The sequence below is a fragment of the Arvicola amphibius genome, chromosome 14, assembly GCF_903992535.2.
Source record: "Arvicola amphibius chromosome 14, mArvAmp1.2, whole genome shotgun sequence".
Lineage (NCBI taxonomy): Eukaryota > Metazoa > Chordata > Mammalia > Rodentia > Cricetidae > Arvicola > Arvicola amphibius.
The window spans coordinates 5,474,317-5,596,212 of NC_052060.1; the positions used below are offsets into that span (position 1 = coordinate 5,474,317).

A 121,896-nucleotide genomic window follows, 5' to 3' on the forward strand; every position below is an offset into this window, starting at 1 on the left:
GTTGCCCCCTCTTCCAGCTTGATCCCCGTGGGCTCTCTGGCTGTTCTGGACATTCAAGTAGAAAAGATTGAAGACCAGAAGCTATACATGTCCTGCATCGCCCAGAGCAGAGACAAGCAGACAGTCTATGCCAAGTCCTCTGGTAATGACATCCTCATCCTCAGGCTGGGAAGGGGAGGGAAGAGGAGAGCTAATGATCTAGTCCCAAGCTGGGGTCTATCCCTGCGAGGAGTGGAACTGGGTACCTGCTAGAGACATGGATGAAGAGAAAGAGAACAAAATGGAATTGTTTTCCTAAGTGAAGGTTACAGACCTGCACCGCGATGGGCAAGCTGAGGCAAATGGCCTACGCCCTCAGCACACTCCTCCTGCTCTCCTGGTCCTGACTCTCAGCACTCAGCTCACTTTTTTCTTGCAGGTGTTTTCCTTCAGCTGCAGCTGGAGGAAAAGCCATCCCAGTAGCAATGACTACGCCTTCAGCAAAGTCAATGGTGAGGACTGGCCTGCCTGGAACTTCCACATAACAGGGTCCCCGAGAATCAGATGGCAGATGCAGAAGAAGGCACTTTTAGCATCCCGTAATCAGCCCAAAACCTTCTATAGTTGGAATCAAAATTGTCAGCGGGTCAGAGATGGCTCAGCAGTTAAGAACTCTGGCTGCTCTTTGACTGCCAGCACCAACATGGTGACTCACAACCATCTGTATCTCCTGTCTCAGGGGATCTGATGTCCTCGTCTGGCCTCCTTAGAGTACCAGGCATACGTATGGTACTTTACATGCAGACCAAGCACTCATACACATAAAATAATTAATTTTTTAAAGTTTTTTTGTCAAATTGATTTTTCAATCTTCCAGTGCACCTCCTCCCCCCACCAGCACCAACAGAGGACCCGGAACTCCTGCCAAGTGCCAGGCACTAAATGAGGAGTCTGGTCTGCTGCATTGCAAGACAGGGTCACTGACCTGGAGATGCAGCCCAGAGCACCATATCAGGATTATCTCACCTTCCCCTGGCTCCCTTCAGAAGATACAAATGTACTTCTGCTCCTCCTTCTGTAACTATGAGGTCACCTGGATAGGGGCGGTCTTCAGGATATGTGATCTAGAGCAGCTTCGCTACCTAGACATCAAATTGCTAATGATGTGATGTCTCAGTGTTAGAGCAATTGACTGTTTGAGTTGTCCTTTGTATCATGTTAATAAAATCTTTTGTTACCTTCTCCCCACCCCCATTTACATTGGGTATAAAAGCTATGGAAAAATAAACGAAGGCAATTTTCAGTTATCACTGGAATGCCCTCCCTTCTATGGTTTCTGTCTTATTATTTTTTTGTGTATCTCCATATCCATTTTTTATATTTCCAAGTTCCCACATTCCTACCCTGGCAAGAGGTATTTTTGTCGAGGCTGGTCCTTGACACAGACCTGGGTTCCAGGACCAGCACTGCAAAAAAATAAAAAGTTAAGTGGGTCCAGCTGGAAGGAGGGAAGGTGAGATCTTCCAAGCAGAGGGAACTCTAAGAACAGAGAGAGGCGCGGTGGTGTGAAAGAGCGCAGGGGGTTTTAAGTGCCCCAAAGGACTGAACGGCAAGAGACAGAGGAAAGAGACTGCAGGGGAGCCTGTACAGGCACTAAATTCAGACTCCTCACCCGGGAGCATGAACTTTGCCTTGTATGCAACAGGAGCCTTAAAGGGTCTGTGGGGGGTGGGGAGGTATAACGTTCTGTTTTTTGTAAAGATGACACTCGGGGCAGGAAAGAGTCAAGAAGACCAAAGGCAGAGAATTGGATAGGAGACCCAGGCAAGGCTCTGAGCTGGCGACAGTAGGGGCTGCACGGGTCAGATCCACAGATAGGAGACCTTTGGGGAACAAAAGAAGTAGGACGTATACCAGTTGTATAGAGTGTTATCATCCAGGCAAATGCAAACCCGGCCCCGCCCCTTGGCAGAGGCAGAGTGACCACAAACACACACACACACACACACACACACACACACACAGCGGGCAGTACCCTGACTCTGTACGCAGGTGCAAAGCTCCCCTTTAAGAGACAAGCTCCGCCCACTCTCTTCCTCTTTCTGCAGTTTTTTCTGAAGCAGGTCTCTATCTCCCTCTCTCTCCCACCTCTTCCACCACTCTCCCACTTCCCAATAAACTTTCTTCCCATGCAAGCTCTCTCTGATGGGGTGTTCGTCCCCCGCCCTGGGAACCACAGTCCCATCTTGCGCTGCATATCATTTCATAGACTGCATCTGTGAAGGGGAGCTGGCGGGCTGGGGGTTCCCAGGTGGCATTCCTGGGAAGGAGAAGAGAGCTATGAACAGAGGTGGTGTGGCACTCGGTGTATTCTGCACTGGGTGTGAAGTGCTCAGGGAAACACCGGCAAGAGCCAGGCTACTGAGCTGGGAGAGCCGCCTGGAAGTGGCTAATGTGAACTGAAAAGACGGAATCAAGAGGAATAACAGTGAAGCGGGGAGGGAAGAACAGAGGAAGGTCAAAAGTGGCCCTGGGCCCACACTACAGCTTAAAGTCTGGAGGAAGACCAACGACCTAATAAAGAGGCTGGGAAGAGGAGCAGGTGAAGAAGAGCGGTACTAGAAATAATAGAGACTTCGGGGCGTGGCCTTAAGGAAGGAAGTGGGGGAGAGGCGAATAGTACATGGACAAATAACTGGACAATGAGGGAATGAATGCATATTTTTATTTCTGAGAATTTTGTTGTTATTACTATTCTGTAAGGAAAGAAATTTAACTGTATTTATAAGTTGGTTCAGAACTGGTCTTTGAAATGGATCATGAACACAGTTGGAGACAGGAGTCACAGAACAGCATCAGATTGACTCTGAGACCAAAAGTCGGGAAACGGGGACACAGAGAAGCAAAGGGATTGAGGGGATGTACACCAGAACACCTCAGCTTCATCTGTGGTATTAGAGGATGGCCTTGGGTGGGAAGACTGGTGGAGGAGGATTCAGAAAGCCTCTGCGACATCAGGAAACCAAGTTGATCAAGTACATGTATGACCCCATCACATTGACCCTCCCCTGCTAGTGGGAGACCATATCTGGGGTGGCATGAGCCAGACTGAGGGGAAGGTGGGGGAGCCAGTCAGCCCAGCGCAGGGATAGTGACAGAGAAGCTCTACAGAGCCGTGGTGGGGAAAGAAAGATGGCAATGGACGTGCTCACACAGCTAAAGGAAAACGCTTATGATGGAGAACAGAGGAACAGAGAAGTCTGTGTTTCCTCGGAACCTGGGGGAGAAAGGGGTTTCTACATGGCAGGCCACAAGATAAAAGGGCTCCTCTCTTGGGGCAGTCATTATTGTGTCACAGTCAGTGGGCAGAAATGATGTGAAGGGGCATGGTTGATCGGCAGTTATGATTCACCAGACTAGCTTTAATATATATATATATATTTCAGCTTTAATAAAGGAAAGAAAAGGGAACTTACAAATCCAAGATTCCAGCGAGGAGTGCAGGAAAACAAAGAGCAGGCGGGCCCTATGCCCACAAGATTTTATAAGTAAATATTAGCCTAAGGGGGACACGCCTTACAAACAAGGTGATTGGCTAGGCTTCCCCTTCAATGATGTTTGGGGAAATGTCAAAATTAAGAAAGTTTCAAAAGGCCACATCACGAAGAACTTTCTCATGAGATATGGTGAGGTGAAACGCTCTAAGTCTCTGTAGTTCCACTCATAACTTCAACACAAGTGTTTCTCGCTCTAGGAAGTGGTGTCCGGGAGTCACTCTTGGCTAACAGAACTTCTTCCATACTCAACACATGACTGCCAAAGTTATAGTGGGTGTTGGCTTTCAGTGGCCAGATAAAAGTGAGAGAATCTACACTGGTGGGATGAGGTGGTCTGGCATCAAAGTTATTCAAGGAAGATCTCTGAGATCCAGGTAGCCTGCTCTACAGCCAGGACTGCACCGAGAAACCCTGTCTCAAAGTACAAAAGGAAGAAAAAGAAGAGGAAGGGAATGCAGAACGAGGAGGAAGAAGAACAAATGGGCCAATTCTCTCGTGAGAAGCCTGCATCCATAGTTTATGAGTGTGCGCTGCCCTTCTTAGCACTTTTCTCTCTTCCTGGCTATCCATCTAGCCACTTAAATCTTAAAACCTTGTGGGAAAAAAAAAACTCCAATTCCATTTTGTCTTGTTTAAAGAGATGAAAAGAATTGGAAAGATGCTTTGATGGTCTCTGCTGCTCTTCCACAGAGCACAAGTTCAGTTCTCAACACCCACATGACAGCTCACAACTACGCATGACTTCAGTTCCCTGAATCTGATGCCCTCTTCTGGTCTTCATGGGCACCAGGCATGAAAGTGGTTCACAGACGTGCACTCACGCAAAACACCCACACACATAAAAAAAAATGGTAATAATAAACAGTACTAAAAATTTAAAAGATAAAGGAATAGAGGGAAGAGAGAGGATGGTGTAATTGTATTTAAATATAAAAAACAAAGGATTTGATGGGTGCGCTGACAGTAGTCCCACCTCTGCTGAGAGGAGGCAGTAGGAAGGTCTGTGCTCAAGACCTTACACTAGCAAGTGAAGGATTTGGTTTCAGACCTGAACTGGGGTTCCAGATCTGTGACTTGGACTGGCAACTCAGGAGACCAGACAGAGTGAAACCCTTTCCAGGTGCACCACAGAGTTGTTCATAGTCTGAGCAGCCATGGTGAGGGGGATGGATCTCTTCAGTGACTAGACAACCCGCCTCTAGGCAGCCAGTCTCCAGTGACTGTCAAATGATTTGAAGAGCCTTGACCCAAGGCCTCCCAAAACATGAAGACAGAGATACTTTGTGATGGCCAACACAGTCCCCCCGCCCCCCCGCACACACTTCTATCAAAACCTGTTCTCCTTTGTGCTTTCACAGTTACCTTTGATAGTCTGTTAGACCCGGAATCTAAATATATTGAAAAACAGGTTTTTCATTTCATGATCAAAGTGAGTCTATTATTTAACCAAACATTCCCAGAAGAAAGAGGGGGAATATATTTCATCTCTCCTTCGGAGGGATGCTTAACAGTTAAAAAGAAATAAGGGGTAGAGAGAGACAGTTATGTTTGAGTTGTGTATTAAATAGGTTGGTTGCATCCTGGATATGAAAGGCCTGGATAAATCCAGACCCTTCTAGCAGGAAGAGAAGAGCTAAAAATCTAGGATTAGCCAGTTCAGTGACTCTGTTTCAGGAACTAGTTAAAGATAAAATTAGATTGTAGTCTTGAGAATAATCTTGAGAAACAGGGAGTTTCCCCCTGGTGATCATCACTGGTATTTTCTGAATTTTCCAATGATGCCCTCCCTACACCCTTTAGATTACTGGGTTGTGGTTTTCTTCCCTTAAATACCCCTTCTCCCAGCTACTCGGGGTAGAACTCCTCCCCTGCGTGGGTTATGAGTTTCGGCCCCAGTGCACTGGTACCTGTCAATAAACCTCATGTGATTGCAGCAAGGACGGTCTCTCGTGAGTTACTGGGGGGGGGGGGGTCGTGTTATCTCGAGACTTGAGTGAGAGTCTCCCTACACCTGGGGATCTTTCAGATACTTTTGTACTGTGGAAATCCACAGAGTTGGGAGCCTCTCAGGTACAGCTCCATGGCCAGGCATGACCTGACAAGACCAGCTTAGTACACAGGGGTCAGCAGGACCAGGACCCTTCTGTAGTGTCTAGTGCCTTGACACTGGAGGCCTGTCAGAGGGGAAATTTACAACCGTCTAGTGGAACAACGGGGAAATGCTGCCTCTTCATTTGTAAACCCATTCCCTCCTGTACATCCAGGACACAGCTACCACAGAGGGAGAACGTTGTGGTGGTTTGAATAAAGATGACCTTCATAGGCTCATATATTTAAGCTCTTAGTCATTAGGGAGTGGTACTATTTGAGAAGGATTAGGAGGTGTGGCCTTATTGGGATGGGCGTGGTCTTCTTAGAGGAAGTGTGTCATTGGGAGTGGGATTTGAGTTTTCAAAAGCCCAAACAAGGCCCAGTTCTCTCTATTGGTCTATGGATCAGATGTAGCTCTCAGCTACAATGATGATAATGAACTAAATCTCTAAAGCTGTTAGAAAGCCTGTAATTAAGTACTTTCTTTTATAAGAGTTGCCTTTGTCACGGTGTCTCTTCACAGAAATAGAACAGTGACTAAGACAACCATCCAGGCAAAAGGGACAGTTTAGTCTCCTTGAAGCAAAGGATATATTTTCCAGATGCCTGAATCAGGAACAAAAAGAAACCAAAAAGTTAGTAGCCATTTGTCTTAGAGTGTCTCTTGCTGTGAAGAGACGCCATGACCATGGCAACTCTTATAAAGAAAAACATTTAATTGGGTGGCTTATAATGGTTCAGAAGTTCAGACCATTATAATCATGGTGGGGCATGGCAGCAGGCACACAGACATTGTGCTGGAGGAGTAGCTGAGAGTTGAGAGTTCTACAGCTTGTGTAGGCAACAGGAAGTGAACTGTCTCGCTGGGCATGGATTTAGCATATATGAGACCTCAAAGCCTGACTCCATAGGGACACACTTCCTGCAACAAGACCACACCAATCCAAAAAAAGCCCACTTCCTAATAATGCCACTCCCTTTGGGGGACATTTTCTTCCAAACCACCACACCATTACACACAAGATCTAACCATCCAAGAAAGCAGGAAACATCAGCACCTCATATCAGCTTCTAAAGAAAGAGCCTTGCTGAAGAGATGGCTCAGTGTTTAAGAACATTGACTGCTCTTCCAGAAGACCCAGGTTCAATTCCCAGGACCCACATGGCAGCTCACAACTATCTGTAGCTCCAGTTTAAGGGGCCCAACACCTATGGCAAAACCCCAATGCACATAAAATAAAAACAAATAATTTTTTAAAAAAGAAAGAAAGAGCCTTCTTGGAACTAAGACTGCTGAATTAGCCCAATAATTAAAGGTCCTGGGTGATAAGTCAGACTGTAAGACACAGTTTATCACCAGTGAGCACTAGCAGCCAATTCATGCTGCCTGAGGACACCACACAAGCCCTCAAGACATGGAGCCATTCTCAAAATCAGGGTGTTGTTGTTGTTGTTGTTGTTGTTTATAGAGAGCCTTACAGCAGTTCCCTGCTGACCTAGAAACAAAGACCTGCCCCACTCTGCATCTCTCATCTGGCTTGGACCCAGAAAAGCACTCTGCACTGGCTCACTCTGGTTCTGAGTGTTCTACAGTGGTACCAGCAAGAGCAAGAAAATCAGGACACCTGAGAAATCTCTATGGCTTGTAATATGCCCTGTCTCCTCTAAAATTCATGATGAAATTTGGTTGCCATTAGATGGCTGCTGGGAAGTGTGGCCTTTAAGAGGTGATAGGCCATTAGAAGAGTTTTCTTATTACATTACGTATTACAGTGTGTGTGCGTGTGAGTGTGTGTGTGTGTGTGTGTGTGTGTACGTATGTACAATCTGCAGGAGTCTTTTCTCTTTCTTTCCACCATGTAGGTCCTAGGTAAAGAAAATTCCCAAAACTAGGACTATACTACAGGCCTAAAGCACCAGGAAAACTGCCACCCATGGAATTTCAGAAAGTAGCCAACTGCCCTGGACCCGGAACATTGCAAAAACAGGCAATCTGACTTCTCTCTCTCATTCTGTATGGGTTTTTGTTGTTGTTGTTGTTTGGTTGGCTGGCTGGCTGGCTGGCTAGTTGGTTGGTTGGTTGGTTGGTTGGTTAGTTGTTTGGTTGGTTGGTTGGTTCATTGGTTGGTTGGTTTGGGGGAACTGGGTGAGGGGCACAATTCTCAGAGAAAAAAAAAAAGCCATTTTTCCAGAAAAGCAGTTTCTGGTTCTGGCCATACCCCACTCTCTCCCTGTTCTCAATTTCAAAAACTGCAGGGTTTAGGTCAACCTGAGTTCTCATTCTATTTCTTCCCATATACTCAATTTCTTTCCTTTGTAGTAGCTGCACACCTTTAATCCCAGCACTTGGGTGGCAGGTCCAAGGCCAACCTGGTTTACAGAGTGATTTCCAGGACAGCTAGGGTTACACAGAGAAAGCCTGTCTCAAAGATAAAAAATCTTTTTTTGTTTTTTTTTTTCTTCCTTCATTCATTTTCCTCCTCCTTCTCTAAAGACTCTTTCTGTAGCTCTGGCTGTTCTGGATCAGGCAGGCCTTGAACTCACAGAGATCTAATTGCCTCTACCTCCTGAGTGCTGGGATTAAAAGCATGCAATACCATACCCAACTCTTAAACTCTGTGCACAAAAAAAAATCTTAAAAGTTGCATCTGGCTGTGAATGAAAATTCCTGAACAGGAGCCAGGTGGTGGCGCACACCTTTAAACCCAGCACTCGGGAGGCAGAGGCAGGCGGATCTCTGAGTTCGAGGCCAGTCTGGTGTACAGAGCAAGTTCCAGAACAGACTCCAAAGCTACAAAGAAACCCTGTCTCGGGGGGTGGGGGGGGGGGAGAAAAGAAAAACAAAAACAAAAGGAGAGGAAAGGAGGGGCAGAAGGGAGGGAGGAAGGGAAGGGAAGGGAAGGGAAGGAAGAGAAGGGAAGGAAGGAAGGAAGGAAGGAAGGAAGGAAGGAAGGAAGGAAGGAAGGAAAGGAAAGGAAAGGAAAGGAAAGGAAAGGAAAGGAAAGGAAAGGAAAGGAAAGGAAAGGAAAGGAAAGGAAAGGAAAGGAAAGGAAAGGAAAGGAAAGGAAAGAAAAGGAAAGTTCCTGAAAGGAATCTGTCTGCAGAGATTGATTGGCTGACTAGAATTTCAGTGCCATGTAGAGAATGGAACGTGGCTGGTCCAGAGGCAACATTCCAACTTATCTTGGGCTAAATTCTGGCCCTCTAGAAAAGTCATTTGTTGCCCTCCCTCACCATGTTGAAACTAACATCTTGTGACAATAGATCTAAAAAAAAAACATAGGATCTATTAACTTCTATCAATCCAAAAGCTAAGAACACCATCAGACTGCAGCTTGAGCCTATAGGAAAGTTTCACCATCTCCAAGTACCTGTCTGATGTGCCGTTCTGTGGAGGGCCAGTTTTGAACTACATAGAAATTCTGTGCAAGGGTGACTTGAGGTAGCATTCTCGCTGACATGCTTGGCAGGCCAAGTTAGGAGGGGGCAAACCTCTTCTATCAGTAGAGTGCCTTGCCAATAGTCAGTCCTTGAAAACACAGATGTGCACTGTAGTTCAAAGGCTCTGATTAGGTTGTGGTTTGTCTTCTGATAAAGTGTTTTTACATATTCTATAACAGCAAAAGTTATCCCCATAACAATAGGCTTCTTGTTTAGATTAACAAGGGTACAAAGCTCTTGAAATAATTTGTAACAAAGTTATTAGTTTATGTAACTATTTCCAAGTATTATGAGAACCTAGATTGGATTGTGATTTGAGTATTATAAAAGAGCCCTGGCTTTGCAGTAAAGTATGCAGTGTGTCTCCTACTCTGCATCCCCTGTGTTCTGATTTCTGTGGCACTACCCAGGGTCATCCATAACCGAGGAGGTCAGGGAAGGGTCCCCAGCCACCCACCAATATATTATGAACTTGCCTTGATTTATGAATCTCTGTCCCACTAAACAATAAAAGTTCTGTGATATTGTTTCCACATTGGAACATGGAATTTGGTGGGAGAGGGCTGCAAACTAAATCTGTGTTCCTAGACATGGTCACTCAACATGGCTCCAGAATAAACCATCTCTTCTTCCCTTTAAGATGAGAGGTGTGAGTTTTACAACAACTCAAATCCTTACACCAGAGATCCAACGCAGGTCATCAGCCCTAGCAGCAGGCACTTTTATCCACTGGACTATCTTGCTAACCCATTTGTTCAGAGGGCTCAATGCCTTTCTTTCGTGAGTTTATTCTTGTGAAAGTGGGTTGTTATAGCTCCCACTTGGGAAGGCCATTCCCAAGCCCTTCACGGAGGCCAGCTCCAAGCTCTGGGATTTTCCAGTCTCCAAAAACTTGAGCCAAAACAAATTATTCTCTGAATCAGCAAGTCTCCAGAACTTTGCTATGGCAGTGGAAATGGACTGAGACATTTTCAAGAACAGCGGGAGTGCCAAGTGCCTTCGCCTGCTGTGCCAGCTCACTGAATGGTTTCTGGTGGGGGTGCTTCAAGCGGGGCACCAAGGAGGATTACTGAAGGGAAGGGATTTATTAGGATTTATTAGGAAGGTGGTCAACACCGTGGATAGACAGAAGTGACAGCATGGCAGGGTCTCTAAAGAGAGGACTCAGAGCCCCCCTGGCAGGAGAGTGTTTCCATACCTTCTGAGGATGGGTACGCACAACAAGAGCCTCCAGCCAGGCTCTCTGATTCCAGGCAGTTGACAGGGAAGTCAATGACCAATACCCTCTTTCATGTTAACTCACTTCAGGTTGAGGGATCATGGCACTCAGAAGTCTGTTAGCTAGGGGTTCACAGTGATTCAGTGTATTAGTCAAGGTTCTCAAGAGTCACAGAACTTATGAAACATATAGATACATGTGCATGCGTGTGTATATGTGTGTATGTTTGTATGTATGCATAGGTTTTCTCCCCCCCCCCCCCCCACATAATAGGTTTCTCCACTAACACAGCAAGTCAGATCAAACCAAACTGAAAAAGTATAACAACAGGTTTATTTGAGTAAAGTAACTCCCAGGCAGGTTCTCCACTCCCAGACAAAAGCAGTAAACTTTATAGGATGTGGATGTAGACAAGCTATGATGATGTGTCCACCACAAGATTTTGCTGTTGCCATAAGAATCCTGAAGATTGGGGCTGGAGAGATGGCTCAGTGGTTAAGAGCACTTCCAGAGGACTCAGGTTCAGTTCCCAGCACCCACATGGCAGCTCACAACTGTCTGAAGATCCAGTTCCAGGGGATCTGACACCTTCACACCAATGCACATAAAATAAAAAAGTTTTTAAAAAAAGAATCCTGAAGATTAAACTTAAGATAATTGTTACACCTAGTCCATTGTACTCCATGAGGAAGAAGAGACAATACTTTCTGGTTCCAATGATTTTAATAATTCACCACATAAGCGGATCACTGATTGACTGATTGATTGATTGATTGATTGATTGATTGATCAGAGCTGCAGGACTAGGACTCGGAAGCCTTTTTCCTCCTAACAGCCCTGAGCAGGGGCAGAAGCAGGGCTTATAAGCACAAAAATCACACACATTTGTTGCCAAGTTTTTTACAGTTACAATTTTCACCAGTTAGGATTTATGTATGCAGAGATTGCTTGTTTGTTTCCTGACCACCCAGACCCAAATAATCACACAGAAATTGTTTTAATTACAACACTGCTTGGCCAATAATTTAAGCATATTCCTGGCTAACTCTTATATCTTAAATTAACCCATTTCTATTAATCTGTGTATCACCACAAGGCTGTGGCTTACTGGGTAAAGTTCCAGTGTCTGTTTCCTTCAGCAGTTACATGGTGTCTCCCTGACTCTGCCTACTCTCTCTCTCTACATCTCTGTTTGGATTTTCCTCCTGACTTTATTCATTAAACCATTGACCAAAAGCAGTTTCTTTATTAACCAATGGCAATAAAACAGTCACAGCATACAGAAGGGAATTCTACATCAGATTTAGAGATTAGGGACTTTCTTGAATGTTCCATCATTGTCAACGGGTATACAATGCAAGCTTTTTAGTCCAACCAATCAGATTCATTTGTTCCTTCTGATGTTGGGAACAGCCAAAATGTTTCTAGAGAACTAAAGATGCATAACTACTATATCTATGGTTTAGGGAGGAGGTTGGTCAGCCATTGGAGGTTCTCAGCTCCCCTAGGGCTTGGGAACCTGAACTTTATTCCACCCTACAGGTAAAATGGAATCTAAAGTCAAAATGGCAGTATTCAGGCCAAGGTACTTTTGCCTTCTCTCTTCAATAATAACTCACCAGACAGACCAGAGCCTAAGATTGCTACTCTTTGTTGAATGTGGGTGCCCTCCCACAGAGGCTAGAGGCATCAGACCCTGGAAATGAGTTATAGGCCATTGTGAGTTGCCTAATATGGGTGCTAGGAATCAAACTTCGGAAGAACAGTGCATACTGTTAACCACAAGTCACCTCTCCAGTCCCTCATCCCTCTTGCTTGAGCCCACTCTGCTGAGGCCTTTGCCCACTACTTTACCAAGACTACTCTTGGCATAGCCATCAACACTTCTGCTTGCTAATAATCCCCAGCTTCATCTCACCTCAGCATACTATAGCACAGCACACTTCTCCCCCATCAGGATCCAATGTGGGGGCACCCAAGACACAGTTCTTGGGTCCTTGTGGTTGAAATTTCACCAAGTCTCATGACTTTAGAGTCCATCTTCATTTCTCCTGGTGCCTCTGAGGTAATCTGTGCCTCATTTCTGGGCACAAGATTCATATATCCAAAAGTCAACTCCATATCCCCACTTAAATGTCTAACATTAAAGGGTCCGAACTTAATAGATATGAAACCGAGCATCTGATATTTCCCCTCTTAATAAAATGGTAACTCCGTTCTTTCAGATGCTCAGGCCAAAAAAGCCTCTGGATGGGAATGAGTCCATCTGGAAATCCTCTTCAGAATACATCAGAAACAGACTACAGCAGCTCTGGTCCATGCACCAGTCACCTCATGTGACATTATTTCGGTGGTGTCCTTTCTCTTTCTACAACCCTTGCCTCCTTATTCCATCCTCAACAGACACCAGGTCCCTTTAACACAGGAGACACACCTCCTCACTGCTTAACCAATGCATTTGTCACCAATGTCTGTCCTCCCCCAAGAAAGTATAAATTACATCTGGCCAAGTGAATTGGTATTCTTGTTGCTCTTTTCTCAGGGTCTTGAACAGAGCAGATACTCAATAGCTATGGATGAATGAAGCCCCAAAATCAAGTTTCCACAGATCCTACTCTATTTCATACTTATTTTACAAGTCAAAACTCAGGGCAGGAGAAATGGCTCAACAGTTTAGAGCACTCACTGTTCTTGCAGAAGACCCTGGTTTTGTTTCCAGTACCCATATGGCAGCTCACAACTACGCATAACTCTGGTTCCAGATGGTTCAGTGCCCTCTTCTGGCCTCCTCTGGCATTGCACCCACTTTTACATAAACATACATGAAGACAAAACATCTATTCACATAAAAAATAAAGCCTTTTTAATGCCCTCATCACTCTATATAAAGTTTGGTTTTCTGTTTGGGGGGCAGGAGTCAGCCTAACTAATGCCCATGTATAATCCTCACAACTCTGAGAGCCAGGGACATTCCTAACCTACAAAATGAGAGAAGTCACGAAGTTGACACCCCAAAGCCAACACCCTCAGCCCGTCTGATTGTTGCCTAGATTGTGGACTGTGACAGCTCAACCCTCCCTGATAAACAGTAGTTTAGTTATGCTAGGCCTTAGCCAAAGTTGGTTGTCCCAACATTGCAAATGAGACTTTGGGTAATTACCCAAGTAGCTAGTTGTCTCTGCCATTTCTTGTACATTTTGGAAGTTGCTTGATTGCACTTCCTGTTTACTCAAGTAATATCATTTCCCTTCTCAGATCTTTGATGGGGTTGGGGACTAGATAGTCATAGTTACTTTCCTCTCATGACTTAGCCAAGCCATTTCTAATATCAGACTTAGATCCCTTAGGATAGAATAATTATTGAAATATTTAGCATATGTTTCTTGCTTGATGTTGTTCATGCTGGTTATAATTCCAATTTTTATACTTGATATTTGTTCTTATTGTATATCATTTTGTATTAGGCTTAGAACTCTTTTATTTAGACAAAAGGGGAGGTTTGGGAACTCCTTAAGTCAATAGCCTTTAAGATACTGACCCACTTTGGGTGTGGTCTCATATACCATATATGCAGACAAAAGTCATGCACAGGCCCCTAGGTAGCTGGATTCAGTTCTGGTTCCTAGTGCACACAGAGGACTGCAGATCACTGCCAATTCTGTGAGTTTACCCCCAATAAAGAAACCTTTATTATACTCCATTCTGGGCTAGTGTGGAAATATTTCCTATTGCAACAAGGTCAGAGGTTATCAGGGGAACAAAAGAAACATGTGATCCTCAAGTATCGCCAGTTGACAAGACTGTCACTGTCCTCCTGGTTCACTCCATGGCCTGCACTTCAGTTCGTCTTGGGGAAGCGCTTGCTGCAGCCACGGTCTTTGTCTCTCTCTCTCAGCTCCCTGCTCTATGTACTCAGTACTGCAACTGCTACAATCTAGATTTTCAGTGAACAGATGAACAATCTGTTTCAAGCATAATTCTGTTTAATAGCATTCATTTACACCTTAAAGTCCTGAGTGAAGACCTGGAGGGAATGATTCATCAGTTAAGGGCACTTGCTCTTCTTCTAGAGAGATACCCAGCACCTAGGTGGTGACTCACAATTGCCTGTAACTCCAACTGCAGAAGATTTGATGCCCTCTTCTGGCTTCTGAGGACACCAGGCATACACATCATGCACAAACATACATGAAGGCTAAATACCCATACATATCAAATATTTTACATCCTAACAAGGGGGCAGACATTAAAAAATAACCACATAATGGTTTACAATGGTAGTCCTGCTTTGGGGTCCTGGATCAGGCAGATTAGCTTGGACTAGCCCGGGCTCTACAGGAAATTCCAGGTCACTCACTCTGACCTACAAGAAAGAATAAATATGTAAATAGAAAAAAAAACTAACTCTTAGGAATTTTTCTAATACAGGCTCTCTGCCAATGCAAAAATCCCAATCAAGCCAAATCACAACAAGCCAAATTAAAAATATCCAGGTTTAATGGGATTCCTGCACTCTCAGGTGGCCCTGAGGGTGACCACCAGGGGGAGAGGAAAGAGACCTCGCAGGAACTTTCTGGGGAAGCAGTTTAAATAGACTGAGGAGTGGTCAAGATTTTGGCAAGCTGTCTTGACACTCTTCCGGGGAGGAGTCAAGACTTGGCAGGCACAGGGACAGGGCCTACAAAGATGGAGGTCAGAGACCGGGACTTGGGACTTACATTCCAGACTGTTTGTATAAGGGGTGACAGGAAGCTGAGGTGATATTTTGATTAACATCTAGGCTCTCTTAGGAAAAGGGGGCGTTGACTCAAGTCTGGCTACTTCCCTGAAGCGAGTAAAGGAAATGGGGAGAAGGGAGGGCCAAAATAACCTGAGTTCAATTGAGAGCTTGGTTAGCTGTTGTTTGATGAGTCCATTGGCCCTCTCCACCTTTCCCGAGGATTGTGGATGTGGAATTGCCAGGAGATGCTGAGAGCTTCTGACACAAGCTCCATGACCCTGGACATGAAGGCTGGCCCATTGTCTGGATAGATGGTTCATGGGACACCAAACCGAGGAATGATGTGGTCCAGGAGAACCACATCTTCTGTTTCCCTGGAGACCAGAAACGCTTCTGTCCATCCTGTAAAAGTGTCCACAAGTGTTAAGAGATAACGGAGTTTTTTATGAGTAGGCATATGAGTGAAATCAACCTGCCAATCTTTGCCCAGTTGGTGTCCACGAAGCTGGTGTAGAGACTGACATATGTGGAAGGCCCCTTGTGGGTTGGCCTGGGAACACATCTGGCAAGAGGAGTGAACCTGTAAAATATAATCTTGGAGATAGATGGGGTTAAAAGGGGGCTCCAAGAAGCAAAATAAAGCTTTGGGGAAGCAGCTAAGGATATCTCAACCCAGTAAAGGTGCTGAGCAAGCAGGTATCACTAAGAAAGTACAAGAGAAAAATTGTCCTGCAAGAATGCAGTGCAGTGGCAAAGTTTTAATTGGGAAGGAATGGGTCCCGTCTACTCCTATAACTGAAATTAGTGAGGGGAGCGTAAGGCCCGAGTGAGATGTTAGAACAGAATAGGTAGCTCCCGTGTCCAAAAGAAAAGCAATGAACTTACCTGCTACCTGCAGCTTTACCCTAGGCTTGGATAGGGTTACAGGATATACCAAGTCTGGGCAGCGTCAATCCTCTGCAAGGCTGAGAAGTTCGAAGGCTGGCACAGTTTCACTTGCTGATATTGGTGGGGCCAGACCTTCATGGAGTGGCATGGAGGACAAGCCCACACAGGGGCACTGTGATTTTCAGTGTCAGGTTGCTGGCAGATAAGGCCAGAGGAGGTGTAGTGCAATTTTGTGCCACGTGACCATTTAGGTCACACTTGAAACAGCTTGCCTGTAAAGTTAACTTAGGCTGGGCTCCATCAGGGTAGAGCCTTGTGGTTGGCTTCCCTTGTCCCCCTTCCTGTGACCTTAGGGCAGCTGCTAAAGCCTGGGCCTGTAGGTTAGCTGCCTGTTGTAGCCTTGTCTGTTGGGAAGACTCAGCCGTTTCTTCTCGGGCATTAAAAACTTTAAAGGCCATTTTCACCAATTCCCGTATGGGGGTTTGAATACCCTCCTCAACTTTTCTTAACTTTAAGCAGAAGGATTAGTAGAAAAGGAACCTAGCTGCTTTTCTATCTCAGAGAGATCTGGAAGAGAAAAGGGAACATGAACTTTCATGACTCCCACCACCTCCCAGAGAGGACAGAGAAGGGCGAAGCTATGGTGGAATCTGGTATGAGAGGAGACTAGGGAGGATTGGGAGGGGCTAGCCCAGTGTGCAGAGAGGGTCAAGGGTGGGGGAGATGAGGTAGGAGGGGAGGACGGTGGGTACAGTGGATGTTGACCTTGAACTTCCGGGTTGGGAAGGGAGAGGGTAGCCAGGGAAGGAAAGAAATGTAAAGAATGTTGCTCCACAGGAGGGGGTTGGGTAGTGTGTATTTGAGAGGAAGTTGGGAAGGGGCCAGTGCCTCTGGCTGCATGGTCCAGCTGGAATTGTCAGGGTCCCAATTCCCAGATGACAGGGAATTTGGAGGCACTGTGGCCTTAGTGACCAAGACTGATACTACGAGACACTGGCTACTAAGGGAAGGGCAAGAGCACAGAGCCCAAAAACCATGAACATATATTGGACAGCCCCAATTTATAAACATTTTGTAAGAGGCATCCCAGGGGCGACAGCAGCTCTGGCTTATGAACTACAAGTGCCCATTTTAAACTCTATGCCCAACCGCGTGGCCTAAGTCTATTACAGCACGTCCACTAAAATAGCTCTTAGGCCTAACGGGGTCGTGGGAATTGAATGCTAGGCGTCCCTGGAGCAAACAAAGCCCACCCCAGCCAGGCCCGGTCTTGCCGGACTAGCTGCTGAGCTGAGATCAATCTCTTGGCGTGGGCCCACAGCTTAAACAAGAGTCCGATAATCGACAAAAGTAAGTATGAATGGGTCCCCAAAACCTTATAGCATAGACAAGAAAAAGGGACTCACGAAGATGCAGCTGCTGTAGCCCAGGAGCCGGTTTTAGTGTGGTGCAGAGAGCTCAGACTGTGGACTAGGGGGCTTTTGATGCGAGCCTATGACCACACGGATAGGCCACCCTATCTTGGTGGAACCCTCAAGATATTAGGAATTTTCCTAACGCAAGCTCTCTGCCGATGCAAAAATCCCAATCAAGCCAAATCACAACAAGCCAAATTAAAAATATACAGGTTTAATGGGATTCCTGCGCTCTCGGGTGGCACCAAGGGTGACCACGGCAGGGAGAGGAAAGAGACCAAGTGGGAACTTTCTGGGGAAGCAGTTTAAATAGACTGGAAAAGTGGTCAAGATTTTGGCAAGCTGTCTTGACACTCCTCTGGGGAGGAGTCAAATCTTGGTGGGCACAGGGACGGGGCCTACAAAGATGGAGGCCAGAGGCTGGGACTTGGGACTTACACTAATTAATGTCATAAAAGATGGAGTGCTGTGAAATAGGACAGGAGGCATCCCTAATTAAGAAGAAAAGTTGTGGGGCTAGAGAGATGGCTCAGTGGTTAAGAGCATTACCTGCTCTTCCAAAGGTCCTGAGTTCAATTCCCAGCAACCACATGGTGGCGCTCAGCCATCTGTAATGAGGTCTGGTGCCCTCTTCTGCCTTGAAGGCATACACGCAGAAAGAATACTGAGAATGCTGTATACATAATAAATAAATATTTTAAAATAAAAAGAAGAAGAAAGTTTCCAGTAAGGGAAAGTAAAGAGGGAACTAGCCCAGCTAAGGAAGAAGTGAGCTTCTGTCTTTGAGGGAATGAGGTGGTAGGGTGTGCCTGTAGAACTGATAATCTCATCTTCCCAGTGGCCACCTGTGCTTCCTAGAATCTGCCAAAGATGGAGGACATAAGTCTGCTGGTCCTCACTGTTGGAACCAGCTGTCCTCCGTCTCTTTATATCCAGAAATCCTGAGCCTAGCAGGATTTCTGCTGGGGATGTGCTGGATATAATTCAGAGAACTGTCACTGAAAGCCACAATGCTAAGGAGTTACTGGCTGGCTTCAGAACCCATAGTTAGGGGCCACAACAGGATCCCAACAATGGGGGTTTTACAGAGGACAAGCTGTGTGTGAAGATGGCTAAGGGCTTTGCCTAGGAGGGCTGGGACAACAGCTAGCCACTGGCCACTGATGGCAGTGTACCTCTTCTCTGCCATCCTCCCAACCTTGGCAGCACAGACTCGGGTCTAGCAGGCCAGGTCTGCGGCTGGAAAGCTGGCTCTGACTAGAGGAAGGAGTTAAGAAAGTCCGGTTGAAGAAAAGAAAAGAAAGACAGACCTGTGTTTATCCAGGAAAAGAAGACAGACGTAAGTAGGCAGCAGAGGCCCCTGCCAGCTCCTCCCGGAAAGACTTGGGCGGGAGCAAGCTAGAAAGTCGATCCCCTAAGGCTCTGCACAGTGGGGCCGGAAGCCAGAAGCTGGTATCCAGCCACTGCCCACAGGTAAGGTCTACACTCGGGGCACACGATCGAGCGGAATAAGGGCTCGGAGTCCCTGGCAAACTACTTGTACTTTCATGGCTTCTGGTGACTCGATGCAGGGGTGCACCGAGCCCGCTGCAAAGAAGTCTTCCTGGGTACGCACTGGGGGTGGCGGAGAATCAATGGTGCCTTTGTGCTCAGAGGTTCCTAAGGAAAAAGAGTGGACAGTGGGAGGGACCACTCAACTGCCCAGCTCCGCCTTACAGCCTCGGGATGCAGCAGAACTGAGAAGCTGGGAGTAAACAGGAAGGGAGAGGGGTTCCGTGATTCACCGAAAGATGTGACTCTCCCTGAACTAGCCCTGGCCCTGCGTCTCTACGGATCAGCAACCAGATGTGCTTCCAGCTGCTAGGAACAGAAGTGAGTCTCTTTCAGGAGCAACTTGAGAAGGTGAAGGGTGGTTTGGGGGAGGAGACAAAAGTCAGAAGGGGCTAGAGCTCAAGGGTAGGTCAATCCAGAGAAGCAGGGAAGCTGCCTGAGCAGGGAAGGAGCCTTGAGGAGCCATGACCAGATCGTGGGAGTAGGACTAGGGAGTCAGCCTATCAGAGCCGCGGTGACCTTATGGAGGTAGAGTACACATGAGCAGGATGGCTATCTGGGTCCGTGACTGTGACTACAAATCTTTGGGCGATATGGGTGTTAATGCCCCATAACCCTAAAGTGGGTAGAGTATACAAGGCCTCCATCTGAAAATCATTTTAAAAATTTGTGAAGATGTATTTATTTTTTGTGTATGAGTGTTTTGTCTGCATGTACGTATGCGCACTACGTGTGTGCTTAATGTCTGCAGAGGTCAGAAGAGGATATTGGATCCCTTGATACTGCAGCTATGGATGACTGCGAACAACCATGTGGGTGCTGGGAACCGAAGCCAGATCCTCTCTGCAAGAGCAGCAAGTGCTCCTAACCACTGAACCATCTCCAGAACTTCCATCTAAAAATTTTACTGATTTCTCCAGTTTCTAGACTTCACCCTTGCTTTTACCTGCTAAATACCCGCCTTGTGGTCCATGAGTTTGGGGGACAAAGCCACGGTGGCAGACCTCCAAGTGTTGGCTCTCAGCAGCATCACCGACCTTCGCATCCCCCTTCTCTTCTCTCAGCGCGTCGTCTGTCCAGGGCTCGCGATCGGGAGGCTAGACTTGGCCCTTCTCTGCCTTGGTGCTTCATTATCCCCACCCACTGCATGTGGCTCTTGGAGAAAGCCGGCTATAGGGTGAGGACCGCAGAGACCGGGTCAAGGCAGGCGCACTCCAGCCTGGTCCCCAAGCGCCAGGCCGCAGCCTCGCCCTCGCGCTGCAACCCCAACGTCCTCACCCCCGACCGCATCCCGCAGTTCTTCATTCCGCCTCGGCTCCGGGACCCCGGCGGCGGCGAGGCCAGGGTGGACCGCAACCCGAGCGGCCGGAACCTCCCGGTCGCCTGCTCGCTGCCGCACCTGGCGGGCCGCGAGGGCTGGGCCTTCCTGCCCGAGAGCCCGCACACGCGCCGCCGCGAGTCCCTGTTCCACGTGCCGCGCGGCCTGGCTGCAGGCCTGGCCCCGGCGCAGTCGCGGCTGCACGGCTCGGCCCCGGACCTTCGCCTCTGCCGGGCCCCGGAAAGCGACACGGCCTCGTCGCCCGACTCGTCTCCCTGCGGCTCCCCGTGCGCGCCTAGGCCGCACTCCTTGTCCCCCGACGAGTCGAGCTCGGCGGACACCAGTCCGTTCGCGCCGCGCCGCGCGCCGCCGCTCTTCCACCTGGACTTCCTCTGCTGCCAGCTGCGGCCGACCAAGGACAGCGTCCTGCGCCTGGGGCCCCGCGGCGGGCAGCTGCGCCTGTCCACCGAGTACCAGGCGGGGCCCGGGCGGCTGCGGCTGCGCCTGGTGAGCGCCGAGGGGCTGCCTCGACCGCGGGCCCGGCCCGGGAGCGGCGGCGGCGGCTGCTGCGTGGTGTTGCGGCTGCAGCCACGCGTTAGGCCGCGAGCTCAGAGGAGCCGCGTGGTCCAGGGCAGCTCCAACCCCATCTTCAATGAAGACTTCTTCTTCGAAGGGCTGGGCCCGCCAGATCTGGCGTCCCGCAGTCTGAGGGCCAAGGTGCTGGATAGGGGTGCAGGGTTGCGCAGGGATGTGCTGCTAGGGGAGTGTGAGACACCCCTCATAGCCCTGCTGCCCCCCCTGGCTGGGGGTCTAGGCCCAGGGTCCTCCCTGGTATCAGGGCATCTCAGCCTATAGACGGACATCACAGCTTCCTCTGGAGGTCTCCGCTGTGTCTGCAGCCCTTATTCTTGCTGCCATCTGCCCAAGCGTGTATTTATTTTTATAATAAAGCATCAGTTTGTCTCTAGCTGCATGCTCCCCAGTGGGCACCAAAAACTCTAGGCTTTGCAGCAAATCTTTTCCTTCCATTTGGCCCAGTCCATTCGTCTGAGCAGGAACAGACTTTAAACAGCGGTTCAAGAGATTCACAATACACAGCGGTCAGAAACCCTGGAAGTGCTTGCTAAACCCGCAGGACCTAGGATCTATCCCCGAGACATGCTACTTCAAGAGGGCTAGACGGAGTAGGCCCTATGGTCCTGTCTTAGTTTTATTTCCATTGCTGGATTTACTATTCCAGGTGACAGAACATCACTGTGGAGAAATCAAGGCCAGGACTTGAAGCAGCTAGCCACATCTACAGTCAGGAACAGAAAGAGAGCGAGCTGGAGAGGTTCAGTGGTTAAGAGAACTGCCCGTGAGACTGGTTCCAACGCCCTCTTCTGGCCTCTCAAGGCCAGACATGCACACACACACACACACACAAACACACGCACATATACATTTAAAAAATAAATAAAGCAGAGAATGATGGCTCATGCCTTTAATCGCAGCACTTGGAAGGCAGAGGCAGTTGGATCTCTGTAAGTTTGAAGCCAGCCTCATCTACAAAGCAAATTTCAAGCCAGCTAGGGCTACACAGTTGAACGCACAAAAAGAGTACACACACACACATTCATATACATATTTATATGAATATATATATGTGTGTATTTATATATAGGCTTTGGGGGATGCCAACCAGCTCCCAGATAAAGACATGGAGACCCACAAATGCTTGGCCCTAGCCCAGGCTTGTTTCCAGCTTGTTTTTTTTTTTAACTTAAATTATCCCATTTCTATTAATCTGTGTGCTATCCCGAGGCTCACTGAGCTCATATACACTATCTGTCCAGTTTTTCTGTTTCCTCCGTATCTGGCTGGCTTCCCCACCCCCATCCCTCCTCTGCCTAGCTATTGGCTGTTCAGCGTTTTTGTTTTTGTTTGTTTGTTTGTTTCACTGTAGCTTTGGAGCCTGTCTTGAAACTAGCTCTTGCAGACCAGGCTGGCCTCGAACTCACAGAGATCCACCTGCCTCTGCCTCCCGAGAGCTGGGATTAAAGGTTTGTGCCACCATCACCCAGCTGGCTGTTCAGCTTTTTATTAGCCCCATCGGATACCTCAAGCAGGAAAGACAAAACAGAAACACATCTTTACATAGTTAAATGCAGCATAAACAAATGTAACACATCTTTACATATTAAACAAATATCCTATTTCACAACATGGGTAGGTTGTCCACATTAATTAACTGTAATCAAGATAATCCCCCACTGACCTACCCGCAGGCCAGCATGAAGGAGATGCTAAACTGTCAAGTTGACAATTGAAACTAACCATGACAGGTTCCTAGAGTCCAACAAAATCGTGCACCCTCAGAGAGTCCCTGAGTCAGCGAGTCACCCCAGCGAGAGCTCTAGGAACAGAACCAGAGCACAAAGTTCCCCTCGCCTGATAAAGGTTCCTTGGGGCTGCACGGAGGAAGCTGGTCCTTCCTACCCAATATGTGTCCTAAATAACAAATGAAATCTGTGACCCCTAAGAGTGAGTCAGGGGAGCACAGACTACCACACAGTGCCCCTTAAACCTCCTTGCCTCCCTCTGGCCCGTCCCATCCACACAAGTACACCTGTGGTGCAGGAGCTGGAAGGAGGGAAGGAGCCGAGAGCCACAGAGTAAACCAGCTGGGCATAGTGGCAAACCCCTTTAATCCCAGCGCAGAGACAGGACAGTCGGGGCTACAGAGGAACCCTGTGTGGAAAGGAGGGACCTATAGAGTAGCACCTGGGTACCCAGCAGTACTTGGGGTTGTGGGGACTGGGATCTATCTATCAGGGAGTGTGATCAGGGACGCCAGAAAGGGCTACTCCAGCCAGGAGAAGAGGAGGGTGAAAGACAGTGGAATAAAAGTGGGTCAGGCCGCGTTTACCTCCTACCTGAAGCCCTTTGACGTCAGCAGTGACCTTCTCTCTCCCTCTCCACGGGAACTGGTTCCTCCTGGCTCAAGCCAGACTTGGAAGAGAGAATGGGGGTGGGGTGGGGAGGAAGGTAGATAACAGACCCTAGAACAATCCAGCTTCTTCCTCCTCCCCCACCCCCGCCCCGGGGGCCTTTTCTCATTTTCCAAGGTGCCACTTGGGCCCCCCAACTCCCCCACCCCGCACAGAGGCTAAACCTGCTGTTCCCAACAAAAGTCTCAGCAGCAGCTGCGCGCGCAAACACACACACACACACACACACACACACACACACACACACACGGGGGCGGGGGAGGGAGAGAGAGAGAGAGAGAGAGAGAGAGAGAGAGAGAGCAATCCCTTGCTCGTGGTGTCCACCAGGTGGTGGCATTGACCAAACAATTCTCCCTGCTGAGAGCAGCCTGAACCCCCTAGGAGGAATTGTTCAACAGCTTCAAACACTAGTTCGTCCTGGCAACTGCCGTAAAGTTACGGTTGTGATTTAATGTGACCTTGAGCCTTAGTCAGATAATAAAGAATAAAACTAGCTGGCATGACTCAAGGTACTTGTCGCCAAGCCTGAGTTTAATCCTAGAGACCCACGCGGTAGAAGGAGCGAGTCAACTCACACGCATGTAAGTAGATATAATTTTTAAACTGTGTCTTGAAAGGCTGAAAGGTGGCTTTTCCACCAGATGATAGTTCTTCAACCGTTTCTCATCCTGGCCCTTTGGACTCACACCTATGAACTCTAGGAAGTGCACACCCCCACACTTCGTTCTGTCTCTACTGGGCTGGACCGCATCTCTACATCGGCCTGAAGTTCTCTCCTAACAACCCTTAGTGAGCAGCCAGAGTTGAAAGTCTCTGGAAAGTCAGCTCGATCTCATCCCATCCATTCCTCCGACAATGCTAGGGAGAGCCTCGGGGGTGCCAGGCACCGGAGACAGCCGTGAACAAAACAAACACAGGAATCAAGTGAGCTATAAAACGGACAAGAGTAACGAGTGAGTTGGTGGTGGGACACGGAGAAAAGTCAAGTAAGAGAAAGAGAGGCACGATTCCAGGCGTGGAAGAGACAGCGAGGGACTGAAACGCTCCTTTTTTTAGCTGCAGTACTTTGTACCAGGCCCTGTACTTTACCCATTGGTCTTATCTCATCACCACTGGGTAAGGGAGGCATTATTATTCCCGGGTCACAAAGGCAGAAAAGAGATCAACGAGGTTAAATAAACTTGCCTTTGGCTGTAAGGAAGATACCTGACAGCAACTAAACAAACATCCCCTGCCACAACCCAGCTCAAGGGTTTGGAGAGTCTATGAGGTACAAAGTCCCCCAGAAGAAGTTCTAGCACATTTTTTCATGGCTCATGATAGGAACATCCAGTCCCAACCACAGATGTATACCTTGGGGGCAAATGAACCCTAAGAACCTACCCAGTGTTCAAGCAGCTCAGGCCCCGGAGCCCCTCATCAACACAGACCAGTCAGTACCTATGGTACCCACCCACCCACCTTTTGGCTGAAGGCTGTGAACAGAATTCAGGGTTTGTGGCTGTTAACCAGTAGACCACATTGTTAAAGTCTTCCTTGTCCCCAAAATCAGAGATCCCAATTTTGTTCTTTGTAATTGTTTTCAGGCAAGCTCTAATGTAACCCAGGCTCACCTAACGCTCCCTAGCAACCTAGGATAACAATGAACTCCTGATCTTCCTGCCTCATCTCCCAAGTATTGGGAATACAGGTGAGCACTACCCTGACAGGTTACGAGGTGCTGGGGTTAAATCTAGGGTTCCATCTCCAGCCTCGGTTCCTGATTTTCAACCCTCCCTGACTCCAAGCCCAACTCAGTGATAACTGGGAAATGAGAGCTCAAAGGAGGGTCACCATATAGAGCTCCAGGCTCAAACTAGGGTCAACCCTTCCCACTCCTCCTCCACTGGCATTTTGTGAAGGTGAGGGGCTGGAAGCTGAGAGGCAGAAACCACAGATGTTCCAAAGACTTTCCATTGTCTTTTTTTGTTTATTTGTTTTGGTTTTGTTTATTGGGTTTTTTTATTTGTTTTATGGTCAAGACACCATCCTCTCTCCAAGTTGTTCTGGGGGTAGAGGTCTCACCAGGCATGAAGCCCCTAAGACTCAAAGAAAGGTGGTTCCTAAAGCTCTGCATTAGGCTCCAGAGGGAGATGGCCCTCTCTGGGCCAAGCCAGGCTGAGAATGGCATCAGGCTACCCAAACCCCACAGGTTTCCTCTCTACCTACTGCCTCGGGTCCTCCCTGGAAGGACAGGCCTGTGCTGAGCTTTAAGTGGTTTCTGCGGTTTAAGGGGTGGGGAGGAAGGGAAAGAAGAGTTGGTGGCTGCTCCCCATTTCCAGGCCACCACCACCCCCCAGGTTGTTTGCCCCCTGCTTGAGATTCCTGGGCCTGATAAGGGCACTGGGCACGTGGGGGTAGGAGGATTCTCTGATCTCTATCAGCCTCCTTGCATAAGAATGTATTTGAGGAGGAAATAACCACTGCCCTGCTTAGAAAACATGGATTCCTACAGAAAAGGTGTGGGGGGGGGGGAGCACGGACACATCTCAAAGAGGCTAATCCCCAGAACCTACTTTGCTCTCTTCACCAGCTGAGTAAGGCCAGGCCGAAGGTCACACCGGATAACAGTGCATTCACTCACCCTATGGCTGCCCTGGGAGGAACAAATGGTTGGGGCTGTTGGGGCAGTTCCCACTGTGGTCTCCATCTCCTAGTGGTTGTGAGCAGAATGGAGAATTATCTGGTTATGGTGTCAGTCTGGGTAGGAGAAGGAGCCTAAGCGTTACACACACACACACACACACACACACACACACTGGAGGTAGTGGCCAAAAACTGGGCGTGGTGGCTCATGCCTGTAATCCCAGCACTCAGAAGGCTGAGGAAACCGTGTCTTCATGAATGAATGTTCAAGGTCATCTCGAACTACCGAAGGAGACCCTGTCTCAACAACAACAAAGCAATGAATGCCAAGAAAGCATACGGCTCTCCAGACCTAGAGCCAGGGCGCATATTCCCAACCCACAGTCGCTTCCTGAGCCCCCACACAGGAGCATGAAGTGGTACAGTGGTAGAAGCAGCCATTCTGGCCGTGTCTGCCAATGCCATACAGCGTGCCATCTGCAAGCATTCCTAGGGCCCTCCACCCTGTGCCTCTGACTTGAGGAGGGGTCTTTTGGAAGGCCTTGAGACCCGGAATCCCCAAGGGAAAAGGGTGTGGCCAGTGATGCAGGCCTGCAACCCCAGCACACCCCGATGCCGAGACAGGGTTGTGAGCTGGAGGCTAGCCTAGAAGAGCCTACTGAAAAAAAAAAAAGTGAATGCGCTGATGAACCCAGGCAGTATCCTAGCCAGCCGAGGGTCCTATAGCTGCTGTCACTACACAGGTGCAAAGCTCCCTTTAAGTTCCCACTCTCTCTTCCTCTTTCTCCTCTAATTCCTCTTTCTTCCTGTATTTCTCTTTCCCTCTTCCCTCTCCTTTACCCTTCTCTCAATAAATTCCTCACTTTAACTGCATGGCGTATTTGTCTCCTGCCTGCCATGAGGCCTTTGGCTCTCTCCCACCATGTGGCCCCATTGCCCATCGGCCCACCAAGGTCTCTCTTGCACCATTCTCCAGCAGCTGGAGAGATAGCTCAGCAGTTAAGAGCACACGCTGCTCTTCTAGAAGGACCCAGGTTCGATCCCCAGCACCCACATCACAACCAACTACGACACTGGTTCCAGGGCATCTGATTGTGTCCCCTAGAGTGTACCAGACACAATAACTGGTACGCAGACAATCATGCAGGCAAAATACTCATACATACACAAAAAAATTAAAATTAACTAAAAATAATGGGAGGGGTAAGGAGCGGGGAAACTGAAGAGTAGACAGGGCAGGGCAACCCTGTGAGAGCATAGAAAAGGGTAGGAGGGGAGAATTCTGGGGTAGGGGGTGGGCAAGCAAGGTTCCCCATACCCTGAGCACCCAGCCTTTCCTGCTGCCTCTTTCTGGCTCTGGTCCTAGGTGGGGTCCCACCAGATCTTTGCCTCTCACCTAAGTTCTCCAGACTGACTTCATGTTCTGAGCAGAGAAGTATACGTGGGCCCATGTTTATCAAAGGCCGTGGAGTCTGGGGAGAAGATCTAGTCAGTGAAGTATCGCCACAAGAGCATGAAACCTAAGTTCAATCCCCCAGAACCCACATAACAGAACAGGGGTACAGTGATAGGTAGGCACTCAACAATGGGGTGGTGAAGACAGCTCTGAAGGGCTCATCAGCCAGCCAGTCTAGCCAAAATGGTGAGCTCCAGGCTCCATGAGAGACCCTGTCTCAAAAAGGAAAAGAAAAAAAGGTATTGAGTAACTGAGGAAGACACGAGATGCCCAGATGTCAGCATCGTGCCTCCACAGGCACACACACTCACACGTGTACACAAACCCACATATGTGCACACCCACGTGAACATGCACACATTCACGGAAATAGGCAGAGCCTCAAAGGCCCTCAAAAGTCATTTCATTCCCCCCAACCTTTATCCATCTCCCTAGGAGTCAGAAAAGCTATTTATCCTAATCTTTTGCTCCTGAGGCTTAGGACATCCAGCTCCGCAGAGACCTAGGTGCCGGTGGTAGCAGAAGCTCCCGGACAGGCAGGAGTGGAGAACAGGCTTCTGGGAGAGAGGGGCGGCTGCCTGCCCTTTCCACGCCAGGTGCCACGTGCACCAGGTGGAGGGAGCGGGCCAGTCACGAGGCCCTGGCGTGGCTGACTCCTGCTCCGCTGTTTACCAGCTGGAGAGAGCGGGAGGAGGGGCTGGGAGCCTCCTGATTGCAGCCTGGCCCCTCGCCAGTGGCTGTTGGGTAAGCAGAAAAGCCAGGCCCAGCTAATCAAACCCTGGGTGGAGGCCACGCCGAACTGTGGCATCCAATATCCACAGAAGCCTCGACTCAGGCCCTCCTCAGACTCCACTACAGGAGTAATGTGAGCAGTCCTAGTAGGGAAAAGGGGGTGGGGGTGGGGGGTCCCTCCTCCCAGTTTGTCAGCCGGCTGCTATTCCTATCTTCAGCTCTCCCTCCACTCTCTTCCCCGGACTCTCCACTTCGCTCCTCCTCCCACACACACTCCCCCACCCTCCACCCCTCCAGGAGCACGACAAGCACCTAGAAGCCAGGGAAATCCAGAGGAGGGCAGCATGGGGTTAGATAGAGACAAAGTAGGCATGTGCTCCAGGAATCCAACTCGCAGAAAAGTACACCTGCCCCTAGCGTGGAGATTAGTCTATCCCCCGCTGCCCCCCCACACACATACACACATCTCACACACACACACACACACACACATCCACCCCATCCCCACCACACACACACACATCACACACATCCACCCCACCCCCACCACACACACATCCACCCCACCACACACACATACACACATTCTATACACACATCCACCCCCCCACACACACACACACATCCACCCCACCCCCACCATACACACATACACACACACATACACCCCCATCACACACACACATACACACACACATCCACCCCCACCACACACACATACACACACACACACACACTTGCGCGCGCGTGCACGCGCGACCTGTTCTCTTCACTCTTCCCCTTCTTGCTGTTCTGTTATCTGTTCTGGTCTGGTCAAAAGTCACGAAGACCTGGGTTCAAATCTCAGCTCAATCATGAATTGCCCTGGCAAGTCTTCTCTATTCTGAGCAACAATGGATTCATCATTCCGAATAATCACACTTTCCTGCAGAGGCTGTCATATGCATTTGCGAAAACCACAATCCCGATTTACCTATGAGGCCTGGCAAAAGCCTCGGCACACAGTAGGGAATCAATAAATGCTAACTCCCTTTCACCTAGCCATTTCTCCTCAAGACACCAGACCCTGGTCCACAGCTCTCTCCCTGAGTCCCCTCCTAGTGCCAGGACACTCTGCCAGCCACTCCTTTCCCCTGCCTGCTGACGGGCCAGGTGCTCCCTCCCTCTTCCCTCCTCCCTCCCCTGGGCCCTGCTCCCTGCCCTCCTGGGCAGCCAGGGCAGCAAGGACGGCACCAAGGGAGCTACCCCATGGACAGGGCCCCACAGAGACACCACCGAACATCTCGGGGTAAGAGACCCCAAAGTCCTGAGGGCGGGTGGAAGGGACCACCAGGAGGCTCAGAGGAGAGGAAGGATGGGAAGAAACTGGGAAAGAATTGGGGAAGAAAGTCAGATTGGCAGAGGAGAGCAGAAAGGGGGAATAGGACAAATCTTCATATCAAAGGAGGGGAAACAGGAAGAAGGGTTCAGGTTCCAGCAGAAGGAGACTTGGGAAGACAGAGAAGGGAAGAAGGAAGAGCCAGGCTGGAGTGGGGTCAGGAGGGAGGAGCTGTGTCAGGGAGGCTAGATTCAGAGAAAAGATGGGAATGTGGCTGGCTCCCAGGTATGAGCAGGCCCCTCCCGGCCACAGGACTCCGAGGGCAGCCGGCTCCACTCTCCTGTTCATTCACCAGTGAAATACCCTGTCTGCTGTAAGGGGGGTGGGGGGCAGGGCAGGTGCGGAGGGGGGTGAGGAATGACTTCCAGCTGCTCCAGCCCGGCAGTCCCACATTTTCCTCCCACCTGTTCAGGAGTTTTATCTCTACAGAGTGTGAGGCGCCGGTGGAGCACAGGAGGGAGGAACCCCACCATGCTTGTCAGCTCTCAGTCTAGGGAGAGTGAGTGACAGCTTCCAGCTTCCAGGGCCACCTAGAGGAAGGTTCCTGGGGCCAACACAGGGAGTGCCCCGTGCCCCGTCCCCCTCCCCCATACAGGACTGCTCAGAAATGCAAAGCCGGAGGCTTGACAGGGGTGCCAAGTCAGGGAGGAAGCTGAGTAGGGCCAGACAGGATGAGCTGGGAGGTGGGCACGACACAAAGACCTTCCCCTCCCCCACCCCAGAGAGCCAGGCCACTGGGCCCCATTGACCACCGTGGCAATGAAATAGTAGGAAGCCTGGCTGCAGGGGGAATCTCCTGGCAGAGAGTCAGTCTTGGTCCACAAAAGGCAAAAAGTAACAGAACTGAGTCAAAGGTTAGGGACATTACACGCAGGGCTAATGGGCTTTCTGGGACAAAAGACTGGCGTGGGCACTGTGTGGATATAGGAAATGGGATGGAGGTCTGGCAATTTTTTTAAAAAGCCTCTTTTGCCAAGGACTTCCTCTCTAGGTGTTTCCCAAATAATGACTGCATGCATGAATGACCCTGTGACTCTGCAGTAGCCAAGGCTACCCCTTCGTCAGCATTTCTACAAACCTCTATAAACCTCCCTGGGTCTCCTGCTGCCTGATTTCCACCCAGACCTGGCCACAAAGCAGATCAGCCAGGAAAGGGGCTCTTTCCTCTGCTGGCTTATAGACCAGTGAAGCCCAGAGGTAGCCGGAGAGAGCCTGTCCACAGCTCTCTCCTCGTCTCCCTCTTCAACCACCCAGTCCCACACCTCTGCAACTCCTTCATGTTTTCTAGCACAGACAAGAAACCAAAAGATTGCATTCCCACAGGAATTCAACTCTGTGTGCAGAGTACTCGTGCACTTCAAATGTTCCAGATGCTAGAGGTTTCTGGGTGTCCCCCAAATAGCAAGCTGATCAAGACAGATAGTGGCTCTGCTTCAAGACGGCCTTACAATCAAGAGGGGACCGTGGCACACTTAGGGCAGCTGGGTCTTACGTCAAGAGCCAGGAAACAACGCACGTTGCTGACTGAATAAACCCCAAGGCAGGAGAGGGCATGGCGGCTGCTCCAGAGGAAGAGAGACATCTGAGACCGACCTAGATGAAGGGGTGGGAGGAAGGCAGTGTGGCACGGGGAAGTCCTGGAGGCTGAGAGGCGCTGGGCACTTTCAGGACCTGGAAAAGAGCCAGCATGACCAAAGGGCAAAGACATGGGCACTGCTAAGGGGGCCCAGCTTCTCCTCAGAGGCCAGGCAGTACTAGGGAAAAACATGGGGTAGGGTGGGAGCCAGAAACTGGGGAAGCCCATGGCTCACCACCTTGTCGTCAACTGCTGACTGACCCTTCCTTCTCTTCTCTTTACAGAACTTCTGGCTGCAAAGAAGACTCATACTTGTGAGTAGGGGTTTGAGCCAAGAAGGTGGTACTGGGCATGGTGAAACAGTTCAGGAGGCATGAGAGAGAAAGGCCCAGGTCTGGACAGAAGTGAAAGAGGCAGGCGAGAATACAAGACCCAAGAGATGAGGGCCAAAGGAAAAGACCTACGGGCCAAGATAGCAAGGAACAAAAAAAGAAGCCCGAAGAGTGTCAAGTAACAAGCAATGTAAAGAAAAGGGGAACCGTGAAAGAGGAGGGCAGTGCGCTGGACAGAGGCGCCGGTCGCTGGGCCAGGGCAGGGAGGAGGTTTAAGGTCGCCCCAGCCTCGGAACTCGGCAGCCACAATGGGAGGCCTAGGAGCGTGCCCAAGGCTTTGTGGTGGCAGAGCCAGGTTTGGTGTGTTCATCTCTGTGGTTAACACATTCTGAGGTGTGAGCAAGCCTGGATCGAGACTCTGCAGAACTAGAGAGCAGGCTGCCTGGCCTCTGTAAGAGAGAATGGTCGGGGCACTGTTTCTTGGGGGTCCTGAAATCCCAAGACTGAAGTCTATGATCAGGAGCCTATCCAGAAGGACACCTTAATGGACACTTGCAAGTAAGCATCTTCTCTAGGGCCATTTCAGCACACCCCCAGTCCAGCCACAGAGAGACAGGCTATTCCACCACCAAGGGCAGCCACTCCTCCAAATCCTGCCCAGCAACTCCTGGGAGCACTCTAGAAAAGACTTACACAAGTGTGGTCATTACACAAGTGTGGCATCCTCATCAGAGGAGGTAACCTCCACACCTCCAGAACATGCTCTTTGTCCAACAGTTCCTCCCACTGCCAAAGCCATCTGCAGCCTTGTGTTCCAGCATCCCTCCTCCCTGACCTAGGATGCTCCATCCTCCTGGGGGGTCGGGGCTGCTTGGCTCAGCATAATCCTGATCAGCTTCCTGAGCCACTAGCCACAGGGCCCCACGGAAACGCTGAGCAGCGCCCTGGGAGGAAAGCGAGTGAGAATGACTAAGGCTAGCTGGGGGAGGGGATCGGGGACCACACGGGGGTGGGGGGCTTTTGGAGCAGTGGGAACTAGGAAAGGCCAAACCAAGCCTCCAGCCCTGCCTTCTGTCCTTTGAGTTCCCACTATGAATGTCCTCATGAGGATCCAGGCTGTCCACCCTCACCAAGCCAAAGTGCAGCTCCTAAGCCAGCAGAGAGAGGCTTGTATTAATTGAAGAGCTGGAGGTCCCAGCAAGATTGGAGCTCTCTCAAGGGAGTTGGTCCAGATGTTGAGATCCACTCCCTGACCCCAGGTCAAGAAAATAAGAAAGATTCCCTAAATGAAATAACCTCAAGAAAAGGGTCTAGGATGAGAAATTTAGGGGGCACACACAGACTAAGAGGGAGTCTAGTGACGAAGGGTCCAGAAGAAGAACCTTCAAGGCTGAGGTACCCCACAGAGCAGACTGGAAAATGAAGGGACCCATCAGTAACAAACCTCACACCAACAAAACCTACAGAGAAACTCAAGTGCCAGGAGCCTGGCCAGCCCAAAACATACTCAAAAGCAAACTTGAACCAGAAACACCCCCATGTTCCTCAAGTAGATCTGAGGTCACTCTGCCTGACCACTCTACCATTCTCGACCTGCGTGACCTTGAGCGGGTTACTTAACCTCTCTGTGTCCCTCCTTACTTGTCTTTGAAATGGTAGCCATCACACAAAGTATGTTTGGGGATTACATAATCCACCCAGAACTGAGTCAATTCCTCCCCTCTGAGTTAAGCATATTGTTAAGAGGACGGAGATGGTGGCACTCACTGTCTGTGTTCCAGTCTAGCAGTCTTGCTCCTAAAGGTCCTTTCTGAAGGGCCAACCCATCGTACAGTCTTGGGTATTTGCCTAATGGTACTGCCACTGTCATATCCTCAGCCCGTCATGTGGAGGAGGCGGGTGGGTGTGCTGAGGGTCAGTAGTCTCCTGATTATACCACACTGGATATGGCTGTTGACAGTCCACAGGGTCACAGTGCCACGTGACACTACCCAAGACAGATATTCTGTGACTTACCTCTGGGACATCCCTACCCCTGGTGTCACCTGGTGAAGAGGGCCTGAGGTACTCAGGAAGAGGGGATTTCGAGCCCGGCCTCTGCCCATGAGCTCCGCGAAGCTCCCCAGCTAGAACTGCCCTGGCGAGTGGAAACAGCTTTTACCACCACTGTGGCTGTGGTTTTGGAATTTTCCAACGCCCCCTGTGATTGGCTGCCCCGCCCCTCACACCCTGTCCCAGACCCAGATTGGCCACGTGGGGTGCCTGTCATCATACACAGTGCACCTCTGGGGGCTGGGGGGCTGTCACTTGGCCACCTGTGTGGTGCAGAGCTTAAACCCCCCCTGCCCAGAAACACTGCAGAGAGCTTTGTTCAGATCTGCGGGCTGAGGCACCTCTGAGCGGGCTTCACCCCACCTCCACTGCCAGCTGTGTCTGTTCTGGTCTACTCTACTGAGGAGGACAGGGAGCCAAGACCTGCAAGCCTAGGCTCAGTCATGAGAAGTAAGTGAATGGGGCCACCTGGCCACGGGGAAGCCTGGGTCCTACTGAATAGGAGGGTTGTCTTGGAAACTGTACCTCCTTGGCAGGGTGTGTCCCACTCAAGGTCAAGATGTGCTGAGAGGTGGTTGGAGTCCCCAGGGAGTTTCTCTGCCTAGGCAGCTTCCTTGGCAGTGGCGGTAAATGAATTGTTGAGGAGTCTGGGAAGACTGAGCATGCCCAGAGCGTCTGGGGCCACTTGATTCACAAGAGAAACCAAGACCAAGGGAGGGAGTACATCACCCAAGAGCTCCGTGTCGGGGCCTGGGAGCTGGTGGAGGTTGGTAGTCATTGGGACTCAGCTTAATTCCTAGCTCTTCCTGATGAAGAGTTTCTTTTTGTGCCCTGAAGCGGGAGTTACAGTAAACTGAGGTCAGCAGGCAGTGGGGAGTCAGAAATCACCATCAGGCCTCAGAAACTCCAATCTGCCTGACTGCCCCCCCCCCACACACACTGGGACATGAAGGTTAAGTACAATTCAGCCAAGGAATGCTCTGTGTGTATTTGCGTGTGTTTGTATGCACTTGCATGTGCCTCCGGCTACAGTAGAGATGGAAGCAGAAAGCCCCTGGTCTCCCTTCCCTGTTTGGAGCCATGGGCTGACAGCTGCTGGGCAGATGTCTGGGGCCCATTTGTCTTCCAGCTGAGCAGTTTGGGCAATGAGACCACCCTCCACGTTCATGTAAGGGAAGCCAGAAGACCTCTCAGAGTCCAAGGTAAATGAGGAAAAGGGAAGCCAGTGGCCTTGAGGCCATAACCTGAGGACTGAGGCAGCCCCAGCTTCAGCCTGGGGTCTTTCCACAAGCCACAGAAAGGAGGCCATTCTGGGTCCTGGAAAGACCCAAGGACTGAAAGTCTAGTGAGCAGGTTCCAGCACCAGGTCACCTGAGGCAAGCCACTGGTCTCTGGTCTCCAGCCACAAAACCAACTTCACAATGAAGCCAAACGTAGAGAGTCTTCCAGTTCTAAGAGCCCAGGACCAAAGAGACCCCTTGTCCCCAAAAGAGGCACCCCCAAGGGTAAAAGAGAATCTACCCCCCCCCCATAATATACAAGGAAAGCAGGTCGAGTTGATATCACTACTTGCATGCGCAGGGTGGAACGATAGTTGGGGACTGGAGCCTTGGTGGGACAGGCAGACTCGGAGAGGAGTCAGAAGTCCTAACAATAGGAGTAGGAGCTGCAGGTTTCATTCTGGCTTCTTCCCCTCAACTGCAAAAGCTGGCAGAGCGGATCTCAAAGAGACAGTCCCAAAATGCCAGATCAGCCCTGGGATGTCATGTTTCTGCATACTTCATACCCAAGCAGGGGACAGAAGTCCCCAACAGTGGCTGAGAGAGACACTTGGACAACTCTGCATTACACACACACACACACACACACACACACACACACACACGGATACACGGACACACTCGCACAATCACACAAATATACCTAAGCTTTCTGACCCTATGGAGTGCCAATTACCACCAGCTTGGGAAAATCAGAGAAGACAGGCCTTGGGACCATGACCCACCAAAGAGTAAGGCCAGAGAAATGAGGAGCAGAAGGAAGCCAGGAAATGAGTGATGGATTAAAGATGCCCGGGGTGGGGGGGGGGCTGATATCCAGGTGGAGGAATATCAGGATTGCCATAGAGTAAGATGCTCAGAGACCACTGGGCACAGGCTATAAGGTACAGACACGAAGGAGGTGGTAAAGAAACTGGAGGGTGTCTCATAACCAAACAGATCCACTGCCACAACCACCAGCCAGGGGTAAGTAGCCCAGCCACCTTACTGTTAGGAGCTGGTCACTGTGGAGTGAGTAATCAGGAGGTCTAAGAGTGGGAGGTCACATGTCTGTCATCTTCCTTGAATCATGATAATGTAGAACAGTGGGTCATAAAGAACTCCAAGTCCCCAATGCGCGCGCTTGTGTGTGTGTGTGTGTGTGTGAATAACAGGTCCCATAGTGTGCATGTGGTGGGCATAGGACAACTTTTGGTAGTTGATTCCTTCCCCTAGAGTTCTGGGGATCAAACTCATGTTGTCAGACTTTTGTGGCTAGCGCTTTTACCCACTGAGCCATCTCATGGCTCTGCTTGGTTTTATGTGTTTGTTTGCTTGTTTGTGACCAAGTCTCATAGCTCAGGTTGACCTTGAACTCACCATACAGCTGAGGATGACCGTGAACTTCTGACCTGCCTACCTCTGTTTTCCAACTGCTAGGATTATAGGAGTATACTGTGAGCCTTGCTCCTTCCTCATACTGCTTCTGCACCCTTCTCGTTTCCTTTCTTCTCATTCCTAGTCCAAATACCACCTGCCTCAGGCTCAAGACTGGAAAGAACTCCCATCTGCCCCAGCACAATGAAAATGTGTATCAACTGCTGTCCCTACCTGGGGCTCACTCACTCCTCCCCTGCTCTGTGCTGCTGACTCAAAGTAACAGGGCCAGGGACTTTCCCCCAGCTGAGTGCTCTCTAAGGAAGACAGCCTGGGGTCTCACTCCTGTCCCCATAAATATTTCCTGAGGTCTAATTTCCACTCCTGCTAGTGTGACAACAAGGCCTCTTCCCTGAGACTTCAAGGCTCAAAAAACGGAGATCGGAGATCTCTATTGGGGGCAGAGCAGTAATAAAGAGGAGTGTGGGTGCCCCAGCCAAGTGCTTCTGGGTCTGCTCGCCTCCCAGAGGCAGCAGAGGTGCCCAGGGGAAGAGCCACTGCCCAGGAGACAGGGAAGATGCTGAGTATGGTTCCCAGTTCTCAGAGCTTCCTCCTGGTGATTCATCCCCTCCCCCATTCGCGGCTTGTTTTCTTTGAGTTCTTTTATTTCCCCTCCTTTCTCCTGTCCCAGACTGTGGGGGTGGCGGGGGCAGCAAGAAGGGGTTTCGAGTAGCTGGCTAGCTTTCATGGCTTTGCAAAAACCCGTCTCTCCCTCGCCCACCTGAGTCTTAGCGTCACTAGTTTTTCAGTTCTGGGATCAGGTATGTCAGTAAAAAATTCTCATGAGGGCTTGCCCGGGCTGGGGGTATGCCCACCAGGTAGATCAGTGGTTCCTGGCCCTGTGGTGGCAACCACCGCCTTGGTTTCCAGCAGAAACTAGAGGAACTGAGAGCTAAGAAAGGAGGGAGACTGATGACAGGCTGTGGTCCACAGGCTGGAGCTGTGGTCTCAGTGGAGAGAGGGAAGGGGCCTAAGCTAAGAGAAGCATTCCTCTTTCTCACCCAGCCATTCATTCATTTCTGCAAAGAAAGGTCCAGCAAGGGATAACCTGGTTCATACCCTAAATGAGCCGTGGACTTCCAGAGGGGCGCTGGGCCATGAGCTCTTTCGGGGTGCACAAGCTTTCTGACTTTGGCTCTAGAGAAGCAGATAAAGGGTACAGGAACCAGCCAAGACCACTGATGAAAGTTGGGCCCAGGGAATGGTCTCATCCATCCATCCATCTATCCATCCATCATCCTCTACCTATCCTCTATCCATCTATCTACCTCTCTGTCTTTGTATCTATCTATCTATCATCTATCTATCTATCTATCATCTATCTATCTATCATCTATCTATCTACCTCTCTATTTTTGTACTAGGATGAGTCCTTGCTTCTCACCTAACCCATCATCACCCTCACGTCACACTTGTTCACCTTGCAGCCAGTGACCTTGGTCCATCCCACTCCCCTGGTATACTTAGGCATCTCATCCTCCAAGCGGATACAGCTTAATGATTGAGGGCTCTGTCTCCAGTTACCAAGACCCAAATGTAAACTCCTTGATTGGCTTTTGCCTGTATAGGCTTGGTCTAGTCACTCGCTAGGCCTTGGGTTTTTTTTTTTTTTGAGCTGTTGATGGGGACAATATTAGCGGACCCTGCTTTACAGAATTGTTGTGACCACTAAAAGTATATGTAAAGAATCCCAAGGACGGTGTGGTGGTTCAGCCACTAGAGAATCTTGCCGTGCGATCTTGGCAGTTGGAGTTCAGTCTCTAGAAGCCACGCGAAGGTGAAAGGAGAGAACCAACTCCACAGAGCTGTCCTCTGACCGCCAGGTGTAAGTCGCGGCATGTGTGCCCACATGTATAGATAGCGTGCACGCATGCACTGTAATAATCCATGAAGACGTGAAAGCTGAGTGTGATGGTTCGCATCTATAACCCCGCCTAGACGTGGGGGGGTGGGGGAGCAGTGAACCGGCTCAGTGGATAAAGGGTCTTGCTGCCAACCTGAGTTCAGTCCCCAGGCCACACATGGTAGAAAGAAAGCACCAACCCCTATAAGCTGTCCTCTGACCTCCACACATTCATTGTGGCCCATGTGCATGCACAACCAATAAATAAATGTAATAATAATTTTAAAAAGGGGACTGGAGAGATGGCTCCAAGGTTAAGAGCACAGGCTGCTCTTCCAGAGGTCCTGAGTTCAATCCCCAGAACCCACATGGTGGCTCACAACCATCTGTAATTTGATCTGGTTCCCTCTTCTGGTATGCAAACCAAACACTGTATAAATGATAAATAAATAATTTTTTAAAATAATAATAATAATTAAAAAAACAAGTCTGGGGAAATAGACCAGTTCATAAAGTGCTTGTTTTACATGCATGAGACCTTGGGTACTGTCCCCAGCACCACACACACACACACAAGCCTGGCATACACTAAGAATTCCGATAGTGCTTACGTCTTTCATTATTATTCCTCCTTACTCAGTATCAATTGGAAAACAGGAAGAGAAGAACAGAAGAGAGAACCGTAGCATGTCTCTGCCTGAACCATTCCTTCCCTGCAACTGGGGCTTCTGGAGTGAGAACCCCCTGGGTTGCAGCCCCTCTCTGTTCCTACCACTTCCTCTCTGTGGCTAGGCACCTGGTCAGGACCCAGGGCCCAGCTCTGGATAAAGTCAAAAAGCACTATCAGTGAATCTTGCAGCTGTGAGCCCGGTGAGATTAGAGGAGGTGGGAGGCAGAGGTCCTTGCCTCTACCTTGTTTCTCCTTGTAAGAGGTTCTAAGATGCTCCCTGAGGGTGCTCCCTGGGGGGTGCTCCCAGGGCTGAAGCAATCTAAAGGAGAGTCACTTTTGCTTTCCAGGGCTGCATCATAATTATGGTTTTCACGTTACCTTAGTAGGGCAGATACAGGGGGGAAAACTTGGTGAACTGGCCTGTGTAAAGAATGGGCTTGGGAAGATCAAACCGACCTTGACGCCTTGGGAAGAACAGCCTGGCTGTTTAGCCTCCAGGGGAACTAAAATCTTGCTGTTCCAAGTATAGTATGAAGGCAAAGAAGCAACCACCCAGCAGCTCGTTAAGTACAGACTCTCCTGAGCCCCGCCTCAGGCTGCTTGAACAAAGACGCGCTTTTGTTTCGTGTACCGGGCTATAGCACTCAGAATGTCACGAATTCGAGGCTAGTCCACTACAGAACTCCGTCTTCAGCTCAGTCCTACATTTCAACAAGACCTCCAGGTTGCTCAGTCGTCACTAGCCTGCACCAGCCATTTCCGCTTTTATGAGAACGGAGATCTGAGGGTTTTGTTGTCATTTTTGAAACAGGGTCCCAAACTATACCCCAGGCTGGCCTGAAACGCTTGGTAACCCTCCTGCCCCAGCTCTCCGAGAGCTGAGGTTTCCCAACTTGAAGGTTTTCATTTGATAACCTTCAGGAGGAGGGTGCAATGAGAAGCAGCCGGTAAGACACAGAAAGCCTAAGAAAACAGCTAAGCGGTGTTTGGTTGCGGTGGGAGCCATGGTGCAGGAGCCGGCCTGCAGGTTCCTGACCTTTGGTTGGCTCCAGTTCCTGGCACCACTGAGCCTTGAGATGGTAAGTTCCTGGCAGACTAGACTCCCAGGCAACAGTTTGAGTAATCTTGTGATTACTCAGCTCCCCCTCCCCAAACTGGGTTCCCATGGTTTGCTATTCAGGGACTGGCTCACCCTGTGAGTCTTAAAGGGTTGGTTGTGGAAGGTGTTTCTCAGCTCCTCCCACCAGCTCCCTACCAGCCCTTCCCCTCCTTCCTTCCCCAGATCACACACACACACACACACACACACACACACACACCACTCACGCACGCACACACAATGCTGGTACTTTTTTTGATATTTAAGTGTTTAGGGTGGATGGTACTGAAAGGAGGGGAGGTGTAGGGGAAGGAGTACTTGAGAAAGACCAGAAGCCTGGTCATGTGGAGGGTCCGGCACAGGGCTAGGACACAACAGGGGTTTCCCTCTCTTTCTGTTGTCTCTCCACTGCTGTAACTGACTATTTTCCCCCAGTCTTGAACCTCGCAGTCCTTCTAGCTCTTTTGGCTAGAGGGTCTCACTCAGAGAGCTCTGACTCTATGCGCTTGTCTCACTGTGGACCACTACCTTGAGGAAGACAGAGGGGGGATGGGCTAGTAGCTGGGGTCCAGGACTCCCACAGCCCCCAAATCTCCCTTGACCATCCAAATCTCTGAAGACAGGCAGGGTCTTAGTCACACTGTGGTAAGTAAGGTTCCTGGGCTCGGACCGACAGTGGGTCATGTATGGGACAGGGAGGTGTGACTGGGGTCATCCATGCGGTCAGTGCACACACGCAGGCGGATGTGGCTCTTGGAGAAGGGAAGAGGTAGGGAGGACTGTGGTCGCCTGCTGGGCCAGGGCCTGAGTTCCCACTGTGGCTTGGCCTAATCTCCCTACCACTTGCTTTTCTAGGTGACCTATGTTGGTTTCCCCCCCACTCTCTGGTCTTAGGGCCACTAAAGAAAGACATACCACAGTACATAGAGGAGAAGGTGTTGGGCGGGAGAAAACGCCCGTGGGCCAGAGTGCTTCGGCCAGCCCGCCCCGCCCATGGACTTGCTTTATATCAGACAGCAATAACCAGCAAGCGTTCTGCCCCTCCACGGTGCCCCCTAGAACTGTACGACCTACATGACAGGCAATGTTACTTTCGCCCTCACTTGCTGCCAAGGGAACCGAGTCTGAGAGTGCTATTAGTGACTGGAAGTGTGTGTGCCCCCACACTTTCCACCCCTCTTCCAGGCACCAGGTTCCCTCCTGCTCTCCCCCCCCACCCCCCAATCATTAAAACCAGCTTGTAACTTACAGGAAACAATCTGAAAAGTGTGCTTGCCGTCTGGTGGCCGCAGCTTACTGTGCAGTTGGCTGGCGGGTGGCAAGTGTGTCTGGGGGTGGGACAAAGAACTGAGTCAGACACTCATGTGGCCCTTTAAGCTGCTTAATCTGACCCAGCTCTTGGCTGGTTTGAGAAAATCATGGTTTAAGGATGATGGAATATTTTGGGAAGTGGTGGGCACATGACGATCTACCTCCTTCTCTCGCATCAGCAGGCCTATGTGTGGTTTTGTTTTTTGAAACATGTCTTGCATAGTCCAGGCTACCCTGGAACTCACCATGTAGCCAAGGATAATCTAGAACTCCTGATCCTCTGGGCCTCCATCTCTTAAATGCTGGAATTACAGGGATGTGCAACTCCACCTGATTAGCAGGCTCACACGTGATCAGGCACCAGGCCCAGGCAGTGAGTTCACATAGGGGTGAATTTGTTCCCTGTAAGGTCCTCCCTCTGTCCATAGAGTGGGAGACATGTCACAGATGAGAAGGGGTTTTACTCTAGACCATTTTTCTGGCCTGCTCCAGCTCTAGCCTCTCCATTTGGGGAAAGCCAGAGATCACCAACCCACCCACCCACTGAATTCTTAGCTGCTGGAAATAGCTGGAATGACTGGGGCTCCAAGCTTCACCCAGCTGCTGTCCCTTCTCTCCCCATACCCCCAAAAATTGCAGATTGAATGTGGGCTTCATGTATGCTGCTATACCACAGAGTTAAGTCCCCAGCCTTTCTAGCTCTTTTGTTTGGTTTGATTTGGTTTTTTGTTTGGTTTTGTCTGTTTTTGTTTGTTTGTTTGTTTGTTTTTCCAGACAGGGTTTCTCTGTCTAACAGCCCTGGACGTCCTAGTCCTGGAACTCCCTTTGTAGACCAGGCTGGCCTTGAACTCACAAAGATCCCCTTGCCTCTGCCTTCCAAATGCTGGTATTAAAGGTGTATGCCACCACACTGAAAGACAGCCTCTTGATGTCCCTTAAAATGCTGCAGAAAACTGTAGGCACTGGCAGTGACAGGACAAAGGAAATCAGCCTGGGAGGAGCAGCCACGCAGAGGGTGACCAACAGAGCTTAGAATGAGTACAGTGGGAGGGAAAACTTGGTTTTTTGGTTTGGTTTGAGTTTTGGGTTTTGTTTGTTTTTGGTTTTTCAAAACAGGGTTTCTCTCTTTTTCTCTTTTCTTGATATTTCAAAACAGTATTTCTCTGTGTAGTCTTGGCTGTCATGGAACTAGCTCTGTAGACCAGGCTGGCCTCAAACTCAAAAGATCTGGCTGCCCAATGTGCACCACCATCACCTGGGAAAAAACTTGGGTTTTAGTGTCCAGTAAGCAACATCTGCCTAACAAATGTGTGCATGTGCACTGGTACAGATAGTTTACCATGGATCTACAGGTCACATACACTTTCTTTTCTTCTTTCTTTCTTTCTTTCTTTCTTTCTTTCTTTCTTTCTTTCTTTCTTTTTTTCTTGAGATAAGATCTCACTATGTAGCCAAGGCTAGCCTGGATCTTGTATGTAAACCAGGCTGGCCTTGAACTCACAAAAATCCCCCTGCCTCTGCCTCCCTAGTGCTGGAATCTAAGGCGTGTGCCATCACAACCAACAGCCACATATGCTTTTCATCTGTGTACACACACGCACACACAAGTGTGCCTTCAAACATGTCAATACATAATGAACAGTTCAGGAGGGTGGGATTGTAGACATGCCACTAAAGCAAAAACTAGCTGTTCATCTGTGAAGGGAACGGGTAGATGAGGTGGTTTTAACAGTCATGGTCTGTGCTCACACAGATGGACACAGACGCATTCCTTCATCCTCTTACATGCTTACACACCAAATACTACGTCATGTTGGTTCTGGGGCCAACAGCCTGGAAACCTTATTTGGGCTCTTGGACAATCATTAAAGCTGGGTTGAGCTTCTCCAGGCTCCATCCCTGCTTCTTCCTAGTCTCTCTGTACCCCCATTGCGTTGGTCCCCCTCCGTTTCTGTCCCTGTGTGGCCTTCTCTCTCTTCCAGAGTGACTGACATCTCTGTCTAGTGCCCAGTGACTTGGTGTACCTCATATTCCTGCCATGCCCCATCCTCTGTTCATGGGAGTCAAACCTCAGAAGAGGGAGTGGGCACAAAGGAAGCCCCTTGGGCGGGAAGCAGGTGTTACAAAGCAGTAAGGACTCCTCTGGCTCTCTACAGGATGGGGGTGGGGGACACTGGGGATATTCAACTTGAAGGGATAAGCAGGTGGCCTCTTTGCAGCTGCTTACCGCCTCAGTAAGAGCTGATACAACTCCCAGATGCTTTGTGAACAAAACCCAGCCTCCTCAGACCCTTTGTGAGAAGCATTTAGCACTTTGCTTCCCCTTCTCTAATGCAAGAGGGCATGGTGAAGCTCACTGGAGAAATGGGGAAACACTAGACACCTGCGTCAGCACGCCAGGCTCATGGTAGTGGAATCCAGAAAATTATCCTGGGCTAGCATCTCTCTCCCTCTCTTCCAGCACAAATTGAAGTAATACCTTGCAAGATCTGTGGGGATAAGTCATCTGGGATCCACTACGGGGTCATCACCTGTGAGGGGTGCAAGGTGAGTTGCAGGCAGCAGTCTGCAGATGCACATTTGGTGAGGGTCCTAAACGTGTGGAAGCAGGAGGACCTTGTCTTGGTGTAGGAAAGTGACCACAGCAGCAATCACAACTCTACAGTCAGGGTTGGGGGGGACTTTGGTGGGTTTCTAGATGTGGAAAGTCCTGAGACCAGTGCACGGGACCACCTTGACCTTGACCTGGATGGAATAAGCAATCTCTGTTCCCCAGGGCTTCTTTCGCCGCAGCCAGCAGTGTAATGTGGCCTACTCCTGCACCCGTCAGCAGAACTGCCCCATTGACCGCACCAGCCGCAACCGATGCCAACACTGCCGCCTGCAGAAGTGCCTGGCTCTGGGCATGTCCCGAGATGGTGAGGATGTGGGGGAGGGGGGCAGGCCCCAAGAGTCCCTGCACTTTCCAGAGGCATCCTGGCTCTTGTCAGACAGAGTTGGCTTGGGAAAACACCCTGCCTGGGGCCTCTCACCGTTCTTCCACCCTTAGCCCTTTGTCCCATCTTTTTGAGCCTCCTTGAGGCTCTTCAGAGTCTCAGCGCCAGGCTCTGCTCCAGAAACCCTTTACCAGGGTCCTAGCACTCTCGTCTCTTTTTTCCTCTACTGAATTCTCTTCATTCTGCCTTCTCCTAGCCTAGTTCCTATCCACTTTCCACGTTGTCGTCTCTTGCCCTGTCACCGGAGCTTAGCTCCAGCTCCCTCCCGAACCCTGTGACTGGGAACACCATCAGAGTTAGCCTGAGAATGACCCAGAAGGTGGGGGGGGGGTGGAGTGTGGTGTTCCTAGGGTCTTATCCACCCTCCTCACCCACCGTCCTCACCGCAGAAGGAGCCCTGGGTGGAGGGGGGGGTGGCATGAGGTGAGGAGGAGCCAGAAGGAGCCCGTCAGCACTTTTCAGTGCTCAAAATAACAAAGCGAAAGGAAACATGCAGGGGTGCAAAGGGGCAGGCGGGGCCAAGGGCTGTGCCCCCACACCTGGGAGGGGTTGGGGGGAGCGAAAAGGCAGGAAAGAGAGAGCAGAAGAGGATGTTCAGAAGAAGCCGCGGAGCCTGGGTTGGGCTGTGGTGAGTATCTAGGTCACCAGGGAGCCTGCAGGCCTGACCACAGGGAGACCTGTGTTCGCAGCCCTTCTCTTCCTCCAGCCCTCCCAGACAAGCACGCTGACCCCAATACAGCCTGAGGCCCCCTATTCAACTCCCACCTCAGCCCCAGTCTCCAGAGACCAGAATCCCAAGCCCAAGCTCATTGCTTGGTTTCTGTCACTATTAGCATTTAGTTTAGGGCTCAAATGATTTTCCTAGGGAAATGGAAATGCCAGTAAGACAGATCCTAAAGAAAACAGACCAGTTGTTGGAGGAGCCTGGAGCCTAAGTTCCCAAAAAGAAATTTCTGTGCCTGTTGACCCTGCCCTGTACTGTGTTCCCCTGCCTGCCACCTGTACTGATTCTGAACCTTCTTTAGCTGTTAAGTTCGGCCGAATGTCCAAGAAGCAGAGGGACAGTCTCCATGCAGAAGTGCAGAAACAACTGCAGCAACAGCAGCAGCAACAGCAGCAACAGGAACAAGTGGCCAAGACTCCTCCAGCAGAGGGCCATGGAGCAGATACCCTTACATACACTTTGGGGCTCCCAGATGGGCAGCTACCACTGGGCGCCTCACCTGACCTGCCTGAGGCCTCTGCTTGTCCCCCTGGCCTCCTGAGAGCCTCAGGCTCTGGGCCCCCATATTCCAACAACTTGGCCAAAACAGAGGTCCAAGGAGCCTCCAGCCACCTTGAGTATAGCCCAGAGCAAGGCAAAGCTGAAGGCAGAAACAGCGTCTACAGCACAGACAGCCAGCTTACTTCTGGAAGATGTGGACTTCATTTCGAGGGAGCCAGGCATCCCGAGCTTGGGGAACCAGAACAAGGTCCAGACAGCCACTGCAGTCCCAGTTTCTGCAGTGCCCCAGAGGCACTGTATGCCTCTCTGACAGACATAGGTGAGCATCGGGGGAGGAAAATGGGCGGTGAAGATGAGGGAAGAACTTCCACCAGCTCCCTTGTAACCAAGCATTAGTCCTAAGGAACTAGGGGATTCTGGACCAAGAGTCAAGGAAGGAACTAGAGCAGGTGGACCAGGGAGAGCCTCTTCGTGAGAGTTGGGGTGGGAACTGGCTGAGATCTAGCCGTGCCTTCCTCTTCTGGCCCCCAGAGTACCTGGTCCAGAATGTCTGCAAGTCCTACCGAGAGACATGCCAGCTGCGGCTGGAGGACCTGCTACGGCAACGCACCAACCTCTTCTCCAGGGAGGAGGTGACCAGCTACCAGAGGAAGGTGAGGGCAGAAGACACGAGGGAAGGGAGGGCATCACCCCCACCACCACTGGAAGAGCCCAGAGATGGCTACTTGCACAGGTATGGGAACTGTAGGGTATCACAGACAGGCTGGCCAACAGGGGTGTCCTCTATTCCCTAGCAGCTAGATGAGAGGGTTTCCCTAGCTTATGGAAAATTTACCCAGCTAGCAACCCGCCTCCTCTTCCATCCAGACCTTGCCACACTGCCTTTCATGCTCCACCAGCAACTGACTCTAATAAGTACCTAAGGGCCGTCTATTGAATAACCTTCCTTCCAGTCAGTGTAACAGAAACTTTGATGAAGTACGTCCAACCTGTAGCCTGTGAGCTGCATGTGTCTAAAGATAGTGTTAATGTGGCCCAATGCACAACCATGAGGGGTTTTTGTTTGCTTGCTTTTTTTTTTTGTCTTTTTTTTTTTTCTGAGTCAAGGTTTTTCTGAGTAGTCCTGGCTGTCCTGGAACTCACTTTGTAGACCAGGCTGGTCTTGAACTCCGCCTGCTTCTACCTCCTGAGTGCTGGGACTAAAGGTGTGCGCCACACCTGGCTTTAAAAAAACATGAGATTTTTAAAAACTTGATTCCCAGGTGTGAACTTTGTATCTAGCCATATCATATCGCCGTGTCAAAGGTTAGACATACCTGGGAGATCATCCTCAGCCCTTCCATCAGCCAGCCTCTGAGAATAGCATTTACACTAAGGTAGAGGCACTCAGGGTCACAAAGTGATAGAACCAGTCAAGCTCAAATCCGAGGGCTCTCCAGTGTCTGCTGTCCCTTCTGCGCCACTCCTCTGACAACACCAGGTCACCTCCTCTGTCCCTGCAGTCCATGTGGGAGATGTGGGAGCGTTGTGCCCACCACCTCACTGAGGCCATTCAGTATGTGGTGGAGTTTGCCAAGCGGCTCTCGGGCTTCATGGAGCTCTGCCAGAATGACCAGATCATACTACTGAAAGCAGGTGCCTTGGGATAGGCGGGCCCAGGGATGGGAGGAGAGTGTGGGCTGGGGATGGAAGCAGAATGAGCCTGGGAGATGAAGTCAGGGGTGAAAAAAAACAGGATACTGGGGGAGTCAGTTCCTGGCTTTCCTGGCTTTGCTTGACTCTGCCCTCCCAACTTCCCCTTTTCCAGGAGCAATGGAAGTGGTGCTCGTGAGGATGTGCCGGGCCTACAATGCTGACAACCACACAGTCTTCTTTGAAGGCAAATATGGTGGCGTGGAGCTGTTCCGAGCCTTGGGTGAGGGGCAGGGGGAAATGAGAAGTTCCTGACGCCAGTCCTCTCTAAAGCCCCTATCCAGGGCTGAGGGTCCCCCTGCTCTAAATGCCCAAAGGGTGGTGCCTTTGAGAACCAGCTTCCACGCTTACCCTCCCTCTCCATCTCCACCCCGGCAGGCTGCAGCGAGCTCATCAGTTCCATATTCGACTTTTCCCACTTCCTCAGTGCCTTGCATTTCTCTGAGGATGAGATCGCCCTCTACACGGCCCTGGTTCTCATCAATGCCAGTGAGTGTGGCTGGGCCCGGGGAAAGGCTCTCTGGTGTCCAGGACGCAGCCATGAGTGGAGAGCCTAGGCCTTCGGGTGTGGCTAAATCTGGGAGATTGCCTGACAAAGCATAATGAGCACTGCCCAGTGCTTCTGTCAAATAAAACAGATGAAAGCATCCAGAGGAACCTTAAGACGTGACAAGGGCCGCATATAACGGGGCAGTAGGAGCATGGAGAAGGGAGGCTGGGCGGAAATGAGCCACTTCCCCAGGAGACATTAACTGACTGGTCAGTGTGTGGCAGCGACTCCTTGGCAGCATTATGATCACCTGGGGAGCTTTAATAACTGATTGCATGCCTGGGTCCCACTTCCAGATTCTGATGTAACTCCTCCAGATTGCACCCAGAATTTTAACAGTCACTTCCAGATTGAGAATGACTGCTTGCTGTGGGCTCATTTTGAGAGAGAATGCCTGCCTGGTGTTAGGGCTCTGGGTACCCACTCCACGGGACTAGAGTGTCTGACCTAAGCCAGCTGAACCCTGAATATCCAGAAAACCTAGGAAAGTGGGCCTGCCTCTCTGTGCTTGTTAATTAGCAGTGTAAGTCTTCCGATTCTGCTAATGGCCTCAAACTGGAAGCAAGACTTTATAGATGACTTCAGGGTATTTGAGGAAAGCAAAGCCAGAGGTATCTTAGGAGTTGAAAGAGAGTCACAGACGACTTTAGAGGCCTTGGTGGCCACCTGGACAACTTCAGGAGGTCAGCTGAGCCACTCTTGTAGGAATGGGAAAGCTCCCTTCCAACATTTTACCTCCGTGACAGAAACCTAGTGTCTGACATTGAATGAGCGGGTGAAAGAGCAGGTTACCAAGGATGAGGTAGCTTGGAGTTGGAAGGCTAACAGTCCCCACCCATTTCATTACTACAGGTTCCCTAGTAGTTAACTAGACAGGCCCAATGTCCCATCTCTGCGGCTCTCAAACCAACACACACGCACGCACACACACACACATGCACGCACGCACGCATGCACACATGCACCCACGCACATATGCATACACATACTCAGCTGGGAAGGCCTCTCCAAAAAGATAGGTGACACCATTTTGCTGGGCAAGACTGTGTGTGATGTTTCTGTTTCACTCTGGACCCATCTCTTCCTTCAGACCGGCCTGGGCTCCAAGAGAAAAGGAGAGTGGAGCATCTGCAATACAGTCTGGAGCTGGCCTTCCATCATCATCTCTGCAAGACCCATCGCCAAGGCCTCCTAGCCAAGGTAGGAAAGGTCCCTAGGATAGAAGAGACCAGACCACTCCCGGTTCTGTGCCCTCGGGGCCAGGGTCTTCAGGAGCAGAGGAGGGAGTGCCGAGGTGCTGTGTTACGGCAGAGTTTGCAATAGCAGCGGGACTGTGGGAACAACTGGTTCCAGGTGCAAAGAGGCGGAAAGTTGGTGCGGAGTTGAGAGACCTCCAGGGAACAATTGGGTTTAATATAGCCCACACTTCCCCAGCACCTGCTTACACCGAGCACTGTGGAAAGATACAGAGATGCCACCTCACTAGGGTATTTTAGTCCGGTATAAAGAGATGTCATGACTTCTGAAATAACTCTAATATGAAGTAGAATGTGTGATATTTTGTAATGAGATTAAAAAGTGCTTTTGATGATAGGTCTCTTACCCTTAAGGCAACCCAGTTATAAATAGGCCAGTGTTAAAAATCTTCCTGTAACAATAAAGTGATTTCAGCGGCTTATATTAATTGATAACACGAATCTTAATCATAGTGTTCTTTCGACGATATCCCTGGAGCCCCAATTCAATATTATAAAAACTCTTGAAAGCACAGCATTGGTGGTGTATGCCTGTAATGCCAGCACTCACGAGGAAGAAGGAAGCAAGAGAAGCAGGAATTCAAGGTCATCCTCAGTTATAAAGAGTTTGAGGCCCACCTGGACTACATGAAACTCCCTGTCTAAAAATGGGAGAACTTCTGGAAAAAATTATACTGTATACAGGAGTTTAAAACAATTTAAGAGACTGGTGAGATGGCCCGATGGATAAAGACACTTGCCCCATAGCCTATGATGGCCTGAGTTTGATCCCTGGGACCCACATGATGAAAACGAAATTCTTAACGCCTACAAGTTGATCTCTGACCTACACACACACACACGCACACACACACAAATGAAAAATGTAAAACTTCTCCACAACTTGAGGGTAAAGCGAGTGGAACCTAAGTACTACCTTAAAAAGGCGAATCAAGCATGAAAGATACAGGTTTGTTCAAACATCCTTGAGGGCAGAGCAGGGATCCAGGCTTAGGAAACGAGATGAATGGAACTCTAAGGAGGTCAAATAGTATGTAGAGGGAGAATGGGTCATGGCATGTATTTCCGTGTGTGTGTGTGTGTGTTTGTGTATGCGTGTGTGTGTGTGACCATGTATGTGCACATGGTGCCCATGCAGGAGAGGATGTGTATGTATGCCTGTAGAGGCCAGATAACCTCAGCTAGCATTCCTCAGTGGTGCCATCCATATTTTCCATTCATTCATTCATTTACTTATTCAGTTACTCATTTTGAGGCAGGGTCTCTCACTGGCCTGCTCTGTGGTTGACCTAGGACTGCTGAGAGGCCCCAGAGATCTGCTGTCTCTTTCTCTCAAATGTGGAGATTACAAGCATGAACTACCTTGCCCAGCTTTCTTTTTTCCCCCCTTTTTTTCTTTCTCTTTCCTTTTTTGTTTGGTTTTTTGTTTATTTATTTATTATGTATACAGCATTCCTTCCATGTGTGCCTGCTTGCCAGAAGGGGGCGCCAGGTCTCATTATAGATGGTTGTGAACCACCATGTGGTTGCTGGGAATTGAACTCAGGACCTCTGGAAGAGCAGTTAGTGCCCTGTTTTTGTTTGGTTTTGTGTTTGTTTGTTTCACAACAAGTTTTTCTGCATTGCCCTGGCTGCCCTGGAACTTGCTTCATAGACCAGGCTGGCCTCGAACGCACAGATCGGCCCTCCTCGGCCTCCCCAGTGCTGGGATTAAAGGAGTGTACCTCCACACCCAGCTTTCACCTGGTTTCCTTTCTGTGGGTTCTGGAAACTTTCAGGTCCTCATGCTCAAAGGCCTGCACTTATTGACTGAGCTGTCTCCCCAGCTCTTATGGTACTTTTTGGTAAATGTGAGGCCAGAAGCTGGGGTAGACTGGTGAAGCAGGAGAGGAACAGAAGGTAGGCCTGAAAACTGTGAGGAACAGGAACTGCGAAGATTTTCAGTGCCATAGGAAGAGTGAAGGTTTTGCTTCTAGGCAATGGGGAACCCCGACAACTAGAGCCATACAATGGGGAGCCCCGACAACTAGAGCCATACAATGGGGAGCCCCGACAACTAGAGCCATACAATGGGGAGCCCCGACGACTAGAGCCATGCAATGGGGAGCCCCGACAACTAGAGCCATGCGATGGGGAGCCCCGACAACTAGAGCCATGCGATGGGGAGCCCCGACAACTAGATCCATGCCTTATTCAGATCTGTCATTAGGAAATTTACTTTGTAAAGGACCCACCTATGTAGTCATTCTCTTAGGCCCTTGTGGCACACAGTCATACTAGTACTGAGATACAGAAGTTATCCAAACAATCTCTCCCTAAGAAATGTAACCTCCAATCTACAGCAAAATAGATTTAAAGAAGAGACTGGGCCTAGGAAAGCCATTGGAATGCAAATGTGTAGTATGTTTTCTATTATTTTTTGAGACAGGGTCTCACGTAGCCAAGGTTGGCCTTGAACTCACAATCCTCCTACATCCATAGTCCCAAGTGCTAAGATCACAGGCATGTACCACCATGCCCAGAAGGATCCACTTTAAAAACACATCACACAGCTGGGCAGTGGTAGCACACGCCTTTAATCCCAGCCCTCGGGAGGCAGAGGCAGGCAGATCTCGGTGAGTTTGAGGCCAGCAAGCTAGCTCCAAGACAGGCTCCAAAGCTACAGAAAAACCCTGTCTTGAAAAACAAAACAAAAAAGCCAGGCGATGGCAGTGCATGACTTTAATCCCAGCACTTGGGAGGCAGAGGCAAGTGGATTTCTGTGAGTTCGAAGCCAGCCTGATCTACAGAAGCTAGTTCCAGGACAGGCTCCAAAGCTACAGAGAACCTTGTTTCAAGAAACCAAAAAAAATCAAAAAAATCACACATTCCAGCTATCAGCCACCGCTAGACTATTGAACTCCTAACTCAACTTCCCACCCGACCTTTGTCTGCCATGTCAGAGTCACACAGCACTCACTCAGTATCCATCCTGGCCTCTTTAAAGGAGGCAAGACCATCACTGGCCTCTTTTGCTCCCTACCCTCCTGTGGTTGCCAAAAATTCAACTCTAGAGTCTGTGTTATGGTCAAAGGGGCCATCACGTCACCCCTACCTTCTTCGTACATGACTTTGCACCGCTCTTTGGGCTCCCCTACTCTGACCACACTTTCTTTGCTACTCCTTCAGCTGATCATGGCTGGTCCCATCTCTCAGGGCCTTTGAACCTGCCGCTGTCTCCTGTAGGATTCCCTCTAAGTTTCCAAATGTTTTTCTTCAAGCCTTCATTCAGGAAAGGTTTTTTTCCCTAAACAATTACCCAACAGGAGAAGGACTCCATCCCTCATTCTGTTTCAGTACTAATAAATACAGCCATATGCTGTAAATACAGCTGTCTTCCTGTAAATACAGGAATATTTTCTAAGAACACAGATAGCTTCACATTGTGGGGGACCACAGGATGAATTCACAAACACACACAGCCACACTGCCTCTACCCCTGTAACCGTACAGAACCACTGTGGTTAGAGGTTCATAACTCCTCAAAAAGTTGTTAGGCATCATATAGCTGTATTTAGGGATCCCTGGCTGCTGTATGCAGCTAATAAAAATAGTTTCTATTCACTGATGTTACGTCGGAGCTCCTGACAGTGCGCCATCTAAAATTGTCAAGTTTCTCAACAAATACCTTTTGAATAAATAAAAGAAATTATTGTAGTAACCCTGGCAAAGTCAGAAGCACTAAAACACAAAAAGATAATAAATTTGAGATATGTGGGGGAGTCACCCTGCTGCTTTCCTCCTTTTCTAGGGAGCTAAGCAAGAAGGGAAGACGGCAATAAAGAGGTGGTTTTAAGTCTCACTTGGTTGTGCTGGAAGTTGCATAGGAATGGTGGTATCTCAGTCTTTCTCCCTGCCTCTATCCCAGGGGCTTCTGTGCCTTCCTTCGGGGGAAGACTGACTAGACTGATTTATGTTTGCTATGTTGGGTACCTGCTTCAAAACTCTGTTTAGTTCAAACAAGCAGTTGTTGGGCATTTGTTCCAGCATTGTTATAGGAACAGAAGAGACCTAGTGGGGAAAGACAGATGGACCTAAGTAAATGTGGAGCAGAAGGCAGACAAATTGATCCTTTTCCACAGTGTGGCAAGTACTACACAGAAGGAAGCCTGAGGAAGAAAGGCTTTAATCCAGCAAGGGATGGAGGGGCAGGGAGGCAAGGTGGTCTCAGAGGAGATAACACTTGAAGCAAAGGAGATTTAGAAAGGTATTCCAAATGAGGAAATAAGCCAGGTGGTGGTGGCGCACACCTTTAATCCCAGCACTCGGGAGGCAGAGGCAGGCAGATCTCTGTGAGTTCGAGATCATCCTGGTCTACAAGAGGTAGTTCCAGGACAGGCTCCAAAGCTACAGAGAAACCCTGTCTCAACCCCCCCCCAAAAAAAAGGAAATAACATGAACCAAGGCAAAGAGCCGGTAGGCAGAGCCATTTATGCCATCAACTAAGCATGGACTTGCTAAACCAGGCACAGTGCTGAGGGTGCAGATGTGACTTTCAAAACCGAATCCAGATGCAAGTACATCTAACCAGTAGGATCAGCTGCTGGGGGTGGAGGGAGCAGCAGGGAGGGGTATCCCAGTTCAACAACAGCAAGAAGACATGTTTGCTCTGGCAAACCCTGACTCTCAATCCCTCCTAACCCATCTCCAGCTGCCGCCCAGAGGGAAACTCCGGAGCCTGTGCAGCCAGCACGTGGAAAAGCTGCAGCTCTTCCAGAGCCTCCACCCCATCGTGGTCCAAGCTGCCTTCCCTCCTCTCTACAAGGAGCTCTTCAGCGCAGACGTGGAGCCCCCGAGGGGCTAACCAAGCCACCCCAGGACAGACAACTGTCTGCTTCCTTCAGCTGATGGATGGCCTGTCTCCCTGGACTCCGCTCCCTCGGCCTCCCCCTTCTCGCGCTCCTGGGGGGGGTGGTCTCCCTAGGAGTGAGCAAATGCTAAGCCTGGTTTTCTGCCCCCAGGCTTGCCTGGCAGAAAACAGTAGCAGGTGCCAGTGAAAAGGCTTGTTCTGTTTGATTTCCCTTAAGTTCCACCCTGGCTTCCAGAAGGTGTGGGGTAGATGGGACATAAAGGCCTGTAGGATGACCAAGTCAAACGAACAGGGGGATAAATCCAGATTCCCAGGATGAAGAGAACTCAATTCTGAGCTTGAAAGCTAACACAGTCCTTTGAATACCTCATTGTACTTCCCCTTGGACTCCAGCTGGGGGAGATGGATCTAGCTCAGACTGGCGGTGGCAAGCAGCCAGAAAGACGTGTATATAACAAGTATCCAGATCCTTGAGATTTTTCTGCCTTCCTCCTTCTTAGTCCAGTAAAGAAGTCATTTGCCGCCCTGCCCTTTTTCTGGACCTAAAATACCTGGATATGTAAAGAGTAATGATTAACGGGTGTGGAGAGAGGGAACAGTGGAAGCCCAGAGTATCATTGACAGAATTAGAATGCGAACCTCTGTGTGCACTTTGAAAGTCGGCTTTGTTAGCACAATCCAATCAGAGACACATCCACACACACAGATGGAGCACAGAGCCACTCTGCCTGCAGTGACACGCCTTTGTAGACACTTTTCCAATGGCACAATCTCTCCTTTGTGGTCACAGCTCAGAGAGGCCCGGAGGCGAGGGGTCTTAGATCAACAGGATGTCAGAGCATACTTTCCCATCTCCAGCTATCTTCTGTCCCAAGAACTATCCCTAAGAGAAGCAGAGGACTGGACGCTGATGAGCCTGAGACACCCAAGGACCTGCCAGCACTGGGAGGATGCCCTTGCCCCCAGCCTCTATCCTGCTCTCTATGAGGAAAGAGGGCAATGCCGCCCCCTGCTCTGTGCTTGTGGGACACTGACTCCAGCATGGGGGCCACTGACTCCAGCATGGGGGAATGACTAGGAACAGGGCAGGGACCTGTTTCTTTTTCCATAATCTTGCTCAGAACTTCTCTCGGCTTTGTAAAGCTGCGGACTCTCCTTAGGAGGTGGAAGCAGCAGCAGAGAGGGAGGGAGATTTTTTTTTCCTCTCAGGGAAGGGTTTAGCTAGATAAGCATAAAACCCTACTTGTGTATTCTTTATAAAATGATTTTAAAGGCTGGAATTTGTATGTGTGTTTGTGTGTGTGCACACTTGTGCAAAGGTGCAGGGCACGTGAGTTGGGTGGTGGGAGACCTAAATGCGACTACCCAGGATACAGGCTTGCTCTGCAGTCTTGTTGCTGTGTCAAGTCAGTAATCCATCTGTTTTATAGGAATTTTAGCCCCCCAGATTCTTCCCCAAAGTGAGCAGTCCCTCGGGGAGACTTAGAAACTGATGCTCAGGTGCCCAGCACTGGAGGAATGGCAAACTAAGCTGCAGGAAGATATTCTGGACTGAGAACTTCCGACAAACGATACCCACAGGCCCGTTTAGATATAGAGATTGCACAGAATTGCCCTGCGTCTAAGAGACTAGAAGCTGCGGAAGCGGCGTCCCGGGAGCTCTCTAGCTCCCCAGGAGGAATCAGGATGTCAGAACTCTTTCAAGCTTCCCAGGAAGTCTCAGTGGCAGACCCTTCCCCAGCCCCAGAGTCCCCTCTTCATTTCCTCTCACCCCCCTCCCCGCCATCCCATTCCGTCATCCCGTAGTGGCGCTTGCTGCAGCCCTCCCTGGTCGCTTTATTTATTTATTTTGCACCAACAGGGTTGCTGCAGACTCATTCTCGCCTGGTTTAAAAAGAGAGAAGAGGAGAGACAGAGAGAGAGACGGAGAGTGAGAGACAGAGAGCGTGAGACAGAAAGAGAGAAAGAAGAAATGCTTTCTGGCTCCTTTCTTTCTCTTGGTCTTGGCGGCGCGGCCGCAGTAACAGTAGAGGCGGCGGCAGCAGCCACAGCAGTCCCGCCAGCGGGCTGATGCTGCAGGCTGCTGGGGAGTGGGGAGTCATACGCACAGGGGAGCTGGAGGGGCCAAGGTGCAGCTCGGATGGGACAGGCCCCAGCCTCGGAGAGATACAGCACCCAACTTGGTGCAACCCTCCAGCTTCTCCGGTAAGTGCCCCTGCCCTCTTTGCGGAAGTCTCAGCTGCCCTTTCCCACGGCATCCTCAAAGACAAGGCCAGGCTAACTGTGCTTGTAAAGGAAAGGGAGCTTGCACCCCCACAACCACCCCACAACCCCCCACCCCCGGCCAACCATTCACCCTGTCCCACAGGACTGTGATTGGAAAACTAAAATGTCCCAGGCAACCCTGGTGGGGAGGGCTCCAAGGAGACCACCCTTCCTTCTCCCTAGTGTTCCTTCTACCCCTACAAAGGGTTTTCCCCCTACAGTCAGTGTGGGTGTTCCAAAAGTCTCTCTCCTAAGTGGCCCCTCTCCATGCAGGTCCCTACGCCTCAGTCAGGTGTACTTTAAAGTGGATATGTGTTCATATGGGTCTGTGACGGTCACATAGAGACAAGAGACAAGCTCTGTGTCCCTGAGGGAACAATGCCCCAGACTCCAGAGGGAGAGAGTGACCAGAGGCCAGTCCTGCCTGCAGCCTCAGAGGATAAGAAAGGAAGACTATGGTTCAGTTAGCCACCTTATAAATAGACGATGTTGACCAGAAGTCCCCCAGCCACTGGGCCAGCAGGCTTTGAGGACCAGGAGGAAACTCATGGAAGCAGGAAGGAAGGGAGCTGGCACACATGCTTCGCTGCACTTTTGCTGAATGCAGAGCAAAGGATGAACAGGAACTGCAGCAACAGAGATGACAAGCTAGCCGTCATGTAGACTTCCCAGAACAGGCCCAGGGAGAGGAGAAGCTGAGAATCTTAGCACCCCAGAGATAACTGTGAAAGGGTCGGGAGCAGATTTAGCAGTCGTTGCCCCTTGCCACCCTTTCCGCTCCCCAAATCACCCCACAACAGTTTCCCGTACCCCTCATCCCCTGCTCTTTCCACTAGCCTCCATACTGAGGATTGAACCTGGCATTGCCCAGCTGCTATGATCCTCTGAAGCGCTGGAGGAGACTCTCCAGAGTGTAGGAAGGAAAGGGAAGCCACAGCTCCTCCTGTGTTCCACATGGAAGAAAGTAGGACATGCAGCAGAAAGCTGACTCCACAGGACCCAGAGAACCTGAAGCCCCAAAGTCCGGAGGTGCAGGACCTGCAGCCAGGGGAACACAGCAGGCAGCCTGCAGGAATGTTGGCTTGTCCCACTTCTGTCCCTTGGCCATGTCTTTCTACATCTAATATTTCTCTCTCTGAGGTCCCTCGGCATCAGCAAGGCAAGCAGAGGCACTCAGCATCTAAGATGCCTTTGTCTCTATCACCTTGCCCAGCCTCTAACAGTTATCATGGGCACTACCTGCAGGTACTGCCCAGGCTTCTGGTACCCAGAGACCCACTGTATAGAGATGGGTGCTGTGCATTGCTTATATCCAAGTGTCTGCTATGCTAGCCAGTGGATCCCTTTCTCCCACCCATGGCATCTGGTCATTGCTGTCCCTCCCTCTTTATCCATGCTTCCCTGGATCACATTTCTAGGGTCTTGTCAGGCAGCTCAGGCAGAAAGAGGTCTAAGCCCTCCTGCAGATGCACAGATTCAAAAACCCAGTAAGGGAGGACAGAAGAGGAGCCCAAAGCAAAACCTCAGCACCCTTTGGATAGTTTCCACATCCCAGTCCCTCTATGAAGGAAGAGGTGCTGTCCTTGGGGCTCTTGTAAGGGATCACCAGTCTCATCATCCAGTGCTGCTGCACTCTGTTCCGTAGCTAATACACAGCCAGGCTTGTCATCCACACACATTCTGGGTACACCAACTTGGCTAGTCCAGAGCCCGGGCCCTGGGCCAGGCTGGAAGAGGGCAGAGACTGGAGCAGAGCTGAAACTTGTATGTATGTCCCTTTGCTTCTGATGACTGTCAAGGTGAGGACCTTTCTGGTCCAGATGGGATCTCCCTGAGACTTAGGTAAAGTTGTATGCACAAAATACAGGAGAACAAGAATGAGATGCACACCTTTAATCCCAATGCTCGGGAAGCAGAGTCAGGGGGATCTCTGTGAGTTCAAGGCCAGTCTGGTGTACAAATTGAGTTCCAGGACAGCCAGAGATGTGACACAGAGAAACCCTGTCTCAAAAAACCAAACAAGCCAAAAGGAGTGGGTGGGGATGAGAGGAACAGAACAGAGTTCTGATTGCTGAGAACAGATGTCACAGAAACAGGACCTAAGGTATTCCTGGTCTCATGAATATAAGGGAGATGCAGGGAAAGTTCTTTCTCTACTACTCAGTCCCTTAAGCCGTCCACCACAGAAACCAGCTGGACTAGGGACCCATGCATGGGAAGTTCATGGCTGGTTATCCATGGCTGCAAGGGAGAGATTTCCCCATAGGAGGAACCTTAAGAAGGCAGTACAGGTTTCCCAGGTTTCCCTGGTTGTGTGACATACTTGCTGGCAAGATGGAGTCAACAGGTCACTTTTCCTCCCATTAAGGAGGCTCAGGGGAGTGCAGGGTCATCGTCTTCTGAAGCCACTTTGCAAAAAGAGCCATGTCATCATCTGTTCCAGGCCTCGGGGGATGGACGCAGCCACAGCTTCAAAGCAAGCCTGGCTTCTGTGGTCCCGGCTCCTTTTCCTGCTCCTCCTACCTGGAGGGAGAACCAGTAGCTGCCCTACTGTGTGTGACTGCACATCCCAAACCCGGGCAGTACTCTGTGCCCACAGGCGACTGGACGCTGTCCCTGGAGGGCTCCCACTGGACACTGAGCTCCTGGACTTGAGCAGAAACCACCTGTGGGGGCTTCAGCGGGGCATGCTCTCCCGACTGGGCCAGCTCCAAGAACTGGACCTCAGCTATAACCAGCTCTCTACCCTCGAGCCTGGGGCCTTCCATGGCTTACAAAATCTACTCACCCTGAGGCTGCAGGGCAACCGACTGAGAATTGTGGGTCCTGGGATCTTCTCAGGCCTGCCTGCTCTCTCACTGCTGGACCTCCGCCTCAATCAGATTGTGCTCTTCCTAGATGGAGCCTTTGGTGAGCTAGGCAGCCTCCAGCAACTGGAGGTTGGAGACAATCACCTGGTGTTTGTGGCTCCCGGGGCCTTTGCAGGGCTGGCCAAGCTAAGTACCCTCACCCTGGAACGCTGCAACCTCAGCACAGTGCCTGGCCTAGCCCTTGCCCAGCTCCCAGCACTAGTGACTCTCAGACTTCGAGAACTGGATATTGAGAGGCTGCCAGCTGGGGCACTTCAAGGGCTAGGGCAGCTAAAGGAGCTGGAGATCCACCACTGGCCATCTCTGGAGGCCCTGGACCCAGGGAGCCTGCTTGGGCTCAATCTGAGCACCCTGGCCATCACCCGCTGCAATCTGAGCTCAGTACCCTTCCAGGCACTGCACCATCTGAGCTTCCTCCGGGTCTTGGATCTGTCTCAGAATCCTATCTCAGCCATCCCAGCCAGAAGGCTCAGCCCCCTGGTCAGGCTCCAGGAGCTCAGGCTGTCAGGGGCCTGCCTCACCTCCATCGCTGCGCATGCCTTCCACGGCCTGACCGCCTTCCACTTGCTGGATGTAGCAGACAACGCTCTTCAGACACTAGAGGAAACAGCTTTTCCTTCTCCAGACAAACTGGTCACCCTGAGGCTGTCCGGTAACCCCCTAACCTGCGATTGCCGCCTCCTCTGGCTGCTCCGCCTCCGGCGTCGCCTGGACTTTGGCACGTCCCCCCCTGCTTGTGCCGGCCCCCAACACGTCCAAGGGAAAAGCCTAAGGGAGTTTTCAGACATCCTCCCTCCAGGCCACTTCACTTGCAAACCAGCCCTGATCAGAAAGTCAGGGCCTCGGTGGGTCATTGCAGAGGAGGGAGGCCATGCTGTTTTCTCCTGCTCTGGAGATGGAGATCCAGCCCCCACGGTCTCCTGGATGAGGCCTCAGGGAGCTTGGTTGGGAAGGGCGGGGCGAGTAAGGGTCCTAGAGGATGGCACACTGGAGATTCGCTCCGTGCAGCTGCGGGACAGGGGAGCCTATGTCTGTGTAGTCAGCAATGTCGCCGGGAACGACTCCCTGAGGACCTGGCTGGAAGTTATCCAAGTCGAACCACCCAATGGCACTGTCTCTGACCCCAACATCACCACGCCGGGGATCCCAGGGCCTTTCTCTCTGGACAGCAGGGGTGTGGTTATGGTGCTTGCGGTGGGTTTTCTCCCCTTCCTCACCTCAGTGACCCTCTGCTTCGGTCTGATTGCTCTTTGGAGTAGAGGCAAGGGCCGGGTCAAACACCACATGACTTTTGATTTTGTGGCACCTCGGCCTTCTGGGGATAAGAACTCTGGGGGTAACCGGGTCACTGCCAAGTTATTCTGATCTTTTCTTCCACACTGAAAACTCCCCAAGTCCACTTCAGAAGCCAAAGGGAAAGGCAGACTAAAGTCTCTTGAACCATAGCTTCCTGTCAAACAACACGGCCTCCCACACCTGCGTCCTGCATTCCGAGAGCTGCTCTAGCTGAGGACAGAATGGTCACCTCTTCACCCAGGGCCCCAGGGAGCTGCAGACACAGACAGCACCCACTTGGCGCCCCCACACCAGGCAGCAAAGGAACGCAAGGCTCCAGTCTGTTCTTCACACACTCACACGCTCACACACTTACACGCTCACACACGCTCACACACTTACACACTCACACACTTACAGGACCAGTTGCCAAACACAACCTTGAGATTATTTCAGAAGTGGAGCTGGGAAGTACTACAAACTGCTTAGAGTCTGCTCATCACGCGGGCATTTTCCCTTTCTTTTCCGCTACCCAGTGCCAAATTCAGTCAGCTCCCCTGGGTGCAAGAAGGAACTAGAGTCAAGGATTCAGCAGATGCCTGGGGATGTGGCCTGACTACTTTCTGGCACTCTGCCTGCAGGAGCCTCGGCCACCTACCTGACTGTCAAAAGCCACCACAGTGGCAGCGAGATTGAGACATGATCTCTGGAACTTTATTTACTTCTATCTACTTCTTCCCCTCCCAACTTCTCTCCCTGTTCAGTTAGTGGTCATCTGGCTCCACCTAACCAAGCCTGGCACAAAGGGTGAGGGGACCCCAAGGCCTGCAGAGGTCAGCCCTCCTTGCTGCTCTCTGTTTGCTACCTTTCCCCTTTCCCCGTGTCTCTAGAGCCAAAGAAGGCAAGATTCCCCCACCTTTGAAGGGATCCCTATGCAGCAGTCTCCTGTCCTAGAGTTGCCTGGCAAGGGGAAAGCCAGAAGGGAGCTCCTTAGCCAACAGACACAGAATGCAGCTGGGAGCAAGGACGGGGAGCCCTGGAAGCCACAGTGAGAAGTGGAAGGAAGAGGGCAGCAGCTGCCTGGATGCTTCACACCAGCCTTGGTTCCCTTGGCTGGATTTAGCATGGCCCTAGTGGGAACCTGTCCCTGGATAAATGTGGATAAATGTCACCTCAAAGAGCAAATGGAGTGAGAGGTAGAATTGCTGACTGCGCACAGTGCTCTTCCAACAGAGGACAGAGCCCCAAAGCGCAGAGATGCTGGGAGCTCTAGACAGCGACAGCATCAGAAAGGGAGGAGGAAACAGGAGGCAGGGAAAACGGGAGGAGAGACTGACAAATGGAGTCATACAGCCCCAGGGAGCCTTTTTCTCTTGGCTGCAGCATCTACCCAATGTCCTTAGTTTCCTTCCTCCTTGCTGAGTCCCTGCCCACCTCACCAAACACCATGTGCTTTCTAGTGGCTGCTGTTGCCCTTGCTAGGAGGAGACACCCCTTGCTGCAAGATTCCTAACTCAAGCTGTCCCTGACAGGTGAGCGCAGCTGGCGGCACTGAGCCAGCAAAGCTGGACTGAGAGGACCCAAGCACACAAGCACTTGGGAGCGCCAGAAGCAGCTGTAAGAGTTTAGGTGTTTATGGAGCAAGGCTGGAGAAAAGGACATTCCTGAAACCCCAACCTCCTCCATGCCCTCGCGGTCCAAAGAGCAATTCTGCAATCTCCTTCTCTCCCTCATCTGCCTACAGCTCATCAGGTTGCCACCTGGGAGATGCCTGTGGGTTGCTCCCCACTCCCCCTATTCTGAGATTTATCTTTTTTATTTTATGTGGATGTATGAGTGCCTGCATGCATGTACATGCACCATGTGTGTACTTGGTGCCCACAGAAGCCAGAAGAGGACATTAGATCCCTGGAACTGGAGTTACAAATGGTTGTGAGCCAACATCTAAGTACTGAAAACCAAACCCAGGTCCTCTACAAAAGCAGCAAGCGCTCTTAACCACTGAGCCCTCTCTCCAGTCTCCCTCCCAACTCTCCCCCTCCTCCCCCACCATACACCCTTTTCCAAGACAAAGTCTTACTGGCTGGCCTGGAACTCGATATGTAGACCAGATTGACTTTTTTATTGTTGCTTCATTTTGTTTTGGGTTTTTTTTTTTTTTTTTTTTGAGACAGGCTTTCTCTATAGCTTTGGAGCCTATCCTGGAACTAGCTCTTGTAGACCAGGCTGACCTTAAACTCACAGAGATGCACCTGCCTCTGCCTCCCGAGTGCTGGGATTAAAGGTGTACATCACCACCACCTGGCTTGACCAGAGACCAGATTGATTTTAAACTCATAGAGACCTGCCTCTGCCTCGAAAGCACTGGTATCATAGGCATGTGACACCACGCCAACCCCACCTCCACCCCAATCCTTATTCTTGCATAGCTTTCCCGGGAAACTTTGGATGGAGGAGTGAAGCCCATTCGCTTAACACCACTGTACTGAGCATTTCCACAGCTTTTCTGGTGATCAGCAAGTCAGTCCTTTGTCTGACCTGCCTGGAAAGGGTGTTCTTAGCTCAGTCGTGATTGCACAGGGTAGTGTGCATGAGTGTGTGTGTGTGTGTGTGTGTGTGTGTATTTAATCCTCACATCAAGCCCAAAGTTGCTGAGAACTAGTTAATAAGAAAGCTATACTTGAACTCAGAGGTGACTGACTCAACCTACCATTTCTACTATACCACATAGTCCTGTTAACATGCCTGTAACAGACTCTCGGAGCCTGTCAGTTGTATAGTGTGAAGTTGTGGGGAAAAAACGTGACATTTTCTCTCCTACCCGCTCCATTGTTAAGGGGTTCTGGGCCCAGCTGTTGGTTCTGGCTTTTCTTCTGTAACTGACTCCAGAAGCTGTTTGTGCTTTCTCCTCCCTCTTTTCTTAGTCTGCCTCAAGGACTGCAGAAATTCCAGGCGTCAGACGGAGGGAAAGGGAACGCCTGTGTCTCCCAGAATTTCATCACGATTAAAACATGGGTATTTCAGGGGTTCTAACCTCCTCTTGCTTTAAAGAAGGGCTTCCAGTACGGTAGAACAATCAGGTCATTGAATCCACTCTCTGTCCAGCTTTTGCCTACCCCTGCTGGAAAGGCCCTTCTTGAAGCCAATCCCTCCCTCCTTCCTTCTGTTGTGGAAGAGCATCAAAGTTCCTAGGCTACCAGGCGGTGGTGGCCTTTAATCCCAGCAGAGGCAGGTGGATCCCTGTGAGTTCAAGGCAGCCTGGTCTACAAGAGCTAGTTCCAGGACAGGCTTGATAGCTACAGGGAAACCCTGTCTCAGAAACAAAAACAAAAAACAAACAAACAAACAAACAAACAAAAAAAAAAAACCACCAAAGTTCCTAGGCTGTGAGGACCAACAGAATGAGCAAAGCCCTCTGGAGCCATTTCAGCACTCTCCCTTAGAGGTCCCTGATAGACCGTTCCCTCTAAGTTCTTTGCTGCTCTGGATCCTGTTCAAGGATAAAAATCCTGGGGCTGGAGAGATGGCTCAGTGGTTAAGAGCACCGTCTGCTCTTCCAAAGGTCCTGAGTTCAATTCCCAGCAGCTGCATGGTGGCTCACAACCATCTGTAATGAGATCTGGCGCCCTCTTCTGGCATGGAGGCAGAATGTTGTATACATAATAAATAAATAAATAAATAAATAAATAAATCTTTAAAAAAAAAAAAAATCCTGCAAAACAACACCCTCAGCTTAGAGTCCCAGACTTGTCGTGAGACTGTCTGGTGTAAACTGTGATGGTAAATGTTTCCCATTATCCAGGCACCCAGCCATCCCAGACCTCACAGAGTGCGGGTTAAGGTCTCGGGTCTCGGGAGCCTGTTTGCAGGGGTCAAGCTGAGGTGAGGGCTCAGGCTGCCTTTGCTCCCCACCGCCTATTCACTAAAAGCAAAGATAAAAGGGTTACAGTGTAACAGAAATTCTACAGCAGGTGCTATGGTTGTCCCAGTCCCCTTCCTCTACCAGTACTCATCTCTCAGGGTTGGGTGGGGGCCTCTAGGTGGGACTCAGGCTGGACAATAATGGCAGCCCACAAATCCTGTTCCTTCAAACCGCTTTGTAAAGGAAACCGAGACGGAAGCCTTAGAGTGCTGTGGTAGAGGAGACTGAGACTCTCCGGGGCCACGGGATCAATCTGATGTAAAGACAGGACCACCGCACCAGCGTCCTGGTAGCTGTTACTAGTTTCTGGTGGCGATTTGACTGATGCGGGAGGAAGCTGTAACTCCCGCGGGGGCGGGGGGGATAGTGCTGATTTTCATAGGCTGACACAACACAGCCTTAGTTGAAAGGCCCATTCACACGTGGCTGTGGGGGCGGGAGTGGACACTGGAGCTCTGGAGCCAGGTACCTTGTCTGAGAATCCCGTGCTATCTAAAGTTGTCTTTTTTTAAAAAAATTATATTCATGTCACTGTGTGGGCACGGGCAACTGGAGTTAGAGATGGTTGTGTGTGGTCCAGAGTGGGTGCTGGGAACTGCTCAAGAATAGCAGTATATACCCTTAACTGATGAGCCAGCCCCCATGCCTGAAAGCCCGTTTTCTGCTTTGGCTTACTGAGTAGAAACACATGTCCACTGCATCCTCCAGGCAGCGCCGGCTTGGGCTCATTGTACCTACAGCCTCCTGAAGCCTGTTCAGAAGCCCTTCAAGGAAAGGGCAGCCTCTTAGGAGCTAGAAAGGAAAAGAAATGACAGTCTATCCAATCCAGCACCTCGCAACTTCAGTCCTGACTTGTGCTCCTGAGGGAAAGGCGATGACAGGCCCAAAAGTCAGTGACTTGGGAGAGTGTGAGGCCATTGCCTGTATTCCTTCTGCTCCCCAAACTCCCTACCAGACAGTCAGACAGAAACCCCTTGAAAAGTAATAACACCTGAATTTTTATTCCCCCGATTATGGAATCCTTCCAGGGCTGGTGAGACAGCTCAGAAAGTAAAGACTGACGTGACCTGACGTGACCTGAGTTCAATCCGTGGAGCCTACAAGGGGGAAGGAGAAAACCAGCTCCCCCCCCACAGGTTGACCCCCTACACGCATACCCTAGCACGAGCATGACCACACACACGAAATTATTAAATAAATTTTGGAATATGTTTAAAAAATTCTTCCTTTGTTGTGATTTTGGTTTTTAATCCCTACTTTGAACGTCTATTTCATTTCTTTTCTTGATCGACTCTCCCCGGCCCTGGAGCTGGAAGAGGAGAGGCCTATAAAGTAATCATGTGCTCTTTATAGCAGTGCTGACCATCGTTACTTGGATCTAAATATTCCACCTTTTTAAATTAAAAAATAACTAACTAAATGATTTAGCAGGTAACGGAGATTGCCGCCAACCAGAAACCTGATTTGATCCCTTGGACCTACATGGCGGGGGGAAGAACATTCAAAAGTTCTTCTCTAACTGCCACACAGTCATTCAAGAAAACACACTTTCTGACCTGCATGGTCACACCATGGTGTGCATGTACACACAACTTCACTATAAATAAACCACTTAATTATTTAATCAAATGAAAACGTAAAGGGGAAACTAGAGAGACAGCCTAACGTGTTTGCTGCAGAGAACCTGAATTCAGACCCTAGGACTCACGTCAGGTGGCTCACAACGGCCTATAACTCTAGTTCAGGCCTCCACAGCTACCCAAATTCATATGAGCATACCTACATACACATGAAAATGTATAAAATACATTCAAACTGCTACAGTATATATCAGGCATTCAAATATCTAGGAATAATCAACCTGAAGACACATGTAGATTCTGCATGCTGAGAACTTTAGAATACAGCAATGGGATGGGAAGATTCTCTATCATAAAGACAACAACGCTCCTTTGCTCTAAAGGTAGGTGATTCTGCTGGGCGGTGCTGGCAGCACACGACTTTTATCCCTGCTATCGGGAGGCAGAGGCAGGCAGATCTCTGTGAGTTCAAGGTCAGCCTGGTCTACAGAGTGAGTTCCAGGACAGCCAGAGCTGGTACACAGAGAAACACTGCTGTCTCAAAAAAAAAAAAGGTGATTTCAATCAAAAATAATATTAGCAAAAAAAGAGAAAAGTAAGTTGTGGAAAAATTCTCACATTGTAATATGACACAGCAAGGAGAATGAACAAAATTTATATATAAAAAGGCTGAATCTCTTTGAAATAATGTGAACAGAGGAAGCCAGACACTCCCTCTTGAGGGAGTGATAACAGGAAGGGATCACTTGGGGCACTGGGAATGTTGCCTCTTGATTTGGTGCTTGTTACAAAAAAAATCCATTTTTAAAACTTCATCAAGATATATATTTAATGGCCAGGTATGGCAACTCATGCTTGCAGCCTCAGAACCCTTGAGGGTGAGACTGAAAGATTACCTTGAGTTCCAGGCCAGTCTGGATACAGAACAAGATCCTGTCATGAACCAACAAAATGTACATTTGTCACTTCTATATGTACTATGTGTTAATTTTTAAAACTATGTCAAAAATACATAGCATGTATCAATTCCTAAAACAGTGTTGTATTAAAATATGATAGATCAATGGGGAAAAATGAGCTTAAAGAGAGGGCTGGAAAGGTGGTCCAGCTATTAAGAGTGCTTGCTATCTCTTGAGACCTGGGTTTAATTCCTAGCACCCACATGGTGGCTCACAACCATCTGTAACTTCAGTTCTGTAGATCTGAAACCTTCTGGCCTCTTCAGACACCAGACATGCATGTGGCTCACAGACATACATGAAGATAAAATACCCATACACATAAGACTCAAAGACGTTTGGGATTATAAAGGTAATATTCAAGAAACAATACAGAAAATGAAGTTGGATAAACCAAGCTGTATCTCTATCTCACAACTTTATGCCATAATAAATTCCAGAAATATCAAATTTTATACATTCAAAGATACAAAATGCCTTTTTTAAGGAAAACAAGAGTTTTTAAAAATAATTTTAACTAGTGAGAGACTTTTCTAGATGCACTATGAAACCCAAAAGTTATAAAAATATATTAATAAATTCAACTACACAAAATTACTGGGACTTTGGAAATGGTTCAGTCAGGTAAATACCTGCTCTGTGGAGGCCCAAAGAGGCCAAAGGTCAAAGTTTGGGGCTTGTTTCTAGGTCATTCTCATTCAAGGTTCTTGTGCTTCTATGTTAAACAAAGGTTCCACCTAGTTGTAAACCAGAGAGTTTGATCTCGCAAGGCTATTGTTAACAGGTGTGGCTAGTTGCCAGCCCTTGTGCTCCTGAACTAGGGAAGAAGTTGGTTACCACCTAAAACAAAAGTCTAAGGATCCAACTAAGTTCCAGTTCCCTTTACGAAAGTAACTTGGGATTACACCCAGGGAGTGCTTTGCTTACAGAGTGTTTAGTCTGGAGCGTGACTTAAATAAAAACAAAAGACAGAATAAACTGGAAGAGGGGGAAGTATTTCAAATTTAATGGACAATGAACAAATATTAAACTTCAATAACCAATAAAATATTAACAAGGCATGCAAACAATTTACAAAAAAATACAGTGCACGTAAACATATTACATACAACCCTACTTACAATAAAGAAAATGAAAAATTGCAATGAAATGATAATTTCCAATGTCAGATTGTCTAAACAATTAAGGTGTGTGACCACATACAGTTTAAGTATGCTATCGAATAGGTCCTTTTCATGGATGCCTGATAGGTGCAAAACCTTTTTAACTTCTGTGGAAGGCACTCTGGCAATATTAAGTCAAATCTTTTTCAAAATTTGGAAAAATCTTGACAGACAAATCTTTGCAAAGCTGTGTACATCCAAATGAAATGACAAGGTACACGTCTTCGAGCTGGTATTTCCGTGGAGATGTAGTCCGTGGAGCAAAGAGAAGCTGTGCGTGGTGATATGTGCCCAGGTGGATCTGTTTGAGGCACGCTTCATCTACAGAGAGAGACGCCGTCTCAAAACAAACAAACAACAACAACAACAAAAAAACTGGTCTACATAGGGAGTTCCAAGTCAGCAAGGACTGCATAGAGATACCTTTTCTTTTTTCGTTGTTTTTGGTTTTTATTTTTTTTTATTTTTTTGAGACAGGGTTTCTCAGTAGCTTTGGAGCCTGGGATTAAAGGCATGGCCCACCACCGCCTAAATGATGCCTTGTCTTAAAATTAAAACATATTAAAAGTACAAAGTGAAGTATGCTTGAAAAAAAACGTGTTAAAGTTCTGGCTAAACACATGTTTTACATCCATGTCATATCTTGAGATTTAACCATGAGGCAGAGAGGTATGTTGCTATGAAAAGCTTTCTAAGCCAGGCGGTGGTGGCTCACCTCTTTAATCCCAGCACTGGGGAGGCAGAGGCAGGTGGATCTCTGTGAGTTCGAGGCCAGCCTGGTCTATAGAGCTAGTTCCAGGACAGGCTCCAAAAGGTACAGAGAAACCCTGTCTTGAAAAACCAAAAAGAAAGAAAGAAAGAAAAAAAAGGAAAGAAAAGAAAAGCTGGCTTTCTATATTATATAAATAAGAAATTTACAGCCGGGCGGTGGTGACAGGCAGCAATCAGGAGGCAGGGAGCAGGTTGATCTCTGTGAGTTTAAGGCCAGCTTGGTCTACAGAGCAAGTTCCAGGGCAGGCTTCAAAGCTACTGAGAAACCCAGTCTCAAAAAAACAAAAACAAAAACAAACAAAAAAAGGACAAACAACCCCCCCCGAAATTTACTAAATTATATGTACAGCATTTTTTTCAACATTTATATATGTTTTAACTATGGCTTGTCTTATGAAAAATTTCCCAAGAAACTGGTTGCATTGGTTACTTCTGAAGAAACATTTTCTTCAATAACCATTGTTATTTGTGAATCTTCTAGGTGAATGTATTATTTATCCAAATATGTTTTTTGAATGACTAGAGGTCGAGCACGTCTAAGCCCCAGCTACTCAAGAACCTGAACAGAACTTGAGGACAGCCTGGGCAACATACCAAGCACCGATCTCTAAAATAACAGTGATAACAATAACAATAACGGGGAAACTGACTCAACGACATATGAATGACCAGACACAATTTTGTATCCACTCAGCTATTGTTTATTGAGTGCTCATCACGCTCCAGGCATGCCAGGTGATAGCGCAAACCATCTTTCAGTGACTCAGAGCAACTCAGCCCTCGCCACAGTGCAAAGGCTGTGGCAGGACCAACCGTTCCTAACGGTACGGGAACTACCCAGGCGGCGGCTGGAATTCAGTTTTTCAAGCAAACCGCTGCCTACCAAAGCCTCCCTTTCTGCGGGGCCGGGGCCGGGGCCGGGGCCGGGGCCGGGGCCGGGGCCGGAGTCGGGGCAGACGGGCCGCGCTCCACCCGTAGCCCCCTTCCCCGGGTGGCCACTTTCTGTTCACATGGAGTGTCCGGGGCTCGGCCGCCGTGGTGAAGCGTCCGCCCCATGTCACTCCTTTACCGTACTTGCTTTAACAGATTAGCAGGCCAAGAAGGGGGTGGGGAACGATCCAGGGAGAAAGTCTTAACAAATCAGTGCCGCCGCACCGCCCATCACGAGGGGGCTTCCCCCGAGGCCGCAGAGGTGATTCAGTAGGGCCGGGGATACCCATGAGTGACCCGAGCCCCCGGAGCCGCGGAGCGCTGCAGTGCCTCGAGGGCTGAGGCCGCGCGACCTCAGCTCGGAGAAGGATCCGGGACTGCAGGAGCCTGCAAGTGGCTCGGGAACGCTCAGCAGGTGCACGCTCCATCACCAGCTTCTGCTTCCCGCCGCTCCAACTGGCTGGCTAGCGAGGTGGGCGGGCTCGGACTTTCCATCCGGGTAATTGGACTGCAGCGCGCAGCGGCGCCCGTCACTCACGGCATCCCGCGGCAGGATTGGCTGCCACGGAGAAGCGCGATTGGTCAGACTCCAAGGCGAGCATTGATTGGTGTGGGGGCGCCGCGGGTGGGGCAGAAGACTGCTGAAAAGCCTCGCGCTGGGCGACTTCGCCGACCCAGCGACGAGGCGCCGGCGTGGGTGAGGTGCGAGGCGAAGCGTGCAGTGTGCGACTTGGAGAAGCGGTAAAGGCGGGGCTCGGGAGAGGAGTTTGGGGCTTGGGAGAGGCTGGGCGGTGGGCAGCCTGGCACCTGGGAGGCAGAAGTGCCGGCCTGAGCGTCGGGAGGCGTCTGGGATGGCTGTGCTGAGAGCTACTAACTGCAGGAAACTCGCCACAACTGTGCTTGCGCTCCTAGGCTGGCTCCTGGTGAAACGAGGGGCCTTTTGTTAATTTGCCTTTTACCTCCCAAGTTAGTCCAGCAGCTAGTTGCAGCTGCGGGATGCTTCATTATTTATCTAGTGACAGGGCCTGTGTCAAGATGGCTTGGAACTCGAGCTCCTCCAGCCTTTGCCTCTGGAGAGTTGGAAGTACAGACAAACGCCACAACACTCTGCTTTGGATTGTTTTTCTGGTCGTCTTCCTTTCTCTCTTTGCTTTTGTTTCGTTCGTTTGTGTGTTTTTGAGACAGTCTCTTGTGGTCTACCCGAACTGGCCAAGAACTTGCCCAGTAGCCAACCTTAACCTCCACCTTTCAGGTCCTAGTATTCTGGGGATTGGACACCTTTAATCGCAGCACTTGGGAGGCAGAGGCAGGCAGATCTCTGTGTTCAAGGCCAGCCTGGCTTACAAGAGATAGTTCCAGGACAGGCTCCAAAGCAACACAGAGAAACCCTGTCTCAACACCCCCCCCCAAAAAAAAAAACCCAAAATGAACTTGTTTAGGATAAATTTGAGCTCCAGATCCTTCTGCCGCTACCTCCTGGGTATTGGGATTATAAGCATGTGCCACCACACCAGGCTCAGTCCTCACCAACGTTTTAAGTAAAATCTTGGTTGGTTTGCCTGGTTTGAGCTCATTAACCCATTCCGTAATTGTTGCCGGGCAGTGGTGGCACATGCCTTTAATCCCAGCACTCGGGATGCAGAGGAAGGTGAATCTCTGAGTTTGAGGCCAACCTGGTCTACAAGAGATAGTTCCAGGACAGGTTCCAAAACTACAGAGAAACCCTGTCTCGAAAACCAAATATATATAAATTGGTAACTCGGCACAACTTTTGCAGTATCAGAAGTTAGGTTTGCCTCTTGATTCAGATGGGTATCACCCAACAAACTTGTCCTTGTCACTGGATTTCACCCTGTGACACATTCCCATCACAAATCATGTCTGAATGGAACACACCAATGTCCCATTCAGAAACCTTGACTTTCCTCTGACCTTGACACCTCTACCTTGGCACACAGTTATCAAGAGAACTGATTCTTGTGTGTTGTCATCCAACTCCATGCATGCCAGTGCATACACACGCAAGTATAAGCCTGGCATGTGCTATGAAAATGTGTTTGGGATACTGTGAAAGTTCGTATGGACTTTAATCCCAGTACTCGGGGGGGCAGAGGCCCGCGAATCTCTGAGTTCGAGGCCAGCCTGGTCTACAAGAGCAGGTTCCAGGACAGCCAGGGCTACATAGAAACAATTTCTTAAAAAAAAAAAAAGCATTTGTGTAATACCACACAAATTTTTGTGAAGTTTTATTTACTGGCTGTTGACTAACAGAACTGATGTTTACCCAGTAATTTGGGAATGTACCCTACAAAAATAACAGAACCTCAGACCATGTTAGGAAAACCTCTTTCCCCTAAAAAGGTATGGAAAAAGTGCGGTAGTGGGGAAAGTCAGAGGTGCTAATACATGTGTCTGATCCAACTATCAGACTAAGGCAAGAGGGTCCAGAGATCAGACCAGCCTGGGCAATTTAGGCTGTTCCAGAAACAGGACACGGGGAAGAAGGGTATAGGTCAGTAGTGAATGCTTCCACGGTTACCCATTCTTAAACTGGTAACTATCCCAAATTGACAAGACGCCTGAATGCCCAAGGCAATAAAAGGTTTTGGTTTTTTCCTCAGACTGTAATCTGGTCAAGATTAAATTTATTTAAAACTACTGACTTGGATCAAGTGGTGGTGGCGGCACATGTCTTTAATCCAAGGCAGGCAGGCAGATATCTTGTGAGTTTAAGGCCAGCCTGATCTACAGAGAATTCAAAAAAGCTACTGACTAGGAAAAAAGATTTGGTAAACCTCTGATAGATTCTTTGAAGAATTTTATTCTGTCTTGGTCAGTAAAGCTTACCAGGGCCCATGGTTATGCAAGTAAGCTTTTGTGGCTGTTTGTGGTGCTGAAGTTTGGGACCTTGAGACACAGGCATGGGAACTCTACCATTAGGCTACACCCAGACTATACTAGATGCAATTCTCATCTCTTTGCCAGGATACTGCTCCTGGGTGTGAGGTTTCCACACCAGTGTCTTAATTTTCCTTCTAGGCTTCCAGGGAGAACACACTTAAAACAAGTTTTACTCCAAAGTAGGTTTTCTGTATTGATAAATGTTTTTAGCTTTACTAGAATAAAACTAATTTTTTGAGATAAAGATAATCTAATTTTATGTGTGCATACCTGTATGTTCATGGACTTGTGTGTACATGTAGATACTTGTGCATATGGAAGCTTAAAGTTGACACCAAGTGTCTTCTTCAGTTGCTTTCAATTTTATTTACTGAGAAAAGGTACCTCACGCAGAGCTCCCCAGTTCGGGCTAGTCTTGCTATCCAGTTAACCCCATGGATCTAGTGTCTGCCTCTCAAGTGCTAGAATTAAAAATAGCCACAGTGCCTGAGTTTACATGGGTCCTGGGGATCCAAATTCTGGGACTTGGGCTTATTATATATCAAGCATGTAGCATTGCCCCAATCCAGCATTTTATTATCTGGTGCTACTATATCATAATGTAATGACATTGTATATGTTTTCATCATCTATGTTTTCTACCAGTGTTTATTTTTGAATTGAAGTTGATCAAAATAAAGAATTGTGACATTGTTACCCTGAAAGTTTAAATAACGAAAGTTATGAGAAACTTCTAAAATCACTTGACAAATAATAATTCATATTCTGAGTGATAGGGTGAACAAACTTTTCAGGTATATGTGTACCTCTATAAAATGAAATGGTTTCTTCCTACTTTACAGGGTTGTGTGAATATTGAATAAATCAATGCGTATAAAGTGGCGAGATAGTAGCTACTCGGCATTTTTTTTTAATCTTTGTGCTTCCACTGCCACGGTTGTATCTAGAACATAGAAGTGTTTAATGTGCTTTAACTGCACAAATAAAGCCAGTAGGTCAGAGGAAGCAGGATAACAGACAAGTACTGTGGTAGAGTGGCATGACCCACATCAGTCAGCGTTAGGAATCCCTGAGGCTTCAGAAGAGATACTACTATAGATGAAACTTGAAAGAATAGAGGAATCCCTGAGGCTTCAGAAAAGCTAGTATTAAAGATGAAACTTGGAAGAATAGAACTTGATAAAGACACTGGTAAGACTAAGACACAGGTGACGTGTCAGAGGAAGATATGGAAATAGATCCTAGTCCCCTAGCAAATATAAAACAAAAATGAGGCCATGAAAATGGCAGGCAAAAATCAGAGATTCATAGCAAAGCTAGTAAGGTTTTTTGGAGACAGTTTTCTTTGTATTCCTGGAACTTGCTCTGAAGACCAAACTGATTTTGAACTCAGAAATTCTCCTGCCTCTGCCTCCTGAATGCCAGATTTAAAGGCATGTATCACCTGTCTGGCTAGATAGTGGGTTTTTGTGTTGTGAATACAGTGTTTTCTCATTCCTCTCTACCAACCAGACAAGTGGTGGCAGAAAACTACTTCTGATTTGTTTCAGGATGTTAAATCAGAGTGCAGCAGAAAATGGCCACTGAACAAACTTCCTGGACAAGCCTGTCCACTATTCAAAAAATAGCCCTGGGCCTTGGGATTCCAGCAAGTGCAACAGTTGCCTACATCCTATACCGCCGATATAGGGAAAGCAGAGGTATGTGAACCCGTGTGCACCTGCAATAATATTTTATCTACCTATTTGTTAAATAGAAAGCTGCCCTCGCCACACCAGTACTGTTAAAATACATTTTCTGTGAGAAGGGTTTGAAAATGTCACTTCATTTGTTCTTGGAAAGCTAATTTATGAAGGGACCTTATGTCATTGACTCTTCCCCTTAGCAAACCAACCGTGTGATTTGAAAATATATGTTCATTCTGCTGCTTCTCTCCAGCTGTCGAAAGTAGACACAGCTGGACCTGGAGTACAGGTCCCAAAGAAATGTTTCAGACTAACGAATGCCTCAGACAACGCTAGCCTTTATTGCTCTACGGGAATCATGTCTTAGAGTAGCATCCCAAAAACTCATAACTTCTAGAATCTGCCTTTCCCATTTTAGCATCTGAAATAGTATCCCACAGAAAATGCCAAGTGGTCTGTGGAGGAGGGCAGGTAGTGTTCTGGGGATTGAACTTCCCTTTTGTATACACGACACCCCTATCTCAGCTATAAACCCAGGCACAGCTCTGGTATTCTGGGATCTTCTAATTTCTATTCAGGTTCTATGTATTGCATGTGGTTGAGATCCACAGTTTGTCTCTTGGATTTGTCTCTTATAGCCTGATTCAGGGGAGGGACAGTTGTAGCTTTAGGGTATTTAATTCTGATCTCTCATGGTCTACATAGAAGAGCGATTGACATTTGTTGGAGAAGATGACATCGAGATAGAGATGCGAGTTCCCCAGGAGGCTGTGAAGCTCATCATTGGTCGACAAGGAGCCAATATTAAACAGGTAAGTGTGAGCAGGCAGGGGGCTCTTCAGGCGTCGATTCTACTGCCTCCTTTCCTTCCCCTGGCCACATTACACAAAACACCCATGCCGCACGTATTTTTAAAAGAGAAACTACAGGAACATTAAACTAACTGCACTGTTTTCCTTCCAAAATTTAGTACTTCTCCTCGGATGGTAGATGATTATGCTTGAAATAGTATTTGATTGGGGTGGTTCTCAATTTGATAGCATGAATATTTTTATTGGGTAGTTAATGAGCTCCCATTAAATGACAAAGAATTGCTACCTGACTATTCCATCTTTCATTGTTTAGCTTAAATGTCCAGAAAGCAAAATCTTTGCTGGGGATGTGAGTATTGCTAAAAGTTTACTAGCACTGGGAGGATCTGGGTTTGCTCCCTAGCAGAAAAAAAAAATCTTTAATTGCAAATCCAGACAAAAACAAAGCACATGGGTTATAACCACAGAGAAATGATTTTAAATTAGCTACTATGTGGATTACCTTTTTGTCACTGATTTTCTTGCATGAATATAAGTAAATGAGGGCTATTGGTAATTTCTTGATTTAACTGAGGCATATGACTGACACTACCTGCTTCCAGGGTTTGATAGAGGTCCTTAGCTAGGACCAAATTGAAGTGTTCTTCCTTCTCTCTGCAGCTGCGGAAGCAGACAGGTGCTCGGATTGACGTGGACACTGAGGATGTAGGTGATGAGCGAGTGCTGCTGATCAGCGGGTTTCCTGTGCAGGTGTGCAGGGCCAAGGCCGCAATCCATCAGATCCTGACAGAGAACACCCCAGTGTCTGAGCAACTCTCGGTGCCCCAGAGATCTGTGGGCAGAATCATAGGTACAACTGGACAGCTTCCTCTTCTTTATTCTCTGCCTGTCTTTCCCACATTCTCAAGGGTTTTCCTGACTTCCCCAAGGGAAAACACACCTCATTCAGACTTTACTTTTTTTCTTCAGAACTGCTGTTTTAAAAATATTCAAATAGGTTTCTGTGAACCAGCAAGATGGCTCAGTGGATAAACTGCTGCCAAGCCTGACTACTTGCGTTCCATCCCATGGTGGAGGGAAAGAACCAAGCTGCCCTCTGACCTCCACACAAACCACACATGTACACACACAATAAGTAAAGACTTACTTTTTTTAGAATAAGATTTTTTACAGGGATGCTAGAGATGTCCATAGTGTCCTAGACCTTTGAAGAAGGCAGTAATCCAGAGGTTACCTATCATGCTTTTCCCCAGATCATTCCTTAGTGCTGCTACTAGAGAAAAGAAGTGTCTTGTTTTCAGCTTCAAGTTCTGACACACTCTGGACCATGTGTCTCACAGAGGGAAATGTAAAGTACAGCTGCTGTGTAGCCAAAAAGTGGACATGTCCTGAAGTTAATCCTCCAATTAAAGTGGTTAAAATAGAGTTCTGTATTCTTTCCTACAGAAGTTACTTTGGGGGGGGGGGAGCTGGAGAGATGGCTCAGAGGTTAAGAGCACTGGCTGCTCTTCCAAAGGTCCTGAGTTCAATTCCCAGCAACCACATGGTGGCTCACAACCATCTGTAATGAGTTCTGGTGCCCTCTTCTGGCCTGCAGGCATACACACAGACAGAATATTGTAAAAAAAAAAAAAAGTTACTTCGGTAGCTCCTTATTTACTATCTTACATTCTATTCAAATTATGAGAACTGATTTCTTTTTGGAACATGTAAAAAAATAGTGATTTCTCTATAGTGGATATTGGTCAGGACAGCTTTTTCTGTATTAATGTAGGGAGAGGTGGCGAGACTATTCGCTCTATCTGTAAGGCCTCTGGAGCCAAAATCACTTGTGACAAAGAATCAGACGGAACCTTACTACTTTCAAGACTTATAAAAATCTCAGGAACACAGAAGGAAGTGGCAGCAGCGAAGGCAAGTATACCAAGAATAAGGGTGGCCCTTCTGCCCATCCTGTCATTATCTGGCTACACAGAAATGACCCCTCTCTCATTTCCCACAGCATCTGATACTGGAGAAAGTTTCAGAAGATGAAGAGCTTCGGAAAAGAATTGCCCATTCTGCAGAAACCAGAGTCCCACGAAAGCAGCCAATCAGTGTGCGAAGAGAGGAAGTGACAGAGCCAGGTGGAGCTGGCGAAGCAACTTTATGGAAGAATACCAATTCTAGCATGGAGCCAGCTGCACCCCTGGAGGTTCCTCTCTGCAAAGGAGGTGGTGATATGGTTGTTACTGGATCAAAAGAAGCTTCCTGGGAGAAACCTAATGATGACAGCTTTCAGTATTCTGATGCCCTGAGCAGTCCAGAGACATCCATGTTTGAAAGTATGTAATGAAAAGGAGCCTATTAGATTAACCAACCTAAAATAGGAAATCTCTGTTTTTGTGATTTCCATCTCTGTCATCATAGATAATGCCTTTTGGCTAATAGTTTACTTAGAGTAATACCAAACATTAATTTTCCAAGTACAGCTAATGAAGAAAAATAAGATATAAATATGTCGACAAAAACAGATCTAAGTAATCAATTACATTTTTATTATAGTTTCTTTACACATCTTGTATATGAGTGCGTGCTTGTATGTATATATTCATGCAGGGATTGGGGGGTATTCACATGAGTACACGCATACATATATATGCAGGGAAGCCAGAGATCAACTTTGTTTTGCTACCCAGGAACCATTCACCTTATTTTTTTTTTTCAGATGAAGCCTCCTTACTGGAACCTAGAACTTGCTCACTAGGCTAACTGGCCACTAGGCTGACTGGCCACTGAGTCCAAGGGATCCTCCATCTCTGCCTCCCTAGCACGGAGGTTGGGATTACAAGCATGTGCCATCATACCCTGATTTTTATTTGGGAGCTGGGGGCAATATTTATGGCTTGCATGGCAAGTACTTTAGCAGCTGAACCAGACCCAGACATACTTTTTCATATACAACTTATTTTAAATCATGAAGTGATTTCATGTGTATATACAGTATGTTTTGAAACCTGTGCTCCCCCAACACATCTTCCTTACACTTTTTTATAACCCAATGAGTCCAACTAGTGCTATCCCTATTTGCATGGGTGTGGGGCCATCCACTGGGGCATAGGTAACCCTAAGAGGGGCTACGTCCCAAAGAAAAGTGACTCCCTCCTCCATTATCTAACAATGCCAATATTTCCAAAACTAGACATAGGGCCACAGGAACCCCTTCCTCATCCATGCTGAAATTTTAACTGGCTTGATCTTGTAGTTGACCACATCTTCTGTGAGTTCATGCATCCAAATGCCATGTAATGTCCAAAAACACCACATTTTACAACACTCCTCATCCTCTGACACATAGATTCTTTCTGTCCCCTCCTCCATGGTGTTCTGTGAGTCTGGGTCGCAAGTGTTGGGTTGCTGTAGATCTCCTGTCTATTCATATCTAGGCATACTTTTTTGCATAAGAAATTTTCAACCTGGTTTTTAGACTGCTTGTCTCATTACTGTTTCTAAATGTCATTGAAGATTGAAATGGTCATGGGCTTCCTCTATGCTAAGGTGCTTGAACATGAAAGGGCAGAGCTAAAAAAACTGGCCTTGGTTCACATAATAAATCCCTGGTAGAGAATCTGTAATAAGCAGAATTGCTGTCTGTGTCCTTATTGATCCTGCCAGGCCTAGCAGATAAAGGCTTAACCTTCACTATAATTGCTACCTCATTTGAGTCCATGGAGAATGGCTGTGTAAAATAAACTTGGTTACATAGAAAGATAAAGAAGGTACCTTTCTTTGGGCATTTTTATATGAGTCACCATTGTCCCTCTACAATTTCTAAAATGATAAATGGCCACTGGATATTTGTGTCTTCTCCCTAATGCAGTATCCCCATTCCAAAGGTGGTACTGATGTGGTCACCATCCTTACCCCTGTGTTTAGTTCCTAGTACTGACTTCAGTTCTGATGAGTACCGCGAAGTATATGTTTCAGCTTCTGAACACCCCAACCACTTCTGGATCCAAATCATTGACTCCTACAGCCTCCAATTAGATAAACTTATCAGCGAGATGACCCAGTATTATAACAATACTCTGGTGAGTTGCTGTAGGGGAAGGCTAGGCTGGGGCTTACCTTTCTCAATGTCAAATGTTCCTTTCTTGCCGTACTCTTTTAGCTATCACTTGGAAATAACCTCTCCTGACTTTCCATCCCCACGTTTAGCCTGAAGACTTGATTCTGCATGTAGGAGACATTGTAGCAGCACATTTAAATCTAGATGGCTGCTGGTATCGAGCCCAGATTCTTGGTACCTTGGAAAGTGGGAATTTGGACCTCTACTTTGTTGACTTTGGAGATAATGGAGATTCCCCAGTGGAGTCTCTAAGAACTCTTAGGTGAGCAAGAGACCTGTTAGGATCCAAGCTGTTGGCTCATATCTGCCATATAAAGCTGGGGAGCTATTGGCATATGTCATCAAGGAGATTTAGAAGGAAACGTGTATACCTGGGATTCTAATTTCATTAAAATTAATCTCTAATTTTAGGAGTGACTTTCTAAGCCTTCCGTTTCAAGCAATAGAGTGCAGTCTAGCACGGATTGCCCCCTCAGGTAAACCAGTTATACCGCCTATTGACTTTACCGCCAAACAGTAACCTCCATACAACATGTAAGGAATTGCCCATTCCCAAGTTTTCTGAGTTTGGAGACTCAGGTACCTTATTAGCACTAGAAAGGAAGACAGAAACTTACTTGGCAGTCAGATGCAGACGCACCAAACAAGAATATGAGTACATTCCTGGAGTACATACTGGGTTAGGATGCATCCACCTCTTACAGCTCTGAGGCTCACACCCTTGTTTTCCCCTATGATCTTCCAGGTGAGCAGTGGGAAGAGGCAGCGCTAGATGAGTTTGAAAGACTCACTCACTGTGCTGGCTGGAAGCCCCTCGTGGCCAAGCTCTCCAGCAACGCCCAGACTGGAATCTCAACTTGGCCACAAATCTATTTATATGATACCAGCAGTGGGGAGGTAAGGGTGAGGTTCATACATTGCTTGTAGTCTCGTCGATATTTTCTTTCCCAGAATCCTTACACTCTGAAAGATCTGACTGACCATCTCACCCCATTTTGGTTGCAAATTTGCTCTCCCTTACAACAGAACATTATTGCTTTCTCGTTTTTCTTTTTTAGAAACTTGATATTGGGCTAGAATTGGTTCGTAAAGGATATGCAATAGAACTTCCTCAAGACATAGAAGAAAACAGAACTGTCCCAGATATGTTGAAGGACATGGTGAGTCACTATAGTCATTTAAGGTGCTTCCAGGAAAATTGAGTGCTTAGAGGCACAATGAAGGCATCTAGTCATAAACACTTATATCAATTTTACTTAAGATTTTAATGATTTTTTTCATATGTGTGTTTGCCTACATGTTTTATCTTTATGCCACATGCATGTAGTACCTGAGGAAGCCAGAAGAGAGGGTGATGGTACCCCTGGAACTGGACTTAGAGACAATTGTGAGCTGCCATGTGCATGCTGGGCACAGAACCTGGGTGATCTAGAAGAACAGCCATTGCTCTTAACCTCTGTGCCATCTCTAGCAGTTATTTTTTAATCTTGTGTGTGTGTGTGTGTGTGTGTGTGTGTGTGTGTGTATCTTTATAATGCATACTAAATGTGTGAATGCTCATAAAGGAGACATTGGATTTGCTGAAGGTGAAGTAACAGGAGGTTGTGAGTCATCTTACGTGGGTGCTGGGAATCTGACTTGGGCCCTCCAGAAAAGTAATATGTGCTCTTAACCGCTGAGTCATCTCTAGCCCCACTTCAACTTTAATGAAATGAAGCTTATACCCTCATGAGAACCTTTAGACTATATTTTCCAGGCTGAATGAAAATGCAATCAAAAACATTGTGTCTCTCTTAGTAGTCAACTTGAGCAACTGCCTTAACCAAACCTGTTATCAGAATGACAGGCTTCTCCCTTTCCAGTTGCCAAGGTACTTCCTTTTTATTTTTCCATAAGGCCGCCGAAACAGATGCTGAGACCAAAGAGAGCCCAATAGAGATACCAGAAACCCTGACCATCCTCAACGTAACAGGTACAGTTATACTTTCATATAGCATCTGTGCAAGTCCAGATCAGGGAGGTTACTTGCAGCTTGATTTGGGACTGGTAGAGTACTTGACTGACATGCGCAGTTAGATCCCCAGGACTGCATCAGACCAATTCCAGTACTGGTAAGTGGAGGGAGGAGCAGCATAAGATCAGGGTCAACTCCAGTCCGCACTGCATGCAACCATGTCTAAAAACACATGGCTCTTAGGACATTGAACACCAACCACCTGTTTTCCTGCTGAGCTTCACTGGCCATGCCTGCTGGAAACAAGCTCACGTTCTCGTTTCTCCTCACTAGAAGGCGAAGGCTCTATGTCGTCTGATATCCTTGATGACATAATCTGGTATTAAGTCTGGGCTTCAGCTGCTGGACCAGCCATCTGCTTTTTACTGTAAGTGGTGCCGTAGCAGCAGGAAAGGAATGAGGGGGACACAAGGGCCTTCAATCCCTCCTCCCTGTGCTCTGTGTGTTTCTCTGGAACATCTTTGATGCAGCTTAACTTGTCTCAAAGCCCTTTTAAGTTTTTTTCTCTGTCTTGGCAGGATTTGGTGCCAGGAGAGGAATGTGTGACAGATCCATGAAGTCCTTTATTTCACATGGTGTGGCTTTCTCTGGATCAAATCGTTTTCTGTTCCATTGGACCTACCACAAAGTGATAGATGGAGACAAATAGATTTCTCCTTCACTCCTGGCTCCTCTCCATCTTTCCGTGTTTGGATGCTGCTGTGTAATTCCCAGCCTCATTTCTGACTCACCTTCCCAGGTGGTTGTAGTAATAGGAAGTGTTTGGACTCAAGACTGGAGTCGGCGGGAGACAAAGAGAAATTGGCATATGTTTAAAAGCCTCGCAAAGAGGGGAGTACTACCTCTCATTCTCAGTGCTGAGGTGACTGGAGACAGTTCTTTTGAAACAGTCCTTCAGCTATAAATACAGGCAGAAGAAATGGAAAGGTAACAGGAAATGCTGTAAATTTCTAGCATGTTTCTGTATACAGCCACCGAGAGAAAGGTGTAGTTCTGCTTAAATAATTTGGGATTGTTTGCCGAATAAAGTTCTTTATAAAATTATCTAAAACCATATGCTCGTCACAACTTGTATGCCTCTGAGTAAAGTCTCTTCTGAGTAAATCTTGATAGTAATTGCCTGCTGCCTCATATACAGAGGCCCATCTTGAAAGATGTATCCATCCCATACAAACATAGTCTTTGCTGTTACTTCACAAGTCACACAAAGCCTACCTGCCCTGTGAGAGGAGGCCTGGATCAGGACTCTAGAAACGGGGGGTCTAGGAATAGGTCTTTAGTGTAACCTTGCTGAGCCCTGTCTCATAGCGTCTCTTTGTTGCTTCAAATTTTTTGGACCCAAGTAGTATAAAGACATTAAGGAAGAAGAAGTTTGAGCATGTCTTAGAGTTCTGGAGGAACCTAAACAGGTTCCAACTGGTAGAGCACTGATGTGTGCTCAGTCTGACAGTGGGGTTCCTATACAACAGGCTCTGAACCCATTCACTTCTGTTTTCCTTAGTGCTGCTTTCCCTGAAGGTCGGAGGTCATGACTTGCAGCTCATATTAAAGCTCATCAAAACCAACTGGCTGCTCTTGCAGAAAACCCAGGTCCAGCTCCCAGCACCCACAAGGTGGCTCACAGCCATCCTGTAATTCCAGTCCCAAGCAATCTAGTGATCTCTTCTAACCCCTGTGGGCACTATGCATGCATATTGTATACATGTATGCATGTAGGCAAAACATTCAGGCACATAAATTTAAAGAAATAAAACAACTGTGGCACACAAACACCTCAGCACTTGGGAGGTGCTACATGAGACATGTCTCAAAAAAAAAAGTATATCCCCTTTCTTGTGCTCATTATGTCTTGAGTGTCCCCTGCCATTTTTGCAGTATACCACAGTACTTGCTGTCTAGAATGTTCTCTTGTTATCTGTTGTAATACTATTCCTTAGGATGTATATACTTTTCTCTGGTTTTCTCTACATCCAAAGAGAGGGAATTAGCACATGTCTCTAGTTTGAATTGACATATATGAAGCATCCTAGCAAGGCTTAGTCTTTCTGAACATTCTAGTTGACTGGTCATTCATCTTGGCAATGTGCTTGGTAAATGGGAACGGAAAAATGGTTGAGGGATAAGGAGAAAGCAAAAGGAGCCCTCCCATGTCTGACTCAGGTCACTGTGATCTTTTTAGTCATTAAATATGTCCTACAATGAATATTTCTATCAGGTTCATATTCCATTACAGCATCCCCCTCTCTCAAGAAACTGAACACTTTGATTGCACTACCCTTTATTTCCTAGGATGGAAGTGTCTCAAATCACATCCTGGGCCCCAGAGTCCCGTTTTTCTGGCCCCTCACAGAGATGGTATAAACATGCTTAGGGAGGTTCTCTAGCCAGGCTGGCCAAGGTCCCTTTCAAGGGGATACACCATAAAGATGACATTATCCCAGGGAGGGAGGGCAGGATGATCTGGTCTGACCACCTCAAAGCCCATGTAGCTAAAGGCTTGCAGCAGGGCACCTGTAGAAGAGAAGAGAACAAGATATTAGAACATCCACCTACGCTCAGCCCATAGGACTCCTTATAGAGTGACTCTGGAAAGCAGTGCAGTGCAGGCTTAGGTGTGCTTGGGCGTGATACAGATGCAGGCCTACCCTGCCTTAGTATTCCCTTTAACATCTGAGTTAACCTTCAGGTCCCCAGTTTACCCATTTGTAAACTGGGAATGAGAACCTTCAAAGATTTAAAATGTGATTATCAAGCACTTAGTACAAGGATGGCATTCTAAGCTCTAAAAATGGTGACTATTGTTGCTCGCAATTGGCAAACAGCTTTTTTTGTTTTGTTTCTGGCTTTGTTTTGCGATCTCACCATTTGACCAATCTGACCTTGAATGTGGAATTCTCCTGTACTGGATTTCCAAATACTAGGCTCACAGGCTTGTACCATCTTGTCTTATACCCAGCAGAGATGAGCAATGATATATTCCATCTGGTTAAGTATGTTCCTGTCCTAATGTGAAGGCTCAATACATTTTCTTGACCTCCTTTGTCAGTCTACCGCATTCCTTAATGGATTCTGTGTAATTTCTCCTGTGCTCCCAGGCTCATGCCTGAGACTACCTGCAGGGACTTCTTGTTAGTCCAGTTGTAATGGGACAGAATAGAATGTTGTGTGCCTTAATTTCCTTTGCAAAAGAAGTGGGGACAGGGGGTGCTGAAATGCCAGACTCATCCAAAGACGCCTAAACACACCTCTGTCCTTCCGATCATTTTGGAAGTTCACAAACACAGAGTCCACATTGGTCTTCTCCTCCACATACGCCAATGTTGCTGTCAAGCTAGAAAGAAAGTTAATACTTGGCTAACTTTATCTAGGAAGTCAGCAGGAGAAATACCGGTGAGGATTTCTCTACCTACTGAAAGTAGAAAAGTAAAAGTTGCTGAAGGAGTTTGGTGGCTTTTCTCTGAAGCCAAGGGACTCCAGTACAGAAGGGGGTCATGAAGGAAAGGACTGCTGAGTGGCAAAATTATTCAACTATTTGAATCCTACTTTAATGTTCCTGAGTCTGAGTCCAGCAACCATCCCTCAACCTAAAATTATTCCTAAACCCCAAGATCTTCTCTGTGTGCTGTGTGTCTGATCCAGCTCCTAAGTCACTGTGACATGGTGAAGGCTGAACAGAGTATCCCATCTCTTCCCCCCACCCATCCAGCTCCTCACCTTTCTCGGTTGCCTTGATCCAAAGCCTGGTGTGGGATATCCAGGAAGAGTCGGTGGTCACACAGAAGGCCGTGCCAGTGAGCAGAGGAATGGGGGGTGAGGCGAAAGTGGAAGTCTAACTGAACTGGATCTTGGTGAAGCAGGGGGTCAGTTGATAGCACTGTCAGGTTCCCAGCCTGGAAAAGAAGTAAGACTAGGGGCTGGAGAGATGGCTCAGTGGTTAAGAGCATTGCCTGCGCTTCCAAAGGTCCTGAGTTCAATTCCCAGCAACCACATAGTGGCTCCCAACCATCTGTAATGAGCTCTGGTGCACTCTTCTGGCCTGCAGACATACAGACAGAATATTGTATACATAATAAATAAATAAATATTTTTTTTAAAAAAAAAAGAAGACTGAAGTAGCAATCTGCTCATTGAGTCTTCAAGTCACATCTGGGGTAAACTGGGGTGCTTTTGTAGAATCACAGGCAGATGAGAGGGCCTGGGAAAGTCAGAATCTTAAGAGATGTAAAAATATTCCTTAGTCCTAGGAATAGCCATTCAATACTGAGTTCTATTTGATGTCAAGTGCCTAGGAGAACTTTCTAGTGCTGGGAAGCTCAGGGTGTTGTCTTGCTTATGCTACATCTCCAGCCCCACTTTTATTTACTTTTTTTTGTAAGGTTGGGGAATAAGATCTTGCTGAGTCACTGAGGCTAGCCTTGTACTCACTCTGTGTCCTCTGCAGCCCTTTCAAGAAGCTGGGATTTTAGCTTTCACTGCCAGGCCTCTCTCTAAACTACTTCATGTCCCAAGACTCACTATAATCTGCTATACATTTGTTCCTGCTTCTTTTCCCATCCTGCACTTGGCTACCAGCTATAGGAATCCATCTAGAAGGCAAGTAGATTTTTACAATGTGCTCAGGGGTCTACCTACGTCTAGTTTTCATGGTTATCAGTGTTCCCTCTTCAACAAAGCCATTACGATCAAAGAGCTGGCCTGTCACATCGTCAGCGCACAGTACTTACTGAATACAGTTCTTTAAGCTGGCTGTGGTCTTTTTCCTGGTCAGTGCTTCTGCCCACCTGGAGGCCTCCTAGGGACTCAGGAGCACTGGAGGCAGTAATGGGGCCGAAGCGTCAGGTCCTCCTGTTCTTTGTAAGTGATGCTTGTTTGGGAAAGAGAAACCCAAATTAGTTTACCTCAGAGCCTGGGGTGAAGACATAAACTGAGAAGGTAACTTTCTGACTTCAGCTATACAGGACCAACCTTCCACACTGTTTCCTGGATCACCTTATGGAATATCTTATTTTTCCAGGCCAACCAAATAGAAAAAAATGTACAAATCCATATGAGGCTTCTACCCTGCCTTTTAAAAGAATCTCTCTGCTTGTTTTCTTTTCCCTACACTGTATGTAAACCACAATGACAGATGGAAACAAGTACCTTCTGTAACAACAAGGCAGCATCTTCTCCCGGAGGGTGACTCGGTATTTGTAGCAGTAGAGGTAATAGGCATATGGTGACCAGATGGGATAGAGGTAGTTCCGTGCTTTTCCCCTCTTGATATAAGAAAGGGAGTAGAGAGAGGGGCGGGACCTGGTACAAGGCAGTTTCACTGTTCAGTGCCTCCCTGCGGCAAAGTGAGGGTCCGAGGGTGAGTGGCAGGACTTCAGGCAGCCCTGTCATTGTGACCTGGCAGGCACTATGACATAGACAGAGGCCGGTGCTTATGTCACTTCAGTCTCACCCCACCCTGTCCCGTCAGCCACGGCTCATGTTCAGCTGCTGGACACGTGACAGCTGTATTGGTAGTCAAAAAGGCTTTCAAATGTATGTCCCAGTTGACACGTCACCCTGCCTGAGCCCTGGTACCCACCACCCTGACCCTTCCTATGGACCATTTCTAAATTCAGCAACTACAGAGTTGGTGTCTGATGCCACAGTAAGCTTCCAAGCTCCGACACTCGCCTGTTAGTAGTTGTTTTGAAAGTCTGTCTTCTTATTACCACTCTCCATAGCACAAAAATACTACAAATTGCAGAACTTTCTCTGTTGTCTTTATAGGTTAGGAATCCCAAATTAAACACCTCTAGGGTACTGTAATGCTACATATCCTTTTTTGCTGTTGGTGGTGGTGGTTTTTTGAGAAGTTTCCCTGTGTAACAGCCCTGGCTGTCCTGGAACTGACTTTGTAGACCAGGCTGACCTCGAACTCAGAGATCCACCTGCCTCTGCCTCCCAAGTTCTGGGATTAAAGGCATGCGCCACCACCCAGCAAATGCTTATCCTTAATCCTGGCAATCAAGAGGCAGAGATGGTAGGATTGCTCAACATCTGGGACCAGCCTGGTTTGCAATAGCAATGTTCTGACTGGACAGAGCTACATAGCAACACCCTGTTTCAAACATACACACACAGAGACACAGCCGATGGAAACTCGCTAAGTTACAGAGTAGATACTAAAATGGTAGAAAAAGCTCACACCAACATAACTCAGCACCAAGCTACTGTGCCAGAACACAGACTCAGTGCTAATTCAAAATGTCAAGAGAATCAAGCCAGGATCTTTTGAGTTTGAGGACAGCTTGGTCTATATGAGTTCCCAATCACAGCTATGCTCTGAGAACCTATCCAAAAAAAAAAAAAAAAAAAAAAAAAAGATTGGGAGTATGGGCTATGCAGCAGGGTTTCAGAACAGGTGGTTCAAGTAGGCCTCACTAAAAAGACGATTAATCAAAGATGGATGGAGTTAACATTGTTAAGCAATCAAACATGGTAGGGCACATCTTTAGTCCCAGAACTCAGGAGGCAGAGGCAGACAGATGACTCAGTGTGTAGGGACACTTGCTGCACAAGTGCAAGGGCCTGAGTTTGAAAACCCAGCACCCAAGGGAAAAGTGGCTAGAACTGCAGTGGAGATAGAAGATGGCGGGCTTGCCAACGCCAACCAGCTTCCGGTTCTCTGGGAGACCCTGCTCCAAGGGACTACAGCAGAGCAGGACACCTGAATTCCTCCTTTGGCCTCTTCACACAGAAACAGACTCACAGTCAACCAAATCAATTCAGTATGATTTTGAAGAAGAATACAGATATAAAGACATATAGACTCTCCTACCTCATTCCAATACTTTTTGTTCCCTGAAGTGAAACCAAAATGTGTTACCACTTGAATTTTTCTTTCTTTCTTTCTCTTTCTTTCTTTCCTTCTTTCTTTCTTTCTTATTTATTTATTTATTTTTATTTATTTTTCAAATGGTTTCACTATATACTATATAGCTCTGGCTTGGCTGCCCTGGGACTCACAGAGCTCCTCCCGCTCTGCCTTCCGAGTGTAGGATTCAAGGCACGCGCCACCACACCTGGCCCACCACTTGGATTGTTTTCAATTATTTGTATGTCTGGGTGTGTGGAAGTCCCAGGACAGCTTTTCCAGGAGTCTCTTCTTTCACCTTGCTTTTGAAACAGTCTCTCTCGTGTTATTTCTGCTGCCACACTATGAACTTGAGCTTCTGGTCAGTTCTGTCTCTCCCTCTCATCTCAGCATAGGAATGCTGCTGCTGGGATTACGAACAGCCAGCTTCCATCTGGCTTTCCTGGGTTTTGTGTGTCGTGGGACTCTAACCTGTGTTGTCAGGGTGGTACCAGTGCTTTCCTACTAACTCGCCTTTCCAGCTCCGCCACTTAGATTTAAAACCTTTTCTTTTTTCTTTCCTTTTGCCTTTTTTTTTCCTCTCTCTTTTTCCGCTCACCTTTTCTTTGGTCTCATCTCTGTCTGGGTTTCAGAGTGTAACATTATTACAGGAGCTGACCAAGGTGGTGGGGGATGGGGGGAGCTTTGATCATTGCTCTCATGGGCTGGGGGAGGAGATGGTTCCGCTATTCCTGGATTTCAATAACTGAAAACATAACTTCCTATCTGCCTTTAGCTTTTCATAGACAAACGATGTGCTTCTCTGCAGAGGCAAGCAGAGAACACAAAGGAAATGTGCTGACATGTCAGTGAGGCCATTGCTTGCACGGTTCCAGCCATGATAGCCTCTCCTCCAGCTCTCACTCAAGCAGGAAGCCAGCCTACGTGTCAGCACCTTTCCCAAGAGGCTCTCCGGGTAACAGAGCAAAGAAAAGGTAGAACACATGGGGTTTCCTGCTGGCCTGTGAGAAAAAAAATAACCCTGTTCTCAGGACTCAGAGGACCAGAGGTGGATCTGAAATGAAAGCCTCCTCCTAGGTTTCATGGTATGGAAAGGTGCCATGCAAGCTTCCAAAGGAGGGAGGCAACTGATAATTCTACCCACTATGATGCCTACGAATCATAACAATGGCCAACGTGTCATACATAAGGTAACAACTCTCTAATCATACTTCAGGTCTTCTCAACAAGAGGGAAATCATCCCTGGTACTGAAACCCAGCCTTCCCAGGGCTAGTGAAGTCGTGGATCTCGGAGGAGAACCTGTATCCTCCACCTTACTAAATCAGCATAATCTCTAGCTACGTTCTAATTCTATTTTATCCTCACATCCACAGAGAAGTGTAATTCTTGGTTCTCATCAAAGAACATCTTTGTAACAGGTAGACATCGTTCCAGAAAACCACAGCCATCAAAATGCAGAGTGGTAAAGCCCAGTTCCAACTGATCCATCTATAACATAACTTCACCTAAAGTTTAAGAATTGTTGTAGAAGAGGTTCTCAACCTGGGGGGAGCAGGGGTCACAACTCCTTTGGAGTCAAATGACCCTTTCACAAGGGTCACATATCAGATATTTCCATAACAATTCATAACAGTAGCAAAATTACAGTAGTAAAGAAATAATTTTATGATTGGGGGTCACACAATATGAGGAACTATATTAAAGGAGCGCAGCATTAGGAGGTTGAGAACCTCTGTTGTAGAAGAAGAGGCAGAAAGATCATAAAAGTCAAAGGAACAAGAAGTTTGCTATGAGACAGTGTCTCCTAGAAATGTCAGGGAAGCTCCATCCGCGAAGTCTCACTGATGGGACTGCCTAAACAAGACCTGAAGGAGGTTTTTGTGCTCATGAGAAAGGAGAAGGCTCACAAGGCCTCAGCCCTAGGTGAAGAACAAGAAAGACTGAGAGCAGGAGAAAGTCTTCCCCAATTATTATCCAGAACCAAATGGCCAGCTCTGAAACCATACACATACAAGTAACATTATACAGACTGAGCAGGCTGTACTTACATATATAAACAACAACAAATAAGGGTAAAGAAGCCTTGAATTTGAGAAAGCAAAGGCAAGGAAAGGTACACGGGAGGGGGTTAGAGGGAGGAAAAGAAGGGAGAAATGATACCGTCTCAAAACAATAAGGTGAATGTAATTGTTAGCACCAAATGTTATGGAAAAATTAAAAATGCTGCAGGATCCCCGGCGGCAGCAGACAGCAGAAATGCTGTAGGTCCCCAAGCGGTGTGGGCAGGCCCTGGGAGCAGCCAGTCCCACAATCCCAGGCAGAGATGACTGCCCGACCCCAAGCGGTAGCTGGTCCCAGGCAGGGAGACAAGTGGTGGGCGGGCAGGAGACAGAGACATGGATAGGCACGACATGCAGAATGAGGTTGAATATTTATTCGGTGGGGGGGGTTATGGAGAAGGGGAGAAGAGCTGAGAGAGGGGATGGAGGGAGGGAGAGAGGAGGAGGAGTAAAGGGAAGGGGGGAGGGAAGGAGGGGAGGGGAGGGGAGAGGAGAGGAGGGAAGGGGAAGGGAGAGGGGAGGGGAGAGGGGAGGAGGAGAGGGGAGGGGAGGGTAGGAGAGACAGAAAAGGAGGAAAGGGAGAAGTGGGGAGAGAGGCAGATGCAAAGCTGCCTCTCCAAGAGGAAGACAGAAAAGAGAGCGAGCTCAAGCCGGAAGCTGAAGATCAGCCTGCCTCAGCGGATTGGAGAGGGAGTGGGCATGGCTTGTCTCCTAAAGAGACAGCACAATCATTACAGTAATAAAAAATATGTGTTGAAAAACAACAAAATGGCATTATCGACTGAAATGGAAAGTCTGCCTGTAGGGTAGCTCGGGAAGAAAAGGGTATAAACTGCTTAACTTTAAAATGTCTGTTTGACTGACTGGGCCAGGTGGTGGTGGCACAAGCCTTTAATCCCAGCACTTGGGATCTCTATGAGTTCGAGACCAGCCTGGTCTACAAGAGCTAATTCTAGAACAGGCTCCAAAGCTACAGAGAAACCCTGTCTCAAAAAAAAAACAAACAAAAAAATGCCTGTTTGACATCTAAGAGAGTAAGAAGATGCTGGGTATCCATTCCTATGTGAAATTTGTAGGCAGTCTAGGATAGAAACTTAAACATCACTGATATATAAATAACAGCCTAAGATGAACCAGGAACGTCAAGAGAGCGGATACTTAGAAGAATGCTATTCCATACACTTAGTGTGGGGGGAGGGGAGACTGTTGCCCTGGAAACCAAGGAGATGCTTGTAGGTCAGTCTGCTTAAGGGCACATGCAATGAAGCTCAGTGTCTCTTTCCACACTCTGTAGATCCTCTTTTGTCCCGTTTTTATAATCTATCCAGAACAAAGACTCCACAGAAGGAAATGTGGGGCCTTACAGTAGTTTCTTTTTCTCTGTAGTTTATGTCTCATGCAACTCTTTAAATATTAGCTTAAATACTATAATGTAACAGTATCACGGAGATTCAGCAGAGCGTTTAGAGGATCCCACTCTTTAGATACTCAAAGGAAAATTGATAGCGGCATCCATATTTAGTGTTCAGAAACTATAACGTCAAAATTAGAAATTATCTCAGCAAATAGAACTAAATCCATTTTTATTATCATTATGAAATTATTTTTGTTGATCTCGCTGGCCCAGAGCTCGGTGTAAATCAGGTTAGCCTGGAAACTATCCTGTAGGAAGATTACAGGCAGGCACCACCGTACTCCCTATGCCTCTTTTTAAGTGAAGTTAAAGAAAAGATGCTTTTTTTTTTTTTTTTTTTTTTTTTTTTTTTTTTTTTTTTTGTCAGTCCGCTTAATGCTCATTGCATTATCTGTGGAGAGAGGTGACGAAAATAAACAGCAGTTCTCCCGACTCTCGCCGTCCCATTCCGGGTTCCCGGGTCTCAACAGAACCTGCAGCCCTGCAGCTCAGGCGCGCCGCGGGCAGCCCAGAGGACCCGACTGCGCCTGCGCGGGGCCCTCCCTCCGTCTCCGCGCCGGGGTCATGGCCGCCTCCCTGGTTAGCAGGGGTCGGGCCCTGCTGTGGGCTGGCGCTGCTTGGCTGCGGCACAGAGGCATCGGGGAGCTACTCCGGGCGCGAATGGAAGGGGGCACCCCGGGGCGTGACTTCAGTCTGTCTCATTACCGGGTGAGGGCCGGCTGGGGCTTGGGGACGGATTGAGACCGGCCGGCAGGGGCCGCTCCGTGGGGTGGCTGGCGGGCTCTCCCTGGGATGCGGGTGACGGTGGCGGGGTGGCGGGTCTTTCTGGACACTCGCTCACCCCAGCCCCCGTCGCCAGAGCACGGTCATCGTGGAGCGCTGGTGGAAGGTGCCGCTGGCCGGGGAGGGCCGGAAGCCGCTCCTGCACCGGCGGCACCGCGTGTATAAGCTGCTGGAGGACACCAAACACCGGCCCAAAGACCTCCTGGAGCTCATCCTCACGCAGTCCGTGGACGGTAAGCCTGGACCCGGATGCTGACCCACGGGGTTGCTGCAGTATAACATTAGCTCTTCCCGCCTCTCGTTTGTTTGCCTTGTGTTTACTACTTACTGGCTCCGGTGGGAAAAAAAAGTCAGGAAAGTACTGTGACTTAAATAATGACCTCCAGCACGAAAAATTAAAACGCTTGTGCAACACTGTTAGCTGTGAAGAGAGAACCCAACAGTTTGCATAACAAATAATGAAATCCTTTGATTGAACAACTCAGTCTACACCAGTTTTTAAACTAGACTTGTGACAAGTGTAGTTCCTAATAAATGTATGGTGTGCGCGTGTGCATAGGCCAGAGACAAGAGCCAAGCCCCGGGAATCTGCCTGTTTCCTCCCCATGGTGGTACTAAGGTTACCGACCATGTCCAAACTCAGGTCCTCTGTGTGGCTAGGAACTCCTGCAGACTTTTCATCTGTCCCTGTTCTCATTGGCAGAAATTGGAGTGCGGGGTGATCTGGTCTTGGTGAAGAAGTCTGTGGGTCGCAATAAACTCCTTTCTCAGGGACTGGCTGTGTATGCATCCCCTGAAAACAAGAAGTTGTTTGAAGAGGAGAAATTGGTGAGCTCAAAGGATTTGGAGGAATAAAACTTGAAGGTTAAACCTTCCTTGCTGGGGATGTCTTCCGTTACTGAATTTGAAGATGAAGTGGGGAACTGGAATAAGCCCAGTGTAGTCAGACTGTTACTGCTCAATGCGGGCTCATTTCTTATACTTGGTTTTATCTTTTGTAGCTGCGACAAGAAGGCAAACTGGAGAAGATCCAGACGAAGGCAGGAGAGGCAGTGAGTAGGGAGTTTTTACTGTCCCTTACAGCCGTCGCTAACCTCCTGAGAGCCTCCTCACTGTTCCACACGGGATGAGAGCAAGTAGTGTCCTGGCTGTCCTGGAACTCACTCTATAGGCCAGGCTGGTCCCAAACTCATATCTGCCTGCCTCCTCCTCCTGAGTGCTAGGATTAAAGGCATGCTTTTTTTTTTTTTTTTTTTTTTTGCTTTTTTTAGAAAAATGCGCCAAATTTTTAATTTGTTAAATTTCTTGCATTAGAAGTACAACATTTGAAGACATCTTTGTCCTGGAATTTTTTTTTGTCAAAAGTGTGGTAGCTTTTGAGGGAATCCCCAGTCTGGGAATCAGGATCTGTGGGAAAGTATAAGGTGAGGACTTGGCCTTTTGGGAGCACGTACAGACAAGAGAATATAGACACATGAGAAGGTAAACCGTAAACTACAGGCATTAAAGCAGGCGGCAAGTGGACCCTAGGGGGACTGGAGTTACTGGGGGGAAGGGAAACTTTTTTTTCCATACATAATATTAAATTAGGCTTTTTCAAATTAGTAGGTTTTGGACAAACTAGGAAATATGTGAATTTTTAAGGTACATTTGTTGGGGTGGGAGGCAAACTGACCTTGAATTCTGTGTATGACCAGGGCAGCCTGACCTAATCCTCCTTCCTCTTCCCTTCAGTTGGTAGGCTACAGAAGTGTGCTTGTGATTGGGTTAATAAAAAGCTGATTGGCTGATAGCTAGGCAAGATTTTCAGAGCAGAGAGAATGCTGGGAATAAGGGTGGAGTTTGCGAACCAGATAAAGAAGCAGCAACATGGGAAGTTCACAGATGAGGTAAAGGAGCCTCGGGGCAGCACACAGATTAATAGAGATGGTTCATTTAAATTGTAAGAGCTGACTGGGGCTTACATTTATCATTAGTAGTGTCTCTGGGTGGTTATTTGGGTAGCTGCTGGGACACAGAGAAACTCCACCTACACAGACATGTACACAAATGGATGCTGGGTTCAGACTCAGGCCTATGTATGTTAGGTCCACATCTGTCAACAGCTCTAAGGCGTATTTTAAATGAAGCTAACACAGTCTGCCTAAAGTAGAGATATGTGTAGTGTAGTATTAGAAAATACATAGCTGGAAAGAGGGTTGGGACAAGATGTACAAAAATAGCTTGACTCTTCAAGTAGTTTATACATCATTTTATAAGTAGGAAAAGCAATGATGGACTGCGAAAGACTTGAAATTCCATAAATGTCAAATATACCAGGAGCCTTCCTAGATGACCCTGAAGTTAATGTATTTATGTGTATGGGGTCAGGGCATGTGTGCAGTCCAGGGGACAGCTGGCATGAGTCAGTCCTCTCCTTCCTCTGTGTGGACCCTGGGATCAGACTCGGGTCACTGTCCTTGGCAGCAGGCACCTTTACTTACCGAGCCATTTTGCCAGCCCTAAGCCCGAGTTTAGTGCAGACTATTTCTCTTTGCCTAGAAACAGCAAGGTATGGATGAAATCCCCTATGAAGTCTTGGAAAATATCCTTTTTCTGTGTCCGAGTTGAGAAGAAAGGATGTTCCGGGTTTGTTTTTTCTCCCATGAGTGCTTTGTTTTCACCTGTCTCAGCTGCAGGGCAGAAATGACGAGCTTTTCCGGAAGTCTCAGATCCTGTGACTCCGACTCCGACTTCTGCTGACACAGCCCTGATTTATGATTCTTTTTAGACAGTGAAATTTCTGAGAAGCTGTCATCTAGAGGTGGGAATGAAGAACAACGTCAAATGGGAACTAAACCCTGAGATAGTTGCCCGCCATTTCTTCAAGAATGTGAGTGCTCCCAAACTTCAGTGTCCCCTTAGGTCAGAGCCACCTCTAGATAGACCCAGAATTGAACCCTTCACTATAAAATGGTTTTCCCAGCTAGAGTTGGGAATTAATCACTCTTGGTTGATTTGCAGGGAGAAAAGAGGAATGTAGCTAGGAAGTAAAGTAGTTACAGATTTAAGGACTAATAAGAAAAAGCAATTATTTTATCTCTAGCTAGGAGAACCTGGGGATATGTGACTTACTAGAGAATTGTTATTCTTGTGTAGAAAGCAGTGTTGGTCTCAAGACCTGCTCTGTTTGTAAACTTGCTACCTTTGCTGAGAAAGATGAGTGTGTCTGCTGCCATCTCCATCTGTGGGCTTTTGTTCCCTCCCAAGGTCAGCCAGAATCATTTCCCCAGATGTGGGGAACTGTGCAGGTTACCTGGAGGCTGAAGTTGAAGGGTTTATCTCAGCGGTTCTCAACCTGAGAGTTGTGACCTCCAGGGGATACCCTGCATATCAAATATTTACATTACGTTTCGTAACAAAATTACAGCTATGAGTAGCAACAGAATAATGTTGTGGTTGGGGTCACCACAGCGTGAGGGACTTTATTAAAGGGTCACAGCATTAGGAAGGTTGAGAACCGCTGGTTTATCTGGTGGTTGGTTCTGTTTTCCAGCTTGGTGTTGTGGTTGCCCCGCATGCTCTGAAGTTACCCGAGGAGCCTATCACACGGTGGGGCGAGTACTGGTGTGATGTGACCGTGAGTGTTTCAGGGATTTTCTTCTTTGGATTGGGAGGAGTCAACATGAGAAGCTGATGGGTGGTGTCGATTCTGCCTGACTGATCTCTGGCTGTTCCTCTTTTTAATGTGTGTTCAGGTAAATGGACTCGACACTGTAAGGGTTCCTATGTCCGTAGTGCTCTTTCAGAAGCCCAAAACCAAAAGATACAAGCGGTGGTTAGCCCAGCAGGCTGCCAAGAGCGTGGCCACCACCAGCTCCCAGGCAGCCTGAATGTCCTCCGCCTCCAAGACAAAGCAGTCAGAGGAGCATTGGAGCGAAGCAGGCCAGCACATGAAACTGTCCCAGCCCTGAGCAAGCATGGATCATAGAGAACGTGGACTTGGCAGACTGGACATGTAAGGCTCGCTGTGTTTGTCACCTCTGCCGCCGGGGTTCATCACGGCCAGCTGTGTTTAGCACTCTGCAGTGAGTAGATGTCATAACTGAATATCAGTAAACAGTCTTCTTAGCCCTTCCATTGGAGAGTCTGTGGGAACCAGGGAAGGGCTGAGCCATTGTGCCTAAAATGGCTGTGTCCTTATCCAGACTGTGTCTCATGCAGAAATAAAGAGCGTTTAACTGGGTTTGAGTTGGCTGTGCACAGGACATCCAGGTGAGGTGTCCTGAGCCATGGAGGAAAGTGCAGTCACTGTGTCCTGTGGTTGCCCTGAGCAGACTGCTGTAGCCAGTCATGTTTGCTCTTAGAACTTTCTGTCTCCGTGTGAGTGAGGCAGTGGATTTCACCAAGAATAAGGCCTAAGGATGGTTGGCGGGGAAAGTGGAGTTGTATTAAAGAAGCTTAAAAGAAGAAAGAACTTCTGTATAAATTTCTTAACCAGCTCCTGACATTCCATAAAGAAGCCCTGTCTTACAGACCAAGGATGAGCCTAAGGTCACTCAATAGTAGAGCCCACCTGCCTCTGCCTCCCAAGTGCACAATTAATGCCATGTGCTACCTCCAACCAATCCCATACATGGTTTGGTTTGGTTTGGTTTGGTTTGGTTTGGTTTGGTTTGGTTTGGTTTGGTTTGGTTTGGACAGGGTTTCTCTGTATAGCCCTGGCTGTCCTAGAACTCATCGTCTAGACCAGGCTGGCCTTGAACTCACAGAGATCTGCCTGCCTCTGCTGCCTCAGTGCTGGGATTAAGGCGTGCGCCACCACCCAGCCCCACACACGTTTTTTTAAAAGCACTTATTTTCAGTTACTAGTCTCTGTATTAACCATTGCCCACAACAAAAAGTTTGTCTGGCCAAAGCTGAGAGCAGCATGAGTTTAAGGACTTAAACATAATTGTAAAGAGGCTGGAGAGATGGCTCAGCAGTTTTAAGAGCACTGGCTGCTCTTCTAGAGGTCCTGAGTTCAATGCCCAGCAACCACATGGTGGCTCACAGCGGTCTAACTCCAGCTCCAGGATATCTGGCACCCTCACACAGACATGCACGTAGGCAAAGCACCAATGCACATAAACATGAACAAATTGTTTTTAAAAAATCAGACACCAAAAAAAATACTTTTTTTAAGTGTAAAATGACTATTGAATGCTCATCCCTGAATGGGGTATTCCTATCACTTCGTTTAAGACTAGGGGATATCAAGGAATAAGACAGGATGGTTGTAAGACTGGGAGCAGGTGGGCAGGAGTGCCAGAAACTACGTTCCAGACATGGCATGGCTGTAGTGGATAGATAGCAGTGACTCCTGTTACCTGCACAAAACCTGCATACACGTTTAACCCCAGCACTCGAGGCAGAGGCGGGAGTCTCCCTGACTCTGGGGCCAGCTTGGTCTACAGAAGCAGTAGCAGGTCAGCCAGGGCTGTACAGTTAGACCATGTCGCAAAACAGCAAGAAAGCATGAGGGGCTGCAGAGGTGGCTCAGCGGTCGAGAGTGCTGCTCCTGCCTGCCCTTTTCTGCCTTCTAGGCACTACAGGCGCATGGTAGGCACCTATACATGTCAGCATTTTTGAAAAGACGGGGCTGGAGAGGTGACTTACTGGCTAGAGCGCTTGTTCCTGCAGAGGACCCAGGTTCAGTTCCCAGCACCCACATGGCAGCTCACAACCACCCATAACTCCAGCTTCAGGGGATCCGATGCCCTCTTCTGTCTCCAGTCACACAAGGCATGCATATGATGCACATACATACATGTAAGCAAAACACTTTGCATGGTTATTTTCTTAAAAATAAAAGACATGAATGAAAGTAGACATGATTAGTTGGGGAAAATAAGGGGTCAGTAGTGGGAGAGAGACAAAATGGTGAGGGGGGGTTAAATACGATCACAATTCATGGTATCCATGTATAAAATTGCCTAAAACTTTTAAAACATGTCTTCAAGTGACCTCCCCACAGAATTTCTAAAATTCTGAGGCAACCCAGTAAAGCCAGTGTGGGAGGAGCAAAGTAAACCACTCCACCTTCTACCTGCTGGTGGAAAAGCTGACCTTAATAAAGCCGGCGGGAAAAGAAATGTTTTCCATTTGGCTTCCCACCTGCTTGAGCTGAGGCTTCCCTGTGTGTCTGTTGAACTGAGAGCTACACCGTCAGCTCTCCTGAGCCGAAGCCTTCAGCCTCCCTGGGTAACACACTGTCTTTCCAGGGCCTCCAGATGGCAGACGGGTCCCACTGGTGTTATCTCCTAGAGGACGGCTCTGGGAAGTGTGGGGAAAGCCAGCACTCGCATTAAGTGACGAGGAGATGATAGGACTTCTGAGGCAGTGCATGGTGGGAGAGGCAGGGAAGTGGGCTAGCTGCGGTGGATGCCTGTAAGCTTAGTATTCAGGAGACTACGGCAGGAGGGTTGGAAGTTTGAGAGTAGCCTGGGCTACATGTTGAGGCTCTGTCTCAAAAAAAGAAAGGGCTGAGCATGGTGTCGTATGCCTTTGATCCTGGCACTCAGTAAGCAGAGGCAGGCGAATATCGGTGGATCTCCGAGTTTGAGGCCAGCCTGGTCTACAGAGTGAGTTCCAGGACAGCCAGGGCTACACAGAGAAACCTTGCTCAATAACTAAACAAATAAATGTGAGCATCTGTACTATTAGCTTTAATTGTCAACACAGCCTAGAGTCTTCTGAGAAGGGGATCTCAGTTGAGGGATTGTTGGGTCAGCTTGGCCTGTGGGCATTGTCTTGGTTGCTAGTGGATGCGGGAGGGCCTAGCCCTCTCTGTGCAGCACCATTCTCTGGGCAGGTGCTTCTGGGCTGTATGGGAAAACTAAGTGCAAACCTGTAGATTCCCAGGGTTACTGGCCAACCAGTCTTGCTGACATGTGAATCCTAGATTAGGTCAGAAACCCTGATCAAAAAATAAGCTAGAGAATGAATGAGGCAAAGAACCACACTGACCTGTGGTTCTGCATGTGCATGCACACATGCACATGTACCCACTTGCCCATGTGCACACACATGCACATGTACCCGCATGCACATGTGCACACACATGAAGGAAAACTATAGGATGTTGGTCAAAGTTCTCAAAACCTAAATGGAGAGACATTTATCACACCAGTAAAGATGTCTTTGGGGGGCTGGAGAGAACGCTCAGCAGTTAAGAACACTGGCTGCTCTTCCAGAGGACTAGGGTTCAATTCCCAACACTCACATGGCAGCTCACAACTGTCTGCAGTTCCAGTTCCAGTGAATCTGGCACCTTCACACTGACTGACGTACATGTGGACAAAATAGCAATGCACATAAGAATAAAATCTATCTTTAAAAGATGTCTTTGGGGTTCTCTAAGGGAGTATAACCATTTGGTGATGTTCTCTGACACGCTCTTCTAGTTCCCTCCCTGTTGCTGACCAAAGGCAACGTCGGGGAGGAAATGGCTTATGTAGCTAACAGTCTATCATTGAGGGAGGTCGGGGAGTAACTCAAGCAGAAAATGTGGAGGAAGGCTACTTGCTGACTGACTAGTTACAGATGGTATAACCCTGCTCTCAATCCTGTGTCCTTGGCTTCCACACCCAACTCTCCTCTTTCCATCCCCAGCCTGCTCATGGTACAGTGCTGGCTAAGCTCTCCGGTATCCCTAAGGTGAGGCATTCAATCAGTCAATCGATATCTATTTCTCTATGTCTGTCTGTCTGTCTACCTACATATCTATCATCTATGTATCTCTCAGTTTTTGGGGACAGGATCTCTGTGTAGCCTTGGCTGTCCTGGAACTCATTCTGTAGACCAGACTCACAGAGATCTGCTTGCCTCTGCCTCCCTGAGATTAAAGGCATGTGCCACCATACCCAGCCTGGTGAGATCCTTTTTTGTCTTAGGGGGTTCATAACTGGGTTTTGTTTATTTGGGGTTTAAATTTTTGATTACATTTATTCTCTGTGTGAGACAGCACTCAAGGTGCCACATTTGCAAATGTCAGGAGCAGCTTTTAGGAGTCGGTTCTCTCCGTGTGGATCCCCAGTATCCAACTCGGGTGTTCAACTTGGGATAAATTTTAAAAGGAGCATGTGAGGGGTTGGGGAGGCAGCTCAGTCGGTAAAGTAATTGCACATGTGAGGGCCTGAGTTTATAGCCCCCAGCACCCAGGTAAAAAGCCAGGCGTGCAAGGTGGAGAAGCGATTACGGAAGACAACTGATGTTGCCCTCTGGCCTCTGCACACATGTGCACATGCATACACACACATGTATATTTCCACACAACGGGGAGGGAGAAAGAAGAAAGAACTGTCTTTCCATGGAGCAGTGGTACCATTAACAAGAACACTTTTGCAGGCCCAAAGGATGAGAGGGAATTTGGTGGGAAGCTTTACCAAGTCTGGGCTTTAGGCACAGTGTTTTGTGTCCTATATACAAGAGATCTGAGCACCTTTGTAAGGCTGGAGAGAGAGCCCCGCAAAGAGCCCTGTCTCAGACTTGGCTTTGTAACTTGAGGGCTTCAAACACTTAGCTTTTAATTGGTGATCAATCACCCTTAGCTTTTATTGTCTTTCCCCAGTGTATTGATTACCTCTAGCCACATCCTTTATGAAACCCGATACATTAATTTCTCAAGCCTATTTCTCTCCAGTAGCATCCTCCTTCCCAGGCCCCCGTCGCCACTCAGCACAGTGAAAGCTGTCACGACTCACCAGTTCTGCTTCCCACGGCCGTGGGATCGTGGCTGTGGTGAACCTACAGGTGATTCTACTTTTAAAATGGCTGGAGAGATGGCTCAATGGTTAAGAGCGTTGACTGCTCTTCTAGAGGTCCTGAGTTCAATTCCCAGCCACCATATGGTGGCTCACAACCACCGGTAGTAAGATCTGGTGCCAACTTCTGTCTGCAAGGACACATGCAGGCAGACCATTGTATACATAATAAATAAAAATAAAAGAATTTTAAAAAAATTAAAAGATAAAATTTAAATCTGTCCCCCCAGCACTTTTGTTTTTCTCTGTGTATATTCCTGGCTGTCCTGGAACTTGCTTTGTAGACCAGGCTGGCCTTGAACTCACAGAGATCCGCAGAGCTCCGCCTGTCTGCCTGGGATTAAAGGTGTGCACCACCACTGCCCAGCCAGCACTTTTTTTTTTAATTATGTATACAATATTCTGTCTGTGTGCCTGCAGGCCAGAAGAGGGCATCAGATCTCATTACAGATGTTAGAGCCACCATGTGATTGCTGGGAATTGAACTTTGGAAGAGCAGGCAATGCTCTTAACCGCTGAGCCATCTCTCCAGCCCCAGCACTCTGTTTTTTAAGATTATTTTATGTCTATGGGCATTTGGCCTGCATGCCTTTCTGTGTACCACATACCTACCTAGTCCAGGAGAGGGCATCAGATTCCCTGGAACTGGAGTTTCAGGTGGTTGTGAATCCCCATGTGGGTGCTGGGCAGTCCTGGAAAGTCCTGGAAAGTCCCAGCCAGGAACAGTCAGGCACCAAAGGTTGAGCAGCACTTGGAGTTAGTACTGGGGGTAGGTTCTAAAAGGACATCAGGCCTCTACTCCAGAACCTTTATTTGTTTGGGTTTTTCTGCTGTTGTTGTTTTTTGGGGTTTGTTTTGTTGTTGTTGTTTGGTTTTTGGAGACAGGGTTTCTCTGTATAATAGTAGTAGAGACCAGGGCGGCCTCGAACTCACTGAAATCACTGAGATCTGCCTGACTGCCTTCCAAGTGCTGGGATTAAAGGCATGCACCACCACTGCCCAGCCTCGTTTGCTTGTTTGTTTTTATTCCAGAGCTTTTAAACGGGTGGAATTCCTCCATCAGACATCTCACCCTAATTAGCTCAGAGTCGCCAGCACACAAGGTGCACACCCCAGCCTCTCTGGGTGCAGCGGCAGAACACTGTGCCTGTTGTGTTTCATTTGAAACTGTCCTCATCTGTCTCCACTCGCTAGACTGAGTGCCCTGAGGAAAGGGTGTGCCCAGGACTTTGCTGCAGGAGTAAGTGGTAAACCTGGTGCTTGAGAAACAAATGAAGGGGAAAACAACCCTGCGGGGACGCTCCTCAGCCTTGGGGCTGGAGAGATTTCCTTGGTTAAAGCACTTGCTGCTCTTGCAGAGAAACCAGGTTCAATTCCCAGAACCCTTATGACAGTTCACAACTAATTCTAAGAGATCCGCTGCTCTCTTCTGGCCTCTGCAGGTACCAGGCACACACACGGTGAACATACACACATACATGCAAAATACTCATACCCATAAAATCAGAATAAATCTTTTCCTTTTTTAGGGGAAGGAGGAGAAGGGAGCATGTAGGTGCTCATTGAGGCAGCATTGCCAACAAGTGAAACTCTGGATTCTGGTATTTTCTAGGAAACGTTCTACTTCAAAAATCTGAAAATGGGGAACCGGAGAGATGGCTCAGGGATTTAAAAACACTTGCTGCTCTCACAGAGGAGCTGAGTTCAGTTCCCAGCAACCACACAGTGCCTCACAGCCATCTGTAATTTCAGTCCCATGAGACCTCACACAAAAATAGAACATTTTTTTCCAGACAGGGTTTCTTTGTGTAGTCTTGGCTGTCCTAGAACTTGCTCTGTAGATCAGGCTGGACTCGAACTCACAGAGATCCACCTGCCCCTGTCTCCCTAGTGCTGGGATTAAAGGCGTGCACCACCAGTGGTGCACATAAGAAGTTCCAGGACAGTCAGAACTACACGGAGAAACCCTGTCTCAAAAACAAACTAGGGGCTGGAGAGATGGCTCAGTGGTTAAGAGCACTGGCTGCTCTTCCAGAGGTCCTGAGTTCAATTCCCAGCAACCACATGGTGGCTCACAACCATCTATAATGAGATCTGGCCCCCTCTCTGGCATCCGGGCGTACATGGAAGCAGAATGTTGTATACATAATAAATAAATCTTTAAAAAAACAAATTTTAGAAAGAAATATAAAGTATTTTCATTCCCCACTCCTACCGGATTCCTCCTCTGCTAGACTTCATTCTAGAATGGAATTCTCCTGGTTTCATAGCAATGCCCACAAGAGGGCAGTAGAAACCAGAGCATGAAGACAGGGTGTCCTGGTTTCTAGCTGCTGCTCTCCTTCCACCCCAGAACAGCAAGACTGAGTTCCTTGAGGGAAGCGTGTACCCAAGACTGCATCAGGCATATATAATGAGTCCTGGTCCTCCGTGAACGCATCATCACAGGGATGACGAATAAACTCAGGGGGAAATCAACCCTGAGGAAGTACTTCTTGCTGCAAATCCAAGTGAGAGCTATGGCCGACTTGGGTGTATGAGACCAGCACAGAAATCTCTCTAGGTCCCTAGGTGACAGAGCTGGGATGCCTGGGCCCCGAATCAGCTCTCTGTCACTGTCAGATCCGGTCTTAACAGAACTTTCAGAAGCTCCTAATTCTGTAAGTAAAATAGAGCTGGGGAGATGAAAATAGCAAGCCTCTAGAAGATCCAAGTCTCCCGTTCCAAGAGCCTGCTCTAAATGCTGGCGGGCTTGGCAGAGACTCCTTATCCTGGCTAGTTTTACATCAGCTCGACACTAGAGGCATGTGGGAAGAGAAAATGCCCCACCAGACGACCTGCAGGTAAGGCTGAGGTGCTTTTCTTGGTAGAGGATGAATATGAGAGGGTCCAGCTCTCTGTGGATGGTGCCAGGCCTGAGCTGGGGGTCCTGGACTGTAGAAGAAAGAGGCTGAGCAAGCCACGTGCAGCAGGCAAACAGCTTTCCTCCGTGGCCTCTGCCATGGGCTCCCACCCTGACTTCCCTTGGTGACAGACTGTGATTGGGACGTGTAAGCTAAGACGTGTGATTGGGGGACTCTGTTCCCCAAGCTGCCTTTGGTCAGAATGTTTTATTGCAGTAACAGGAAGTGAACTAAAATACCCTAAATCCTGCCTCCACTCTGGGGTTCAGAGAGTGCAAGCGTGCGACCCAACCTTCAGTTCATGTAGCTGGGTTTTGACACAACTTAATCTCATGTTAGCTTGTGGGTCAAAAGGGGAAGATATTTCCAGAAAGCCACCTACACGGGCCGTGTGGCACCCTCTCCCCACACCCTCATCCTGCAGTGGCTGCCAAGCCCACTGTAGACTTCGGCCTTCCCCTCTGATGCTCTTCATATTAATTCCTCCCGTGACCCAACCACAAATCCATGCAGACCTGAGCTAAGTTCATCCCTCCATTCTGATCGATGCCCCCATTGCTTCCCTTCTGTATTTATGAATCAATCATTGCTTCTCCCAGTAAGCAACCCTGGAAGTCTCTATACTACACACTTTCCCTTGCATCCAACCTCCAATCTAATCGCACGCCCTTGCATCCAACCTCCAATCTAATCGCACGCCCGGTCTCCTCCTCCTAGTCCTGGGACTCATCTGTTGCGCCACTGTGTAGACTAAGGTGCACCCTGTAGCCCAGTCCTCCATCTGTAAGATGTGTCCGACACTGCTGAGAGGCTGGCCATGGAGGGCTGAGCAGACGCCGCAGGGCTGCCATCCCTGGAACTCACAGGTTTGTGTCACAGACATGAATAATTGGATAGTAGCGGTGAGAAGCACTGGGAAGGAAATACAGCAGGCGGAGTGACGAGTGCTGAGCGAGATGCTTTTGTCTGAACATTTATGAAAGTGTCTTGCTTGCATGTACGGACACCCCATGTATGGTGGTTTGAATGACAATGGCCCCCATAGGCCCACAGGGAGTGGCACTATCAGGAGGTATGGGCTTGTTGGAGGAAGTGTGTCACTGAGGGTGGGCTTGAGGTTTCAGAAGCTCAAGACAGGCCCAGTGTTGCGTTCTTCCCCCTGCCTTTGGATCTGGATCTGGAACTCTCGGCTCCCTCTCCAGCATTATGTCTGCCTGCCCACTGCCATGCTTCCCACCCTGACAATCATGAACTAAACCTCTGAAACTGTAAGCCAGCCCCAATTAAATGTCTTCCTTTCTAAGCATTGCCGTGGTCACTGTGTCCTTTCTAAGCATTGCCGTGGTCACCATATCTCTTCACAGCACTAGAAACTCCTAAGATACCATGTGTTTAGTGCCTTAGGAGGCCAGAAGAGGGCACCAGATCCCCTGGAACTGGAGTTACAGAGGGTTTGTGAGCCACCACGTGGGTGCTGGGAACAGACAAAACTTGGGTATTCTGCAAGAAGAGCAAGACCTCCCAATCACCGAGCCCTCTTTGTGGCCCCCTGGTTTGGACTGAGACTGGTCTCATACAGATCTGAAGAGGACCTTGAACCTTGAACACCTAATCCTCATACCTTCACCTCCCAAGTGATATGTAGATTTTTTTAATTATTTAAAAATATCTGAGGGGGCTGGAGAGATGGCTCAGTGGTTAAGAGCATTGCCTGCTCTTCCAGAGGTCCTGAGTCCAATTCCCGGCAACCACATGGTGGCTCACAACCATCTGAAATGAGGTCTGGTGCCCTCTTCTGGCCTGCAGACATACACATAGAATATTGTATACATAATAAATAAATATTTTTAAAAAATATCTGAGGGAGACTACTTTAGTTGGATTTCAAGGAAAGGGCCATCCAAACCTGACAAGCAACAATCTAGGGCTCTGTTGCTGCCTAAATACTCATTCTGGTGGCAGCAAGATTCCAGGATGGTGACAACCCAGTTTGGCCTTCCTGGCTCTCCACTCCACCAGCCGCAGCCGTCCGCCTGTGCTTCCAAGAAGGCCCCCCAGACTCCAGTGCATTCCTGCATTTCTGGCAAGGTGGACAGAGCCAGATTCAGGGCCATGTGACCCTTCAGGAATTTAACAGAGACCAGATCAGGAGATCTGTGAAACCCAGCCAGGGCAGAAGGTGTGTTGGTCTCACATTGCTTTCCAGAAAGGGGAAATGTTGGCAGTTCTTTCATCCCTCCACCTCTGCCCCTACAGTACCGGAAACTCCAGAGACGCTGGTCCTGAACCAGTACCAGACAGCTGTGTGAGAAAGCAAGCCTTGCGTGCAGAAGCTGCCCTCAGCGAGCTTTATCTGCTCCTCACGGCACAGCATCCTGGACCCCAGGTGTGGGGAAGAGAAGTGGGCAGAGTCCCAGACTCCCAGCCGGCGTGTTGGTGCCTTTGAGGAAGGAGCCGATGAGGGCAGCTGCCGCAGAGTGAGGAGAAGCGGGAAGGCTGATGTCTGCAAGGTAGACAGGGACAAGGTTCTGGAAGTTTTGTGGCCCCAGGCCAGCCATTTAAGTCCATGGGACACTAATAAGGCCCTGGGCAGGGGCCAGAGAGATGGCCCAGTTGTTAAAAGCCCTTGTTGCTCTTCCAGAGGACCCAGCTTCTGTTCTCAACACCCACATCAGCTAACTCACAGCCACTTGTAACTCCAGTTCCAGGGGATTTGACGCCTCTGGCCTCTTCATAATTTAAAATAATTTTTCAAAGAGAGGCCTTAGACAAGAGATTGGCACATTCAGATGAGGGTTCTTAAGATGGACTCAGTGGTAGAGTGCCTGGCTAGCACACTCAAAAGGCCATGGGTTTGATCCTCTGCACCAAAGACAAAATGGCTATTAAAGTTCCTCTCCCCGATCCTCCAGCTCTTCCCTAGAAAATGAGTCACAGAGTACAGGGGCTCCCTACCTCTTTCTGCCTCCTGATCTGTTAAATTCCTGAAGGGTCACATGACCCTGAATCTGGCTCTGTCCACCTTGCCAGAAATGCAGGAATGCTTTGGAGTCCGGGGGTCTTCTTGGAAGCACAGGTGATGGCTGCGGTTGGTGGAGTGGAGAGCCAGGAAGGCCAAACTGGGTACCTGTCACCATCCTGGGATCTTGCTGCCACCAGAATTACTGAGTAAAATAATCCCCCCGCATTGAAGCCATTGTAGAGACTTTCTAGGGGTGAAACTAAGCACATTCTCCATGGGTCCACTGTAGACTGAGGAAGAAGTGGCTGCCACGGTGGCTCCTGTCTCCTTCCCCCCAGGTCTTGTCTTGTCCTCATTCCCCTTATTTTCTTTTAAATTTATTTATTTATTATGTATACAACGTCATGTCTGTGTATATGCCTGCAGGCCAGAAGAGGGCACCAGACCTCATTACAGATGGCTGTGAGCCACCATGTGGTTGCTGGGAATTGAACTCAGGACCTCTGGAAGCGCAGGCAGTGTTCTTAACCACTGAGCCATCTCTCTAGACCTCCCCTTATTTTCTATTCCATACCATGTAAACACATCTATCTCTGGGGTCTTACAATCTAAAATTCTTTGCTAGCTCTCCATCTCAAAGATAAGCATCTAACCTTTGCCTTTTTAGTAAAGGCTTTTGCTTTTGTGGTTTGTCTTCTCTCTAGCATCTCTTCCCATTGCTCCCTTCCCTACCAAGATGTCACCAAGGCCTGGGGGGGTCTTCTGATTTTTCCTCCCTTTACCCTGACCCTTGTTTTTTCATATGTTCTTATAATGCCTGCTTGGCTCCAAGCATTACATTCAGGCCCAAGTCAGAAAGAAAAGCAAGTGCTGCATCTACTGTACCAGCCCCACAAGAGCTTTCCAAGAACCTCTCAGCATCCCACAGGCCCATGGGGATCCTAGCTGCAAGGGAGGCTGGGAAATTAGGATATGTCATGGCAATGACAATGTCAATCATGTCCTGTCAACAGACAATGGTAATGGCTACTGGCTTATATCCCATATGATCAAATACTTGAGGCTTTGCTAGCTACGGCCCTCAACAAATCTGCAGTCATCAGCGAGGTTTGTAATCTGAGCTGAGTGTAGTGGCACATACCTGTAATCCTAACAAAAGGAGGTAGAGACAGAAAGAGCGGGAGTCTGAGGTCAACCTTGCCAGCATAGCAAATGTGAGGCCAGCCTGGGCTACATGAAACCCTGTCTCAAAAAAACAAAAACAACAACAAAGAAAAAGGTGCAGTTGTGGTAGCTACACACCTTTAATCCCAGCACTCGGGAGATGAAGGAAGGCCAGCTGGTCTACAAAGTGAGTTCCAGGTGGTGGCTAGAAACATTGAGCAGGTGATAAGCAGGCTCTGTCCCTGCCTCATGTTCAGCAGGATGAAAGCAATAGTACTTGAATTCCCACTGCTCTACAAATCTGCCTGGAAAACTCTTTCTTGCCCATCCCATGCCAGTTTCCACAAGGCCTCTCCTTCCTCCTATAACGCCTGCCTACTTCTGCTGTAGGCAGATACACCTGCCTTTACAGAGTGTCCGATGTGCTGAACCGTGAGGGCTCATCCAGCTACATCACATTTAGTCTCTCCACATGGATTAGAACTCAGTGAATGCCTGTTCTTTCTCAGTCCCTGCTGAGAGCCAGACCTGGTTCCCACCCTGCTGGAGTTTTCAGACTGAAGACTAAGATGTTCAGCCAGGCAGTGATGGTGCACATCTTTAATTCCCAGCACTAGAGAGGCAGATGGATCTCTGAATTCAAGGTCTGCCTGGTCTACAGAGTGAATTCCAGGACAATTGGTGCTAAAGAAAGAAACACTGTCTCAAAAAAAAAAAAAAAAAAAAAAAAAAAACAACCCAAAAAAAACCCAAACAAACAAACAAAAAGAGGTGTTCAAGTAAACTTTTGGGGGTAAAGACTATCATTTCCCCAGGCCATTAACAGCCTTAGAGCAGGAGAGCCTCTTGTCCCAAGGACTAGCACAGCATCAGCACAGAGAAACCATACCACCAAGTGCTGAACTCCTGTTTTCCTTGGGAAGGCTTTGAAATGCAGTTTAAGTGTATGCACTTGAAGAGGGATGCAAGGACAGGGGCTGGCGGGCAACAGGACAGGAAGGAAATATAATGCACGCTGTGCTAGCTGATCTTGGTTATGGACTTGACTCTATTAGGGATCAACTAATTCCATGAGGGCACCCCATGAGGGATTTTTCTGATGGTGGAAGACCCCACCCTAAATCTGGATTACACCTTCTGCTGTCACCCACATAAAGGGCCACAGAAGAAGGAAGCTTTTGCTTTGTGCCTGCTTGTTCTCACCCTCTCGGTGACTTCATCTACCCGACTGCTGAGGCGTTCCTTTGCTAGAGTTAGAGCCTACTCCTTCAGGATTCCAAGTAGACAGCATTGCTGGACCACCAGCCCACAGCCTGCAAGCCTCTGTAAGAAATCTCCTTTTAATGTATAGAGATGAATTCATTCTATCTGTTCTGCTCCTTTAGAGACCCCTGACTAGCCAATTTAAAAGTCACATAAACAGGGTGGTTAAGAGCAGCGGCTGCTCTTCCAGAGGACCTGGGTTCAATTCCCAGCACCCACATGGCAGCTCCCAACTGTCTGTAACTCCAGTTCCAGGGGATCTGACCCCTTCTTCGGGCATACTCAAGTACCAGGCACACATGTGATACACAGGCATACATGCAGGCAAAACACTTATCCACATAAAATAAAAGTAAGACTTTAAAAATGTATTAAATAAAAAACAATAAAGGAGACATTGTCCTCATTTCTATCAGGGATCCCCCCGACTGTGCCAGCATTATAGCAGACATTCAAGGACATCAGAATCACCATGCTCCCCCATCTTTCCACTTTCTCCTCACTGGGATGGGCCCAGGAACATCTAATATGTATGTTTTCTGACCAACGTTTGCTTTGTCTGTTTTTAAGATTTGCTTTTATTATTGTGTTATGTGGGGGGAAGGGAGTATGTGCACATGAATGGAAGTGCGCACAGAGATCAGAGGTGTCAGATCGCCCTGACGCTGGGGTTACAGGCAGTTGTAAGATGCCCGATAAGGGAGCTGGGAATTAAACTCAGGTCCTCGGGACGAGCAGTATGTGCTCGTAACCACGGAGCCACCTCCACAGCTTTGTTTGTTGTTTGTTTGTTTGTTTGTTTGTTTGAGATGGGACCACATGCAATAGTCTGCGCTGGCCTGGAATTCATAGCAATTATCATGCTCCATCATTCTGAGTGCCGAGATTATAGAGGCGAGCAGCCACACCAGACAGCACATGTGAGGGCCAGAGGACAGCTTCCGGTGCGAGCCGCCACACCAGATGGCACACGTGACACACATGAAGGTCAGAGAACAGCTTCCAGTGTGAGCCGCCACACCAGATGGCACACGTGACACACGTGAGGGCCAGAGGACAGCTTCCGGTGCGAGCCGCCACACCAGACGGCGCACATGACACACGTGAGGGCCAGAGGACAGCCTCTGGTGCTGTTCTTGAGCCACTGCCCACTGTTACTTATTTCACTTTGTTTTTGTTTTTGAAACAGGGTCTTTCATTGGCCTGGGACCCATCTACGGGGCCAGGCTTGCTCACCCAGGAACCCACAGCCTCTGCCTCCCCAGTTCTGAAATCACAAACACACACCACCACATCTGGACTTTTTGTTTAATGTGGGCTCTGGGGCTTGAACTCAGTTCCTCCACCTTAGAAAGCAAGCATTTTGCTTTCTCCCCAGGCCCCTTTTTTTTACTTCCTAAGCAAGGACAGCTCTGTCCATGCCAGAGATGCTGAAGTCTAATTCTGAAGCACAGAAGGAGCTCCTCTAACACCAGAACAGCAAGCAACAAATGCCCACAGGCGCAGCACCTCCAGAGCCATGGCTGAGGCAGGAGAATCATGGAAAATTCGAGGACAGCCTGGGCTACAGACTGGGACCCTACTTAAAACAAAAAGGAATCAACCTCCTGAGGGTTCCAGTTCATAATTTATGTGGTTTCTGGGTCTTCCTGTTCTGACACCCTTTTAAACCACTGCAAGTGAAGACAGCTAGGAGCAAGGGAATACAAATAACACTCAGCCTGTGTTTCTGTTGCCATGGTGATGTTGACACGTGAAACTCACGTGAGCTCCTTTATACAGCGAAGCCGGCTGATTGCAGAGGCCAAAGACTGGGGTCACAAACCTGAAAGGTATACAACACACACACACAGAGACACGGGGTGGGGGCTAACTGCGCAAAGGGCTTCATGCCACCACCTGAACTATCTTGCTGCCTCTTAGCCAGATATCAAATAGATGACCAGCTTGTTCCTAGAGCTCCCAAGAACCAAGTCCTCCCCCTCCCCAGAGGCCTGTCAGGTGTATGTTTTACAATATTCATAGCCCCTCTTGAGTTCTCACCGGCTGTCCTTCTGGCTGGAGCGGCAACAGTCCCTGCCACTCCCAACCCCAGGCCACCTCAGGGAGAAAAGGAGAAAGGCAAGAACAGCAGGCCCCATGCACAGCACCCTCCTTCACCTCCTCCAGCCAAATAAATGTAAGAGAGAGAGCAGGTGGGTCTGGATTTAATGAGCTGCTCTGAAAACCTCTCTGAGAGGAAGAGGCCCACACAGCTTGGAGACCCAGACTGATGGCAACAGGGCTCTCAGGCCTCCAGATGACCCTGCAAAACAGAAGTGGTTACACTAGATTAGGATTGCGGCCTTTCCCACCTCACAGTAAGAAAAAAACAGCTGGGCGGTGGTGGCGCACGCCTTTAATACCAGCGCTCAAGAGGCAGAAGCAGGCAGATATCTGTGAGTTCAAGACTAGCCTGGTCTACAGAAGCGAGTTCCAGGACAGGTTCCAAAGTTACAGAGAGAAACCCTGTCTTGGAAAGCAAAAACAAACAAACAAAAACAAAAAAAAAAAAAGAAAGAAAAAGAAAGCACACACGCAAAACAACAACACTACTCCAAATATCTCCAGCTTTCAGGATGGTTTCAGGAATTATCCTGCTTGTGAGGGGCGGAAATAAAACATGAGATGCTCTGTCATGTTGTATAAATAGGAGGGAAGAAAGTAGGAGGAGGGAAGCTGCTCCCAACCTGAGCTGGGGAAAGGCCTCCATGCCGACTCCCTCCATCCCCCACCCCCCAGGACGCGTCCCACACCCACCCTCTCAATCTGCCACACTAGATCCTGCCGCTGACACAGAGACACTCTGGGCCTCGGGTCCCAGCCTCTAATCCCCCTAAACTGTCAGGGAAATGGCGCGCCCGCCCCACACTGCTCTGCTCTGCAGTTTCCCCGGCTTTCATTCCTTCACACCTAGACCCATAGCCCGCGTTGCTTGTCACAAGAATGAGGCTAACACCCACCCGAGGCTGGATTCACAAGAATGAGGCTAACACCCACCCGAGGCTGGATTCCTTCTGGCTTCTCCCAGCCGCTGAGCATTGTGGCTTTGCTAATTAGGCTCCTCTCTTCTCTTTAATTAGCTGCATGTGAATCTTGTTGGGAAGTCTTGGATCTGTGAAATAGTCTGGGACGAAAATCAGAAGGAAATCATCTTTACTGAGGGGAAAGCCTGGGCAACAGCTTCCTCTACTGACAAGTCGGAGGCTCTGTCCTAACCGCACTCAGCGCTGGTCCCCACTTCACAACACCATCTCGGCGCTCACCGCCAGGCCCTGGCAGCCGCCTTGATGAATGCCAGGAAAGCAACCCAGGCAAGGCTCATGCAGGTTGCCCAGTCTGAGCTCTTGGCCCACTTGATGCTCAGGGAGCCACCAAGGGCTCAGGATTCTGAGTGCTCTGATCTGGGTCCATCTTAGAACCCAAATGAACACCAAGTATTATTCTGATCTCTACTCGGCTTGCCAGTTCCTATCTCTGAAATAACAGACCTCTAGGAACACTCTCCTAGGAGAGCCGGGCTCACAGCGTGACGGCAGAAGAGGGTTCTTACGCCAGGAAGAATGTGAGTCATAGCTCTGCTGTGGCAGCGAAAGCGAGCTGAGAGCGCGGTGGGCTCCCAGGGTTAACCGCACCCAAGACACCCGCCCAGCTCCCACTCCACACAGTTTGACCCGAAGCCATCTCGGCAGCCGAGTCCATTAAAAACCACCTGGGGAGCCTTCAAAACCTTGGCTGCTGGGCCCCGCCCCAGACTAATTAAATAAAAATCTCTAGAGGCAGGGCCTGAGCATCAGTATTTTTCAAATGCTCCCCGGCGGTGCTAATGTGCAACCTGGGTCAGGCGCCACTGTAAGATCCCCCGCAGACTAGGGTTGCCCCGCTCTCCTTTCGGAATCTCAAAACTCGTAATCCTCCCCAAGAGAAGTCCTGCCTCGGTGCCACTCTGGCCTCATTTTGAGGAAAAGTCAGGGGAAAGAAAGGGACTTCAAAGAACAGCTCCTGTTTGGATGACATCAAGTGATGAAGAACCCAGGCCCCACAGAAAGCCCTGGGCTTGCCCAACTCTAAATCCCCAATTCTGCTTCTTGCTCAGGCACGTGTGACACCCCGGTGCCTCTGTACTCACGCGCAGCAAATTCAAGGATGTTGTCTGGTCTTTTCAGAAACATTTCTCTGAAAAACAGGAAAAAATAAAAGGAAGGCGGGTAAGAGGGGTCTGTGGGTGTGGCCACTGCCCCATCTGGCTCTTTAGGAAGCAGATTAATGACAGGCCTGCCCATTCTAGAAGTCATCAATAAGTCAGAGGATCTTCAACAAAAAACAAAAAACAAAAACAAAACAAACAAACAAACAGAGGGTCTAAGGTAAGGGACAAAATCATGGAGTGGCTGGGCGTGGTGACCATGACCATGCCATTATCTGGGCACTCAAGGGACTTAGGCAGGCAGATCCCTGTGAGTACCAGGCCAGCTTGGCCTACATAGTTGAGTTCCAGGCCAACCATCAAGCACCAATAAACCTAGGCCGTTATCCTGCCACAGAGGAGCTGTGCAGCAGCCAGCAGGCCTCGTCACCTGACTCTCTTACAAACACTGGACCAAACATGGCAAAAAAGAGTATCTTCCAGGTCCTCAAGGAACTCACGCTGAACGGACAGAAACGTGACCCTGGAATGGCCTGAGGAATTTTACCATGGCTTTCCCAAGGCCAGGAGACAACAAACAAAGCTAAAAAAAAAAAAAAAATATTTAACAACTGCTACACAGCAGACAGACATGAAAACGATATCACCAGGATTCTGGAAGTGTCTGAAAGTCCAGAAAGTTCTAGGTTTTGTAAAACATTTACTAATACTATATTGCTTTACAACGTCCCTGTAAAACGGCAATTATGTCTCCATTTCCCATGTAAGAAAGCAAGCCTCAAAAAGGTTAATCATTTAATCATAGCCGGGCAGCAGTGACGCCCGCCTTTAATCCCAGCACTCGGGAGACTGAGACAGGAGGATCTCTGTAAACTGAAGGCCAGCCTGGTCTACAGAGCGAATTCCAGACCAGCCAAGGCTGTTTGAGAGACCCTGATGTGGGACGTCTTTCAGTATATGTGTTGCTTTTATTGGTTGATTAGTAAAGCTGTTTCAGCCAATGGCTTAGCAGAGTAAAGCCAGACAGGAAATTCGAACGGAGATAGAAAGAGTAGGTGGAATTGAGGAGATGCCACGTAGCCGCCAAAGGAGAAAGAGGTACGAACACTACCAACAAGCCACAAGCCTCATGGTAAAATATAAACTACTAGAAATGGGTTAACTTATAGCCAAGCCATTGATCAAACAATTATATTTAACATTTCATAGCGGCTGTGAGAACTAGCCAGTGAAACGAGAGAGAAACTGATGGGGGGGACCAGCAGGACAGAGAAAACTTCCAGCCACAAGACCCTGTCTTGAAAACAAACTAACAACAAACCAAACAAGGTTAATCATTTGCCCAAGTTCATACAGACAGTAAACAAAGGAGAGGCCAGGTCTTGGGCGCCCAAGGCCAGTGCTCCCTCCTTGTTTGCTTTGCCTCAGGCTGTGGTGGCCGCCACCTCCAGTTCCAGGTGCTCTCTGGCCAAAGTCCAAGGTCCAATAATTTTGCTTCCGTCCTCCTTCAGTTCAATTAGACGATTACTGAGTGTAAATTACATGTGACTACAATTTATGAGAATGATTTTAAAGTAAGAAACAATCGCAGCTAGGGAGATGGGCTAAACCTCTGAAACTGAAGAACACTTGCTGCCCAAGCAAGAGGCCCTGAACCCAGAGCCCCGGCACCCGTGTCGAAAGCGGGGCCCTGACCCGGTGTCTGTAACCCCAGCACTGAGGGAGCTGGAAGCCAGGGGATCACCCGAGCTCTCCAGCCATCAATCAGCCTCACGCCAGATTCAGGGAGACCCTGTGAATAGAGCATTCGGCCTCCACATGCTTGTACATGGCACACATACACATCACACACCACACACACAAACATACCACACACACACCACACAAACACACACACGCCACACACATACATACCACATACACACACACCATTCACCAACACACACAAACACATACCCATATACCACATAAACACACATAAATACCACACACAAATGCACACACCACACACAAACACACACACACACTCACACACCACACACTCACACAACACACAAACACACATACCACATACACACACACCATACACAAACACACACACCACACACACACAAATACCACACACAAACGCACACAACACACACAAGCACACACATACTCACACACCACACACATATACAATACACACACAACACACAAACACACACACATACCACACACATATACAACACACACACAACACACAAACACACACACATACCACACACACACACACACCATACACAAACACACACACACACACACACACACACACGCATGTACTCAGGTGAGTGAAAAATACAGGCCTGCCTGGAAGACCTGACAAACAAAAGGTAAGTTTCCTAAAAGGCCAAGGAGCCTCAAGTGGTTGCTAAAAGACTATTAAACAGTGCTTTGGAAGAATGGTGTGGTGGTTTGAATAAAAATGGCTCCCATAGGCCCATAGGGAGTGGCACTATTAGCAGGTGTGGCCTTGAGGTTTTAGAAGCTCTAGCAAGGCCGAGTGAGTCTCAGTCTCTTCCCACCGCCTGCAGATCCAGATGTAGGACTCTCAGCTTCTTCCCTAGCACCATGTCTGTCTGCATGCTGTCATGCTTCCTGTCATGATAATGGACCGAACCTCTGAAACTGTAAGCCATCCCCAGTTAAATGTTTTCCTTTATAAGAGTTGCCATGGTCGCCAGGTGGTGGTGGCATATGCCTTTAATTCCAGCGCTTGGGAGGCAGAGGGAGGTGGATCTCTTTGAGTTCGAGGCCAGCCTGGTTGGTCTACAGAGTGAATTCCAGGACAAGCTCCCAAAAAGCTACAGAAAGAAACTCTGTCTTGAGAAAAGCAAAAAACAAAACAAAAAACCAAACAAAACAAAACAAAAAACCCCACCGAAGTTGCCATGGTCATAGTGTCTCTTCATAATAATGAAAAACCCTTAGACAAGAACATTCCTAGTTCAGGGAAACAGCAAGAACCAAGGCCAGAGATGCACACAGCACTGCGTCCTGTGAGTGCCCTGAGGTTAGCAGCTGGGTTGTATCTACTGCTGCATCCCCATTCCTTTTCACAATGCCAGGCAACCCACTGCTCAGCGTAAGGAAGGACGTGTGCTGTGCAGGAGAAATGAAGGACTCGTGATGAGGTGATGGGCAGGGTGGTGGGGCATGCGCTCAGCGCGAGGCAGGGGTTGCCTGGCACTGGGAAAAGGGAAAGGGAAAGGGAAAGGGAATAACAGTATGTGTTGGACTCACACAGTCACAGAATGGAGACAGATCGAGTAGAAGGAGGCGGGCACAGAGTGGCAAGGATTCGAGAATGCCATGTATGGAAAGACCAAAGGGCAATGGATTTGTGCCGTTAGAAGCCAGCAGCATAACTCAGGCCACCGCCTGGGAGACTGAGGCCAGCCCGGCCTGTGCTGTGAGACTGTGTGACGTCATCATAGTAATAAGTAACGGGTCCCTTGGTTCTGAGGTCCTGGTGAAGTTCAGTTTCCCCACCCAGGGTGCCATGTGTACGGCAGAGTTGATCCAACCTGAGATCTGTCATTTGTCTGCATATAACAAGAGGTTGTTTAAAAAAAAAAAGGCAATGTTGGAAGCCAGTGAAGATTTTTCCAGACAAGGAACAACAGACTAGAGCTGTAGCTTGGGAAGACGTGTCTGCCTATACACGTGTGGACGCTGCATCTCCAGTCCTAAGTCTGAGGTTTCTGGGCGCCTAACCTGAGTGCGGCTATACTTCCAGCTTCTCGGGTATTCAGTGCACTGTGTTTCTGAGGCCTAGGGGCTAACTGGCCACAAACCACAGAATCCAGAAAGCCCAAGCAGGACAGTCCTCCCTGTGGGAGGAGTTCACAACTTCATAGGGCTTAGATATCAGGAGCAGAGACCCCAGTGTAGCTGGAAATAGTCTCCATCCCACTGGTCCTCCGGACTGGTTTTCCTCCATCCACCTGTTCCCGAAGTCTCTTGTGAAAAAACCACTCTGAGGCTTATTATCAGTTACAATTGCTTAGCCAACGTCTTAGGCTTCTTACTGGCTAGCTCTAACTATTAAATTAGCCCACTTCTATTAATCTGTATATCGCCACGAGGCTGTGACTTACTGGTGTGGTGTGCTACTTACTCCTTTGGCAGCTACATGTCGTCTCCTCGACTCCACCTACTCTTTCTATCTCTGTTTGAATTTCCCACCTGGTATTACTCTGCTAAGCCATTGGCAGAAACAGCTTTATTCATCAACCAATAAAAGCAACACACATTAACAGCATACAGAAGGACATCCCACATCACTCCAGGGCAGAACTGACCAGGCTGCCTTATCCAGCCCTTCCTCCATCCTCTTCACACAGGACTGGGTTAAAGCTTCCAGAACAAAGCTGGACTGGTTCTGGCTCACTCTGGTACTGCTCAAGTAAGTAAGCAGCAGGCAAATAAAAATACTTTAAATGCCACACCCCAGAGAGAAGCCCAGAGAGGGGGCCCACAGCACGGCAAAGGGGCTGGCTGGGCTGCTTGGCCTTCGGAGGAAGGAAAGAAGGAAGATGAAGCTTTCGGGGCTGCAGGGACATTGCAGCAGCTGGACCCAGATTCCAGCTCTTCCTGAAAACTTCCTGGACGAACAGAGACACAGGGCCATCCAGCACCTCATGTCCCCATTCACTACCCAGTGTGCTAACCCCGTGCTGTGGATGCTGGTGTAGGTAAAAGGCAGCGTCCTCAATGTCCCCAGCCAGGACTGCAAGCTCCCAGCGTCTGAGCCAGGCAATTCCTTATTTTCCTTTAGAATAAAAATGCAAGTATGAGTCATCTGCACTGGCAGATGACTCAGATAGATAGATAGATGGATAGATGGATGGATGGATAGATAGATAGATAGATAGATGATATATATATATATATATATATAAATAGAAATACAGATAGATATACAGATTTTTTAAAAGACAGATTCTAAGCATGTAGACATGGCTGATCTGGAACTCACAATGTAGACCAAATGGGCCTTGAACTCACAGAGATGTGCTTTCTCTGCCTTCTAAGTGCTGGGATAAAAAGTGTGCATTAGCACACCTGACTTGCACCATAATATTAGCTGCCCTGGCCACAATGAATCTGCTCTTCAGAGACAAGGTCTCAGTGTCCACCAACTCCTTTCCTATCTGTTGTGTGGGACTCCAAAGCTCCTTAGAGAAATGGCCAAAAATATGAAGACTAGTGAGATCCAAGGAAAAGTAAAGGGGGCTTGGAGAACCTGGTGGTTTCTGGGGCTTGAACCAGGGCTTCAGGCCTGGCTAAGTGAGTGTTCTGCTGTGGGGGTCCCATGTGCACCCAAGCATGCAGCACCATGTGGTGGAAAGAGCCAGGGGCTGGAACACTTGGCTCTTTGGTCGGAAGCTTGAGAAGTACACTTCCCATCTCTGAGCTTAACTTGTCTCATTTGCAAAATGGAAACAATAATGTAAACTGTCTTTTATTTCATTTTCAGACTCATTTTTATTTTGTGTGTGTGTGTGTGGTTTTTTTTTTTTTGCATTTTTGTAGATGTACTACATGCATGCCCGATGCCTGTGGCACCCCGAAGTTGTCAGATCCCCTAGAACTGGAGTTACAGGCCGCTAGCCACCATGTGGGTACCGGGAACTGAACCGAGGTCCTCTGTAAGAGCAGCAGGTGGACTTAACTGAGTCATATCTCCTGCCCCCATTAGATGGCTTTAAAAAAATAATAATGGGCTGGGCATGATGGCACACCTTTAATCCCAGCATTCGGGAGGCAGACGCAGGCGGATCTCTGTGAATTTGAGGCCAGCCTGGTCTACAGAGTGACAGCCATGTCACATGTAATCCAGGACAGCCAGGACTACAAAATTAAGCTCTGTCGTGATTTTTCTTTTATAGAGTTGCTACGGGGGGGGGGGTTAAGAGGGGGGGTGAGCAAATGTTACCAAGACACCATCACGGTATGGGTACTGTGGAGACACACAAGGTACCACCAGCTTCGAACACTGGGCTAATAACATAAATCAGAGACTAACGACACCGTCACAACAGTTTGACGGCTGCTGACGTAGGGAAACAGCAGAGTCTAGAAATGGACACCAGGGTTATTTCAACCGCGCTGCCCTGGCGGTGGCAAACAGAACTTGAGCTGGCACTCTGGTCTCCATCCGTGTTGCGTTTCTCCAGTTCTTTTCCTGTTACCCCATTAGGAGATTTTTTTCAAGACAGAGTCTCACTATGTAGCCCTGGCTGGAACTCTCTCTGTAGACCAGGCTGGCCTTGAACTCACAGAGACCCAAGTGACTCTGCCTCCCATGTGCTGTAGCTAAAGGTGTGCGCTGTATCCAGTGTCTCAGGTCCAGTGCCTCCATCACTTGGCCATTCTGGTTCTGAGATTTTACTATTCTGATGGAGTGCACTGAAGAAACATGCCCTAGGACACACTGGGAAATGAGGGTTCTATTTGTTTCTGTTAATTTTTAGCTTTTTTAAAGGGACTAGCCTTGAATTCATGAATCCTCCTGCCTCCACCTCCCAAATGCTGGGACCACAAGATTACCACCAAATTAGGGAAACAGTATTCTTTTGCCTCAGTATTTTTTCTTTTCTCTTTTCTTTCTTTCTTTCTTTTTTTTTTTTTTTTTTTTTTTTTTGAAATAGGGTCTCACTAATGCAGTACAGGTTAGTCTTGAACTTGTGATCCTCCTGCCTCAGCCCCTGTCATTTTTCTCCAGTGTTCTCAGGGGTAGGCAGGGGCCAAGAGTCTGTACAGTTGGAACACTCTTCCTGCTGTTTCCCGATGCCACATTCCCCCTCCTAGTGTCATGAAGTAAACATTAATGTTTATCTTTATAGTTGGAGTGAACGAACATTAGTGTTTTAAAGAATGTAAAGAAAAATCACAAGTGTCAGAGTTATAAAAGGTCGAATCCTAGGACTTTTCTAACTTACAAGGTCCAAACCAAGCCAAACTGGTGTGTTTGTGTAGTTCCAACACCTGGGAGGGTGCAGGCAGGAGGACCATCACAAATTCAAGGCTAGCCTATGCTACATAAGGAGTTTGGGTTCAAGACCACCATTGGTTATATGAGACTGTTTTAAAAGGGGTGGAGGAGAACAGTTTTGCTGGGTTTTTTTGTTTGTTTGTTTTGTTTTGTTTTCCTGAGTCTCACCATGCAACTCAGGCTGGCCTCGAACTGAAGCTTCTCCCCGAGGGCGACTGATAGAATGTCTGAAGGAAGAAGAGAGCGCGCATATTCATCTGTCCTCTATTCCTGGCGAGATCCGGGAAAACCCTCACTAGCCCGCTCAGGCCAACCTGTCAATCCGCCTACCTGAAGAAGCCGCTAATGAGCAGCGACACCTCTTTGTGGGACCTCAAGTACTTTTCATTTGCGATGCGAGTCTGGATCTGAGGAGCAACAACCAAGAGTCAAAGATCTGGGGAGAGAGATCCAGGTTTCAAGCCTCGAAAGAGGTGCGAAGGGGGGACAAGCCAGGTCTTTTCCTGGAGTGTTTGAAAGCCGAAGCAGTTTTCAGATTTTCCTTTGAGGCAGCCGCATTTCTTTTCTCTAAAGGCAGAGAGTTTCAGAGTGCCTGCGCTGTTCTGGAATGTGGTGAAGCTGGCCTTGAACTCCTGATTCTCTGCCTCTACCCGCAGTGCTGGTGTATGTGGTGGGGGGTGGGGTGGAGGTGGTAGAGAGCATTGGGACCCAGAGGTTGGTGCAGGCTAGGCCAGCAAGCTAGCTCCCACCAACTGAGCTACACTTCCTGTCATTTCTCTACTTGGCCAGGCAGGACCCTACTTGGTTCTTCTTGCGCTTTCAAATACCTGGCGGATTGGGCTCAGGGACGCTCCATAGTCCTCTGGAGTTTATCTCCAGGAACAGACCCTGCTCTGCTCTCCCGGGGTTCTCCTTCGAGGGACCTCTGTCCTGAGGAGCTTCACTTTGATCAAAACAGGTATTAGGGGACGCACCTTGAAATCTCGCAACTGCTCCAATTGCTCTGGGCTCAGTGATCCCGGATCCGGCCCCACCTCTGAGCGTCGGGGTAACGTCTCCATCTAGCTGCAGTAGGTTGTCTAGGCGACGGGCCGCGGAGAAACGAAGCCCCGCCCCGCTGTCAGCCCCGCCTCTGACCCCGCCCCTCTATAAATCCTGTCCTTTCCTGGCTGTGAAGACAGAATCCTATTCTACTGACTGAAGCAAGGTGGAGCACTCTTCAGCTGAATGAACTTGGATTTGGAGTCCCCAAGGGATCAGTTTTCACAGACTTAAAGACTGATTTCTGAGTTGAATTGTATCTGAAATGCGCCTTTCTTCTTGACCCCACTCGACTTCAAATAGTGCATTTACTTAGCTAGAACAAACCACAGAAAAGGTTCCTAGCAGTCTTTCAGAATCCAGCCCCCAGCTTGGGCAGACTGTGCTTGCATAGAAAAATCTAGGCTTCTTCCCTTCCTACTGGCCCAGAAGCCAAGCATCCCATCTGTTCCGTAGACAGACACTAGATATTGGAAGTCTGGTTTTCTAAAATATAAAAGCACTCCAGAGCGTGGTAGGAGCCAATCTCTGCAAAGACAAGAACGTTTTCAAACTCAGAATGCTGGATCTGGCCAGCGCTCTGGCAGAATTTCCCTTTTTGTCATGACTTTCTCAGGTAGATCAATTTTCTCTTCACCTTAGGCTCCTCATAAATTGTAAATTATTTCTCTCTTGACTGAATAA

General features: G+C 48.5%; 8 protein-coding genes across 15 annotated transcripts in view; 6 read left to right on the forward strand and 2 right to left on the reverse strand.

Annotated features, from left to right (window-relative positions):
• The window catches only part of Them5 (thioesterase superfamily member 5), a 5,917-nt gene extending 4,606 nt beyond the window's left edge, over positions 1-1,311 (forward strand). Inside the window, exons 5-7 of one of the 2 annotated variants that reach the window (XM_038312125.2) lie at positions 18-142; positions 419-491; positions 857-1,311. In XM_038312125.2, coding sequence (XP_038168053.1) covers positions 18-142; positions 419-462 — 169 coding nt within the window. In that variant the 3' untranslated portion in view covers positions 463-491; positions 857-1,311. Of the gene's footprint in view, positions 1-17; positions 143-418 lie in introns of both variants that reach the window. The other variant, XM_038312124.2, reaches the window with a different exon arrangement.
• Positions 1,312-18,533: 17,222 nt separating this feature from the next.
• C2cd4d (C2 calcium dependent domain containing 4D) lies at positions 18,534-21,169 on the forward strand. Of its 4 annotated transcripts, XM_038312000.1 has the most exons (3): positions 18,534-18,649; positions 19,029-19,182; positions 19,613-21,169. In XM_038312000.1, exon 3 carries the CDS (start codon positions 20,009-20,011, stop codon positions 21,032-21,034), a length of 1,026 nt encoding a protein of 341 aa, XP_038167928.1. In that variant the 5' UTR covers positions 18,534-18,649; positions 19,029-19,182; positions 19,613-20,008; the 3' UTR covers positions 21,035-21,169. The 4 variants fall into 4 exon arrangements, with proteins under 4 accessions (XP_038167928.1, XP_038167929.1, XP_041910118.1 ...); XM_038312001.1 differs by lacking the exon at positions 18,534-18,649 and having other exon boundaries at positions 18,768-19,212; XM_042054184.1 differs by lacking the exon at positions 18,534-18,649 and having other exon boundaries at positions 18,768-19,182.
• Positions 21,170-29,090: 7,921 nt separating this feature from the next.
• Rorc (RAR related orphan receptor C) lies at positions 29,091-54,035 on the forward strand. Of its 3 annotated transcripts, none has more exons than XM_038310738.2 (11): positions 29,091-29,270; positions 31,221-31,250; positions 43,401-43,486; positions 43,716-43,857; positions 44,961-45,479; positions 45,692-45,893; positions 46,641-46,795; positions 46,968-47,075; positions 47,231-47,341; positions 48,493-48,602; positions 53,349-54,035. In XM_038310738.2, exons 1-11 carry the CDS (start codon positions 29,231-29,233, stop codon positions 53,499-53,501), a joined length of 1,656 nt encoding a protein of 551 aa, XP_038166666.1. In that variant the 5' UTR covers positions 29,091-29,230; the 3' UTR covers positions 53,502-54,035. The 3 variants fall into 3 exon arrangements, with proteins under 3 accessions (XP_038166666.1, XP_038166667.1, XP_038166668.1); XM_038310739.2 differs by having other exon boundaries at positions 29,145-29,270; positions 46,968-47,039; XM_038310740.2 differs by having other exon boundaries at positions 29,145-29,270; positions 45,692-45,813; positions 46,663-46,795.
• Positions 54,036-55,585: 1,550 nt separating this feature from the next.
• Lingo4 (leucine rich repeat and Ig domain containing 4) lies at positions 55,586-60,039 on the forward strand. Its single transcript, XM_038312072.1, has 2 exons — positions 55,586-55,712; positions 58,216-60,039. Exons 1-2 carry the CDS (start codon positions 55,648-55,650, stop codon positions 60,005-60,007), a joined length of 1,857 nt encoding a protein of 618 aa, XP_038168000.1. The 5' UTR covers positions 55,586-55,647; the 3' UTR covers positions 60,008-60,039.
• Positions 60,040-73,719: 13,680 nt separating this feature from the next.
• Tdrkh (tudor and KH domain containing) lies at positions 73,720-76,972 on the forward strand. 2 transcript variants are annotated; one of them, XM_038311715.1, is made up of 5 exons: positions 73,720-73,843; positions 74,534-74,640; positions 75,301-75,490; positions 76,415-76,554; positions 76,643-76,972. In XM_038311715.1, the coding sequence occupies exons 1-5, from the start codon at positions 73,720-73,722 to the stop codon at positions 76,970-76,972; spliced, it is 891 nt and encodes a 296-aa protein (XP_038167643.1). The 2 variants fall into 2 exon arrangements, with proteins under 2 accessions (XP_038167643.1, XP_038167644.1); XM_038311716.1 differs by lacking the exon at positions 76,643-76,972 and having other exon boundaries at positions 75,301-75,390; positions 76,415-76,516.
• A 6,170-nt stretch (positions 76,973-83,142) lies between these two features.
• Positions 83,143-89,102, reverse strand: Oaz3 (ornithine decarboxylase antizyme 3). The gene is given in 9 exon segments (XM_042054131.1): positions 83,143-83,273; positions 84,008-84,093; positions 84,477-84,652; positions 85,487-85,565; positions 85,567-85,626; positions 85,905-86,076; positions 87,400-87,485; positions 88,537-88,613; positions 88,980-89,102. Coding segments are annotated over 9 exon segments (990 nt in total).
• Positions 89,103-91,618: 2,516 nt separating this feature from the next.
• On the forward strand, positions 91,619-96,324 carry Mrpl9 (mitochondrial ribosomal protein L9). Its single transcript, XM_038311928.1, has 7 exons — positions 91,619-91,796; positions 91,948-92,104; positions 92,575-92,699; positions 92,873-92,923; positions 94,642-94,743; positions 95,407-95,490; positions 95,609-96,324. Exons 1-7 carry the CDS (start codon positions 91,653-91,655, stop codon positions 95,741-95,743), a joined length of 798 nt encoding a protein of 265 aa, XP_038167856.1. The 5' UTR covers positions 91,619-91,652; the 3' UTR covers positions 95,744-96,324.
• A 14,812-nt stretch (positions 96,325-111,136) lies between these two features.
• Positions 111,137-121,276, reverse strand: Riiad1 (regulatory subunit of type II PKA R-subunit domain containing 1). The gene is made up of 5 exons (XM_038311634.1): positions 121,146-121,276; positions 120,502-120,578; positions 113,115-113,161; positions 111,986-112,112; positions 111,137-111,251 (listed from the first exon to the last, which is right to left on the reverse strand). Exons 1-4 carry the CDS (start codon positions 121,230-121,232, stop codon positions 112,042-112,044), a joined length of 282 nt encoding a protein of 93 aa, XP_038167562.1. The 5' UTR covers positions 121,233-121,276; the 3' UTR covers positions 111,137-111,251; positions 111,986-112,041.
• Positions 121,277-121,896: the final 620 nt, after the last annotated feature.

What these genes read in the sequence shown, in the direction of transcription:
- C2cd4d (XM_038312000.1), top strand. Translation starts at nt 20,009, where the DNA reads ATGTGGCTCTTGGAGAAAGCCGGCTATAGGGTGAGGACCGCAGAGACC.
- Rorc (XM_038310738.2), top strand. Translation starts at nt 29,231, where the DNA reads ATGGACAGGGCCCCACAGAGACACCACCGAACATCTCGGG. An exon ending in TGCAAAGAAGACTCATACTT is followed by an intron (nt 31,251 to 43,400) that starts GTGAGTAGGGGT and finishes CCTCTCTTCCAG; the next exon opens with CACAAATTGAAGTAATACCT. An exon ending in TCACCTGTGAGGGGTGCAAG is followed by an intron (nt 43,487 to 43,715) that starts GTGAGTTGCAGG and finishes TCTGTTCCCCAG; the next exon opens with GGCTTCTTTCGCCGCAGCCA.
- Lingo4 (XM_038312072.1), top strand. Translation starts at nt 55,648, where the DNA reads ATGGGACAGGCCCCAGCCTCGGAGAGATACAGCACCCAACTTGGTGCA. An exon ending in GCAACCCTCCAGCTTCTCCG is followed by an intron (nt 55,713 to 58,215) that starts GTAAGTGCCCCT and finishes CATCTGTTCCAG; the next exon opens with GCCTCGGGGGATGGACGCAG.
- Tdrkh (XM_038311715.1), top strand. Translation starts at nt 73,720, where the DNA reads ATGGCCACTGAACAAACTTCCTGGACAAGCCTGTCCACTATTCAAAAA. An exon ending in CCGATATAGGGAAAGCAGAG is followed by an intron (nt 73,844 to 74,533) that starts GTATGTGAACCC and finishes TGGTCTACATAG; the next exon opens with AAGAGCGATTGACATTTGTT. An exon ending in ATCTGTGGGCAGAATCATAG is followed by an intron (nt 75,491 to 76,414) that starts GTACAACTGGAC and finishes GTATTAATGTAG; the next exon opens with GGAGAGGTGGCGAGACTATT.
- Mrpl9 (XM_038311928.1), top strand. Translation starts at nt 91,653, where the DNA reads ATGGCCGCCTCCCTGGTTAGCAGGGGTCGGGCCCTGCTGTGGGCTGGC. An exon ending in CCTCACGCAGTCCGTGGACG is followed by an intron (nt 92,105 to 92,574) that starts GTAAGCCTGGAC and finishes TCTCATTGGCAG; the next exon opens with AAATTGGAGTGCGGGGTGAT. An exon ending in CCCGCCATTTCTTCAAGAAT is followed by an intron (nt 94,744 to 95,406) that starts GTGAGTGCTCCC and finishes TCTGTTTTCCAG; the next exon opens with CTTGGTGTTGTGGTTGCCCC.
- Riiad1 (XM_038311634.1), bottom strand. Translation starts at nt 121,232, where the DNA reads ATGGAGACGTTACCCCGACGCTCAGAGGTGGGGCCGGATCCGGGATCA. An exon ending in AGCAGTTGCGAGATTTCAAG is followed by an intron (nt 120,579 to 121,145) that starts GTGCGTCCCCTA and finishes GTTGCTCCTCAG; the next exon opens with ATCCAGACTCGCATCGCAAA. An exon ending in CTCATTAGCGGCTTCTTCAG is followed by an intron (nt 113,162 to 120,501) that starts GTAGGCGGATTG and finishes CCTGTTTTTCAG; the next exon opens with AGAAATGTTTCTGAAAAGAC.